The following is a 144179-nucleotide window of genomic DNA, read 5'->3' as shown; positions in this document are numbered from 1 at the left end:
ACGTAACAAACGCATGGATAATGATCTCGGCGTCTTTAGTGGACAAAATGGAGCGAATTTTAGCGATATTACGGAGATGAAAGAAGGCCGTTTTAGTAACGCTTTTAATGTGTGACTCAAAGGAGAGAGTTGGGTCGAAGATAATACCCAGATTTTTTACAGAGTCACCTTGTTTTATTATTTGGTTGTCAAATGTTAAAGTTGTATTATTAAATAGAGGTCGGTGTCTAGCAGGACCGATAATCAGCATTTCCGTTTTTTTGGCATTAACTTGCAAAAAGTTAGCGGACATCCATTGTTTAATTTCATTAAGACACGCTTCCAACTGACTACAGTCCGGCGTGTTGGTCAGCTTTAGGGGCATGTAGAGTTGGGTGTCATCAGCATAACAGTGAAAGCTAATACCGTATTTGCGTATGACGTCACCCAGCGGCAGCATGTAGATGCTGAAGAGTACAGGGCCAAGGACCGAACCCTGGGGAACTCCACACGTTACCTTAACATAGTCCGAGGTCACACTGTTATGGGAGACGCACTGCATCCTATCAGTAAGATAAGAGTTAAACCATGACAGGGCTGAGTCTAACATACCAATTCGTGTTTTGATACGCTCTAATAAAATATTATGATCGACGGTATCGAAAGCAGCGCTAAGATCGAGGAGCAGCAACATAGATGACGCATCAGAGTCCATTGTTAGCAATAGATCATTAGTCAATTTTGCGAGGGCTGTCTCAGTCGAGTGATTTGCCCTGAAACTGGATTGAAAGGTTTCACATAGATTGTTAAACGCTAAGTGTTCATTTAGCTGCTCTGCAACAATTTTTTCGAGGATTTTCGAAATTAAGGGAAGGTGAGACACCGGTCGGTAGTTTACCATGAGGTCAGGATCGAGGTTAGGTCTTTTAAGGAGAGGATGAATAACCGCTTTTTTGAATGCAAGGGGAACAGTGCCCGAGGAAAGTGATAAGTTTATAATATTTAGCACTGATGGACCTAACAATACAAAAAGCTCCTTGATAAGTTTCCCAGGAAGTGGGTCAAGCAAACATGTTGTTTGTTTTATTCCATTTACACGTTGTAACAATCCTTCTAATGTTATTTCATCAAAACGAGAGAAACTATTTTGGATATTTGCAGTATCCGCCGTATATACAGTCGTATCTGTGTTACTATAACCCAGTTGTAGCTGGGACGCATTGTCTTTAATCTCCTTTCTAATAAGTTCAATTTTCTTATTAAAGAACTTCATAAAGTCATCTGCCGAATGGGTGGAGCTACTGGAAGGAGTCCCTTGTTGGGTTAGCAATGCTACTGTACTAAACAAAAATTTTGGATCGTTTTTATTAATGCGGATGAGATTTGAGTAATAATTAGTTTTAGCTAAGGTAAGCATGCGTTTATAAGTTATTAAACTATCACTCCATGCTTGATGGTGCACCTCAAGTTTAGTCGTGCGCCATTTGCGTTCCAGCTTTCTACATAATAATTTCTGAGCTCTAGTTTCTTTAGTAAACCATGGCGTACCCCTTTTTGGAGCCTTTTTTAACTTCAGCGGTGCTATACTATCAATGGTTTCGCGCAGGGCGTTGTTAAAGTTGTTAGTGAGGTTATCAATAGAGCCCACATACTTTGGGAACGGTGCCATTACCGAGGGCAGTAGGTCCGCAAGAGTCGTCGTCGTGCATTAATGTTGCGGCTGCTATAGCAGTTATTATTATTATTAGTTTGACGAACATGCGTCTGAACTTCGAATTTTATAAGGTAATGATCGGACAATACTTTAGTATACGGGAGTATCGTAACTTTGGAAACGGTGATACCTCTGACAAGCACTAGGTCTATCGTATTACCGCTGCGATGCGTCGGTTCATTTATTATTTGTGTAAGACCACAGCTATCAATTATAGTCTGGAGCGCCACGCACGGTGGGTCCAATGGGGTATTCATATGGATATTAAAGTCCCCCATTATAATTATATTATCGGCGTGCGTCACTAAATCAGCAACAAACTCTGAGAATTCACTAATAAAGTCCGAATAGGGCCCTGGGGGGCGGTAGATAACGGCCAGGCACAGAGGCAGAGGTGTGGCAGACTTCATAGAAAGCACCTCAAACGATTTATATTTATTATTTAAGTTCGGACTAAAGTTAAAGTTTTCGTTGTATATTAGTGCGACACCCCCTCCCCTTTTGAGGTGACGGGCAATATGCGCATTCGTATAGTTAGGAGGGGATGCCTCATTTATCGCAAAAAAGTCGTCTGGTTTAAGCCAGGTTTCGGTAAGACCGATGACGTTAAGGTTGTTGTCTCTAATGACCTCATTGACTAATAACGTTTTGGGAGACAAAGATCTGATGTTTTGAAAGCCCATATTATAGGTAGTGGGCTGTTTTAAGGAGTTGTTGATCAAATTATCCGTAGTAGCAATATTAATAATGTTGCGTTTATTATGCGCAGTGTACTTAAAATAATTACGACCATATCTAGGAATTGATATGACGGGAATTTTCAGATTGTCTACTTGGCGCTGCGATAAACTGAACGCATCATAATTTGCCACCTCAGTAGAACGCATGTCTAACTCTGACGTAGTCATAGACACAGTAGAAAAAACATTTTGTGAGTTGTGTATTATTATACGAAAATTGCTATGTGTACAGGGATCATCCAGCCTGGCGCTGGCTAGTTCTAGCTTAACTGACTCCATACCCAGGCTAGCAGGCTCTGTAATTGCCTGTGACCGGGCTTGCTCTAGTGCAGTTAGTCAAATGTGGCTCAATGCGAAGTCTATGTTCCGAGACAAGAGGATAGCGCCTTCCTGGTTAGGGTGAAGGCCGTCTCTCCTCAGCAAGCCAGGTTTGCCCCAGAAAGAGGGCCAATTATCAATAAACGTAAATCCCTGTTGTCTGCAGAAGCTATCCAGCCACTTGTTAAGAGAGACTAATCTGCTATATCTCTCATCATTGCCTCTCCCAGGCAGGGGGCCAGAGACAATTACTCGATGCCTGGACATCTTTCTGGCGAGATTACAAGCCCTGGCTATGTTTCTCTTTGTAATCTCTGATTGTCTCATCCTAACGTCATTGGAGCCAACGTGTATTACTATATTCGCATAACTAGTGGTGCGGTTAGCCTGCCGTACGTGTTTACTAGACCTGTTGCAAGTTAGCTCCCTAAGACTAGCTTCAATGTCAGGTGCTCTGCCCCCGGGAATACACTTAATTGTGGCTGGTTTGCTAAGCTTTATGTTTCGAGTGATGGAGTCCCCTATGACTAAAGTGTGGTGCCCGGTAGACCGGGGTGTAGGACTAGCTAAAGGGCTAAATCTATTATGCGTCTCAACCGGTACACCGTAGCTTGTAGGCCGGTTAGGGCTGCTACAAGCTGGGCTAGTTAGCTCGCTACAGCTAACGCTAGCAGATGTGTCCGCAACATCTAAAGTTACGAAAATACACTGCTCTAACTGGCGGACACGGCTCTCTAGCAAAGCCAACCTATCCATGAGTAAAGTGCACGAAGCGCAGGAAGCCATACTCACAGAAACTTTCCGTCGCCGAGCTGAGTGCCAGCTGTCTTCGGGAAGTGGTGGTCACGGTGTTCCAAAACCTGTATGTACCTTTTCAGCATTAATGGTGCCTTCACAGATGTGTAAGTTACCCATGCCTTGAGCACTAATGCACCCCCATACCGACACAGATGCTGGCTTTTGAACTTTGCGTCAATAACAGTCTGGATGGTTAGCTTCCCCTTTGGTCCGGATGACACAATGTCGAATATTTCCAAAAACAATTTGAAATGTGGACTCGTCAGACCACAGAACACTTTTCCACTTTGCATCAGTCCATTTTAGATGATCTTGGGACCAGAGAAACCGGAGACGTTTCTGGATTTTGTTGATAAAGGGCTTTTGCTTTGCATAGTAGAGCTTTAACTTGCACTTACAGATGTCGCGAAGAACTGTATTTAGTGACAGCGGTTTTCTGAAGTGTTCCTGAGCCCATGTGGTGATATCCTTTAGAGATTGATGTCGGTTTTTGATACAGTGCTGTCTGAGGGATCGAAGGTCACAGTCATTCATTGTTGGTTTCTGGCTATGCCGCTTACGTGGAGGGATTTCTCCAGATTCTCTGAACCTTTTGATGATATTATGGAACGTAGATGTTGAAATCCCTAAATTGCTTGCAATTGCACTTTGAGAAACGGTGTTCTTAAACCGTCTGACTACTTGCTCACACAGTTGTGGACAAAGGGGTGTACCTCGCCCCATCCTTTCTTGTGAAAGACTGAGCATTTTTGGGAAGCTGTTTTTATACCCAATCATGGCACCCACCAGTTCCCAATTAGCCTGCACACCTGTGGGATGTTCCAAATAAGTGTTTGATGAGCATTCCTCAACTTTATCAGTATTTATTGCCATCTTTCCCAACATCTTTGTCACGTGTTGCTGGCATCAAATTCTAAAGTTAATGATTATTTGCCAAAAAAATATGTTTATCAGTTTGAACATCAAATATGTTGTTTTTGTAGCATATTCAACTGAATCCATCCATCCATCCATTTTCTACCGCTTATTCCCTTTTGGGGTCGCCGGGGGCACTGGCGCCTATCTCAGCTACGATCAGGCGGAAGGCGATGTACACCTTGGACAAGTCGCCACCTCATCGCAGGGCCAACACAGATAGACAACATTCACATTCAAACACTAGGGCCAATTTAGTGTTGCCAATCAACCTATCCCCAGGTGCATGTCTTTGGAAGTGGGAGGAAGCCGGAGTACCCGGAGGGAGCCCACGCATTCACGGGGAGAACATGCAAACTCCACACAGAAAGATCCCGAGCCTGGGTTTTGAACACAGGACTGCAGGAACTTTGTATTGTGAGGCAGACGCACTAACCCCTCTGCCACCATGAAGCCTGTTCAACTGAATATGGGTTGAAAATGATTTGCAAATCATTGTATTCAGTTTATATTTACATCTAACACAATTTCCCAACTCATATGGAAACGGGGTTTGTAATATAAACTTAAAAAAAACGGAAGAAGATTTTGTGATGCTAAAAAATATCGAGTAATATTGACTAGATACGCTTTTGTACTTGGTATCATTCTAGTGAATGTTAGGTGTAGAGCCACCAATGGGGTTTGTTTACATTTTGACACCGGTGAGCTACGGAGTGTAGTGAAGCATGTTTAGCTATACATCGTTCTGCAGGGATGATACTTGTGTGAAACTTACTTTTTTTGTCGCCATGGAGACAAGGATTAGTGATTTAGAAGTAGCTAAAACACTGCAAACAGCGGCTGGACGTAAGCCGCTAGCTAACTAGCGATGTCTCAAAGCACCTCTTCCCAAGGGCGTTTCAGTGTTATAACTTCACCTTTATCATTGGTTTTTAGACCAAAATGCGTCCGTTCTCCATTTTCCGTCTACACACTGTGTCTGCTTGTAAGTACTCCGTGATTGTGCGCTGCCGAACATGCTCGTCCGCTTGTAAAACCAGCGGGGAAGGGAGCGGTACTTTTTAGAGGCGGTATAGTACCGAGTATGATTCATTAATATCGCGGTACTATACTAATACCAGTATACCGTACAACCAGACTACAGTATAACACTTCATACTGTGCATTATTTTTGTGTCATACAGAGGTGGAGCCAAATGACACCTGCCCCACTCTTCCTCAAATCGAGTTTGGATGGATCAGCTCGTCCCACTCTGCCCCCGTGAGAGGAAGTGTACTGACCTATCAGTGCCAACCAGGATTTGACATCAATGGTTCGGACATCATCACCTGTCAGTGGGACCTCTCCTGGAGTAGCAGCCCACCTACCTGTGTCAAAGGTTCCGTTCCATTTCTTACAGCAATGCACAGTACTCAACCCTACACAAAATAACAGTTTTTTCCTGGTCATTCTGCACATTTATGCAAAGCCTTCATTGCTGGACAGAATTCGGAGGACACATTCGAATGTGCCCCAAAGCCCAATATGTATCTTTTTAAATAGACTAATCATGCTTACTAAGCTGTTGCCTTGGCAACTTGGGGGGAATGACCTAAAAGCAAAGAAAGGAGAGGGACTCGTGGCAGAATCATCGTAAGACAAAGAAAACACAACTATGAGGATTATGGGTTTATGCATTCAAATTAATTTAGCAACTGAATTGCTGCTTTTTATTAAATCTCAAACACACATTTAAAAAGGAGGGTTTGTACTGCTGGATTTGGTGGGGCGCTTCCCCAATTTCCGTTATCTCGTATCTTCCAAATGACTGAAATTTCACTTACTTAATGTATGTGCACTCCTGAAACCTTTTCTGACAGTCATTTCCCATAATTGGATTTTTTTTTTTTTTAATAATAGGTAGGTTTGACTTAGGTTAATAATAGGTAATAACTGTACTTAAAACGCAGCCTTTCAGTCGCCGTACTGGATACATGACATTATCTACAGAACTGAAGTCCTTTCCCCCACATAGACAGTAAAGATAAAGACATGTAAAACCATTCTTTTTTTCAACGTAATTCAACTTAATTGCATTTTAATTTGATGATTTTCTGACACACATGGACTTGGATTTGTTTTGCTTCTTCCACGCAAAGGATGATTGGCACGAGCCAGACGAGAGTGTGAGTACATATTTGATTTATTTAACACTATAATACAAAACAGGAAAACAAAGGGCGCGTACAATGGCGGTTAACAAACTAGACTATACTCAAACAAAAACAGCACAATGGCATGACTATCTACAAATGAACAAAAGACACTAACTGTGGCACAAAACAAACCCAAAACTTGCACTGAGGCATAAATACAAAAACTTACGACGCGTGGTCAAAACAACAAACAGCATGGCATGAAGGTCGGTACATGAAAACGTGGTTAAGGTCCCAGAAGGAAAGGTAGGTACAGTACATAGGTCAGTAGGTAAAGTTGCCAGGATGAGGACAGAAACAGAATGGCTTAAATAATGACTGTGATGATTAGTAACAGGTGTGAGGGCTGAGGACAGGGGCGAGACAAGAGGGCAAGGTGGAAATCAATGAGTTACTATGGAAAAAAAACAAACCAGGAAGTGCCAAATGCAAGAACTGAATGTCCAAAAAAGCAAAACATAACATGACCAAACACAACATAGTCCACAGGCGTGACATTTTCAGGCCCAAGATTACTTCAAAACTGACACTTATTTTCCAGACTATAGAGCATACCGGGATATAAGTGGCACCTACTAAATTTTAGAAGAAAGAAGTATTTTCTCATATATTAGTCGCACCGGCCTATAAGCCGCAGATGTGGAAAGAATTATTTACACAGAAATATTCTGTTAATGCTTATTTACATGCCTTAATTGTTTCCAAACAGTGTCTGTAAAACAACAGTAAAACGGCTGATGAAACAAAACAGAAGTCATCGTCATGGCCCTAGTAGCTGCGGAAGCTAGCTCTCCAATCAGCTAAACCCTTTCAATAACCCCACGGTGACATTTTGGTGAATTTACTTAGGAATTAGTGAAACTGAAACAATACAAAATTAATGCCATTTTAAGTAAATACTACTTACACAGACAATAGTAAACATGTTCGCATATTAGCTCATGCTAACAACGCTAGCGTCATTGGCAAGGCAATGCAAGGCAACTTTATTTATATAACACTTTTACAACAATTTTACAATTGGACCAAAGTGATTTACGGGTTAAAAAGCATTTTGATTGATTGATTGATTGATACTTTTATTAGTAGATTGCACAGTACAGTACATATTCCGTACAATTGACCACTAAATGGTAACACCCGAATAAGTTTTTCAACTTGTTTAAGTCGGGGTCCACGTTAATCAATTCATGGTACAAATATATACTATCAACATAATACAGTCATCACACAAGTTAATCATCATAGTATGTACATTGAATTATTTACATTATTTACAATCCGGGGGGTGGGATGAGGAGCTTTGGTTGATATCAGAACTTCAGTCATCAACAATTGCATCAACAGAGAAATGTGGACATTGAAACAGTGTAGGTCTTATTTAGTAGGATATGTACAGCCAGCAGAGAACATAGTGATTTCAGATAGCATAAGAACAAGTATATACATTAGAAGTACATTTGAGTTGTTTATAATCCGGGGAGATGGGATGTGAATGGAGGAGGGTATTAGTAAAGTGTTGAAGTTGCCTTGAGGTGTTGTTTTAGAGCGGTTTTGAAGGAATATAGAGATGCACTTACTTTTATACCTGTTGGGAGTGCATTCCACATTGATGTGGCATAGAAAGAGAATGAGTTAAGACCTTTGTTAGATCGAAATCTGGGTTTAACGTGGTTTGTGGAGCTCCCCCTGGTGTTGTGGTTATGGCGGTCATTTACGTTAAGGAAGTAGTTTGACATGTACTTCGGTATCAAGGAGGTGTAGCGGATTTTATAGACTAGGCTCAGTGCAAGTTGTTTTACTCTGTCCTCCACCATAGACATTATATTACATAGTACGTGCAAATATGAATGAAAACACTCCTACTGACATCACACTTGGGACGGTTTAGTAAGTATAAACAGTTGTAGTTCAAACTTACAAACATTGCTTGGAGTAATGAATGACGAATCCATAGAGAAAACGCTATGCACAGCTGGAAGACAAACACGGTTAAAAAAAAAAAGGCACTGCCGTAAATGAAAAAACACCTGCAGTGGGCGAACTCATCCATAAGACGACGCCGCAGCACAAGCAATAAAACGCTTTCAATGTGTATTTTTAACTATTTTTTATTATGGCTGTTATCTGAGAAAACATCCATAAACGAGCTGCACCGTCTTATAAGCCGCAGGGTTCAAACTGTAAAAAAAAGTAGCGGTCAATAGTCCGGAATTTACGGTAATTTACATTATGAGCGATAAAGTAATATAAAAGAATAGACTTCCTTGCACTTTCATCTCCTAGACATCATAGCCTGTGTTTACTCATGCTCTTTCAGCCTTTCCTTAATTGAGGAAAACATCAGTAGAAGAGGATGCACAATAGAGTAATAGGAGCTTACAGTCTTTTTCTCTTGTTTTCACTCAGTCGTTCTCCTCTCGAGGGTGCACCTCGCTTGGTGTGTCCCATTTTGCGCCAGTCAATTTGGCTGTTAAGGTATATACTTTTCTTACATTCCCATCATTTGGAGATGTATGCAGGATAACTACTTCTTTACCTGCAACAATGCCTCTGACAGACCTTTGCTTATTCCTTCAAATAATGCGTGGAAATCAGATTCACAATCACAAGTACTTTATTAATCCCCAAGGGGAAATTAAGATTTTCAGCACAATTCCATTCAAGAGCAGACAAAAATTACATGGAGATAGAACATGATCGCTGATGGGTCTGCCAACTTCCGGCGCCCCTTACAAAAAATATTCAGTCTAAGTCTGGGCCACTAGAGAGGGGTCCAGACTAAGACCCAGGAAGAAGAAAAAACAACCTCATAGCCATAGCACACATATAAACGTGTGTAAGAGGAAAACATCAAAGAACACAAAGGAAATTAAAGACATTAAAAGAGCAGAGCTGATGCAACCATCTGCCACTCCAGCAGTGCCATTTCTACATACAGCTACAAAAACAAAAAATAATAATCAACCAATAATATATATTGCACACACACGATTGCACCATGCATAGACGAGCAACCAAACAAAAACATCATTTCAGCACCCATATATACTGTGGTGGCCGCTGCTGTGTTCCACACCATCCTATGCTGGGGTGGCGGGAGCATGGCTAGAGACCGGAGCAGACCCAACAAAGCAACCAAGAGAGCCGACTCCACCCTCAGTCTGTGTTGGATGAGCAAGGATGCGTCTAAGGCAGGGTTGTCAAACTCATTTTAGATCGGGGGCCACGTGGAGAAAAATCTACTACAGAGTGGGCCGGACTGGTAAAATCAAGGCACGATAACTTAAAAATAAAGACAACTTCAAATTGTTTTTCTTTGTTTAAAAATAGAACAAGCACATTCTTAAAATGTACAAATCATAATGTTGTTGGGTTTTTTTTACAGTTACATGTTGCGGTTAATAGTATCCCACCTATATTTGTTGTTATTTATACTTTCTTAATAAATTATATGATAACGTTCATCAGTTGACTCATTGTTGTTAATTTTCAATCTGATGAGACAAAAAAATATTAAAATCAAACTACAGAATGTTATTTATGTTTTCTCATTTTGCTCGACTAATGTACTAACATCATGTGGTATATATTTTGTTTTACAAATGTTGCACAATCTACAAATATTTGCTATTGCGACATCTAGTGGACACATTTACAAAATTTGGGCTCATTTTTATACTTAGCAAACTCATCCCGCGTGCCGCATAAAACCTGTTTGCGGACGTTTGACACCTCGGGTCTAAGGAGACCGAGGTTTCCTAAGATAACATGATAAATATTATGTTTATAATAATATCCATTAGGGCTGCGAATCTTTGGGTGTCCCACGATTATCGGGGTCACGATTCGATAATATATCGGGGTTTTTTTTCATTCAACGCGATTCTCGATTCAAAAACGATATTTTTCCGATACAAAATGATTCTGTATTCATTCAATACATAGGATTTCAGCAGGATCTACCCCAGTCTGCTGACATGCTAGCAGAGTAGTAGATTTTTAAAAAAAACTTTTATAATTGTAAAGGACAATGTTTTATCAACTGATTGCAATAATGTAAATTTGTTTTAACTATTAAACGAATCAAAAATACGACTTATTTTATCTTTGTGAAAACATTGGACACAGTGTGTTGTCAAGCTTATGAGATGTGATGCAAGTGTAAGCCACCGTGACACTATTGTTCTTTTTTTAATTTTTTATAAATGTCTAATGATAATGTCAATGAGGGATTTTTAATCACTGCTATGCTGAAATTATAACTAATATTGATACTGTTGTTGATAATATTCCTTTTTGTTTCACTACTTTTGGTTTGTTCTGTGTCGTGTTTGTGTCTCCTCAATTGCTCTGTTTATTGCAGTTCTGAGTGTTGCCTGGTCAGGTTTGGTTTTGGAATTGGATTGCATTGTTATGGTATTGCTGTGAAGTGGTGTGTTGGATTGATTAAAAAAATAATAATAATAATAAAAATAAAAATTTTAAATGAGAATCGATTCTGAATTGCACAACGTATTTGATTCGATTCGTATTCGAATCGATTTTTTTCCACACCCCTAATATCCATCCATTTCCTACCGCTTGTCCTGGGGCCTCTCTCAGCTGCTTTCGGGCGGTAGGCGGCGTACACCCTGGACAGGTCGCCACCTCATCACAGGGCCAACACAGATAGACAGACAACATTCACATTCACACACTAGGGCCACATTTTTAGTGTTGCCAATAATAATAATAATAAATAGGATATAATAAAATAATAGGTTGATTGGCAACACTACATTGGCCATAGTGTGTGAATGTGAGTGTGAATGTTGTCTATCTGTGTTGGCCCTGTGAAGAGGTGGCGACTTGTATCGGTTGGGGACATCTCTACGCTGCTGATCCGCCTCCACTTGAGATGGTTTCCTGTGGACGGGACTCTCGCTGCTGTCTTGGATCCGCTTTGAACTGAACTCTCGCGGCTGTGTTGGAGCCACTATGGATTGAAATTTCACAGTATCATGTTGGACCCGCTCGACATCCATTGCTTTCGGTCCCCTAGAGGGGGGGGGGGGGGGGGGTTGCCCACTTCTAAGGTCCTCTCCAAGGTTTCTCATAGTCAGCATTGTCACTGGCGTCCCACTGGATGTGAATTCTCCCTGCCCACTGGGTGTGAGTTTTCCTTGCCCTTTTGTGGGTTCTTCCGAGGATGTCGTAGTCGTAATGGTTTGTACAGTCCTTTGAGACATTTTTGATTTAGGGCTATATAAATAAACATTGATTGATTGATTGATTGACTTGTCCAGGGTGTACACCACCTTCTGCCCGAATGCAGCTGAAAAAGGCTCCAGCACCCCTGCGACCTCGAACGGGACAAGCGGTAGAAAATAGATGGATGGATATAATCAAATAAATAACATGAATTGGGACAAAGATGCGACCAGAACACAAACTACGCAGTATGAAATTGCCTCCAGTCTTCTATAGGTGACGTCAGTGCTGAAACTTGTCAGAAAACAATCCTAATATCACTACTGAGTGTATTTTTTTTACCTCCCAAACAAATGACTTCATACAGCTAAAAAGCAGGAAGTAGATTGCTGTCGTTTGTTTCCGACGTCCACAGTCCAGCAGTGTCCTGACCCGGGCGAGGTTGTCAACGGAGCACGCTCAGTGCGCCCCGAAGCCGGCTTTGCAGTCGGAACAGTCGTCCGTTTCTCCTGTAACCAAGGTTACCAACTTGAGGGCCCCAGCCAAATCTCCTGTCACGGACGAGATACCGGTACACCCAAATGGAGCGACCACAGCCCTAAGTGTGTCTGTAAGTTGTCATTCCTGCAGTTTGTCCACGTTGTGCATGTGTGGAAATAAACTCCAATGACCGTCCTCAATGTGTCCAGTAAAATACGACCCATGCCCCAACCCTGGCGTCCCTGACAATGGTTACCAAACGTTGTACAAGCACAGCTACCAGGCAGGAGAAAATCTGCGCTTCTTCTGCTACGAAGGCTATGAGCTCATCGGTGAGGTGATTATTTCCTGTGTTCCCGGACATCCGTCTCAGTGGAACAGCCCACCACCATTTTGCAAAGGTAAAGATCCACCCGCTCGCATCGTTCTGCAATGCTCTGGAAGCGCAACAATGCTTACTCTTTGGGGTGTTATCTTAGTAAAATGTTGAAAAATTGCAAAAAATAACACATTGACCTGGATCATTTCTTTTACACAGTGGCCTATGAGGAGCTTCTGGATGATCACAAATCAGAAGGTGAGTACTGTATAATTATTTTTTTGATCCCTTTGAGTCATTATTTATTCTGTAAAATTTCATTTTCCAATGGTTGTTATTTCCAAATAGTGAAAACCCATTATTAGGGCTGTCAAAATGAACACAGCAATGTAGATTAATCAATCGTCTTAATTTATCTGAAGCAAAATGTCAACGCAATCAACCCATCTGCAGTGCAAAATTACCCAAAAGTCTTGGAACATCCCTGGCAAAGCATTTGTCCAAGTAGTTTTTTTTTAATTACTTTATTGCAATGGATTCACAAAATCTTACAATATGTTATCCTTTAAGATTGCTTCTTTTTTTTTACAGAAAAAAAAAAATCATAATTACAGTAGGGAAGGGATTCAAATGGCCCCATTTCTGGGTGGATCTCGCCTGGGGGGAAGGTGGGGGTGGTAATCATTTTTCAATGCAGTCTGCTGAAAATGATGGAAAGTGCCACTCTACATTGCAACTGACGCTGTGGTCAAAGTTGGAATTGCCACCAAACACAGGTTAAGATATTCAACACTATACTGCCATCTAAAAGGGATAGTGCACCCCCCAATTTGTCACGTTTCATGTTTCAGGAAAAACCGCAACAAATGTGGCCGTACGAATTCCCTTCTATTGTACAGTGAATTACATTTATTTCAAAAAATAGGAAAAAAATGGCAATATCTTGTCCTTTACATTGCTTCTTTTGTCTTTTTTTGCATCAATTACATAAAATTTGATATATTTAAAAAATAAAATAATATATTAAAAATGGCCTAACTACAACGATATTATTACTTTATTGCAAACTATATAATATCTTGTCCATGCAAACGTCACGCAAAAAGACCCCAAGGTCGGGAATAGAACCGAGGACCATCTTGGTGTGAGGCACGAATGCTAACCACTGGGCCACCATACTGCCCTGAATTTCATATATTAAAAAATTTACAAAAATAAGAGGAAAAAATAAACAATTGTAGAACTACAAAACATTATAAAAACAAACAACAAAAAAACACTCCCATGCATACATATACAGAAAAACATAAAAATGGTTTGCTTACTTATACTTATCCAAGTACAGTTGTTTCTCGTTTCTTGCTGTTAATTGGTTCCAAACATGACCACAATAAACGCATATCCACAAAGTAGGAATCGGTAATTAAGAATCCAATCTTTTCAGAGCATGACAAAACAGTTTCAGGCTTTCTAAATACAGTTGTCAACATTATGAAAGCATTATTAACTAAAACCCTTTGGTCTCCTTTATTGGCCAATACGACTGTGGTATTTATATGTTTTAGTTCATTCCGCCATTTTTATGCTTGGAAATGCTTTATTTGGGACCAAAACATTGAAGAATATGCTTTCGAAAAAACATAATGCAATGTTTGAAGCGCAATGTGGCAAGCGACGATTGTATTGTTGTATCAGATGATATATTTGTTGTGTCAAGTCAATAACAATAAATACATCAGTTGGTTGCCTACTGCCACAGCCTCGTTTATCTCTATATTACAGCGTCCCAATCGTTTGAGCCCTCCCACCAGATCCTAAGTGAGAACATTGCTTTGGCAATAATTTTGCCCATCATTCTGGTCATCCTCCTGATTGGCGGCATTTATATGTACTATACAAAGTAAGTACTGCAAACACAACATCGTTCTCATTCTATGATACTATTAGTGGGACTAGCCGCCACATTTCTTTGCTCCTTCGCAGCATCTGCAGACTAGAATGGAAGCCACTCTTCTGGAAGTCTCTGTCTCACACACACTCCTACAGTCCCATCACAGTCGAGTCCGATTTCAACAACCCGCTGTATGAGGCAGGGGTAAGGAATCCTTTAGTTTCCCTTTGTCGTACTATATACCGTATTTTTCCGACTATAAGGCGCACATAAAATCCTTTCATTTTCTCAAAACTCAACAGCGCGCCTAATGTACGGAATAATTTTGGTTGTGCTTACCGACCTCGAAGCTATTTTATTTGGTACATGGTGAAATGATAAGTGTGACGAGTTGATGGCAGTCACACATAAGAGATACGTCTAGACTGCAATATGACTCAAGTAAACACCAACATTGTATATGTTCCATTGAAAATATAGAACATTACACACGGTTCTCAAAAATCGATCAAAATGTTTTTGTACGACTTGGGTAAGCTATGAAGCCGCACCACTTGAGTTGTACTGTGCTTCAACATACGAGTATTATTATGGTGTGTGTATAAGGTAAGACATATTATCAGGCGTTTTGTTTCGCAATATTATGCAAAAGCAACTTTTCTTACCTGCTGATCTGTATTTGGGATCTGCATAAGTCCACAAAATTTGCGCGATTCCGCCTTTGTAGTCCGTGTCCACACCGTAGTCGATAAGCTTCTTTTTTTCTATCTTCTTGTTATGGGACATTCATCCTCCACTGTTGCCATTTCTATTATAAAGTAGTGTAAAGTTCATACTTATATATGTCAGTAAACTCCCCATGAAAGCTCTAAAACATACCGGTGTAGTGAGTTTACATTATTCCCCCAAGGAACGTTCGTTATTAGAGATCCCGTCAGACGTTTTTTTCGGGACACATTTCTGGCGTTGTTTTTGCACTAGTGAGCCACGGATGAGGAGATGCTGCTTCGTTATTGATTTAAGTAAAGTCTGAATGTCATTAAAACAGTTAGCTCCATCTTATGAAACTTCTTCCACACCCGTCCTTGCACGCTACACCGCTACAACAAAGATGACGGAGAAAAGACGGTGAGCCGTGTAAATAAGACCGCCCACAAAACGGCGCATCCTGAAGCGACTGTCAAAAAGCGGCTTGAAGATGATCTGTAAAACATAATTTATGCAACATTTTTACCAAAGAACCACCATTACATGTTATGTAGACCACAAGGAAGTGTTTTCCATTTAGAAAAAAAAATAATAATAATATGACCCCTTTTAATGCGCCCTGTAATCCGGTGCGCCTTTTGTATTAAAATAAACCTGACTAGGCCCGCTCATCGGCAGTGCGCCTTATAATCCGGTGCGCCCTATGGTCCGGAAAATACGGTGCTTATCTGAATCCACACCTGAATGCTTCTTCTTTTTGACCACAGGATACACGGGAGTATGAAGTGTCCATTTAAGTTTGGTAAGACTGAACCATGATAATATGAATTTCTTTAATAGGACAAAATGTTTTTATTACTACAAGACCATCAAATCCGCCATTTACTTTTTTAAACAATTGCTTAGTTGAATTGTGTGAATGCTGAAAAGTATTTCTTCTTTCTGTTCCGCAGTTTTTTGTCCACCGTCTTTTCCCACAGTTTCAAGTTCAAATATCAAAAAGTTTGGCTCAGTCAGGAACTTAGCTATCTCTTTTTTTTTAACTTTCCACGTTTTCCGGAACATTTTTCCCATTGAAAACAGTCAAACCCACAATTTTTCCAGTTCCACAAAATTCCCGGTTTTGCCGGAACTCCCTTTTTTCAATTACGGAATGTCCACTTATTTTATGTCGACTCCTTTCCCGTAATTTTTCAACCAATGTCAGCTGTTCCACCATCAAAACATTCCTCTTTGTCAGCCCAATCTAAATTTTATTGTTTTTAAGAAAAATTCCCAGTTTTTCAATAGGCTATTCCCGCTTTTCCGTAACTGTTTAAAAGTTTTACTACTTCCACATTTCTCAACGGATTTAAACGGTGCCAACTCAAACCTATTCAGCGCCTTCACGGAAATTGTGCTATTTTCCACATTCTCTAATTTCCTGCTCATAATACGTATTCTTTATTAAAAGCTGTTACCACTTTCACATTTCCCAACCTATTTTCCACCATTCCAAAGTCAAAATGCTCTTATGTAACTAGCATGCTAACTTATTTTTAGTTATTTTTACAGAGTAACACATGCTAACTGTTAACATGCTAACATCAGCATGCTAACTAATTCGACACATTTTTAGCTTATTTTGCAGGCATACACCTCAGAGTCATATAACTTAGTATTTGACACATGCTAATTGTGTGCATACATGCGAACTGTTAGCATGCTAATGTTAGCTTTTCAACTCGGGTTGGGCATTTCAGCATTCACACGCTTTTTTTTGTGCACCGTCTTTTCCCACGGTTTCAAGTTCAAGTATCAAAACGTTCGGCTCAGTCAGGACACGTTAGCAACCTTTTTTTTTTTTTTACTTTCCACGTTTCCCGGGACATTTTTCCCATTGAAAACTGTGAAACCAACAATTTTTCCAGTTCCACAAAATTTCCGGTTTTCCCGGAATTCCCTTATTTTTCAATTACAGAATGTCCACCTTTTTTTAATTTGACTACTTCTCCCACATTTTTAAACCGACGTACTGTTAGTTATGTAACTAGCATGCAAATATATATTTAGTTATTTTTACAGTCATATTGGTACTTGACACATGCTAACTGTTAACATGCTAACGTCAGCATGCTAACTGGTTCAACTAATTCTTCACGTTTAGCTTATTTTGCAGGCATACGCCTCAGAGTCATTTAACTTAGTACTTGACACGTGCTAATTGTGTGTATACATGCTAACTGTTAGCATGCTAACGTTAGCTTTTCAACTCGGCTTGTGCATTTCAGCATTCACACGCAATATTTCCCCGAAATAGCATATTCAAGTTATGGAAGCGCTATTTTGATTTGGTGGATTCGACATCTCAGTCCGGTTCTCCGCTACATTGGAACCGGTGCCTTATAAGGGGTAACAAATTGGTCTTTAGGAAATACCGTATTTCCTTGAATTGGCGCAGGGCATAGAGTATGCGCCTGCCTTGAATTACTGCCGGGTCAAACTCTCTTCTCAAAATAATTAGTGCATGCTTAGTATTACCGCCTGGTCAAACCCGTGACGTCACGAGTGACACTTCCCCTGACATCATTTTCAAAATGGAGGAGGCTGATTTCAATACCGGTAATTTGAAATCGCATAAAGGGAAGAAGATTAAGAGCTATTCAGTAGGATTTAAGGTCCAAGCTTACATCACACTCAAATTTTTACTGCATACCTTTGGTAAGTGCCAGAGAGGTTTTAAAATAATTAGCGCATGCTTACTTTTACCGCATGCCATTGGTAAGCGCAGGAGTGAGAAGAGGTTTTAAATTAATTAGCGCCCCGGCGGCAATTCAAGGAATATTTTTTAATTAAGTTACATCTAGGCCTAAACATTGAAGGAAGAATTGCTTTTCTTTTTTTTTAGTTAAGTTATATCAAGGCCAAAACATAGAAGGAATTAGCAATAGCAACAACAAGCAAATTTTACACACGACCAAATAAAATGCACTTGAATGTTTATTTTTATGTGAAATGTTTGTAACTCACCATTTTCCCCCCACTTTGTCTTTTTTTCGTGTAAGGTTGACACAAACACATTGAATGTAAATATGTGACTTGATATTGACTGAGGTTGGTATATATATATACAGTACTTGATTAAATATATATATATTTAAATATATATATATAAACCTCATATTTAACTTGGTCAGGGGAGGTTGTATATTTTCATTAAACAGATAATGAAATTTCAGTGCCAAAATATGAGAAGATAAAATCAACGTCCTCAAGTGTTTCATCTGTTGTTGCGTAGTGTTTACAGACAATGTTAATTTATTTATTTATTTATTTGTTTTCTACAAAAGCAATGTCACCTAGTGTCTCATGACATGTAGTACAAGAAAAAGCGAGGACAAGAATGTCATTATGCTTATAGCATGCACTGATTGTAAATTATATTGCTTCTGCTTAGTCTTGCCATGATCATCATAGTTATTGACATATCAGATTTGATGTTGTATGCACTATGTTGATGAAAAATTACGACCCTGGCTGTTCGCTGTAATGCATTATGTATTTATTTGAAATGGATTATACGCGCGGCCAGTATTTGTCTCATTCGCCGCGCCGAATGCGAGGTCTCGGAGACTGTTGCTTAGTAGACTGAAGTATTTTCATCAGTAGCATTCCTTTGCTTCATATATGAGTACTTTCTTTTGAAGACAGTTATTTATTTGCTGAACTTGAAATAAAGTCTTTGTTGAATGGTGTCAAATTAGTGTCATTTTTCCGTCTGTCTGTCCATCTGGAGCCACAACTGGAGGTCTCCGTCAGACTGCCACCCAGGGGTGTTGCAGGCTATCTGTAGCCGTAGCTCTCTGCTCCAGGATCAGCTCCAGCATGGGAATTTGGAAGTGTGGGTGAGGTTGTTTTTGAATCATGGTAAAAGCTACAGTGACAGTTCCTTTCCCGTGGATTCTCCTGACACCGACAGACTTGCACCTTCTTGGTTTTAACAATTATTAATAGCTCACACACACCGTGGCAGCCCTCAGCTTCCCGACTTTTCAGACTCTGCTTCCTGCTGTCCGCCTGTCTTGCTGCTCCGCTCTCCAGTGTGTGTGTGTCCCAGCTGGTGTTCGATGGCCCCGACCGCTACTGATAAGAATGACAGGTGATTAGATGATCAGCCACAGCTGGGGAAATCCAATCACCTGCCAGCTGTGCGTCGAAGCCGATCCCACCCATACTCTGCAGCAGGCGCGCAAACCACACCCTCCTCCACAGCTACCGAGCAAATTAGTATAGTACCGCGATACTAGTGAATCATATTCGGTACTATACCGCCTCTAAAAAGTACCGGTCATCCTGCCATCCCATTCCTAACCCACAGGGTTCAAGACTGTCCGTCCACCTTTTGCAGCTATTACAGCTTCAACTCTTGTGGGAAGGCTGTCCACAAGGTTGCAGGGTGTTTTTATAGGAATTTTCGGCCATTCTTCCGAAAGCGCATTGGTGTGGTCACACACTGATGTTAGTCGAGAAGGCCTGTCTCTCAGTCTCCATTCTATTTCATCCCAAAGGTGTTCTGTCGGGTTCAGGTCAGGACTCTGTGCAGGCCAGTCAAGTTAATCCAAACCAGACTCTCTCATCCTTGTCTTTATGGACCTTGCTTTGTGCACTGGTGCACAGTCATGTTGGAAGAGGAAGGGGCCCGCTCCAAACTGTTCCCTCAAGGTTGGGATTGTTTTTCCACTCTCCCACTGCACCAGGGGACGGCGTGGCGCAGTGGGAGAGTGGCCATGCGCAACCCGAGGGTTCCTGGTTCAATCCCCACCTAGTACCAACCTCATCACGTCCTTTGTGTCCTGAGCAAGGCACTTCACCCTTGCTCCTGATGCGTGCTGGTTAGCACCTTGCATGGCAGCTCCCTCCATCAGTGTGTGAATGTGTGTGTGAATGGGTAAATGTGGAAGTAGTGTCAAAGCGCTTTGAGTACCTTGAAGGTAGAAAAGTGCTATACAAGTACAACCCATTTATCATTTTTATTTATCATGGAATTGTCCAAAATGTTTTGGTATCCTGGAGCATTCAAAGTTCCTTTCACTGCACCTAAGGGGCCAAGCCCAACTCCTGAAAAACAACCCCACACCATAATTCCTCCACCACCCAAATTTCACACTCGGCACAATGCAGTCCGAAATGTAGCGTTCTCCTGGTAACTTCCGAACCCAGACTCGTCCATCAGATGGCCAGATGGAAAAGCATGATTAATCACTCCGGAGAACGCGTCTCCACTGCTATAGAATCCAGTGGGGACGTGCTTTACACCACTGCATCCCACGCTTTGCATTGGACTTTGTGATTTATGGCTTAGATGCAGCTGCACGGCCATGGAAACCCATTCCATGATACTGTACGTGGGCTAAGTGGAAGGTCACATGAAGTTTGGAGCTCTGTAGCAACTGACTGTGCAGAAATTCGGCAACCTCTTTGCACTATGCGCTTCAGCATCTGCTGACCCCTCTATGTCAGTTTACGTGGCCTACTGCTTGGTGGCTGAGTTGCTGTTGTTCCCAAACTCTTCCATTTTCTTACAATAAAGCTGACAGTTGATTTTGGGATATTAAGGAGCGAGGAAATGTCAAGACTGGATTTGTTGCACAGGTGGCATCCTAAGACCGCTCCATTTCTTCCACAAATGTTTGTAGAAACAGTCTCCATGCCTAAGTGCTTGATTTTATACACCTACAGCCAAGTGAATAGGACACCTGATTCTTTTCATTTGGATGGGTGATTAAATACTTTTGGTAATATAGTGTATCTGATGTCCATTCATCCATCCATTTTCTACAACTTGTCCCTTGCGGGGTCGTGGGGCGTGCTGGAGCCTCTGTCAGCTGCATTCAAAACTCCAGAGAAGGCGTCTCCACTCACGTCTCTGGAGTGATGAATCACGCTTTTCCATCTGACACGCTTGGTGGAGAAGGTGGAGAAGATGGTCGCCGACGAAGGCGGCCACTACCACCCACACCGGGAGAAGGCCGACCCGCCGCCGACCCCCCTGGATGAGAATCAGAACCCCACCAGGAATGCGCGGCAGCAGGGCGCCAAGCCCAAACTCACCTCCGACGTGACTTTGTCCCAAGAGGCGCCGCCGCTTTCCGAGTGACGCTAACGTTGGGTTAGCAACCCTATGTTAGCACCGCTAGTTAGCACTGTTGTCACTTTGGCTTTCTGATCACATTATTAGAAAAAGACATGGACCAAAATGTCATCCACATCTTTTATTTCTTGTACTTCACCAAGATGTCCGTCGGGCTACATTGTGGTGGTCTACAGCAAAGAACGCAGGCGTTATGGGGCGGTATGGCTCTGTTGGCAGAGTGGCCGTGCCAGCAACTTGAGGGTTCCAGGTTTGATTCCCGCTTTTGCCATCCTAGTCATTCACCTGCTCCCAGTGTCACCCACACTGGTTTTAAATGTAACTTAGATAATGGGCTTCACTATGTAAAGCTCTTTGAGTCACTAGAGAAAAGCGCTGTATAAATATACTTCACTCACTCACTCATTCGGGCGGAAGGCGGGATACACCCTGGACAAGTCGCCAACACAAATAGACGGACAACATTCACACTCACATTCACACACTAGGGCCAATTTAGTGTTGCCAATCAACCTGCGATGAGGTGGTGACTTGTCCAGGTTTTACCCCGCCTTCCGCCCGATTGTAGCGCGCCCCAAAGGGAATAAGTGGTAGAAATGGATGGATGGATGGAAGGAATCAACCTATTCCCAGGTGCATGTCTTTGGAGGCGGGAGGAAGCCGGAGTACCCGGAGGGAACCCACGCAGTCACGGAGAGAACATGCAAACTCCACACAGAAAGATCCCGAGCCCGGCAATGAACTCAGGGCTACTTCGTATTGTGAGGCACATGCACTAACCCCTGTACCACGATGCTGCCCATTGTTGAAAAAACATAAACCATGCAGACGTAAACAACAAAGTTATCAAATAACTCCTCACACTGTGTGTATGTTTAACTTTAAGATGTCACTAAACAGATTTTTAAAAATATAAGCAATTAAGCATATCAGTGGTTCTTATATACCTGGGTTCGATCGAACCCTATGGGTTCGGCGGAGATCCAAACACACCCGACTCATCGTGTAAAAATAACTTCTCCCTGTCGGCGTATTACGGATACGGCAACAGCTGACTGATTTGCAGGTGTGTAATTTTTTGTGAGTTCATGCACTGTGTTTGTTTTGTTGTTTGACCAAGGTGATGTTCATGCACGGTTCATTTTGTGCACCAGTAAAAAACACATGGTAACACTTTAGTATGGGGAACATATTCACCATTAATTAGTTGCTCAATAACATGCAAACTAGTAACATATTGGCTTTTAACTAGTCATTATTAAGTACTTATTAATGCCTTATTCGGCATGGCCTTATGTCCCTAAACCTTTAACCCTGACACTATAACCCTAACCAAATAACTCTAAAATAGGTCTTTATTACTTAGAATATGTTCCACTACTGTCCAAACAACTCTAAATTAAGTTTGTGTTACTTATAATGTGTTCCCCATTCTAAAGTGTTATCAAAAACATCTAACTTTGTCTTGAATTAAAGAAGGGTTTGGTGAATGCGCTTATGAAACTGGTGGGGTTTGATACGTCCAATAAGGTTAAGAACCACTTATACAGTATACTTATATAAAGTAAAATTATTTACTGGTGGGCTTCACGGTGGAAGAGGGGTTAGTGCATCTGCCTCACAATACGAAGGTCCTGAGTAGTCTGGGGTTCAATCCCGGGCTCGGGATCTTTCTGTGTGGAGTGTGCATGTTCTCCCCGTGACTGCGTGGGTTCCCTCCGGGTACTCCGGCTTCCTTCCACTTCCAAAGACATGCACCTGGGGATAGGTTGATTGGCAACACTAAATTGGCCCTAATGTGTGAATATGAGTGTGAATGTTGTCTATCTGTGTTGGTCCTGCAATGAGGTGGCGACTTGTCCAGGGTGTACTCCGCCTTTCGCCCGATTGTAGCTGAGATAGGCTCCAGCGCCCCCCATGACACCAAAGGGAATAAGCGGTAGGAAATGGATGGATGGATGGATGGATGGTCACTAAACAGATCTTTAAAAATACAAGCAATAGGGCTGTGAATCTTTGGGTGTCCCACGATTCGATTCAATATTGATTCTTGGGGTCGCGATTCGATATTGATTTTTTTCGATTCAACGCGATTGTTGGTTAAAAAACGATATTTTTCCGATTCAAAACAATTCTGTATTCATTCAATACACAGGATTTCAGCAGGATCTACCCCAGTCTGCTGACATGCTAGCAGAGTAGTAGATTTTTTTTAAAAAGCTTTTATGATTATAAAGGACAATGTTTTCTCAACCGACTGCAATAATGTAAATTTGTTTTAACTATTAAACGAACCAAAAATTCGACTTATTTTATCTTTGTGAAAACATTGGACAAAGTGTGTTGTCAAGCTTATGAGATGCAATGCAAGTGTAAGCCACTGTGACACTATTGTTCTTTTTTTTATTTTTATAAATGTCTAATGATAATGTCAGTGAGGGATTTTTAATCACTGCTATGCTGAAATTATAACTGATATTGATACTGTTGTTGATTATATTCATTTTTGTTTCACTACTTTTGGTTTGTTTTGTGTCATGTTTGTGTCTCCTCTCTGTTTATTGCAGTTCTGAGTGTTGCTGGGTCAGGTTTGGTTTTGGAATTGGATTGCATTGTTATGTTATTGCTGTGTATTGTTTTGTTGGATTGATAAAAACTAAACAAAAATAAAAAATTTAAAAAATAGGGAATCGATTCTGAATCGCACAACGTATTTGATTCGATTCGATTTTTTCCCACACCCCTACTAGGCAATATCCATCCATCCATCCATTTTCTACCGCTTATTCCCTTTTGGGGTCGCAGGGGGCACTGGCGCCCCTCTCAGCTACAATCGGGCGAAAGGCGGCGTACACCCTGGACAAGTCACCATCTCATTGCAGGGCCAACAGAGATAGACAGACAAAATTCACACTCAGATTCACGCATTAGGGCCAATTTAGTGTTGCCTATCAACCTATCCCCAGGTGCATGTCTTTGGAAGTGGGAGGAAGCCAGAGTACCCGGAGGGAACCCACGCAGTCACGGGGAGAACATGCAAACTCCACACAGAAAGATCCCGAGCCCGGGATTGAACCCAGGACTGCAGGACCTTCGTATTGTGAGGCAGACGCACTAACCCCTCTTCCACCGCGAAGCCCCCTAATAAACAATATATAAAGTAAAATGATTTACTCGTCGGAGCAAATGTGGTGCTACGCGTATTTTCTTTCGACAGGGGGCAGGCACGTTCCCCAATATTCTACAGTAGAAGAAGAAAATACCGGAAATTGTGGAGCTTTCATTACAGAGTGACCCAGTTCTCTTTCTTAAATTAACATAAATTATTTTATGAGGGAAAACTAATAATTCGTCTCTTATACTGGTGAAGACGTACTGTTATATTTTTTGCTGCCGCTGGCGTAACGAAGCTAAAACGGCGGAGTTCCGAATCAACATGGACTAGCCGATGTTACCATTTTGCTGAAGCAATGCTAGCTGGCGTCAAGATGAATTGTCCAACCTTAGCCCCGCTGCAGAATTATTAAACATATAATACTTGTTGGGGGTTCTCTTGGGGCTCATTGGCAATCAGCACAATTCGTCAAACGTCTTAAGAGATCGCTTCAACTCTCCAGTTCCTTTTGATGTTCAGCGTTGTAAGTACAATTCATGATACGCCACAACAATGCCAAAAGCATGACGTTTCGTCATTTTTCATGTTCGCTAACATCTTCCATGTCCTTGTGTTTTTTATTATTTTTTACCAAACATTGTGTTTGACGCATGCAAAGGCAGATGGCGTATTGCCTCTCTGAAATATGTCGCAGAATGTGATCAAAGTCAAAGGAAATGCCAAACCCTTCTATGCTTGGAGGAATTGTTGCTTTGCAAATTATTCCTGGCAAGAAATTTGAAGTAGCTCATTGATTCAAAATGTTTTGCTTTGCTGAGTTGGACGACAACATATCAAAGAAAGGTCTGATTAACCACATAATGCTGCAGCTGTCACATATACTGTAATATTGTACATGGTAATTGTTATATATTATATGAAAATATAATATATCAGGGCCCTGTGATGAGGTGGTGACTTGTCCAGGGTGAACGCCGCCTTCCGCCCGAATGCAGCTGAGATAGGCTCCAGCAACCCCCCGCGACCCCCAAAAAAAGACAAGCTGTAGAAAAAGAATGGATGGATAATATATCAGTAAATACATCCATCCATCCATTTTCTACCGCTTATTCCCTTTTGGGGTGGCGGGGGGCGCCGGCGCCTATTTCAGCTACAATCGGGCGGAAGGCGGCGTACACTCTGGACAAGTCGCTACCTCATCGCAGGGCCAACACAGATAGACAACATTCACACTCACATTCACACACTAGGGCCAATTTAGAGTTGCCAATCAACCTATCCCCAGGTGCATGTCTTTGGAAGTGGGAGGAAGTCTGAGTACCCGGAGGGAACCCACGCATTCACGGGGAGAACATGCAAACTCCACACAGCAAGATCCCGAGCCTGGGATTGAACCCAGGACTGCAGGACCTTCGTATTGTGAGGCAGACGCATTAACCCCTCTTCCACCGTGAAGCCCTCAGTATATACAATATGTATATATTACATATGTTATTGGCGACTTGTCTGGGGTGTACCCCACCTTCCGCCCGATTGTAGCTGAGATAGGCGCCAGCGCCCCCGCGACCCCAAAAGGGAATTAGCGGTAAGAAATGGATGGATGGATACATAGGTTATATTTTATATTAGGGCAGCACGGTGCAAGAGGGGTTAGTGCATCTGCCTCACAATACAAAGGTGTTGAGCAGTCCTGGGTTCAATCCCGGGCTCGGGATCTTTCTGTGTGGAGTTTGCATGTTCTCCCCGTAAAGTCGTGGGTTCCCTCTGGGTACTCCGACTTCCTCCCACCTCCAAAGACATGCACCTGGGGATAGGTTGATTGGCAACACTAAATTGGTCCTAGTGTGTAAATGTGAGTGTGAATGAGGTTGGCAGACCCGTCAGCGATCCTGTTCTGTCTCCCTGTAATGTTTGTCTGTTCTTGAATGGGATTGTGCAGAAAATTTTAAATTTCTCCTCAGGGATTAATAAAGTATGTCTGGTCTTGATTCTGATGTTGTCTGTCTATCTGTGTTGGCCCTGCGTTGAGGTGGCGCATTGTCTAGGGTGTACACCGCCTTCCGCCCGAATGCAGCTGAGATAGGCTCCAGCAACCCCCCGCGACCCCAAAAAAAAGACAAGCTGTGGAAAATGGATGGATGGATGGATAATATATCAGTATATACAATATATATATATATTATATATGTTATATTTTATAATGGGGCAGCATGGTGGAAGAGGGGTTAGTGCATCTGCCTCACAATACAAAGGTCCTGAGCAGTCCTGGGTTAAATCCCGGGCTCGGGATCTTTTTTTGTGTAGTTTGCATGTTCTCCCCGTGACTGCGTGCGTTCCCTCCGGGTACTCCAGCTTCCTCCCACCTGGGGATAGGTTGATTGGCAAAACTAAATTGGCCCTAGTGTGTGAATGTGAGTGTGAATGTTGTCTATCTGTGTTGGCCCTGCGATGAAGTGGCGACTTGTCCAGGGTGTACCTCGCCTACCGCCGAATGCAGCTGAGATAGGCGCCAGCGACCCCAAAAAGGGACAATCGGTAGAAAATGGATGGATACATACTAGTCTGCTTTATACCTGCATTATCCTTTCCATCCTTACACCTTCCATCCTTTGTAACTGAGCTACTGTGTGGAACAATTCAGTGGATCATTAAAGTTTGTCGAAGTCCTATTGGGCCTTTCTCAGTGTAAAGTACTTGTGAGTATCCAGAAAGTATATATAAAACAAATTTATGCAAAGATTGACTCCTGTTCAACCATCCATCCATTTCTGCCGCTTGTCCCTTTTTTGGGATCGCGGGGGGTGCTGGAGCCTATCTCAGCTGCATTCGGGCGGAAGGCGTGGTACAGCCCGGACAAGTCGCCACCTCATCGCAGGGCCAACATACTCAAATCCTGAACAACTGAAACAGCTAAAATCCACCGTGACCATAAGTCATTTCTCCATTCCTATGAAAACAGGTTTCTCTTTTCTTCTACCAACCTAATCACATCCGTTGTGTCCTTGAGCAAGACACTTCAACCTTGCTCCTGATTGGTCGTGTTTAAGGCCTTGAATGACTGCTCCCGACATCAGTGTGTGATTGTGTGTGAATGGATGAATGTGGAAATAGCGTCAAAGGGCTTTGAGTACCTTGAAGTTAGAAAAGTGCTATACAAGTATAACCCATTTACCATTTACTTTGCTATTACAGTCGGAGAAGAACCTTTCAGCCCCATGTCTGCTGAGGCGTCAGTCGGCAGTCCTGCTGCCAACTCTGCCCAGTCTGCTGTCTCCCAGCCTGCTTTCCAGAGCATTGTTGAACACAGACACCAGGGCCTGCTGGGAAGCAAGTATGTCAAGTTAAATGTCGGTGGCTCGCTGCATTTTACAACAGTCCAGACACTTACCAAGGAGGAAAGTGTGCTGCAGAGTATATGTAATGGAGGAACCGAGGTGACCATAGACTCTGACGGTGAGTGGACCAGAAAACATATCTGTTTGCTGTTGATCTCTATTATCTACCTGTTCATATTTTGTATTTATTTGTTCATGTATTTATATGCTTTTGTTTTTAATAGTAATTGGCTTTATTGTCTCCGAGGAGAAATCTGTCTTGGATATCAAGACACAACGTTACATACATACACACAGTTCATTCGACAATACAGTGACGACCGTGGACAGTAGAGATGTCCGATAATATCGGACTGCCGATATTATTGGCCTATAAATGCTTTAAAATTTAATATTGGAAATTATCGGTATCTATTTCAAAATTATCTGTATCGGTTTCAAAAGTAAAATGTATGACTTTTTAAACACCGCTGTGTACACGGACGTAGGGAGAAGTACAGAGCGCCAATAAACTTCAAGGGCGCTGCCTTTGCGTGCCGGCCCAGTCACATAATATCTTCGGCTTTTCACACACACGTGAATGCAAGGCATACTTACTCAACAGCCATACAGGTCACACTGAGGGTGGCCGTATAAACAACTTTAACACTGTTACAAATATGCACCACTCTGTGAACCCATACCAAACAAGAATGACAAACACATTTTGGGAGAACATCTGCACTGTAACACAACATAAACAGAACAGAACAAATACCCCAGAACTCCTTGCACCACTAAGTCTTCCGGGACGCTACAATATACACCCCTCCCCCCCACACCTCAACCCCGATTCCCCTAATCCCGCCTACCTCAACCTCCTCATGGTTTCGCAGGGAGAGCATGTCCCAAATTCCAAACTGCTGTTTTGAGGCCTGTTAAAAAAAATAATGCCCTTTGTGACTTCAATAATAAATATGGCAGTGCCATGTTGGGATTTTTTTCCATAACTTTAGTCGATTTATTTTGGAAAATCTTGTTACATTGTTTAATGCATCCAGCGGGGCATCACAACAAAATTAGGCATAATAATGTGTTAATTCCACGACTGTATATGTTTGTATCGGTTATCGGTATTGTTAATTAAGAGTTGTACAATATCGGTAATATCGGATATCGGCAAAAGCCATTATCGGACATCTCTAGTGGACAGTGTGCAGGTATATCAGTTATGAGCTCACACATTACACTCCCCTTGTATTGCACACCTTCGTTATTGCACTATCCCAACATTCCACTCCTTATTGCATCCGGTTATTACAGTAGTTTTCTGTTAAGTACTTTGATTGCCAGTGGGAGAAAAGAAAATCTATACATGTTGAGTTTGTATGTTGCTGTTCTGTACCGTTTTTCCATCCTTCACTACGAATGCAGTGGTACCTTAACTTAAAAGCTTAACGGTTCTGTGGTAAAGCTCTTAAATTGAAACACTTTGTATCCCAAATCAACGTCTCCCATTAAAATAAATTGAAATCAATTCAGAACAGCACAATTTTAACCAAGTTACTTTTAAACAAAAACAAACCGTTAGATAAGAAGTATTGTATAACACAATACAATGGAATGTACTACTACTAAGTAATGTAATAATTATGTACAGCATTTACATTGGAGAGTGGACTTCTGCGGTATCTCATTTGAGCTGCTTCTCCGTCAAACACACCATCAGCAGCTTTTAATTTTTTTCATGGATATACATCCAGCATTTTGATATTATTTTAGCATTGTTAGCGTTGCACTCCTGCTTTTTTATAGTGCAGACTAACATTGATACGCTTCAAGTTGGCTACACACATCAATTATTTTGATGATATACTATATATGTATATATTTTTTTCAATGAATATCATCCATCCGCGTTCTTCTAAACACTGACTTTCCTCCTTCTCGTTGTTGGAAAAAGTAGTTATGTTCCTATCTATTAAAAGCCAGTTCTAAGTAAGACCAAATCTTAAGGGGTTGACTGGTTGACTGTGATATTTGCTATGCCAACCAATGGCGGGGATGATTGTAACTCAAATTCTCCTAAGTTGAGGTACAACTGTACTGTTCCAAAGAGCTGTGTTTCATTTTTTCATAATAGTTTAAGGACTTAATATAATGATCAGATTCATCCTTTTGCAAATGGGGTTCATTGAGTGTACAGTGAACACATTTTTGAAGAATGTCCAAATAGCTGATTATCTTTTCTCTGTCTGCACTAGGCTGGGTAATTTTAGATCGAAGTGGCCGACATTTTGGACTCATTTTGAACTTCTTGCGAGATGGCTCGGTACCACTCCCCGATGACCACAGAGAACTTGATGAGGTCCTGAAAGAGGCCCAGTACTACAGGGTCCAGGGACTCGTCCAGCACTGCCTCACCGCCATGCAGGTAAAGTACTTGTATGTCTGCTTAGTTTGGTATGGAACTTGATATATCACTAGTTTCCATTTAATAAGTGCTTTTACTGAACAGTAAATGTACCTTATATATAAGTGTGGCTGTTTCCCTTTGTAGAAACAAAAGGACGTATTTGAAAGTGTGTGTCGCATCCCCATGATCACGTCAGCCAAAGAAGAGCAAAAGATGATTGCAACTTGCAGAAAGGTAATCACAAAATGTTATGGATAAGTGACAAGTATGTGTTGGTTAGCAAATGATTCCCAGACTTAAAACCAAAGAACTCAGTGCAGCACAACTGGGTTTTTCCCCCTCTGAACATCTTGTTATTGATTTTGGCAAGACATTTTTTTACACCAGAGATTATCATAAGAAGCCATGTGAGGGGCTACTTGTTCGACGCAAACCTTTTGAGTGATTCTTATTTGTCTAAGGTTTATGTGTAACTCAAATAGTCTTTACAGTTAAATGTTAATATTCACATACACTCATATATTTCAAAAACGGACAAATTCCAAATTTGAATTTATTAATGGAAAAACTCCCAGATGCAGCATCTCGTTTTAAAGGGGGACCAAAGAGATTTTAAATTACGCAATACAGTACAACACAGGACAAGTGACACAACAAACAGTTACAGACAATCATTAAAGACAATTTTGCTCAGATACCGCTCATCTCACACAACTCTCTCAGAATGTACAATATTTACAATAGAATAACATATAATGCAGTAAATTAAATGTAATATTATTACATTAAATTCCAACCAAGGGCATACTACATACAGTGGCATTCAGTTTTAAGATAAAGAAAAATAGACATTTTGAAGGGACCAATTGTTGATAAAGACCTCAGAGAGACAGGCAGATGATTCCAATCAAAGGGGGCTCTAAAAGAAAAGGACCTCCGAGCCAGCTCTTTACGCACAGTAGGGACAGTAAATGTAGGATATTGAGTGTCGTAGGATGATGCAAAGAGCACAAGAAAACATTTCAAATATGCTGGTAGAATAAAATAAATACACTTGAAAATAAATAGAAACCCATGGTACAGCCGTCGCTTGTCAGGATGGAGCGAGTTGAACTGGGTGTATAAATGACAGTGATGATTCTGTATGGACAACTTAAAATACATCTAGACAGGGTGTTAAACATTCCAGTGATTAGAGAGACCGGTATCTCTATCTCAGGAAGAGGGATTGCATTGATTATACGGCACAACCTCGCATGTGTGCCTGTCCTCTGCGAGTGGCTAATTTGTTGTGTTTTCTTTGTTTTTACAGCCGGTTGTAAAATTGCAGAACAACAGAGGAAACAACAAATACTCATATACCAGGTAAAAGCTACCGACCTCCTGAGGCCACATCACACAAAGACAATGTTGAAAATTGTGTTTTAGTCTTGTGTCATTAGAAATGTGTATTTAAATCCTGTGTGTTCTATTTTAACAGACAATATAGCCTTGTGTGTGCACTGCTCTGTGTGTGGTGCTTTTCGACATGCAGCAATATCATTTTGAAAATGTTTTTTTAAAACCGCATACTTTTGTCCTCATGCAAACTTAGTTTTTGTCCTCAAAAAATTTGCTTTTGTAAAACTCCAGCCAGTTTAGAGTCTCAAAACAGGCGCCTTTGGCGTTCATGTGGATGGGTTGAACCATGGGTGTCAAACTCATTTTCATTAAAGGCTGCATCGCAGTAATGGCTTCTTTTAGAGGTTCGCTTTTTTAAAATTAATTTATATCATGTATGCGGGTAATAACCTGTGAATAATCTTGATTAATCTAAATGCATGTGCATTTGATTATTAGATTTTTTTATGTACAACCCGAATGCAGCTGATATAGGGTCCAGCACTCCTCGCCACCCCAAAAAGGTCAAGCGGTGGGAAATAGATGGGTAACTTGCTTTAAAATCATAAATAAAGGTGACAAGCATATATTTAACTGTTTGTTTTTATCTCACAAAAATATTTCTGCAATACAGTATATAATATAATTAGCAGGATCAGATAATATTACAGTTTAAAATATGCATTTCTTTCTGTCAGAATTGAAAAAAACGAATGCATTTAGTAAAAAACAAAACAAAACAAAAAAGCTATTTTAATGAAACCTATTTTTTCCAGGATTTCGCGGGCTACATAGGATGATGTGGTGGGCCATAACTGGCCTCCGGGCTTGAATTTGACACCTGTGGGTAAAACGGAGCTTTTTGGTTTCTTTTAAACGTGCGAGATTATCTTTTGTGTTCAAACTTCGAAGATAAATGGATCAATTTATGCCCTTGGGCCTTGTAACCTGCACAGGTGATTTAAACAAAACAATGTGTTTCCAGGGCGATCAGTAAGCGCGTGCTGTTCCTGTTACAGATCTTATATATCACTATGTAGATGAACAGCCATATAAGACAACTGTGGCAGTTTTTTCATGCTTCTGGTTGGTCAAAATGCGCATATTTTTATTATATTATAGTGTGGATGCTTGGATGGAAACAGTTTTTTTTACAGGAGTGGGCGAAATGTGCATTTTTGAAATGATACATGTTTGTGACTAAGGATGGGAATTGATTGGATTTTTACGATTCAAATTCCATTTTCAATTTTCTGCTTAATGATTCGGTTCTTTCTCAATTCTCTTATCGATTTCCACTTGGATAAAATTATTACAAGCAGGTTAGTTAGCATCAACTTTGTTTTGTTTACGAAGGATATGTGATTTTTCTGACTAATTGCGGTGTTTCCGTTCTGGAGAACACTTCTTAGTTTCTCATAACGTACTATATAAGAAGCATTAATTTGACACTTACTGTTAATACCAACAGGTTTTACAATGAGGCTCTAATATGACAATCATTGTTAGTTAATTACCTGCAGTATTAACAGCAGACGACGTGTTACATTGCACTTCCGGCTCAGAGGAGATCAAACTTGCATCATTTCGTCAAAGTTATCACATGGTGTGTGCGTTTATATTTAGGGAATCATTAACAAAACTGTCAAATTATTTTCAGGAATTGAAACACTCGGAGCCATTTGTCAAAAAATAATCTGTTTTCGAGTCCCATTCCTATTTATGACTGTGGACATGGCCATAGTCAAACATACCCCAAACCCTTTAAGCTTTCTGGAGATGTAAAAGATTTGAAAATTGCATATCACTGTTATTCTGATCAGAATTATCACGGTTATCATTGTTATCACGATTTTGTTGAATGTGAACAAAAAGTACTTCGTAGACACACTGAAAATATTTTCAGTTTTATTCTAAAAAAAAAAAAAAAAATTGACTCATTGTACTTTCCTTGGCCAGATAAACAGTAAATGTTTGTTTTTTTACTTATTAACCACATTATTATTATTATTATTATTGATATGATTAATTATTAGATAAAAAATATATGTTAAAATAATAATTGAAAAATATATAATGAAATATAGTACAGGCCAAAAATTTGGACACACCTTCTCATTCAGTGTGTTTTCTTTATTTTCATGACTATGTATTTTTATTATTATTATTATTATTATTGTTATCGTAGATTGTCACTGAAGGCATTAAAACTGTGAATGGACACATGTGGAGTTATGTACTTAACAAAAAAAGGTGAAATAACTGAAAACATGTTTTATATACTAGTTTCTTCAAAATAGCCACCCTTTGCTCTGATGACTTTTTTTGCACATTCTTTGCATTCTCTTGATGAGCTTCAAGAGGTAGTCACCTGAAATGGTTTTAACTTTACAGGTGTGCTTGAAGAATGCCAAGAGTGTGCAAAACAGTATTCAGAGCAGAAAAATATTTTTGTTTTTAAATGTTTATCCTCTTCCGGTTTCATATGGAAAGGTTTTATAGCCTTTTTTTTAGTGATGAATATATATAGAGTGTTTCACGTCGGGTTTGTGTGACATCACGCGTGTTCACTTCCTGTTGTAGATCTCTATAAATACATTGATCGTTGTACCTCTGTGTTCTGAGGCTAAGTCACACTGCAGGTCAATTCTGATATTTTTATTCAAATCCAACCGTGGCTTTATGGATATGCTAGATTGGTAGCTTCCCTTAAGGAGTAAACTCCCACAATATCGATAAATTTACCAATTCAATAATTATGCCCGCTCAACATCCATTGCAGCCATCCCTTTCAAGGGTTCCCCACATCTGCTGTCCCTTCTCAAGGTTTTTTCCTTCTAGGTTTTCTTTGCCCAGATGTGGGTTTATAGGAGGATGTCGTAGTGAGTTTGTGAATTCCTTTGAGACATTGATTAAGAGTTACTCTATATGAACAAACTTTGATTAATTGATAAAAATCAGATATGTATCCAATAGCACTGCAGTATGAATGATCAGATCGCCTTCATCTGACCTATACGTCATGAATAAGCGGCACACGTCATCATTCCTTGTCAAAATGTGCTCCAGCACACGCTTCTCTCCAGTCTAATCAAAGCAAATGCACCACAAACTGCTAGAGACAAAATTGTTGCCCTTTACCTAATCTCTTATGCCAAATATTACGGTTAAGAAAATGTTGACCCTGGTTTCAAAAAATTCTTGAAATTGCCACAAATACGCCATAAGTGAGACCTACTAGAATTGGAGCCATGTTTACATCCTAGCGGGTCATTTCTGGGACCCATTCCATTCCCATTAAAAAACACATTTCTTTTTGTTATGTAAACGACAACAACCAAAATCTGAATTACCGTGCAGTGTGAACACAGCCTCAGAGAGCACAGGCTGCACGTTTTATGTGCACAATTCAATAGCTTAGTTGCTCAGACAACAATGTGTTTATATACACGTTTGGATTGTAGTATGATGTTAGTAATGGACAAAAACATGAATGTCTCTTGCATTCATGGTAGCAAAATATACAAATTTTAAAAAGGCACATTTATATAGTAAACACACAATTAACAGCTAATTGTTTGCGCGCTAGCTTTTTTTCAAGTTTCAAGTTTATTCACAATACTGTATTACAATTACAACAGTAGTGAATATCCATTTGAGGATGGTAGTAAGTGAAAGGGTCCCCCAGATAAGCTAGAAGAAGCTTTTAGCAGGGGGTCCAGAGGTAAGTACATGCTTGCGTCTCATTATGCAGTGACAAGCAGTATCACCAGTCTTTGATTTTTTCGAAGTGCAATTGTCACAATTTTAAGATAATTCTAATTGAAAGCAGTAATATGAACCTGTGGGAGTTTTACCGTTGTTTGTAGTTATTACTGTTTATCATTAAATCCCTAAAGCTTTGACGATAAAAAAAAAATAAAATATATTACTTGTTGACTACGATTTGAATTGTACTTAGAAGAGTGCAGACGTCCAGCAATATCAGCACCAAGTTGTAGCTTTCACAGATACAGTACACATCTCTTTCTTGTGTATCATTGGTGTACTGGGTTTGCATCACCTCAACATTCCCTGTAATTCCTTGAGTTGCCAATTGTGCATACTAATAATAATACTTACTTACACTTGCTTTGTCTTTTTCTCCTTTTTAACCAGCAATTCAGATGACAACTTGTTAAAGAACATTGAACTTTTTGACAAACTCGTCCTTCGCTTCAACGGACGAGTCCTGTTCGTCAAGGATGTGCTGGGGGATGAGATCTGCTGTTGGTCTTTTTACGGAGAAGGTCGTAAGATTGCTGAAGTGTGCTGCACGTCCATCGTCTACGCTACAGAGAAGAAGCAGACCAAAGTAAGTGTGACCAAAGTTTGCTGCGTTTAGCGTAACCAAACTGGAATTAACTTTAATGAATTGACCTCCAAGGCAAAAATGTGATGTTTAAACCGATTTTTAAATCATTTTTAGAAAAGCTAAGAACTTTTAATCTCATCTGTCAACACATGCTTATGCTACTGATTCTCTTCAGTGTAGCTGATTAAAAAAATATGTTGATTACATGCAATCATCTTAATCCTCAGCATGAATTTCCACTTCAGTGTTGTGTTCTCATAATCACTCAATGAGGCGTTCACTGACTCACATTCAACGTTATCTGTTAATTTTAGGTCGAATTTCCAGAGGCTCGGATTTTTGAAGAAACCCTCAATATCCTCATTTATGAGAATGGCAGAAGGATCGGTCCGGGAGGCTTGTACCTTGTAGACTCAAGAGGTTCCTCGGCGGGCCAATCAGAAGAAGAGGGTGCATCAGGAGGGGACAGGCGAGTGCGGAGAATCCACGTCAGGAGGCACATAATGCACGACGAAAGAGGCCATGGCCAGCAAACTGTGTACAAAGATTAACAATGTGAAGACAAAAAAAGGCACGCAAGAATGGCCTGGTGTTGGCAATAGCTTGATTGTTCGACGTCACTGCCCGGGTACTGCGTTGTAACTCAAGTGAGCCAGGTGATGTTATGTTTACACGATAAACTATTGTGTACAGATTTTAAATAGGAAAAAGCAGCCTGGGATATGAAACTGGCATAAATATGATTTCATTATTCTTTGCCTCCATCCGATGTGGGTGTTGATGATATGCACTGGCAGCCTCTGTGTTTTTACTTTTTGGGAACACTGTTTCAGGCTTGATCTGCTTTTATTTCGTCAGGTTGTCCACATTGTCACAGGTAGAAGAGGTTGTGTGTGGACAGTAATAAGCAGGGGATGCTGTCTTTCTTGTCCTTTTTCCTTGTTTAAGCTTAGATATGTTAACACTGGAACAGCCTCGGAGCTATATTCTGTGAAGTTGTCTATGAATGAGATTGTTGAGCAGCTCCAATTGTCTATTTAAATTATTTCTTCTGTCGCTTTGAAATGTTTTTGTTTTTTAATTAATTTATAAACTTAATTTATTGTCATGTATTTAACTTTTGTATGCAATCACAGTGTTAACATGTTCAAGTGGGTTGTACATTTGCACTTCATAGCACACATCAGATTTGTAATTTCTGTATATGACTAAAAGTTTTGTTTCAGCGTGTTTAAACAGAAACGTGAGTAGGTGATTCTAATGTGTTTTATTCTGAGCCATGATCTTTACCCTTTATTCACGTCTTAAACCAAAAAACTGATATTTGCGCAGTAATGTATTGGCCTAATAATAATAATCTCAATATGTCCAGGGTTGTATGTCTTTTTACATTTAAGCCCTTCAATTTTTTTCTTCTCCGATGTTTTGTGAAAACCTAATAACCTTGAAATCTTACAAACACTGGATAAAGTGTGTCCTCTACAAAAAAACAAAAAACAATACTTATAACACAATGCACTACTTTCACTTCCGTCCACTTGTGGTGAGAACTGTTCGAAATAAATTTAAGAAATCCATCTTGCTTTTTGGTTCATTAATTCAGGTATGATTTGCATTCATGAAATTAGTTATTCTGCAATGAGTTGGTGACTTGTCCAGGGTGTACGCCGCCTTCCGCCTGATTGTAGCTGAGATAGGCACCAGCGCCTCCCGTAACCCCAGAGGGATTAAGCGGTAGAAAATGGATGGATGGAAATGAGTTATGAGGGAAAAAGCTGCTACAGAACCTGGAGTTTCTACTACAGAAGCTGCAGAACCTCTTTCTAGAGTTCAGCAGTGAAAACAGTGCTTGGTGGGTGTGGGAGGAGTCTCTACAGATTTTCTGAGCCCTGGTCAGGCAGCAGCTTTTTGCGATTTGCTGCATAGGAGGAAGGGGAGTCCTGATGATCTTTTCCGTCATCCTCACCACCATGCAGAGACTTCCAGTCTGAGGCACTGCAGGTACCAGTCCAGACAGAGATGCAATTGGTCAGCAGGCTCTCTATAGTACAATGGGGGCAGGGAGCTGTGCTCTTTTCGTCCGACGCAAAAAGTGCATGCGCTGCTGAGCTCGTTTTACAAGGGCTCCGGTGTGTAGGGACCAGGTCATATTGTCAGTTATCTGCATCCCCAGGAACTTGGTGCTGCTTACGCTGTCCACTGCTGTGCCGTTGACGAAGCGTGGAGTGTGGCTGGACTTATGCCTTCAAAACAAATTAACTCGCTGGAGTATGAAGACAATATAACATGCGTTCATAAACGTGGATGCACTATATCTGTACAGTACCGTATTTCCTTGAATTGCCGCAGGTCATAGAGTATGCGCCTGCCTTGAATTCCTGCCGGGTCAAACTCGCTTCGCAAAATAACTAGCGCATGCTTAGTATTACCACCGGGTCAAACTTGTGACGTCACTAGTGACACTTCCTCTGTCATCATTTTCAAAATGGAAGAGGCTGATTTCAATACCGGCAATTTGAAATCGCACAAAGGGAAGATGATTAAGAGCTATTCAGTAGGATTTAAGGTCCAAGCTTACATCACACTCAAATTTTTACTGCATGCCTCTGGTAAGTGCCGGAGTGAGAAGAGGTTTTAACATAATTAGCGCATGCTTACTTTTACCACATGCCTTTGGTAAGCGCAGGAGTGAGAAGAGGTTTTAAATTAATTAGCGCCCTGGCGGCAATTCAAGGAAATACGGTAATCTATATTTGCACCTTATTGCTATTTTATCTTGCATTAGAGCTAATGCAACGAAATTTCGTTCTTATCTGTACTGTAAAGTTTAAATTTTAATTACAATAACAGGAAGTCCAAGTCGTATTTAATTATTTTCGAAATTATAACACCACAAACATTAGAAAGGCGTCCGTGTAATTTTGGTCACAACCGGACAAAAAAAACCCAATGTCGTTTTGTGACGTCACTTCCGTTTAGCGACTCCCGCCAATTGGTTGACTTGAGTCTCTACTTTAAAAACATGTCGCCTGCGAGAGAACTGACAACTATCCGCAGCTTTGTCCGTGGACAACTCCGCGATGAGAAAGATTTAAGGTACACTTTATTTTGAATATCCAAAACTTGCGTGAGCTAGGAAATGATTGGTTTTATACAACCAATTCAAAACAATTGGCTTTTGGATGTCAGCTCGTGTTTACAGGCGCTGTTAGCAAAAATGAGAAGCTTCAAACTAGACAAGAGTTTATACCAACACTATAGAAGATTTTTAAAGGAATAATCAGATATATTTCAGCAAAGTCAATAAAGTATAAATTATATATAGACCTGTTAAGAACTACGAGATCAACAAGCCTCTTTTAAACGCACAGTTACGTCAAGTTACGATGGCAAATGATGCAACCACTGTGGAGCAGCGACACCTGCTGGACACTCATTTACACTAAACTACTGTGATATTGTTTTGCCTTTTTATGTTGTTATAATATGTTTACAGCTTGCTGACTCTGAGGTTGTTAAAAAGGCGATATTTGGCCCTCGTCGGAGGTGAATGTCTAAGTCCATCTGCCAAAGGTTTACTGAAACAAGTGGTGGAAGAAGAATTGATCAAAATGCAGGTATTCAAATTACAGAGGAAAAATGTTGTTTAAAGCAGGGGTGTCAAACTCATTTTAGCTCAGGGGCCACATAAAAGGAAAATCTATTCCCGAGTGGGCCGGACTGGTAAAATCATGTCATGATAACTTAAAAATAAAGATGACTTCAGATTGTTTTTTTTGTTTAAAAATAGAACAAGCACAATCTTTTCTTTTTACACTTACGTGTTGCCGTTCATAGTATTCTTTCTTCATTTGTCATGTTTTATAATTTCTGAATAAGTGATGTGATAATGTTAATCAGTCAAATAGGTGTGAGTCTGGCAGAGTTTTAAAATGCTCTCATCGTGTACAATTTTAATCTATCAGAAGATGTAATCATACTTGCCTACCCTCCCGATTTTCCCGGGAGACTCCCATATTTTAGTGCCCCTCCTGAAAATCTCCCGGGGCAACCATTCTCCCAATTTCCACCCGGACACCAATATTAGGGGCCTGCCTTAAGAGCACTGCCTTTAGCGTCCTCTACAACCTGCCGGCCCAGTCATATAATATATGCGGCTTTTACACACACATAAGTGAATGCAAGGCAAACCTGATCAACAGCCATACAGGTCACACTGAGGGTGGCTGTATAAACAACTTTAACACTGTTACAAATAGGCGCCACACTGTGAACCCACACCAAACAAGAATGACAAACACATTTCGGGAGAACATCCGCACCATAACACAACATAAACACAACAGAACAAATACCCAGGAACCCTTGCAGCACTAACTCTTCGAGGACGCTACAGTATACACCCCCGCTACCACCAAACCCCACCCACCTCATCTCCCGAATTCTCCCCCCCCATCTCCTGAGGTCTCAAGGTTGGCAAGTATGGATGTAATATCAAAATAAAATAACAGCATGTTATAATGTAACTTACTAATTTCCCTCAACTGATGTACTAACATCATGTGGTTTATTCTGTAAATATGTAGCATCACCTACAACAAAACTTGTGAATTTGGACTAATTTCATGAATAACACATGAAGTTAGAAGGGGATACATGTTATTTCTGCATATTTATGTGCGCCCAGATAATGTGTCCCCAGTCCTCTATCTTAACCGGGCCCATAGCTCCGCCCCCTCTGAAGTCATGCACAGTCCTACGGGATACAAATATTTGCTATTGCGACATCCATTGGACACATTTGGAAGAGCAGTTTCTTTCATTCAAAAATTTCCGCAAATGTTTATACTTACCAAAATCATCTCGCGGGCCGGATAAAACCTGTTCACAGGCCTGATCCGGCCCAAAGGCCCTGCGTTTGACACCCCTGGATTAGACTATTCTATCGTGCGCAACTTAATGACTTATTTTGCCTGAAAGGACGTAACCAAAAGTGGAAGTGAGTCGGAGACAAAGGAGGACACACCAAACGAAAGAAAGAGAGAAAGAGAAAAGCACTCTGCGAGTGAGAGTGAATGTGAGGTTGAGTCCAAGCAAAAGAAGTCCCGTCGTTATGTCAACTCCGTGCCTGGTGAGTTTGTAAAAGTTTTTTGTGGAAATCCTGTACCTGTTTTAAAAAGCACATATATTCAGACATTTTTAATGATTGATAGTCCCATTAGGGACGAGCGATGCAGCCTGAAATCTACATGGCAATATATTGCAGCCTCTTGCGATAACCATATATAAGACCATTTTAAATGGGCTACAAAGGCTCCTAATTTGGCTGCTGACGTACAGTCGTGGTCAAAAGACACTTGTAAAGAACATAATGTGACGGCTGTCGTCAGTTTCCAATAATTTCTACAACTCTTACTTTTTTGTGATAGTGATTGGAGCACATACTTGTCGGTCACAAAAAACATTCATAAAGTTTGTTTCTTTTATGAATGTATTATGGGTCTATTGAAAATGTGACAAAATCTGCTAGGTCAAAAGTATAAATACAGCAATGTTAATATTTGGTTACATGTCCCTTGGGAAGTTTCTCTGCAATAAGGTCATTCACAAGGTTCTGGTTGAATTTTTGACCACTCCTCTTGACAAAATCGGTGCAGTTCAGCTAAATTTGTTGATTTTCTGACATAGATTTGTTTCTTCAGCATTGTCCACACTTTAAATCAAGACTTTGGGAAAGCCATTCTAAAACCTTAATTCTAGCCTGATTTTACCACTTTCGACGTATGTTTGGGGTCATTGTCTTGTTGGAACACCCAACTGCGGCCCAAAACCCAACCTCTGGGCTGATGGTTTTAGGTTGTCCTGAAGAATTTGGAGGTAATCCTCCTTTTTCATTGTACCATTTACCCACTGTAAAGCACCAGTACCATTGGCAGCAAAACAGGCTCAGAGCATAATACTACCACCACCATGCTTGACGGTAGGAATTGTGTTCCTGGGATTAAAGGCCTCACCTTTTCTCCTCCAAACATATTGTTGGGTATTGTGGCCAAACATCTCAATTTTTGTTTCATCTGACATCACATGGACAAAGATAAGACCTTCTGGAGGAAAGTTCTGTGGTCGGATGAAAGAAAAATTGCAACCTTAACATTTGCACTGAAGACTAATCTGTTGTGTTCTGCTGTGTTTTATATCTCAATATTTATTATATTTATGTACCCAAAAGCAGAATCAGAAGATAAAGAGGAATGCAGCGAAGACAGTGTGGCAAGTGAGGAAGAAGAAGAAGAAACAAAAACTAGAGCAGGTGATGCAAAACAGGAGATAACAAATGCAGAGCATCAAGACGACTCTGAAGACGATGAAGTAGTTGCAGAGTTAAAAAGCAACACACCAAAGACGAAAACAGACCACAGTAAGGAAGACGAGGATGAAAGTGACTCAGACCAGAGCGACACGCAAAACGCTTCTGATGGAAGCAAAAAAGGTTCAAATGAAAACTCTTATCTTGTATTCTTTATAACTATGCTGCTTAATACAGACAGTGTGAATCTGTTTTTATGAACTATAGAGGAAAATGTTCTGGCAGAAAAAGACACAAACCAGACAGATTCTGATTCATCCTCTCTGCCCTCTCTGGATGAAGATCAAGAAATAGAGAGACACAAAAAGCAAGTCAAGCGTAAGGAAGACAAAGATCAAGATGTTGGAAAAAAGAAATCGAGAAAAAGAGAAGAAAATGGTGGCGAAAAAGGTCAGAAGGTGAGTCCGTGTGTGATCACAAACTTATTTGACATTACGTACAAAAAGTTGAGGATATTTGAATTTCTGGATGAGCCTTAATTCACATTAGTGTTCACAGGTGAACTGAATTTGAAAAGGTAAATTATCCATAACTTTCTGTGTCTGACGTTGCTGTAGGATAACCACAAGGCAATCGTGAGGCTCAAACGCTACATTTCTCTGTGTGGCGAGAGGCGCAATTACAAGAAGCTACTGGGTGACTGTAGGAGTGTTTGCTCCATGGTTGCTGTTCTAAAGAAGGAGCTGGAAGATCTTGGTGTTCACGGTAAGTGGGAATGCAAACTGTATCACACTGAAAACCTTTCATGCATTAGACAGACCATTCATTAGAACAGGGTCTCCAAGCTACTATTACAAATAGAAAATCTTAGCGAGCTACTCCCTTTTTGTAATATTTATTTTCACAGCTTATTGCAACCCAAGAGGAATAAACTTGTTTTGCCAGGACTTTGGTATCCACAACTCACATTTTCTACAAAAAACATTCATAAAGTTTGATTCTTTTATGGATTTATTAAGGGTCTACTGAAAATGTGACATAATCTGCTGGGTCAAGTGTATACATACAGCAATGTTAATATTTGGTTAGATGTCCCTGGGCAAGTTTGACATCAAATGGACAAAGATAAGACCTTCTGGAGGAAAGTTCTGTGGTCAGATCAAACAAAAAATTAACTGTTTGGCCACAAATACCCAGCAATATGTTTAGAGGAGAAAAGGTGAGGCCTTTTAATCCCAGAAACCCCATTCCTACCGTCAAGCATGGTGGTGGTAGTATTATGCTTTGGGCCTGTTTTGCTGCCAATGGAACTGGTGCTTTACAGAGAGTAAATGGGACAATGAAAAAGGAGGATTACCTCCAAATTCTTCAGGACAACCAAAAATATTCAGCCTGGAGGATAGGTTTTTTGGGCACAGTTGGGTGTTCCAACAGGACAATGACCCCAAACACACGCCAAAAGTGGTAAAAGAATGGCTAAATCAGGCTAGAATTAAGGTTTTAGAATGGCCTTCCCAAAGTCCTGACTTTAACCCCATTGAGAACATGTGTACAATGCTGAAGAAACAAGTCCATGTCAGAAAACCAACAAATTTAGCTGAATTGCCCCAATTTTGTCAAGAGGAGTGGTAAAAATTAATCCAGAAGCTTGTGGATGGCTACCAAAAGCGCCTTATTGCAGTGAAACTTGCCAAGGGACATGTAACAAAATATTAACATTGCTGTATGTATACTTTTGACCCAGCAGATTTGGTCACATTTTCAGTAGTCATAATGAATTCATAAAAGAACCAAAGTTCATCAATGTTTTTTGTGACAAAAAAGTATGTGCTCCAATCACTCGATCACAAAAAATAAGAGTTGTAGAAATTATTGGAAACTCAAGACAGCCATGACATTATGTTCTTTACAAGTGTATGTAAACTTTTGACCATGAGTGTTTATTTGTTTTCATTTTTAATCGCCTCTGAGAAAGTTTAAGTTTAAGCTCTGACTTGCATTGCTACTTCTTTCATAAAGGTCAGCCATCCATAGAGAAATGTAAAAGGTTACGTCGCAAGAAAGATGAAGCTAAAGAACTTGCTGAACTGGATGTCAACAACATAATTGAAACACAAGGTGAATACTTTCATCTTCCTGATGGTAAATCAGTCACTTAAAAGTTGTTTCGTGTGTCCATTCATTTAGTTTTTAAAGTGAAATGAAATGCGTCCATGACATTTAGATCAGCGGTTTTCAACCTTTTTTTTACAAAGTACCACCTCAGAAAACACTTTGCTCTCCAAGTACCAACATAATGACCAACATTAAAACAGAGTAGCCCAAGTGTTCATTAAAAACAAGGCAAATGTTTTATTTAACAATGCTATTTTTTATTTTTGGCCACTAAAACTACACACAGTTTGAGTATAGGAAAATAAAACCCTGTACTTTAATCAAGTGACAATTTGGCGCGTCACGAGTGGTACAGTATCACAGTTTGAGAATCACTGATTTAGATTATACACTACTTGCTCAAAAAGGGATTGGTGAAAATGTATGTTCTAGACAAAATAACAATAATAATAATATTGATCACAAGTGCTTCATTTTGTCTCAGGTCGACCTAAACGGAGAGGAGCCGTTGCACGACACGGACAACGTGACCCCGTGCTCTCCACGTACCAGCGGTCATTGAACTCTGGTTCCGGTAGCGATCAGGAAAACGACATACAGCGAGGACCCAGAAAAACCGACTGGGCCAACCTCCAAGGAATCATCAGCGATGATGCGGACAGTGACTGAGGCAGTTATTGTTTGGTTGTTAGCAACATTCAGAAACTTTCACGAAATGAGATAAGAAACAGCTAATTAGATTTTTGAGATGATCTGGACCACCGTCCGGATTTCCGGATGTTTTTCTAAGAATTCTTAACTTTTTGGAGATTGGGCTAGATCTCCAAGTGCTTTTTTAGTTTTTCAAGCAAGTATTTAGAAAGAGACAATTCCTTTTATTACTGTTATAAAATGCTTATGTCAATTATGAGTAACTGTACATTTGATACAGTGTGTTGTACAGAATGTTATATAAATGTTGATGACGCCTTAAACAATAAAATGAACACAATGATTCACATTTAAAAATAGTTGTATTGCATGGCAGTATAATTTTTTTTACATATTTTGTACATACATTTTCCAATTTTTAACACCTGCAAGGAGCACAAATATGTCCAACTAAAAACAAGACGAACAGTAGTCCAGGGGCGTCTGGAGTCTTACACTGAGTGCTGCTTACCGAACAAGGATGAGGATGCATTTTGATATTTTAATTTTAAAACCAATACAATGTAAAAATTATAAAAACAGCCTGAATGTCAATTTTGAGTTATTAATCAATCAATCAATCAGTGTTTATTTATATAGCCCTAAATCACAAATGTCTCAAAGGACTGTATTCAGACTACAACATCGTCGGAAGAACCCACAAAAGGGCAAGGAAAACTCACACCCAGTGGGCAGGGAGAATTCACATCCAGTGGGACGCCAGTGACAATGCTGACTATGAGAAAACTGGGAGAGGACCTCAGAAGTGGGCAACCCCCCCTCTATGGGACGGAAACCAATGGATGTCGAGCGGGTCTAACATGATACTGTGAAAGTTCAATCCATAGTGGCTCCAATACAGCCGCAAGAGTTCAGTTCAAAGCGGATCCAAGACAGCAGCGAGAGTCCCGTCCACAGGAAACCATCCCAAGCGGAGGCGGATCAGCAACGTAGAGATGTCCCCAACCGATAAACAGGCGAGCGGTCCATCCTGGGTCTCGACTATGGACAGCCAGTACTTCATCCATGGTCATCGGACCGGACCCCCTCCACATGGGAGGGGGGGACATAGGAGAAAAAAGAAAAGAAGCAGCAGATCAACTGGTCTAAAAAGGAGGTCTATTTAAAGGCTAGAGTATACAGATGAGTTTTAAGGTGAGACTTAAATGCTTCTACTGAGGTAGCATCTCGAATTGTTACCGGGAGGGCATTCCAGAGTACTGGAGCCCGAACGGAAACGCTCTATAGCCCGGAGACTTTTTTTGGGCTTTAGGAATCACTAATAAGCCGTAGTCTTTTGAACGCAGATTTCTTGCCGGGACATATGGTACAATACAATCGGCAAGATAGGATGGAGCTAGACCGTGTAGTATTTTATACGTAAGTAGTAAAACCTTAAAGTCACATCTTAAGTGCACAGGGAGCCAGTGCAGGTGAGCCAGTACAGGCGTAATGTGATCAAACTTTCTTGTTCTTGTCAAAAGTCTAGCAGCCGCATTTTGTACCAACTGTAATCTTTTAATGCTAGACATGGGGAGACCCGAAAATAATACGTTACAGTAATCGAGACGAGACGTAACAAACGCATGGATAATGATCTCGGCGTCTTTAGTGGACAAAATGGAGCGAATTTTAGCGATATTACGGAGATGAAAGAAGGCCGTTTTAGTAACGCTTCTAATGTGTGACTCAAAGGAGAGAGTTGGGTCGAAGATAATACCCAGATTTTTTACCGAGTCACCTTGTTTTATTATTTGATTGTCAAATGTTAAAGTTGTATTATTAAATAGAGGTCGGTATCTAGCAGGACCGATAATCAGCATTTCCGTTTTTTTGGCGTTGAGTTGCAAAAAATTAGCGGACATCCATTGTTTAATTTTATTCAGACACGCTTCCAACTGACTACAATCCGGCGTGTTGGTCAGCTTTAGGGGCATGTAGAGTTGGGTGTCATCAGCATAACAGTGAAAGCTAATACCGTATTTGCGTATGACGTCACCCAGCGGCAGCATGTAGATGCTGAAGAGTGCAGGGCCAAGGACCGAACCCTGGGGAACTCCACACGTTACCTTAACATAGTCCGAGGTCACATTGTTATGGGAGACGCACTGCACCCTGTCAGTAAGATAAGAGTTAAACCAAGACAGGGCTAAGTCTGACATACCAATTCGTGTTTTGATACGCTCTAATAAAATATTATGATCAACGGTATCGAAAGCAGCGCTAAGATCGAGGAGCAACAACATAGATGACGCATCAGAATCCATCGTTAGCAATAGATCATTAATCATTTTTGCGAGGGCTGTCTCCGTAGAGTGATTTGCCCTGAAACCGGATTGAAAGGTTTCACATAGATTGTTAAACACTAAGTGTTCATTTAGCTGCTCTGCAACAATTTTTTCGAGGATTTTCGAAATAAAGGGAAGGTGAGACACCGGTCGGTAGTTTACCATGAGGTCAGGATCGAGGTTAGGTCTTTTAAGGAGAGGATGTCAGCGTGTACACCGCCTTCCGCCCGATTGTAGCTGAGGAAGGCGCCTGCGACCACAAAAGGGAATAAGCGGTAGAAAAGGATGGATGGATAATGTCAAAAGTTATTGTAATTACTCAACAGTTTGCTCCTTTTTTAAATTTTACTATCCATCCATCCAGTTTTTACCGCTTGTCCCTTTCGGGGTCAGTTTTTTAAAATTTTATTTATTAGTTAAATTATTTTTAGATTGTGCCACGAGCTGTTAACAAATACATGCATGCCCTAATGGCCCACATGTATTGTAATAAAATATCATAATTACATTTTGTTTCATGATTAAACATTTACCTTTGCAGAATATTTTTGGACTTGGACCAGTTCTAACAACCATCAAATAATATATAAATAAATATGTATATATATATATATATATATATATATATATATATATATATATATATATATATATATATATATATATATATATATAATGTGTGTATATACATCCATCCATCCATTTTCTACTGCTTGTCCCAATAAATAAGTAAATATATATATATAGTTATTATTATTATTTTCTAATGTACTAGCAATGTACAAGCAAATAAATAATAAACAAAAAACTACAAAACAGCACCAGTGGGTTGTAAACTCAAAGTAACTAATGCCATCAAATTATATATATGTATATATATATACATATATATATACATATATATATATATATGTATATATATATATATATATATATATATTATATATATGTGTGTGTGTGTGTATATATATATATATATATATATATATATCCATTTCCATGGTGTAGTAAATGGATATATATATATATATATATATATATATATATATATATATATATATATATACTTTTTTTAAATTGTATTAACATTTAAGTATAATATGAACAATCCAAAAATAATAAACAAAACAAGTACAGAAACAGTACAAGGGTGTTGTAAACTCAATAAAGTAACTAATATGGAATGCAAAATATATATGTAAGAAACTGTAAAGCCATAGGCTCACACAAGTTCCGTAAATAATCCAAATTTGGAACACAACATCAAAGTTTTCACAGCTTTTTGGTTGTTAGAGGTAAAGTGTGTTTTAAAAGAGAGTTATGATTATTTTTTAAAGGCACAAAAAACAAGTCGTGTATTGAGAAACTTACATTTATGAATATAAAACTTAGCCAATTGAAAAATGAGCTTGCAAAGGTAAAATTAGCCTTCAAATCATATAAGAACCACAGTACCTGTCAAGTGACGTCACATAACCGGAACTATTGTTACTGCAACCAAACGGAAATGTTTGCATGCGGAATTGTCCGTTCATCTAATGTGTCCGTCCTGTCGTAGGTCACTTGTGTTTTTTCACACAACCTCATGATTGTTTTAACTGGTAAATAATTATTTAATGTGAAGCATTTGTGAAAATATGTGACAGCTAACCCTTTTGTCGAATATGCTAAGGTAACTTTTGGTTTGGACTGTAAACACCGCGGGATATGTGTGATAAATAGTTGAATGGTATAGTACGTTGTTGTTGTTTACATATACTACCCCATCAGTTTTTTAGTTTAACATGTCAGTAGTTTTTGATCATGTATTAACTAATAACACATACTTCTATATTCAAGAATGAATAGCTACTATTAACACATACTTCTATATTTAACAATGAATAGCACTGTGGTGAAGGGCTTAGTGATTCTGCCTCACAATACGAAGGTCTTGGGTTCGATCCTGCGCTCGGGATCTGTCTGTGTGGAGTTTGCATGTTCTCCCCTTGACTGCGTGGGTTCTCACCGGTTACTTCCTCCCACTTCCAAAGACATGCACCTGGGGATAGGTTGATTGGCAACACTAATTTGGCCCTAGTGTGTGAATGTTGTCTGTCTATCTGTGTTGGCCCTGTGATGAGGTGGCGACTTTTCCAGGGTTTACCCCGCCTTGCACACGATTGTAGCTGAGATAGGCTCCAGCACCCCCTGCGACTCCAAAAGAGATAAGCGGTAGAAAATGGATGGATGGATAATGAAAACACCACAAGCTGATACTGTGTTGATTTTTGTTTTTTCAACCCTGTCATGCAGAAATGGACGACGACGCCCCAGATGAGGCGTTTGCTGAGCTGAAAACCAGGGATGTCAGTGGCTGGGAAGTTGCTCAGATTGCTGCGGCTACTGGCCTGGCTGTTTATGCCATGTGGGCAGGAATTCTCCAGCCAGGCTTCCGAAAAGTCCCATTGAGGTTACAGGTACAGTGGGGCAAAAAAGTATTTAGTCAGCCACCGATTGTGCAAGTTCTTCCACTTAAAATGATGACAGAGGTCTGTAATTTTCATCATAGGTACACTTACACTGTTAGAGACAGAATGTGAAAAAAAATCCAGGAATTCACATTGTAGGAATTTTAAAGAATTTATTTGTAAATTATGGTGGGAAATAATTATTTGGTCAACCATTCAAAGCTCTCACTGATGGAAGGAGGTTTTGGCTCAAAATCTCACGATACATGGCCCCATTCATTCTTTCCTTTACACGGATCAATCGCCCTGTCCCCTTAGCAGAAAAACAGCCCCAAAGCATGATGTTACCACCCCCATGCTTCACAGTAGGTGTGGTGTTCTTGGCATGCAACTCAGTAATGCCAGTATTCTTCTTCCTCCAAACACGACGAGTTGAGTTTATACCAAAAAGTTCTATTTTGGTTTCATCTGACCACATGACATTCTCCCAATCCTCTTCTGTATCTTCCATGTATCCATTTTGGTATAAACTCAACTCGTCGTGTTTGGAGGAAGAAGAATACTGAGTTGCATCCCAAGAACACCATACCTCCTGTGAAGCATGGGGGTGGAAACATCATGCTTTGGGGCTGTTTTTCTGCTAAGGGGACAGGATGATTGATCCGTGTTTTGAAAGAACGAATGGGGCCATGTATCGCGAGATTTTGAGCCAAAATCTCCTTCAATCAGTGAGAGTTTTGAATGGTTGACCAAATACTTATTTTCTACCATAATTTACAAATAAATTCTTTAAAATTCCTACAATGTGAATTCCTGGATTTTTTTTCACATTCTGTCTCTCACAGTTTAAGTGTACCTATGAGGAAAATTACAGACCTCTGTCATCATTTTAAGTGGGAGAACTTGCACAATCGGTGGCTGATTAAATACTTTTTTGCCCCACTGTATGTTCCTCGACTGTATTTTGATTGTTTGAGACGTCCATCTAATACTGTTCTTCAATATTTCTCCCAGGTACCGTACATACCTGCCAGTGAAGCCCAAGTGAGCAATGTGATGACATTGCTAAAAGCCCGGAAGGGAGGCCTTGTGGATTTAGGATCTGGTGATGGCCGCATAGTAAGTATGTGTATGTCTTCCATGTATAGAAAAGTTGGCAATAAATAATCTTTAAAGTCTTTGATAGCGTTGCAATAGGGTGACATACACTATCACGCAAGTGAGTAGGCCTGCAGTAGTACCTCTGCACAATTTTAACATGTATTTTAAAAGGCAAAACATACTTTTTGATAAGAAATATTGAATAAAAACAATATAATAGAATTCACTAAAAACAACCACAGTTGTTTTGTGAAGTAATGTAATAAAAGTTTACTGCATAGAGAAACTGGAAATTGTGATGTATCATGTTGTATGCATGCATGTTCAAAATAAGCACAAACTCAAACTCATTAGTATGAGTCACTGAAAATGACGTAATACGCACAGCCATTATTGTCCAAATAGCTGGCGAGTGTGTGCCAAGATAATTGTATCTTGTCTAATGTCAAACATGGTGTTTGGTGCTGCATGGGCTGAGTGCTGCTGTTCATTTATGGAAACGTGAATGTACTTTGACGTTCTGAAGCAGCATTATTTCCTCTCTCCTTAAGATGGCAATATTGACTACTCTAAGGTTTTGTTCAAGTTTCATGTCTATAATAATGTGCCTTGAGAAGAGATATATATTAAAATGGCTGCTGCTGCTGGGTTGTAATCACTTTGCTTTCGGTGTGATTTTGGTCATTCACATATTTAATTTAGGTTTTGGAGGCCTATCGACAAGGCTTCACTCCTGCTGTTGGCTATGAACTCAACCCATGGCTTATTGGATTTTCCCGCTTCCATGCATGGAGAGCAGGTCATCACGACAAAGTGTCTTACCGAAGAGAAGACCTTTGGAAGGTCAGACATTTGTATTATAGCATTATGATCTTCTGTGGAGAATAGAATGTTCTATAACAATGCTTGTTTCATTTTAAATGTTTATTTACCAAGTTACACAGAGATAGAAATTAGCAATTATCTCGTGATTACACATAGCATGACTTTCAAACTGAAGAGTGTCAGGAAAGACTAATAATAACTTCATCTTCCGAAATAAAAATTTAATAACACTATTTGTTTCGTTAGGTCACATTTTCGCCTTGTTTGTCTTTGCAGGTGGACTTGACGGAATGCAAGAATATTACTGTTTTTTTAGCTCCGAGTGTGGTGAGTCATAAAAAATTACAAATCATTTCTGCATGATTTCTTTTATAGTTCATAAAGTTGGTAAATCATTAAGAGTAACTTATTGATTGAATGGTACTTTACTTACAGTATTGACTTGTATGTATGTAATTTTCCCCTTGAAAAAAGTCTTAAAGGGGTGATATTATGATTATTTTTATTTATATATATATATATATATATATATATATATATATATATATATATATATATATATATATATATATATACACATACACACTTCCCTGTTGTCTACATCAAGGGTTTATATCCTTGGGGCCCCTACTTTTCAACTACATAGGGGCCCACTGAACTAGTAATTTTCCTCTTGATTTTAATCATATTCAATAGTTATATCTAACTTACTTACAGTTTACAACCTTGTTAAACGATGTGAAACATGTATTAATCACAAATCTTATTTAACACATAAACCTTAGGCTTAGGTCACGCTGATTAGAAAAATAAGTACTAATCGAATATACTGCTAAGAAGGTACTCATAAATAACTGACCAAAAAATAAGTTTACATACTGTTATGTTGTGCTAAAGTAATTAAACTAAATTAATATGTTTCTTAACTAAGCTATCAATAAAAGGAAGTGCAAGTGAAAATTTAGCTTCACCACTTTAGTCCTAATTTTTGCACTTAGGAAATTGCTCTAAATTTAACTCCAGGCCCTTTGTGTTTTTTGAGATTGTCATTACTGCCACAAGTGGTGGAAAGGTGTATTACAAGTACCACTGCGGCTTATACGGACCACAGCTGAGAAATTGATATTTTTTGGCGGCCCTACAGGGGGCGTTCACGGCCTAACTATAGACCTATGGTTAAGAAATGCTTGTCTCTCCACCTTACACAATAGTGGTTCTTTGGTCAATCCATCCATCCATTTTCTACCGCTTACACCCTGGACAAGTCCCCACCTCATCGCAGGGCAATCTTTTGTATAAATTATGATTTATAGACAGTTTTCAAGTTTTCTCCCTGTCATCCATGTTGTAGTTTTTAGCACTTCCATATAGAGTTGACTGACAGATAAATTAGAACTACACGCTGCTTTTGTATTAGAAATTACATCAGCGGAGGATGCATGTGCATGTGCAAGCCAGTCTGCCCCACAACAAGAGGATATGAAAAAAAGAAGGAGCCTATTGACGACAGCGGCGGACTCACCTTAAGCACTTTGGGTAAATGTCTACCATATAATCTGCTGATGTCACCCTGTGAAAAACGTAACAAAATGGTCAAAATCCAAACGTCTTGTTTGAAGAAAGTCAAGATTGTTTTATAAATATCTCTGCGATGCCTCCATGGTTTGATTTCAAATTTCTGGGACCAAATAAACAAAAGTTAAAGTTCCAAAGACATGCACCTGGGGATAGGTTGATTGGCAACACTAAAATTGGCCCTAGTGTGTGAATGTGAGTGTGAATGTTGTCTATCTGTGTTGGCCCTGTGATGAGGTGTCGACTTGTCCATGGTGTACCCGCCTTCCGTCCGTTTGTAGCTGAGATAGGCACCAGCGCCCCCCGCGACCCCAGATGGAATAAGCAGTAGAAAATGGATAGATGGATGGATACATTTAAGTTAAAATACCACTGATAGTCACACACACACACACACTGGGTGTGGTGAAACTACCTTCTGCATTTGACCCATCCCCTTGTTCCACCCCCTGTGAGGTGAGGGGAACAGTGAGCAGCAGCGGTGGCCGCGCTCGGGAATCATGTTCGGTGATTTAACCCCAAATTCCTACCCTTTATGCTGAGTGCCAAGCAGGGAGGTAATGGGTCACACTTTTATAGTCTTTGGTATGACTCGGCCGGGGTTTGAACTCACAACCACCGATCTCAGGGTGAATACTCGAACCACAAAGCCAAAAAAAGTATTAGGTAAGAAAAATTGGTTTTGCATAATAGGGCCCCTTCAGAGATTTATATGTGAACGCAAGCAAGTGCCGCCAAACTACTTCTTTAAGTGAGTAATGGGTATTTTTAATTTATTATTTTGATACATTTTACTATACACCAGTTCCAAATCTGTACTTTTAAAAAGGGTGCTGGTGCCTAAATCGTGCCCAGAAAACATGTTCATTTAGAAAAGTAATAATAATAATAATTCAAATGCCTTTTTAATTTTTATCTGGGGAAGTTTTGTTACATTTGTGACAAATAAGAAACACATATTGATGATTATTAGACTTAGACTTAGACAAACGTTATTGATCCGTAAGGGAAATTGTTCCTCACAGTAGCTCAGTTACAAAGTATGGAAAGGATAATGTACAAAAAGAGGGCGAAAACAGAAGGTATAAAATAGACTAAAAATGTACCTTAGTAGCAATATAACATATATGTAATATTTACGTATCATATATACAGTAAACAATATATACAATATGTATTACAAATCCCAATTACCGTGTACAATATCACAGTACATGTAACAGCTGCAGCAAAAAAGTGCAGTATAAAAAAGAGTAGATCCAGCAGAAAATATACATTATAAACAAAGAGAAGTGGTCAGGTAATGGACAGATATCATCTATTGCTCTATGTCAGAAAATAGAGAATGCGCAAAAAACAACTTTTGTGTTTTAATATTGATGGTCATAAATCGTAGGGTTCCTGAATGCAACCTAGCCCAATGTAACCATCATTGGTGCATAATGAGGAATTGCTGTGTTTTTGTTGTTGTGGCTCCTCGCTTGCCTAGCACTGCAGCGCTTACAATGTTAAGAGGGCTGCTGTTTGGGGCAATAAATGTTAAAAATCTAATAGAATAGAAAGTACTTTATTGATCCCTGGGGGAAATTCAGCACCACAGTTCGCTCACAATAAACAATAATAATAATAAATAATATATTATATATAATATATAATATATGTATCATACTCTGCAGGTTTCTGTTGGGAAGCCACAATACTTACAAGACGTTACTTGTCCAATGTCATTGCCAAGCACTTGTTGCTAGTGGCTGAGTCTGCATTCTAAAAGCACCAAAAGAAGGCACTTTTAGCTTCATTTTTCCGTCTAGGTACAACTTTTTAATTCGACACCGCTTCAGTGCCCATCCCTACAAGCGAGTTAGAGCTTTTCCTACTGTCACTCACATGAGTAACTTAAAGAGATGCAGCAGCCACACAGAGACCTTCTCAAGTTAGCTAGTTAAGTTATTCGAAATCAAATGATTCTTACGCTCACTTTCAGATGATGGTGATCAATTACAAAGAGCTATCAAACAGCTAAAAAGTACTTTTTTATTGTAATAAAACAACTGATATTTAAAAGATGAATAAAAAGGTATGTTTAGTTTTTTATTTTGTATTTTAAAGTTACTTTTTGTTAGTACAGTAAAAGCATGTACACTTGTTATATTGTTGTTGTTTTGTGTGTGTAGCTTTCACTACTGCAGGAGAAGATGGAGGCTGAACTTCCTGATGATGCATTAGTGGTAGCTGGCCGTTTCCCCATCCCTGATTGGACGCCGTGCAGAACCGAGGGACACGGGGTGGACAGAGCCTGGGCGTACAGCATGAAAGCACAAAGACAGCTCACTCCAAATAAAGATAAGAAGTTGACAGGCACGGATGGACATCTTAGCAATGAATAGAAGCAACCACTTGATGGATAAAATGGGATTACCTTCAAAAAATGGACACATTTAGTGTATTTTCTGAATACAATTTTTATTTTATCTATATATCAGTATTGTAATTATGATTCATTGACTGGTGAAATGCATTATGTGCAAATTCAAAGTAGAATTGTTTGATGTGTTTATGTAAAGCCAGCTTGTCTCGAAAATTTTGGGCACTTTGTTTTGAAAAAATAAATTATTTTGTCTTTTGAAAAAGGGCCTTTTTGGTCTCATAACATCACACAGTTGTCTATAATGATACAAAATGGCAGCCTCCTAAAATGTATATTTTTGTTATTTTAAATTACTTACAGGTAATCTTTCCAAAATACTTGTACTTCAGCCTGAAATACATTTTAAATATGAATTATAATTTGTGGGTTTTAACCCTTGAAAAGCCAGTATGCTTACATCAGTCCATAGTTTTTATTGAGAAAAAAACATTTCAATTAAAGTAAGGTATTGTATTTGTTAATTATAGTATAATCAGGTAACATTGATTTCCAAAAATTCTCTCCAGAGCATGTTTGCATGCTTTACAAAAGAAAAAGTAGCGCTTTCTGATGAACAAAAATAAACATTGGAGCCCAAATAATTGCATTTGTTTATGATCATATATGGATTAAAAATTCCATATTCATTTGGATATATTTTGCTCCTCGTGTGTTGTCAGTTTTTGAGGAGCTTTGCCATTTTAGGCTATTTTTAAGGAACTAATAAACAAATTCCTCAGGCTATTTATATCCATTCAACAAAGCATAGACTTGTGTATGATCTCAGAATGTTTGATTTTATGACTATTCTGCACTGTCCAAAGTGTGGCCTGCGGCTCTTGTTTTTACCATTTTAAAAATACTATCATAAAAAAAAAAACTGAAAATTGGAAATAAAGGGTGTAAAGTAACAAGAAATTGTTGCAATATCTACACTAGACAGGTTTTTACTTTAAAACTGTCATTGCTAAAACAATAAGGAAAACTTAAAATCGACGGATAGATCTCAAAGTGATTTAAAGATTTAAGTGTTAATAGTAAAAATAATATATATTGATATATGACTTATTTTTAACACTTTTATGGATCCCTGAGACCTTAAGTCAGATTGTTTATCATTGATCAAAAAAAGTGAATCAAAAGCAATGTTGGTTTGACTTATTTACATTTTTAAGGCTCCAATTACTTATCAAATGTTCATCCATCCATTTTCTACCGCTTGTCCCAATTTTGAAAAATATTATAGGGAAATATTTTACTATTAAACTGGGTTTCTTTGGGGCAAATGGTATCTGAGAGGTTAGGCAAAAGGGGCATAGAACAAAAAAAAAATGTTTTGGCAATGGATTGATTGATTGATTGATTGAAACTTTTATTAGTAGATTGCACAGTACGGTACATATTTCGTACAATTGACCACTAAATGGTAACACCCGAATACGTTTTTCAACTTCTTTAAGTCGGGGTCCACGTTAATCAATTCAGCGTATAAATCAGGGGTCGGGAACCTTTTTGGCTGAGAGAGCCATGAAATCCAAATATTGTAAAATGTATTTCCGTAAGAGCCATATAATATTTGTTCTAACACTGAATAAATAAATAAATAAATGGGTTGTACTTGTATAGCGCTTTTCTACCTTCAAGGTACTCAAAGCGCTTTGACACTACTTCCACATTCACACACACATTCACACACTGATGGAGGGAGCTGCCATGCAAGGCGCCAACCAGCACCCATCAGGAGCAAGGGTGAAGTGTCTTGCTCAGGACACAACGGACGTGACGAGGTTGGTACGAGGTGGGATTTGAACCAGTGACCCTCGGGTTGCGCACGGCCACTCTCCCACTGCGCCACGCTGTCCCTATGCTATACAATGCGTGCATTTTTAAATTAAGACAAACATTTTTAGAGTAAAATAAGTATCTTATTCTTTTTAATAACCTTGTTATTCCGAAGCTAACCAATTGTAAAAAAAAAAATACTTCTTTCCATTAATGTGACCCTACTGTACCCCGAAGGACAGCTGGGGTTGGCTGAGCCACCTGCAACCTTGAACAGATGCGGTAGAAAAAGGATGGATGGAATAAAATGCATGAGAATGTTTTATTATTTGAACGTTATTTTTAAGACTGGTATTTCCACCATAATTATTCATTACTTATCGATGTTAAGCAATTTCAGCTAAGATTTATCTGACAGCCAGATACAGTCGTCAAAAGAGCCACATCTGGCTTGCGAGCCATAGGTTCCCTACCCCTGGTATAAATTAACAGATATACTTGAAGTTGATCATTAGATATTGAAATGTTTAATATGACTTATTTTCAACACTTGCTGCTCACCAAGCCAAGCGGTGTCTTGGCTGGGTGAGCAGGTGTCGGACACCTCAGTCTCCTTGGACGTATCCTCGCTCATCCATGCGGACTGGACACTGGCCGAGAGTTGGTTGGCGGCCGAGAGTGGAGTCGGCTCTCTTGGTTGCTTGGTTGGGTCTGCTCCTGTGTCTGGCCATGCTCCCTCAACCCCAGCGGACGATGGCGTGGAACACCGCAGAGGCCACCACAGTATATATGTTTCTTTTAGTTTTTATTCATAGCTGTATGTAGAAGTGGCTGGTTGTATCCGCTGCTTTAATGTCTTTCATGTCCGTTGTGTCCTTTGATGTTTGATGTTTCCCTCTTACACACACGTGAGAGGGATGTGTACTATCGCTATGAGTTGTTGTTGTTTTTTCCCCTTTGCCTCAGTCTGGACCCCCTCTCCAGGGCCAGGGTTTAGACCGATTTTTTTATTTCATTTTATTTTAATGTTCTATTTTTTTTCTCCCATCCCCCCCTACTTGTTTACCTGTATCTCACCTTTTTGTAAGGGGCGCTGGAAGCTGGCAGACCCGTCAGCGATCCTGTTCTGTCTCCCTGTGACGTTTGTCTGATCTTGAATGGGATTGTGCTGAAAATTTTAATTTTTCTAAAGGAACTCTCCTGAAGGAATAAATAAAGTACTATCTAATCTAATCTATCTTTAATGACTGAGACTCGGGACCCCTGAGGATCCCTAATGGTTTTGAAAATATAAAAATGCCCCCCGTATGCTCTTATTTTCAGTGGGAGGCCGTCAGCGGAAAAAGTTTGGACACCCCTGGATTAGCCCAGTGGTTCTTAAATGGGGGTACGCGTACCCTTGGGGGTACTTGAAGGTATGCCAACGGGTACGTGAGATTTTTTTAAAATATTCTAAAAATAGCAACAAATCAAAAATCCTTTATAAATATATTTATTGAATAATACTTCAACAAAATATGAATGTTAGTTCATAAACTGTGAAAAGAAATGCAACAATGCAGTATTCATTGTTGACAGCTAGATGTTTTTGTGGACATGCTCCATAAATAGCGATGTTAAATATTTCTTTTTTTGTGAAGAAATGTTTAGAATTAAGTTCATGAATCCAGAGGGATCTCTATTACAATCCCCAAATAGGGCACTTTAAGTTGATGATTACCTCCATGTGTAGAAATCTTTATTTATAATTGAATCACTTGTTTATTTTTCAACAAGTTTTTAGTTATTTTTATATCTTTTTTTTCCAAATAGTCCAAGAAAGGCAACTATAAATGAGCAACATTTTGCACTGTTATACAATTTAATAAAATCAGAAACTGATGACTTAGTGCTGTATTTTACTTCTGTATGTCTTTTTTCAACCAAAAATGCTTTGCTCTAATTAGGGGGTACTTGAATTAAAAAAATGTTCACAGGGGTTAGATCACTGAAAAAACGTTGAGAACCACTGGATTAGCCCATTAAAAACTGTTTTAATCTGAAAGGTACAACCGGATATGGTTGCTTCTAATGTGCCGGGTAACGTGACAGAACTGCTTCAAATCGGTCGATTCCTGCTCTAAAAGAGGAAGTGGCCAAGTGAACGCACATTTTTGCAGTCTTAACATATTACCGAGACGCCCTACTGGCATTAAAGGGGACCATAAAGAGCATCAACGTGCTTGAGCACGTTCGACACAGACAACAATATACAACTTTGATGTGCACATTGGCACGCTCCTAAAAAAAATTTGACAAACGGTTGCGTCAAAGTAGTTGCGAGCGGCCAGCCCTGGAAGCATGTTTACGTGCGACAAGCTAGCCCACAGCCAACGAAAAATGATGCCTTCACCCTTCTCGAAAAGCTAGTGAGTTAGCCGCTGCAACGTTCGCATTTTGCTAAGCAAACTGTCAACATTATTTGACGATTTAACGCTAAGAAGCCTTGCACATGTTTCCAGGGTCGGGGGTCGGGGGACTATAGCCCTATAGAAGCGTCGATGGAATGGAACGATAACATTAGCATGTATTTACTCAGCAATTCCAAAGCTGAGGTTGAAATAAGTAAATGTTGGACATTATAGGCAAAGTCAAAAAGAGTGTTTTGGTTATGGAGTCGCGAAAGAGAGCTCGCAGACCATGACGAACCCTCTGCTCGCTTGTATTAGCCAGCAACACTTTAGCTAATGCTATCCGCAGTTTTTGGCTAGCTCGCTAACATAAAGTTGGCCAATCCTCGTCTTTAATCCGAGACTAACTGAGCCGAAGAGCACATCCCAGACAGACTAACATGGTAAGTACAAAAAAAAAAACAATATTATTCGCTTCACTGGTTGTTTTTCTGTCGAAGGTGCTACAAGCTAACATGGGGCGCCGGATTCCCAGCTTTGAAGTAAGGAAGGGCGATTTATGAGCGTTTATGTTGACATGAGTGATTAATAAAGCTTATACTGGGCAAATATAACGTCGGTGTAACGGTTTGAGGTGTGCAGCTATTTGACGGGATGTTGACATCTCCGATAGGCCACAACAAGACGCCCATCTTGCAAAACTGAAGCTCTTCCTTGGAGTTAAAATATGTTGAAGCCTCGGCAAGTTGTGGCTCATGTGAGGAATTTCGACCCGCATGCCACAGGAGTGGCCCTTTAAAAATATATTAACGTCTGCCTGCATTGATAATCCTGCAGAGGTGGGATGGTAATTATACAAGATGCTGCACTTTTTTTAATCACCCTGTTATTTGGCTTTGAAGGACTATTCAATAGAATAGAAAGTACTTTATTGATCCCTAGGGGGAAATTCAGCACCACAGTTCGCTCACAATAAACAATAATAATAATAAATAATATATAACATACATATATTTAATATATGAAGAGTATAAACATATTCTACATATATTCAAAATTTAAGTGCAGTCAAGAAGGAACATATGCATCATACAGTCTGATTGCTGTCGGTATGAAGGACCTCCTGTGTCATTCCGTGTTACATTTTGGGAGTCAGAGCCTTCCACTGAACGTGCTCATTCTCTCCGCAAGTTCTGAGTGTAGTGGTTGGGAGGTGTTGTCCATAATGGCTAGGAGTTTTGCTAGACTTCTCTCTGACACCACTGCCAGAGAGTCTAGCTCCACTCCCACCACTTTACTGGCCTTCTCTACCAACTTGTCCAGTCTGTATGTGTCCCTCGCTCTCATCCCGCTGTCGCGGCGTACAATAGTCCTTCAAAACCAAATAGTGTACGCGAGATACAGTGTGGTGTGCCGCGGGAGGTTATGTAATTTCACCGAGCTGCGTTAAAAAAAAGTATTTTTTGCAAACCAGTAACTATAATCCACAAATGATGTGCCGTTGTTGTCTGTGCTGGGCATCTGCCTCACAATACGTAGGTCCTGAGCGGTCCTGGGTTCAATCCCGGGCTCGGGATCTTTCTGTGTGGAGTTTGCATGTTCTCCCCGTGACTGCGTGGATTCCCTTCCTCCCACCTCCAAAAACATGCACCTGGGGGTAGGTTGATCGGCAACACTAAATTGGCCCTAATGTGGGAATGATTGATAAATATAATCACAGCGGTATGAAGATACTGTGTGTCTACATTAAAACATTCTTCTTCATACTGCATTAATATATGCTCATTTTAAACTTTCATGCAGAGAAAGAAATCACAACTAAGTCAATTGATTTAAACTATATTTATTAAAGTTATTAGCAGGTGACTTTTCAAATGATGCTACATATTAGCAGTAATGTTACTTTTGGTAGCAACGCTTGTGCCCCACGCTTGACAAATTAAAGTTGTCTATTCGACATATTCCCGCTTGAAGCCGAACCACCGCCAGACGATGGACCCCTGCTGTATTTCTTGGGAATTCATTTTTCCTTCTTTCGCCCCTTCTTTCTGTCGTATAACCACTTGCACGGCTTCGTTAGCATCACAGCTAACGTTCAGTCTGCTACCTCTCTGTTCCGTGAGGGTGTATACGTATGTGACGTATGACGTGACGTGTGTAAGTTTCTGCGCTTGCTGTCTGTGAGAAGGAGAGACAAGAAAGAGCGAGAAGAGCCTCTAGTGTAATGCCCGCTGCTAAAAGCAACTGCGTGAGAAAGTATTCTCGAATATCACAATATAGTCATTTTCTATATCGCACAGAGACAACCCCGCGATATATTGCGTATATCGATGTATCGCCCAGCTCTAGTTACCATTTAGTCGTCGATTGTACGGAAAATGTACTGTACTGTGGAATCTACTAATAAAAGTCTCAAATCAATCAAGCTTGGCAGAGTACCGGTTAGTGTAATACTCTTCCATAACAGTAGGTGGCAGCAGGTAGCTAATTGCTTTATAAATGTCGGGAACGACATTGATGGTTTATCGTGATCCCAATATGCAGACGACAGTGGGAGGCAGAGTGTAGGCAAAGCAAAAATAAACAAAAGGCGAGTGCCGCTAAGAAAAGGCATTGAAGCTTAGAGAAGGCTACGTAAACAAAACTGAACTGGCTGCAAAGTAAACAAAAACAGAATGCCTGACGACAGCAAAGACTTGCAGCGTGTGGGAGCGGAGACGGCGTCCACAGAGTACATCCGAACATGACATGACAATCAACAATGTCCCCACAAAGAAGGTTACTGTCCGCACAACTTAAATATTCTTGATTGCTAAAATGAAGCAGGTGCGGGAAATAAAGCTCAAAGACATGAAACTAAAAAGCCACCAAAATACGAGTGCAAGACAAGAACTAAAACACTACACGCAGGAAAACAGCAAAAACTCTAAGTCACGGCGTGATGTGACGGGTCGTGCAGTGCACCTACTTTGAGACAAGAGTTATAGTGATGCGTGGTTGTTTACGGTTTAAAGTCATATCCAACAATTGCGACAATGACTTTTTACTGTCAACGGAGTTTCGTTTTTTTTTTTTAATGATTTTTGCTGATGGTGTGCCTCTGGATTTTTTCAATGAAAAAACTGCGCATTTGTTTAAAAAAGGTTGAAAAACATTGTTTTAAAAATGTTAACGTCCATCTCATTTGATAGTCCCGCAAAATGCTGAACATTTTAATCATCCTGGTATTTGGTTTTGAAGGACTACTTTATAGCCTTCGAAAAAAAAAAAAAATGGGCCTAATTAGGAAGGTTACACTTTTTGGATAGTTTTGAACAGTCATCAATTTCAACAAAGGAGTAGGGTCATTTATTTATATACCAATAGTTGCATAGAACAGTGTTTTTCAATCTTTTTGATTCAAGGCGCGTTTTTTTCTTGGAAAAAATCTGGAGGCACACCACCAGCAGAAATTAAAAAATTAAACACATTAGACAATAAAAAATCGTTTTCACAATTGTCGGATATGAATTTAAACCATAACCAAGCATGCATCAATATAGCTCTTATATCATAGTAAGTGTACTGTCACAACTTGTCGCATCACGCCGTAACTTATTTTAAGTGTTTTTGCTGTTTTCCCGGGCATAGTGTTTTGGTTCTTGTCTTGTGCTCCTTTTTTGGTGGCTTTTCCTGTTTTGTGGGTATTTTCCTGTTGCATTTTCATGTTTTCCTTCGAGCGCTATTCCCTGCAACTATTTTGTTTTCGTAATCAAGACTATTTAAGTTGTGCGGACGCTATCCTTCTTTGTGGGGACATTAATTGTCATTTCGTGTATGGATGTACTTTGTGGACGCCGTCTGCTCCACACGCTGTAAGTCTTTGCTGACGTCCAGCATTCTGTTTTTATTTACTTTGCAGCCAGTTAAGTTTGAGTTTTGTTTGCATAGCCCTCCCCAAGCTTCAATGCCTTTTTTTTTAAGCGGCACTCACCTTTTGTTTATTTTTGGTGTAAGTGTTTGTTAGATACCTTTTTACCTACACGCTGCCACCTGCACATTGTGATCACGACAAACCATGTTCCCGACATCTACAAAGCAATTAGCTACCTGCTGCCACCTACTGATATGGAAGAGTATTTCACGGTTACTCTGCCATGCTCTCGACAGCACTCAATAACGGCACGTTTGCGGATTATAATTACAGGTTTGCAGAAAATATTTTTAACCCAATTAGGTGAAATTGCATAATCTCCCACGGCACACCAGACTGTATCTGCCACAGCACAGTGGTTAAAAAGCACTGGTATAGTCTATCTTGAAAAAAATACATGGGCCTAATTAGGAGGGCTCCCCTTTCTGGCAAATTCTGAACAGTCATCAATTTCAACAAAGGAGTAGGGTCTTTCATAGACCAACAGTTTCATAGAACATCTTTTATCTGACTGGAAACACTGTAATAATCTATAGGCATTGTTCCTATTATATTCTTTTGTGTAACTCTACATCGGTTATTGTCATCCTTGATGTTATCAGGGGTGTCCCGATCCAAAGGTATTATCTGTTTGATATTAGTTAAGAAAACCCAAATTTAGGGTTATATCGCAGGGGTGTCAAACTCATTTTAGATCGGGGCCACATGGAGAAAAATCTTCTCCAAAGTGGGTCGGACTGGTAAAATCACGGCACGATAACTTCAAAAAGACAACTTCAGATTGTTTTCTTTGTTTAAAAATAAACCAGCAAATCATAATGTTGGTTGTTTTTTTTGTTACAATTACCTGTTGCGGTTAATAGTATATATACTTCATTATATTTTTTGAATAAATTATATGATAATGTTCATCAGTAAAGTGATTGGTGTTAATTTTTGATCTAATAAGATAAAAAAATATATATCAAAATCAAATGACATTGATGTAGTTTGATCATTTTCCTTGATTGATGTACTGACGTGGTTTATTTTGTACATATGTAACATCATCTACAAAGATACAAAGAATTGCTATTGCAACATCCAGTGGACACATTTTGAACAGCTGTTTCTTTCATTCAAACATTTCAGGTTAATATTTATACTTGGCAAGCTCATCCTGCGGGCCATACGTTTGACACCCCTGTTACATTGTTTAGCATGTAAAATCTTGGATACAAGCAGTGCATTTACTTTTGCAAAGTTGGCCAGCCAGCTATCATCTAAATATTCTCTGATAAGCACACAAGGTTGTTCTTGTATTCTAGTGGTCATTTACAAAAGGTAAGCATGGTAGGCTGTCAGTGGCGGGCCGTACATTCACACCTAGGCCTGCAGTGATGTCTTACATAGTCCGACTTTAATAAAAACCTCCCATAATACATAATTTATGTCACCACATCACCACGGCTGGAAAAATGGTATACAAAAACACTTGTGCACTGCTGAGTACAGAATCACCTTAATAGTGTACAAAATTGTCTATTTTCTGGCGCATATAAAAGTCAACAAACCAGCATCAGCTATTAAAACATATCTCTATGTGGTGCTGTCAAAATTTAAATAATTGTAAAAACAAGTTGAAAAAATAAAGAAAAAAAATCTTTGATCTCAAAATTTGCAGCACCCAACGGAAGCCGGAAGCCTTGGTTGATTTGCATGGATATACCACGGGGCGGTATGGCTCGGTTGGTAGAGTGGCCCTGCCAGCAGCTTGAGGTTTCCAGGTTCGATTCCCGCTTTTGCCATCCTAGTCACTGCTGTTGTGTCCTTGGGCAATACACTTTACCCACCTGCTCCCAGTGCCACCCACACTGGTTTAAATGTAACTTAGATATTGGGTTTCATTATGTAAAGCGCTTTGCGTCACTAGAGAAAAGCCCTATATAAATATAATTCACTTCACTTCACTTCCTGCTTTCCCAACTTGTGATTGGGATACTCACTCAGTACGTGCCCATCCACTAAATTAGTCCGACTTCTCAAATAATTCCGCTCTAAATAAGCCTACTACTGCCCATGGGAACACCTTAATGCTTATGGCGTATGACCAATGGTCGCATTAGAGAGGGTGGGTGAACACTTTGACTTCACACCCGTGTTTAAAAATATAAAGAAACTAACTATTTTACAAATCAGACTAAGTGCATGGAAACATAGTGACTTGTGACTCATAATCACTAGAGGTGTAAATGTCACGTTCAATGTCACATTCACCACTTGATTTGATTGGCTATCGCAACTGTCTATCAATTGTATGTGCCCTGTTTGCCTGCACTATGCAGACCGCCACATTTTTGATTCAGAAGGCATCGGGCAGATTTCATACAGCGCTGGCAAAACAAGCGAGGAATTCTGAAGCTTTAACATAAAAATAGCAACACCGGAGACTAATATGTCATGAAAGGAAAATGATGTCAGATGAAAAATGTTATACATTTAGGGAAAGTAAAATACAAATTAAATTAACTTATCAATTTATGATCATGATTTATGCTAAGCCAGCAGAGAAGGTGTTGCTGGCCTTGTCCGCCCACATTGTAGGCTGTAGACTACCTGGAGCTAGCAGCCTCACAACAGCAAAGAACACAATAGCACACAAGCTAAACATACAGTACGTAAATAGTTTTTTAACTGAATAATATTGCAGGGTAAAACAGCTCATTTGTTAATATATACAAGTATAAAATATTTATAGTTGTATATTACTTAGTCTCCAAAGCAGGAGCGTGTTCCAGTACCCAACATTTTATTGTGTCATGAACTTAGTTATTTGTGGCTACTAGGTGTTTCCAAAAAACACTCCACTTCCACTTAAATACATCATATGTCCATTCTATATGTTATTAATACATTGGTTAGTGTTTTTTATTTCATTGTCCTCTGTTCGACCAATTTCACTTGAACAAACTTTTTGTAACATACCACACATACAAAATAATACAATTATGTATGATTTCATATCAGATCCATACCGATATCGGCCAATACTCAAGATTCCAATGTCAGTATGGGAAGTGAAAAAGTTGCATTGCGACAACCTTAGTTATTAATACTGTTGTTGTTCTTAACCAGGCTTCAGAGGAGGCATCACTGCGTGCCCTGGAGAGCCTGATGACAGAGTTCTTTCACAGCTGTACAACCAATGAAAGGCAGAGAGAAATAGGTATGTATGGTTCAGTCATTATCAATCGCCCCGTTTACACTAAACTCTCGATCAGACTTTTTTGCCCTCTAGTGATACAGATAAACTATTTTTTTGCGAGACTAAAGGTTCCGAAGTGCTTCAAATCTGATATTTTCGCATCCGATTCAGGCCACATCAGATGGTAGTCAGAATCTGTGATCTTTTAAAATAAATTTGACTTCGGCCTAAACGGCAATTCGACCCGGAAGGGACGTTTTCGTCAGCTTTGGACGAGCTGCGTCTTTCGTGTGCAAGGGGAAAGACGCAGCCCACCAGCGGAAGTGAATACGTCATCAAATCCAGTTTTGGTAAGCACAGTTTTTTAAGCGGCCAAATTTTTGCTGCAGTCAATAGTGCGCAAATAAAAAGCTATACTGCGTCTAATACATGAATATATATTTTGATTTCAAAGAAATAGCGATTGTTAAAGGACGGCAATTGATGCTGTGGCTTAGTTGCTTACATGTTATGTACATTGCGAAAGTTCTTTACATAACTGAGTTGAAAAATAAAGCTAACGTTGATCCACGCTGATGTCCATGTTGCTTCTACTTAACAGCCATAAAAAGATTAGAACCCTCCCAAATATATATATATATTTACTTTTTCTTATTATTTATTTTTTCATACATTGTTACTTTTTTCACATGAAAACACTCATTCTAAAGGTGTGATGACTTATTTTATTTTTTAGTGACTTATTTGTTAATTTACAGAATCTGGTCAACTTCCTTTGTTGTCACTTTATCGAACTGCGCATACAAGTGTCTTCGGTGGCCACATGGGGGCTTTTGCGCGTTTATACCAGGGTCTGATAAAGGTCACACTTTACTTTGCTCAAAAGGGTTTAAATGCTGCCCAGAGATCGACACAATCCTGCCCAACCGACCATCTGAACTGACAAATCTTGTGCAAAAGAAAGGAAGCGGATCAAAAAACCATTTAAAATATTTTAAAGCAGTATTGTCCAAGTGCATCACACATGCTTCAGCTGGTCTATGACGCATGCAATCAGAAAAGATAGACTTTTATCCATAAAAATATTGAGAAGCTGTAGATGCTGTTTTTGAGACGTTTCAATTTGTTCTGACTAGTCCTAACTCAAGAAACTTGATAGTCGACCATTACTGTCAGTACACACATTCATATAACTTTTCAACCCTGACCTTTCAAAGACGCCCATTTACAACATGAACAACGATAGTTCCTGTTGTTAATTGACAGAGATGGTGTTACCAAATGTCACGAGAGAAATAAGCAACCAACTCTCTGAAACCAAGTTCCTTATAATAAGGGCTGGACAAAGTAGCCTAAAGGAGACACTATTAGTTTGTTCCCCCAGTTATATCCTGAACAATATTCTTACTTCATTACATATAACTAATAGTTGTTCATAGGGCAGCACGGTGGAGGAGGGGTTAGTGCGTCTGCCTCACAATACAAAAATCCTGAGTAGTCCTGGGTTCAATCCCGGGCTCAGGATTTTTCTGTGTGGAGTTAGCATGTTCTCCCCGTGACTGCGTGGGTTCCCTCCGGGTACTCCGGCTTCCTCCCATTTCTAAAGACATGCACCTGGGGATAGATTGATTGGCAACACTAAATTGGCCCTAGTGTGTGAATGTGAGTGTCAATGTTGTCTGTCTCTGTGTTGGCCCTGCGATGGGGTGGCGACTTGTCCAGGGTGTACGCCGCCTTCCGCCCAATTGTAGCTGAGATAGGCACCAGTGCCCCCCGCGACCCCAAAGGGAATAAGCGGGATAAAATGGATGGATGGATGGATAGTAGTTGTTTATAAATGATAAATAATAAATGGGTTGTACTTGTATAGCGCTTTTCTACCTTCAAGGTACTCAAAGCACTTTGACACTACTTCCACATATACCCATTCACACACACATTCACACACTGACGGAGGGAGCTGCCATGCAAGGCGCTAACCAGCACCCATCAGGAGCAAGGGTGAAGTGTCTTGCTCAGGACACAACGGACGTGACGAGGTTGGTAGTAGGTGGGGATTGAACCAGGGGACCCTCGGGTTGCGCACAGCCACTCTTCCACTGCGCGACGCTGTCCCTATATAGTACACAATATTGTATGGATTTTCAAACAATATTGTTTATCTAAAAGGTAGTTTTTATTTTTTAAAAGGCATGTTAACATGGTAAAATTGTGGTGTTTTGGCAGGGCCAAACACCAATTATATTTATTGTCATTAATTTCAATGGGCGAGGCTGATTTGAGGATGAAGTGTTTTGAGTTACTAGCTCGGTTGTGGAACATACCATGTTCGTAAGTTGAGGAACTGCCTTACACTAACTCTGCACATGTCTTAACGAGTAGATGCCATATCAGGGTTTCCCACAGGACTGCAATCTATTTGTGGTGGTGGGACTGTCGCTAAATAACATTGTGGTGTAATTTTGCATGGATGCTGTAGGATCGAAGAATAATGTGGGAGAGTTTTAAAATGTATGTAGAAACACACAAAAAAAAAATAATTATGTTCTATGTAAAAACTTTCTTATGTTACTTGTTATTGTAATTAAAAAATATACCACAAAAAGAGGAGAATAATGCACCTCCCAGGAATGTATCTGACTGACGGGTATAATTTAAGATGTGTAGCGAAGCATGTCTTTTTACAAGTTTACACTTTTTTTGTGGCTTATACACGGGGCAGGCTCATCTAGCTACAGGTAGGTTAAAGGTAGTGTTACAGTATGTGGTGTTCATAAGGAATTTGTTTTTTTTTTATTAATGATGTCCTGAAAGCTTGAAACTGTTGATTTCATAACCCCGTGCATACATACGTTTTATAACCTGCAAAGGCGATTAACAAAACATTCACGTAATTTCCTATACTATGTGCCAAAGAAATTCACTTGTGTTGAATGACTTTTTTTAACACGGGCGTGGAGGAAATGTTAATTTTTTGAAAATATCGGAGTTTGTGTTTTGTCAATTTCTGCTTGAAGAGTTCTATTTTCTGACAGTCTAAGTCCATAAATGCGTTGTGAGTGGACTAAGCGCGGGGTTAATACAGTGGGAGAGAGCCGCTTTGTGTGCTCGATGAGACACTAATTGCTCTTTTAATAAAGTGATTGTCGATCGACCACTTCCTCGTCATCCTTTTAGCGTTCACGCAAAAGCTACAATATTTTATATGCTCACAAAAACAGACTTCGGGAGGTTTGTAACTTCAGTAGGGATGTTTGTAGGGCAATTTTCGGGAGTCTTCCACGGAATCCGGAAAAGTTGGCAGCATGCCGTGTTACAATTATAAGTTTTTTAAATGTTTTTTCATGCATCATTAATGTGGTACTTTGTACAGCCAGGCTTTAATAGATTTTAGTGTCGTTTTTAGTCACTTAAAATAAATTATTGCTACCTTTTGGTGGAATTGGGATACTCTTAGTAGGAATGGCTAATGCACTGCATCCTATTAGATAATGCCATTGTGGCCCTCAGTTATATACCAGTATGTTTTACATTAGGATTACAATTGTGTTAATTGTCAAGAAACAAGGATAAAATAATTTAGGGTAAACAAATGAGTTTTCACATCAAATCCAGTAGTGCATTAATTTTTATACAGTCTGTAATGTACACCATACATTGTTTGAGTATTTACAAATATACATCCTAGATATAATGGATAGAAAGTAATATAGGTATACACAAGCTATGATATGAATATGCAAATTAAAACACAGTACATAATTAGATATGAGTATACAAAACAAACATATGAATGGGTAAAATCAGTGTAACTGAAATAAATAGGATTGTTGGGAATGCGCTCAAAAGGGAGACTGCTCTGTGGAAAAAGCTGTTCTTGAGTATACTACAAACCCTGTTTCCATATGAGTTGGGAAATTGTGTTAGATGTAAATATAAACGGAATACAATGATTTGCAAATAATTTTCAACCCATATTCATTTGAATATGCCACAAAGACAACATATTTGATGTTCAAACTGATAAACTTGTTTTGTGTTGTTGCAAATAATCATTAACTTTAGAATTTGATGCTAGCAACACGTGACAAAGAAGTTGGGAAAGGTGGCAATAAATACTGATTAAGTTGAGGAATGCTCATCAAACACTTATTTGGAACATCCCAGGCTAATTGGAAACAGGTGGGTGCCATGATTGGGTATAAAAATAGCTTCCCAAAAATGCTCAGTCTTTCACAAGAGCAAATAGTCAAACAGTTTGAACAACGTTTTGTCAAAGTGCAATTGCAAAAATTAAGGGATTTCAACATCTACGGTCCATAATATAATCAAAAGGTTCAGAGAATCTGTAGAAATCGCTCCACGTAAGCGGCATGGCCGGAAACCAACATTGAATGACCGTGACCTTCGATCCCTCAGACGGCACTGTATCAAAAACCGACATCAAGCTCTAAAGGATATCACCACATGGGCTCAGGAACACTTCAGAAAGCCACTGTCACTAAATACAATTGGTCGCTACATCTGTAAGTGCAAGTAAAAGCTCTACTATGCAAAGGGAAAGTCATTTATCAACAACATCCAGAAACGCTGTTTGCTTCTCTGGGCCCGAGATCATCTAAGATTGACTGATGCAAAGTGGAAAAGTGTTCTGTGGTCTGACGAGTCCACATTTCAAATTGTTTTTGGAAATATTCAACATTGTGTCATCCGGACCAAAGGGGAAGCGAACCATCCAGACTGTTATCGACGCAAAGTTCAAAAGCCAGCATCTGTGATGGTATGGGGGTGCATTAGTGCCCAAGGCATGGGTAACTTTCACATCTGTGAAGGCACCATTAATGCTGAAAGGTACATACAGGTTTTGGAACAACATATGCTGCCATCTAAGCACCGTCTTTTTCATGGACGCCCCTGCTTATTTCAGCAAGACAATGCCAAGCCACATTTAGCACGTGTTACAACAGCGTGCGTTCGTAAAAAAAGAGTGCGGGTACTTTCCTGGCCCGCCTGCAGTCCAGACCTGTCTCCCATCGAAAATGTGTGGTGCATTATGAAGCGTAAAATACGACAGCGGAGACCCCGGACTGTTGAACAACTGAAGCTTTACATATAACAAGAATGGGAAAGAATTCCACTTTCAAAGCTTCAACAATTAGTTTCCTCAGTTCCCAAATGTTTATTGAGTGTTGTTTAAAGAAAAGGTGATGTAACACAGTGGTGAACATGCCCTTTCCCAACTACTTTGGCACGTGTTGCAGCCATGAAATTATAAGTTAATTCCATCCATCCATCCATTTTCTACCGCTTATTCCCTTTCGGGGTCGCGGGGGGCGCTGGCGCCTATCTCAGCTACAGTCGGGCGGAAGGCGGGGTACACCCTGGACAAGTCGCCACCTCATCGCAGGGCCAACACAGATAGACAGACAACATTCACACTCACATTCACACACTAGGGCCAATTTATTATTTGCAAAAAAAATAAAAGTTTATGAGTTTGAACATCAAATATCTTGTCTTTGTAGTGCATTCAACTGAATATGGGTTGAAAAGGATTTGCAAATTATTGTATTTTGTTTTTATTTACCTCTTAACACAATTTCCCAACTCCTATGGAAACCGGGTTTGTAGTTTTAGTCCTAAGGAACCTGAAGCTCCACATTACATGAGCTGTATATGAAATAGTGTTGTTGAAGGTATGTAGATGTTCCTATTACTGGGTCAAGGGTTTGAAGCATGTGCTTTTAAAGCACCTCTTTTCTCAAAAGTGAAGCAAACTAGACTAGAGGTTGACATTTTTCCAACCTTTTAGGATCATAAACTGGCTCTAGAGACACATTTTACTGTTTTAATATTTAAAAGTTAGTTTTACATAATAATAGACATTTAAATAGCACACCAAAAGAGAATTAGTCACTTATCTGACATTAAAAACACCCATATGTCAAAAAGATAGTCTTGAATGTATGAATGAGTACATGTACTGTACTTGTTTGCTGTAGATGTATAAAGTTACTGCTCACTAAAGAGCTTGTTCTCATGTGGCCCACAATTACGTTCGCATTGCTTTTGAAATACCACTTCCTCCGCTGTGCTGCATTGGTGTTATTGTATGTTGTGTCGCGCGGTACACCTTTTGGTAGTCATGAGTGGTGATTGTGATCGTTGCTACTTCCTTGTTTCTTGCAGAAGAGTTGCTGAATAACTTTGCACAGCAGACTGGAGCGTGGCGCCACTGCTTGTTCTTCCTGTCCAATACTCGGAATGAGTATGTGATGATGTACAGTCTCACGGTATTTGAAGTAGGTCCCTTTTTTGAGGGGGGTAAAAGTAATGTATATTTTAATGCTGTTTCTGCAGCCTTTTTTAAATTCCTACAAAGCATTTGCTTAAGTATATACATTGTTTTGGTGGCCACATTTCCAGAAATCTAAGGACCAAAGCACAGGACTATGCCTTTCACTATTTGTCTTATGTTGTGTATTCCATAGAACCAGTGTCCTCTACAGTAGACATTGGATTTTGGTTATTTATTTTTTCAGAGTTACAGGCACACTCTAGTCTTTAAAGACCTTATGCAAAAAGGATAGTCAAATATCATCTCTATAACAGCACTCTGGTGTTTTAAAGAATCTGCTGCAAAAATGTGAGTCCCTCATTATTTTCTTTTAATTGACAAAACTTGCAGGCCACCAGTTGAATGATGGAAAGGAGAGGCCTTAAAATGGAACCTTGAGGAACATCAATAGTATAAATAAAGAACCTGAACAAATTACTGTTGACGGCATCTGAAGTTAACAAGCCTCAGAAACACCTTAGTTACTTAAATAGCATTATTAAAAAAACAGTAACTGCCAAAAGGAGAGGACTTACCTTTTAAGTTATATAACTCTCAAAATTGGACCCCAGTCTTCTAAGTTTGCTTGCAAGGTTAAACTGCCAATCCAAAGATCTCCCAATGTCTACTTTAGAAGAATGTGCTGCAAAAAAGTTTGTCTCCCAAGTTTTGAACTAAACTCTACAATTGAATCGCCCTGCTCTACAGTTTTAATTTGTTGTCTGATATATGCATGAAAAGTCATCATTCGTTTAAGGCTGTGTTCTTATTTCCAGATTAGGCTTGGTTAAAATAAGTTTATTTTAGTGTATACTGGATTTAGAACCTGCAGTGCACCAAACTAGTGGCCTGATACTCTGAAGTGCTCTGAAGGACATATTTCCTTTCATTTGGGTAATCGCGATGTCCTTTTGACTTTCAGAACCTGGTCAACAAGATGTGGATTGGCGTTGCGTCGCAGGACAAAATGGAGATTCGTAACTGTTTGCCCAAACTCCTACTTGAACAGCACAAATCTGTGCCATATTTCATCCGTAACAAACTCTGTAAAGTCATTGTGGACATTGGTCGCCAAGACTGGCCGATGTTCTATCACGATTTCTTCACAAACACGCTTCAGGTAAGTCCTGCTGTTATGCAGACTTTTACCAGCAACTCACAGAGGCTGTCTCAGAAACGTGTGTGTGTGCGTGCGTGTGTGCGCATATATATATATATATATATATATATATATAGATAGATATAGAGAGAGAGAGATAAATATAGATAGTGTATATATCTAGATGTAGATTTATATCTAGATATATACACTATATATACATGTCACTCTCGATAGATAGATATAAATATAGAGTGTGTATATAGATATCGATCTATATCTAGATATATCTATACATAGAGATAAATATAGATAGATATATCTATGTAGATGTAGCTACATTTATCAATACAGGTATATATATACATACATATATATTTATATATGTGTATGTATGTATATGTATATATATATGTATGTGTATATATATAAATATATATGTATGTGTATATATATGTATATGTATGTTTATATATATATGTATATGCATGTGTATATATATATGTATGTGTGTATATATATATATATATGTATGTGTATATATATGTATATATATAGTTGTATATATACATGTGTATATATATATGTATGTATATATATATATATGTGTGTGTATATATATGTATATATGTATATGTGTATGTATATATTTTATACATATATATATATATATATATGTATATATGTGTGTGTGTGTGTGTGTGTATGTATATTTATGTGCTCTTTGGTGTACATTTAGCTGCAAAATTTCGTTTATAACACGTTTTTCCTCAGTCTGTCTGCCAGATGTTTGATTTGGAAGGCGTTCAAATGAAACAAAGTCCCACTCTTTCCCAAAATTTTAGAATGTATCTTTTGAAACAGGGTTTCTTAAAGTCAGTTAATGGATTTTGCAAAAAATACTGCCTAAATGGCATTATAAAGCATTAAGTACCTTGTCCAGAGGCTCTAAAAATGTAATACAATAGGATTGGGCCGATAGTCAATACAGCAATCAATAAAACGATAAATGAAAAGGAACTTAATAACATTGCTGTCATTGATAAATTGCTACGTCTGTCTGTGTTTCTTTTCCTGAGTTGATTTGGTCTTGTAAGGTCCGAAAGCATGACAAGCACTACCTCCACAGCGGACACTCCCCTGAAAGACGAAATCAAACGGCTTTGCCATGCTTTAGTCACTGTAAGCTTGAAGTTCTTAACTCTGTCACCATGTCATGGTAATGAGGAAGCTGAGCTTGTTTCGTACACAATTCCTTTGTTTCAGTCGTCTCCAGTTCAACACACATGAGCTAATTCGACTAATTTTATCAACTTTCGTGATGAAGGCAACTCACGTGACCTATTGTGGCCTAGAATGGACAACCAAGGAAATTCTCGCACCAGACCTCAACTCTTATTTTCTGACTTTCCCACAGTTAATGAATGAGGTCCTTTAGCTGACTGACACATTATACATACCTTGCTATCTATTGTACCCATTTTAAACAATTGAGGGTGAAAAGTATTCAAGATGTTTAATTAACACAGCTTATATGTAATGCATCTAAAGGGCTTTTTGACATTTTTCACAAATATCATTCCATGAAATGTATTTTTCTAAAATGTTCAAATCACTCATCCATTTCCCAACATTCCTAGTATGATGTTCATTTATTATTCCATGAAACCTTTTTAACTATTTATTTTAATTGTGTTCTGATTTATTAAACGTATCCTCCAGTTTGTGGCTATTATAAGGTATATTTTCATAGGATATGCATTTTTAAAGCATGTCTTTAAAAAGATAACATTTAAAAAATTACTTCTGGATATATTATATTGATCAACTAATTCAGAATTGGATGTTTATTTTGAGCTTATTTTGAGTTTATTTGGGCTTAAGTGAATTTCCCCCTGAATCATTTTGATAGAAGGTAAAGTGTGATGGTTGACCGACGGAACACTTTAATTGGATATTATCAACGGCCGGCGCACAAAGTCAGAACACTGTATGCTTGGAATGTTAACACCCTGTGAACGTGCTCATGCTGTGGCGAAAGTGAGAAAATTAATACGTGTTGGGAAAATAAGAAACTGCAAATTTCAGCAAAAATGGCTGTCTGGCTGTCTTTTCAAAACTTGGTTAAAGTCAGACGATTGTAAACCCGGAGGCTTTCTGCAGCAGGTTCAGAAATACCTCCAAATTAATGCATTGAAATCAAACATGCTAACAGCACAAGTTAGCAATTTAAAGCAGTTAACTGTGCCACTTCTGGTGTTGCCACTAAGAATGTCTAGTGTTGCTAACTTTACAGAAAAATAAATAAAAATACATTGTCAGATGAAACAGTCTAGCGAACCAAATCTAACTCACTAAAGAGTAGCAGTTAATTTAAACCTTTGAACTGTTCAAGATTATCATTCTCAAAAGCTTCCAATTGTGTTTATTCAGACAATTGTAAGCTTTTGACTACATTTAATAACCATATGTGGTTGGACATGGGCATTTATTTTTTCTTTAAAGGGGAACTGTACGTTTTTTGGAATTTTGCCTTTCTTTATTAGAGATATTCTAACTTTTTTAAATAATCAGCTCGTTCTAGGTGGCAGTTAATGAGATCAATACTTTCTGCCACTAAATCACTTTGAAAATGCATTCAAAAACCACCAGCAATACTTAATTTGCGTTCCGTAACCTGTATAAAAACCAAGCTGTAGCGACATTGTTATTGTAAAAGCGAACACTGAGGAACTCTTTTTCTAGCATAATAACATATCGTCTTAACGACAACATGCTACGGCAATAGCCGTAAGCTATGTATGGCAAGACTTGAGCTAACTATTTTGTCAACAACTGAATGGCTTTAGAGTTTGTAATGCACAACACAATGAGATAGGACACCAATCTGTACTGACTGAAAAACATGAACAATCATTTTATAGTATCTATGGAGTAATAACCTTCTTTTCATGTTTTGTTTGTACACAGTTAGCTCAACAGCATATGTACTGTAGTTCTAATAACAAGCATGCTATTCTGCATGTATCATGATCAAAAGAATGTTTTTTTCCTGTTTCTTTTGGGTAATGACACCATTTCTGTCTGTATAAGTTATCTCCATGTTTCACATTTACAGCAAAAAGTCACGCCGACCTCACTCTCTCGGTTTCTGCAGCATTTCATTCTCTGTTCGTGTTGGCTTCTATAACCAGTAGTTCATCTTCTGTATATTTAGGTTAAAAAAGATAAGGTTGTGAATCCTCATTTGTCCAAATATGTATTCGTTGTTTGTTTTCAAGTCTGCCCTGATTAGAACACACACAGGTTTGTTTACGGAAGTAGGAAAACAAATTTTTTGCCGGAAGTCGGAAGTGCGTTGCTAACGAAATGGAAATAAATGCTTAAAAAGACCAATACGGTAAATATATGGTTATGAACGTGTCTGTTACTACAATATTTACATTAGGGGTGTGGGAAAAAATCGATTCGAATACGAATCGCGATTCTCATGTTGTGCAATTCAGAATCGATTCTCCTTTTTAAAAAAATCGATTAAATTTTTTTTATTTATTTAAAACAATACACAGCATTACCATAACAATGCAATCCAAAACCAAACCTGACCCAGCAACACTCAGAACTGCAATAAACAGAGCAATTGAAAGGAGACACAAACACGACACAGAACAAACCAAAAGTAGTGAAACAAAAATGAATATTATCAACAACAGTACCAATATTAGTTATAATTTCAGCATAGCAGTGATTAAAAATCCCTCATTGACATTATCATTAGACTTTTATAAAAATAAAAAAAGAACAAGTGTCACAGTGACTTACACTTGCATCGCATCTCATAAGCTTGACAACACACTGAGTCCAATGTTTTCACAAAGATAAAATAAGTCATATTTTTGGTTCGTTTATTAGTTAAAACAAATTTACATTATTGCAATCAGTTGATAAAACATTGTCCTTTACAATTATAAACGCTTTTTAAAAAAATCACCTACTCTGCTAGCATGTCAGCAGACTGGGGTAGATCCTGCTGAAATCCTATGTATTGAATGAATACAGAATCATTTTGAATCGGAAAAATACCGTTTTTGAATCGAGAATCGCGTTGAATCGAAAAAATCGATTTGTAATCGAATCGCGACACAAGAATCGATATTGAATCGAATCGTGGGACACCTAAAGATTCGCAGCCCTAAATTACATACTTACATCGTGTATATAAAATGTTGATGGAGGGTTTTGAAGTCTTTTTAGAGGACTTTGAAGGTGGTGACTTCCATTAACTGCACCTTTCAAGCGTATTTTGTTTTTAAAAATGCTAAAAACAAAATGACTTGTGTCCTTGTCTCTCATGATTGTAAATAAACGTTCCAAAAAAGGGCAGTTCCCCTGTAAGTGGCATTAAAAAGCAATACATTACATTATTGATACCTGGAGAAACCCTGTAAAAGGTAACTGTTTAAACTAGGGCTGTCATCCATTTGTTGACAGGCGATTAACGAACATGCATCCTTTTTGACTCTCGGGCCTTTCCGTAAATGTGGCTGCGTTCACTAGTTACTGATGAGCTACGAGTGTGGACTAAAAAAAGGGTACGTTATGGAAGTACCATGTCCAAAGCCCTGGCAAGTTCTCTTAATAAGAAAAGGCAATTTTTCGCCATGAGTCATCTGCCGACCGCTTGCATTCAGAGGTCGGCGGAGCTTTACTTCTGAGTTAAGATTACAGTATGCATTGATTACATAGCATGTAGATTGTTACTGTAGCTAATAAAATGGCATTAGATCTAAGCAGAAATGAATGACGGTGGGTAGGAAGTAGTAAGGCACTGTTTTTTTTTTTTTTTTCTAGGCCTTCAATTTAAATTTCCTCATGCACGAATCTTCGCTCAAATTAATGGGGAATTGTCGCTTTCTTGGTTCAAATAGCTCTTGCTGCTGTAGGCTCACATTATAAACAATGTGAGGATGCGAGGAGCCCTCACACCAGTGACGTCATTGTCTGCTACTTCCGGTAAAGGCAAGGCTTTTTTATTAGCGACCAAAAGTTGCGAACTTTATCGTCGATGTTCTCTACTAAAACCTTTCAGCAAAAATATGGCAATATCGCGAAATGATCAAGTATGACACAGAATGGACCTGCTATCCCCGTTTAGATAAGAAAATCTAATTTCAGTAGGCCTTTTAAAATGATGACAGAGGTCTGTAGTTTTAATCATAGGTACACTTCAACTGTGAGAGAAATAATGGAAAAAATAAATTCAGGAATTCACATTGTAGGAATTTTAAATAATTTATTTGTAAATTATGGTGGAAAATAAGTATTTGGTCACTTCAAACAAGGAAGATCTCTGGCTCTCACAGACCTGTAACTTCTTCTTTGAGAAGCTCTTCTGTCCTCCACTTGTTACCTATATTAATGGAACCTGTTTGAACTTGTTATCTGTATAAAATACACCTGTCCACAGCCTCAAACAGTCAGACTCCAAACTCCACTATGGCCAACACCAAAGAGCTGTCTAAGGACACCAGGAAAAGAATTGTAGATCTGAACCAGACTGGGAAGAGTGAAATTACAATAGGCAAGCAGCTTTGTGTGAAAAAAATCAACTGTGGGAGCAATTATCAGAAAATGGAAGACATACAAGACCACTGATAATCTCCCTTGATCTGGGGCTCCACGCAAGATCTTATTCCGTGGGGTCAAAATGATCATGAGAACGGTGAGCAAAAATCCCAGAACCACACAGGGGGACCTGGTGAATGACCTGCAGAGAGCTGGGACCAAAGTAACAAAGGTTACCATCAGTGACACACTACGCCGACAGGGAATCAAATCTTGCAGTGCCAGACGTGTTCCCCTGCTTGAACCAGTGCATGTCCAGGCCTGTCTGAAGTTTGCCAGAGAGCACATGGATGACACAGCAGAGGTTTGGGAGAATGTCATGTGGTCAAATGAAACCAAAATATAACTTTTTGGTATAAACTCAACTCGTCGTGTTTGGAGGAAGAAGAATACTGAGTTGCATCCCAAGAACACCAGACCTACTACTGTGAAGTATGGGGATGGAAACATCATGCTTTGGGGCTGTTTTTCTGCTAAGGGGACAGGACGACTGATCCGTGTTAAGGAAAGAATGAATGGGGCCATGTATCGTGAGATTTTGAGCCCAAACCTCCTTCCATCAGTGAGAGATTTGAAGATGATTATTGTCATGCTGGAAGACCCAGCATGACAATAATCCCAAACACACCGCCCGGGCAACGAAGGAGTGGATCCGTAAGAAGCATTTGAAAGTCCTGGAGTGGCTTAGCCAGTCTCCAGATCTCAACCCCATAGAAAATCTATGGAGGGAGTTGAAAGTCCGTGGTGCTCGGCGCCAGCCCAAAAACATCACTGCTCTCGAGAAGATCTGAATAGAAGAATGGGCCAAAATACCAGCTAGTGTGTGTGCAAACCTGGTAAAGACCTATAGTAATCGTTTGACCTCTGTTATTGCCAACAAAGGTTATATTACAAAGTTTTGAGTTTAATTTTTGTTATTGACCAAATACTTATTTTCCACCATAACTTACAAATAAATTCTTTAAAATTCCTACAATGTGAATTCCTGGATTTTTTTTTCACATTCTGTCTCTCACAGTTGAAGTTTACCTATGATGAAAATTACAGACCTCTGTCATCATTTTAAGTGGGAGAACTTGCACAATCGGTGGCTGACAAAATACTTTTGTGTAATTAAATCACAATAACGTCAATGTGTAATCCACTTGGTTTTTAATAACACATTATTTTGATTGGCTGTCACATTGTAGAAATATTTCATCATTTTGTACCGTGTTATGTTCAATTATATCAAAAGAGCGTTGGTTTTTAATAATATTTAACACATTATTTTCAATTGTCTGACACTATATACTGAAAATTGTAATTTTCCTGAAGGAATAAATAAAGTCTAATCTAAAGGAATATTGATAATTTTCCACTTTTTGCACCATGTTTAAACAAGTGTGAATGTCTACTTTTTGTTAGTCTCTTTTCTCTGTTCTTGTCTAATCCGCTTAATTTTGAATAACACATTATTTTTAATTGTAGTTTTCCTTTATGTGTACTTAGTTTTGACCTTGTTCATCAAGATTCTTCTTCTTTGCACTCTGTGGCACCTATTATAAAATGATGATACTTAATTTGACGTTATGTTTTAATTATATCAGATTAGCGTAGTCTATTCCAGTTGTTTTATAATAATAATTAACACATTCTTTTTGATTGGCTGTCACCACAATACAGGAATATTGATAGTTTTCCTCTTTCTAATTATTTTTTAATTGTTTAATGTACATAGCATGAATTTAAATTGCAATAGAAGTGTATTTTGAAAGTATTTCAGGGGTTCATATCCCTAATGATACTAAAAAATAGAATTAGAAATATTTATTGTCATTGTACAACATATACAACACCATTTAGTTGAAAAGTTGCACCTAAATGTTAAAGTACCACTGATAGTCTCTCTCACACACACTAGGTGTGGTGAAATTATCCTCTGCATTTGACCCATCCCCTTGTTCCACTCCCTGGGATATGAGGGCGGTAGCTGCGCTCGGAAATTATTTAACCCCCAATTCCAACCGTTGATGCTGAGTGCCAAGCAGGGAGGTAATGGGTCCCATTTTTTATAGTCTTTGGTAAGACTCGGCCGGGGTTTGAACTCACGACCAACTGATCTCAGGGCGGACACCTTAACCACAAAGCCACTGAGCAGGTTCAACCTTTACAATGTTTAAACAGTGTATGGTGACTTTATAGGTCTTTGAGACCATCATACACGGTTTAATTATTACTTTTTTTCCGAAAACTAACCTTGTTTGTTTGTATACTGTATGTTCTACTCAAGCAAATCGTTTTTTATTCGTTAGTATTTTAGAGCACGTCTTTTTTTAACCCAAACTCTTACCTAAAGCAATAATAATATTGCAAAATATTTTTGCAGTCTAATATTCAATGTTGTGAAGTAGTAGACAGTATTTTGTGCAAAAATATCAAATGTTTTATTACTCTTTAGTAGGGATGATACTCGAAACCGGTTTTCCCAGTTGTTCGATAAGAAAAGAAACGAGTCCTAAGACTCGAACCCTTTTTTGATAACCGGTACCCGTTATCGAGACCACTATAGTAAAGAAAAAGAGTTGGGTCTTTATTTTAATCCATCCCGACCAGAAATGCTCCGTGAGACATCACAAAAAACGACGTCACATAGCTCAGTCATTAGGCGCAGATAGCGAAAGCAGGAAAACAACGGACGGGAAAAAGCCCTCCAAGGTGTAGTAAAGTTCAAAACAAAAGACATAATCCAATGAATAACTTTACTGAGAGATTTGAGCAGGGTTCAAACACATGACCAACACTTTTACGACCAACCGGAAACATAGCAACCAGGCTAGCAACGCACTTCCTTTACGGCAGCTGTCGCAACGTTCTTAAAGCAACCGCAGCACATACATATATATACAACATATCCCCCTTTTTTAACTTTTGTTTTTCTTTCCTTGTAAACAAAGCAAAATCACACTGTATATGTGTTGTCAGTCTAATTATAAATAATGCAGACGAGGCGTGTTGGCTGAGTTCTTGACGTGTACTGCCGGGTGACGACATGCAACAACACTTTTCGGGGCTACCGCGCATGCTCGTCACTCCCGTTGAATGCTGGGTAGTGTAGTTGTTATATTCCCCAGCTCATAAAGAAATAATGTTAACTCAATAAAGTGTATTTCTTTTTTTAGCTATAACTTTTCATTTTTTAGCATTGTAACCACATTTGCAAACAACTTTTCTCTTCATTCAGTTTTCTTTCAATAAAGAAATAGAGTGCAAAAATGTCAAAGCATCATAACAAACAGTTATGTCAAATAGTAGCAGAAGTGCACTTTTTGGAGAGCTGTATTATTTTCAGTTTTGTGCCCAAGGGACTCATTTTATTTAACACTATATTCTTATTTATACACCTATAGTGATCACAGTGACAGGGTGTTTTTGTGTTACTGTATATATTTGTTTTTCTGAAAAATCCCACTTGATATACTTTGGGTAACAACAGTCAATATTTATTTTATTTTATTTTATTTTTTTAGGGGGGGTAACAGTCAATATTTATTAGATTTGATTTTTTTCTTATATAATAAACGTGAGCTTTTGTTAAACCAAGTATTGTTTTTTTTTTCCATGTACAAAAACCTGTCTGGACTCGATTGGAGAATCGATAAGAGAATCGATAAGGAATCAGTTTAATAAGAGGATTCGATAATGGGCTCGAACTCTATAATTTCTTATCAAACATCATCCCTACTCTTTAGTAACATAGCAATCTGCTGAGTGTCGCCCACATTTCCTAATTGAATAAATGAATATTTTTTAAGGTGATTCATTACAGTAAAGGGCTTTTGTTCCCTGCTTAACACTACAAACTATAGTATTGATCTACCTGTTTGCATATACACTTTAGAATGGCCTTTTAAAAGTGTAATTAACAAACAAATGTTTTCAGCATGGTTTGTTTTTGTGTTAGTCAGCAATATAACTCAAATAATTATGGATAGATTTTGATATTTGGAGGATACATCCCAAAAAAAACATTTCCTCTCATCTACTAAGAACACTCTTCACTTCCTGCTTATGGCGTTCCACGCCCCCCACCTTGTCAACGCCGTACTGCGTTCAGTATTCTGGAAGATGTCATTTATTTTCAGACCTCGCCAACCCTAAAGTGCCAGAAAAAAACTACAGACAAAGTTTTTGTTTGATGCTTTCATGGCGCGCCACAGCTTTATTGTGAAGATTTTTAAATTGCAATACCACTGTATCTACCTACCTACTTATTAATGATGAAAAATTATATCTGCGATTAATCTCGATTCATTTTGAGTTAACTGGAAACAAAATGTGATTAATCACGATTACATTTTATCTTTTGACAGCCCCAGTTTAAATATACTGTATATCTTGAAGTTGTCACCGCTATTTTTTTTTCCTCAGACACGGTCGTAAAATAAATTTCACAACATTAGGTACACCTGCACATATTTCATCATACACCCTGTCTAAATAAAAAGTGCTGCTATGTGGATGGATGGATCTTTATTGTCATTGTACAAGTACAATGACATTTTGTTTTATTGATTGATTGAAACTTTTATTAGTAGATTGCGCAGTTCAGTACATATTCCGTACAATTGACCACCAAATGGCAACACCCGAGTAAGTTTTTCAACTCGCTTAAGTCGGGGTCCACGTAAATCAATTCATGGTCCAAATATATACTATCAGCACAAACTCGTTGAAGATTAGACAAACAGTGTACAGGGTTACAGTACAAGATAATGGGTCGCCATAAGTTGCCTTGTAAAAGATGGGGAAAAGGTAAACGCTGGGGGAGGATGCGTTTAAAAAAAAAAAAAAAAAATACAATCTCGGACAATTAATTAGCATGTTCTGTTTCAACATGAGCCAAAAAATATTTTGACAGAAAATAAAAGTAAAGACAAAGCCCCGTACAATTATGAAAAACCTTCAAAATGCACAAGCTGTCTGTTTGCTGTCATGTTCCCACACAGCCAGATTAAAGGGAAATGTACCTGTGGTGAGAAGTATGCATTGGTCTGTTCTTGTTTGGCTTGCTCTCCACTTTTAAAGACTGTTACTGTCATCATTGTTCCAACAAACGAAATATGTAGTGCTGTTAGACAAAAGCCTAAATTACCATTTTTCCACCAGATGGATTTATTCGTGTGGCTGTGGGATGGAGCAGAAATAAAGACTGAATATGTTGGAATCGAAATATGAGAAGATGTATCCAAGCGGCTACATAGATATAAACCTAATTTCACTTAGTGTTACGATAACTCCTTTATCTGTTGTTTTTATTTTAGATACACTTATTTATTTTGGTCAAGGAATTTTAGTAAAATGTTTTGGAAAGGTTTCATCATTGATAAAGTGTAAGAACCCGAAAATAACTATCTGATGTCTCAAGAACACAAAGGGAGTTGATTTGGAGAAAGCATTTCCACAAACTGAAGTTCAGTAAATAAACTTTCTTTTGTTTACTATGTGAGGAAATACATTATACCGTATTCTTTATAATTTGACTTATTTTAATATGCATCGTTTTCGACAAATTATAATTCTCCACCTCTACTGGAGACAGTGTATTGTCATATATTCACAAAATAATTTGCAACAATGTGAAAATGTTTTCCTCTTGTCATTTGAAGTTGGTCCAGTCCCCAGCTTTGGCACCTTTAGGCTTAGTAATGCTGAAAACCACATCGGAGGAACTTGCATGTCCTCGAGAAGACTTGAGTGTTGCCAGGAAAGACGAGCTGCGTAAACTGCTGCTGGATCAGGTACCGATGGTGCTTGGACTTTTGACCGGTAAGAGTAACCTTTTGTTTTTTCCCTTAGTGAAAATGCCATCCATTTGTCTAAAGTGTTGGATTATTGGCCATAATGCTGTAATAAATAAATGCTAACTGTATTCATGCCGCTGGTTGTTTGCCAGGCATCTTGGAGACTTACTGGGACAAGCACAGCGTCATTGCTTCTACCCCGCCACCCTCACCCACATCTGGAGAAAGTAGTGAGTTGATTTTCTTAAGGAATGATCATAATCACTATGGCATAAGCATCAAAATCGTCCCAAAATCTGCGCACACAAAAAACAGTCTGTGCACGCGTGCAAACTCTGTTTGCGGTCTCACTGAGTTTGTTTCTTTGTCTTTAAATGCCTGCTGTGTCCTGGTCAGAACCAATCCACGGGAAATTGTCACTGTCAAACACTGTCCCTTCTGAAAGGAGCGTTGTCTGTATAGACAAAATAACCCATTACATCATCATTCTTTACAAAGACGTGCTGAAAACAAAAACAATAAGACAAATCATACAAATTTGATCACATTGTGAGAGCATCACACTCACAACTCTGACACTGTGACATCAGTGTTAATTTGCTAAAATTAGCTACCTTTTATCATTTGAAGTAGGTCTATATAATGCGACGTTGCAATCACCTTGAGGGCTTTTATCTAGAAAAAACATTCTGTCAGTTGAAATAATTTACCTTCAAACTTTATTTGTAAAGTCATTTACATTAGCTGTGCCAAAGTGCTGGACAACAGTTAAAGCTGCTAATATTCTATTTTGCGTCCCCTTTTGCTGATGTTTTCTTCAAGATGCGAAAGTGCATAAGGAAACATGGGCTGTAGTGTCTATAGAACAGGAGATGGAAGAGCAGGAAAGTACAGAGCGGGCAAATCTTTTATATTTATTTTTTTCTCAGAATGTTAACAATATCAGTTTTGAAGTAATCATGGACCACAGTGACAAGAATATACAAATAAGTGATCAAAATAATAATTTTACATGCCTTTACGTTGTCTATGTAAGGAAATGGGCTCGAGTTCTTTAGCTGAGGTCACAAATGTGCAACGGCAAGGGGCGATCAAAGTAGTTATCTACAGATTACTCAACAGGTAATTGATATTATGGGAAATGAAAGGCCGATTCATTTTTAGGAGCAAAAAAATTCATAATTTTTTTTGTGAAATGTGGGTCCTTTTATGTTAAAGACCTGAAGTTATATTGTTCGCGATTTTTGACATGTTCAGATAACATCATGATGATTAGCAATGTCATCGTTTAATAGGTTGTAGTGTAACGCATGTATATTTAAGTAATAAATAACAAAATACACCATTGGCTTATTTTGTCTCAACTCTGTCCTTTTGGCCCCTAAGTGCCAAAAGGAAGGAACGCCGCACGCATAAAGAAACATGAAAAATACAGTGCATGTGCAGCAAGGCCACTCACAGATTTTGGCACTATTTTGATGCCATATCGGTGTCCAAAAATTTTCCAGCAAGGACTGCATACGGAAAAATTTAGGGAAGTGGTGCCCACTAAGATGGATTTTGTACAACTAAGCTGCTAAAACTAGTTCAATATATGCTAAGCTATCTGACCAAAACATCCTCATCTTAGCTTTGTGTTTTAGGTGACACAGCAATACCTAATAATACAGCATGTCCCTTGGACTGGCTGATGCACATCAAAATTGGCGGTTTTGGACATAAACGGCGAAAATAGCATTGCTTGCACATTTACATGCAACAGCAGGAGAAAGAATAATGATAATGAAAAGTTTTTTAACCCTAAAGCACAAAGTTTAAATAGTTTTACTCTATTTACCGGCACATTGGCTCAAACAAGTACTTTTTTTATTAATAAGTACTGTAAGTACTAAGCACTGTACTGTTAACTGATTCCTTTTTTTAAATCTTCCAGTGGAACTTCTGGGCACATTATTTCAAGGCAGCCAGTTCTCTAAGCTTCTCTGCCAGCCCATGGCAGCACTGGACAACGAGAGTCAGCAGCTGTGCTGTCTCGTTCTGGAGTGTTTAGCTCACCTGTTCAGCTGGATCCCTCTGTCCACGAGCATCACACCAACCCTGCTGGCTTCAATCTTCCACTTTGCACGTTTTGGCTGCGATCTTCGGACAAAAGCCAAGTCGGTGTCATTAATCTCCTCCACCTCTTCTTCCAATGGGCAGCTCAATGCCGGAACAATACCGCCCATGTCAAACGGAGGAGGGCGACAAATTGAGGGCAGCAAAGTGGATCGGTCTCGCCTTGGCGTTCTCGCCATGACCTGTGTTAATGAACTGGTGTCAAAGAACTGCGTGCCGGTGGATTTTGAGGAGTACCTGCTGCGTATGTTCCAGCAGACCTTCTTTCTTCTGCAGAGGCTCACTCGCGAAAATAATGCTCATACGGTCAAGAGTCGCCTCCAGGAACTTGATGAGAGGTTTGTTTACAGGTTCACATGTGCCAACTGACAAGCCCTAAAAAATTTGTTCCAGTACAAATGTAGCTCTGCTTAGTTTGATTGCCAATAATTATTTCCACAATGTTTTTCATATGCCTTGTGGCAAACAGCATCATACTGTTTTTAGAATTGTGGTTACCATGTGAGTTTTTTGTTAAAACTAAATTATAAACATTTTGGGACTACAGTGGTAACCGCATAAACCCTCCCTTGTTTATTCATAAAGTCATGTGTGTATCATGTCAGTCACATGTGTATCATTTTAACATCCTCTTTCTCTTTTTTTAAGCACAACTTTTCTTTTTCATTCATATTTTTGAATTCTACTCACATACCAGTATTGGCGCTTCATTTATCTTGAATTGACCCAGTCTTCTTGATAGCAGTCATACTTACCACATTGTCTTTAATAGCTTTGAACAAATGTTTCCCTTTTTTTTTCGTTCCACAGTTATTTGGAGAAGTTCACAGATTTCCTCTGCCTATTTGTCAGTGTCCACTTGAGGAGGATCGAGTCCAGTCCTCGGTTTCCAATTGTAGAGTTTCTTGCTTTGCTTTTCAAGTACACCTTCAACCAGGTAAGAACCCCTGCAGAGTCAAGTGCTTATTCTTTTGTCTGAGGCTACGTTTGCGCATGTGCAAATATGCAGAACCAAACAACTCTGTGTCCTCTACAGTGGTCATATGTTTATTTTGTCGGTTTCTTTGTTCAGAGTTACACATTTTGGGAAAAAATAGTTCTTTATGCAAGACACAAAGGTCCACTGCACAGGACGCTGGTTCTTAGGAGGGTATGGAGGACCCTAAACAGCACATTCAACCTCTTGATGGGAAATATGAGTGCAAAAAAAACATTGTGGCACAGTTGACCGCCATAAAGTATTTGCACACTCTGCAAGAAGGAGTTTTCTTTTCATCGAATTACTTCTAGCTTAAAATACCACATTAATAGCACAAAAAGAGTAAAGGGTCCACATTAATGTGGATAAATGTTGTTTGCACGTTAACATGAACGTGATGTTAAAGGTGTTAAATACACATTTGTAAGGTGCTGTTTGCAAGCTTTATGTGGCACAAACTTTCAAAAGTACTACTGTTTTTTGTTTTGTTTTTTTTTGTCATGAAAAAGGGAGGTTTTTTGGGTTGGTGCACTAATTGTTAGTGTGTCTTGTGTTTTTTATGTTGATTTGATAAAAAAAAAAAAAAAAAGATTCTGCGGACCAGTTCCAATCGAGCGGCCTGGTGGTTGGGGACCACTGCTCTATAGAACATGCTCATTGTAGCCATTAATCCTGACTTCATTTTGATTAAAAATAAATATCAAACACATTAAATTCTTCAATATTCATTTTTATTTTGTAGGTTGTTTTATATAGGGGTGGGACCTAATAAGTTTACTTCTTCCCACTCCCTTTTGAGCCAGTCTTGACATCTACAAAAGATTAGTCACATGTAATGTTTTCAATGTAGGTGTAAAAATAATGTATTTATATATTTCTTTTGTATTTTATGTCATTCTCTTGTTTTGTTTGCATGGCTCAAAATAAACCATTCATTCATTCGTTCATATATTGTTTATTTTGATGATCAATTTGATAGTATTATTTGAGTTTATTTAATTTTATTTTTCAGAGTCCGATGGTCCAAGTCGGTCAAAAAATGTTCGTAGTTTAAATAAGTATTACATATTTGTTTCTTTTCAGGAGAATCAATGCATTTTTAATCTTTTCTGTTGAACTAAAAGCAATTTTGATAAAGTAATTTTTGTTGTAAGTGATTCTATATTTATTTTGTGTTTTTTGTTTTCTTAAATGTTAAGTCTGCAAAGTTATGCAGAGGTGTACTTATGATAACAATTCATAGACAAACACAAAATGTTTTCTTGGTGGGCATAAAAATAATTTAGAAGCACAGTTTTACAATTAGATATCCATGGTACATACTCATGTACTCACAGTGTTATTGGCATTTGTACATTAAATTAGGAGGGCCAATAGATGTCACAAAATGTTTTAATGTTTTTTATGCTGTTTTTTAGCCAACTCATGAGGGCTACTTTGCCTGTTTGGATATATGGAGTGTGTTTTTGGATTTTCTTACAACAAAAATCAAAAGCAGACTAGCCGACCGAGAAAGTGTCCTCAACAGGTAACTTGAGTCCAAAAAACACTTTCACCATCCGTTCAGCCATTCTTCACCAATCACAGTGTAATAGTCCTAATTATGGCTGCTTGATTTGGTGTATTGTTCCAGGTACAAAGATGCCTTAGTCCTTTTGTTGAGAGAAGTTCTGAATCGCATCCAGTTCCGATACAATCAAGCTCAATTGGAAGAGCTGGATGATGACACCCTGGATGATGATGTACGAACACTTACATGTTTTATCTTTACAAAAAACACTTTTTATAGCTTCATCTTTTCACTTCAATGCTTTATTATTTTGTTTGGTAACCATAGCAACAGACCGAATGGCAGAAGTACCTGCGTCAGAGTCTAGAGGTTGTTGCTAAGGTGATGGAGCTGCTCCCTTCCCATGCATTCTCTGCTTTGGTAAGAAATCTAAACTTAAAAAAATGACAGTAGATGTTAAGTTCAATCATGTAAAATGGGAATATTAACAGTTTAGTTTAGCCATGTATATTAAAGTTCATATTTCAACTTCACCTGTTTTGTTTTTTTTCCTCCTCACAAGTTTCCCATTCTTCAAGAAAACCTGGACGTGTACCTAGGGCTGCAGCAGTTTATCGTCACCACTGGCACAAGTAAGAATTGCCAGTCAGTTACATTATTGTGATTGGGTTTGGTCTAATCCCTGAGATGAACATGTTATAATGAACTACACGGTGTTGACATTTCAGACCGGAGACTAAACATCACTGCTGAGAATGACTGCCGTCGACTTCACTGTTCTCTCAGGGACCTAAGTTCTCTTCTCCAAGCGGTCGGACGCTTGGCCGAACATTTCATCGGGGAGATTTTTGCTACGCGTTTCACTGATGCCCTTGCAGTGGTTGAGAGGTAATTCGGAGCTCAGCCTTCTAGAATCTTAAAAACATGATTAGGTTGTTTTTTGGACTAAAGCTGCGTTGTCGAAATGAGAGTGGTCCCGATACAAATATTTTGATACCACAACCAAATTGTATATTAAAACTTTTTGATTCTTTTTAAAATAATTGGAACTACAAAAAATGTCATTGGTTTGATTTTAACCGACAATCTTAGGACATATTCAACATATGTTTCTTATTACATTTAAAGAACAATGTTAGAAGATTAAAATAAATATTTTAATGCATTAAACACTCTAGGCCTTTCCCTTTGCACTCAAAAAACAAGTTACAGGTGTGTATGTAACATGAAAAGCCTACCATAATCTAGGATAAGGTTAGACTAGAATAGACAGCTTTATTGACATTGAAAATGAAAACTAAATTGAAACTAAAACTGAAATTGTAGGAATTAGTAGCAAAAATCAGTCATATTCACTTGCATTAGTTTATCTTACCTTACGTGGGCATTTTGACTGTGCTAAAAAGCCTACCAGCTGTGTGTGTATCTATGTATCTCTTGTTGGAACCGGGGAGCTAGTTACCTGTATTACCTGTCACTTTTTAAAACTCCTGCTCCTTATTAAATTGTTTAGTTAAGTTTGAAGCAAAGGTGTTAATACTTTGTCAGTTGCCACTTTTGTTAAGTCATGTTTTAAAGCACCTGTGTTTAAAACTTAATATTTATTGCTAGTTTTGAAGGCCAAAAACCTCCATATTTTGCACTTTTTTTTTTTTTTTTTTTAAACTAGACGAATTGCGTTTCTGTTTTTTTGTGCCATTTTCCCACCCTACATTGTTGCTGCTTGTAAGCACTTTGTGCGTGCTTTTTGGCACACTCAACATCATGCGTCTCAGGTCTGTACGTCACCGCCGCACGGCAGCATGCAGATGGGGGGGGGGAAAGTACTGGTATCTTTCAAAGGCAGTATAGTATGTTTTTTTTAATTCATTAGATACCGTACAACCCTAGTCCAAACATTGAAGGAAAAAATTGAAAAGATGTGTGGCACATTTTGTACATTAAACATATTAAACGCAATTCAATTCAAACAACTTTATTAATCCCTCAAGGGGCAATTCATTTTGAGCAGCAGGTTGTCGTGGTTCGCAAAGCACACCATTACGAAGGAGGTCAATTAATATATGCTATACAATCTGAACCAAACATCCACTCTATACCTATCTTTTTGTGATTGGTAACAAAGAAAATTAATGTAATACCTTATCTAAACTCTTTGAGATAATTGATTTATTCTTACTATTCCTTACTGATATTATTATTAATCCACCAACTAAAGAGGACTTAATTTACCATTTCTTGCTAGGGATTTGTACATGTAATGCAGGCCTGGGCAATTATTTTGACTCGGTGGCCACATTTAGAGAAAAAAATGTGTCTGGGGGCCCGTATATCTATTTTTATGAACACTAATACCAGGCCTCAAAATAATGTCTGATTGAATGCTAAAACCATTATGACAGACCACCTTAAAAAACATAATGGAATTATACATTTTTCTATGAAGGATAAAACGCTGAATATTGACAAAATATGAACGTCACACTCCTTTTCGATCGACACATTTTACAATCAAGTAAAACGCAACAAAAATGCAACAAACAGTGAAATATGAACGTGGAGAGTACAAAATAAACTCACCTACAATCTGATATATCTGATACATCACTAAGCTTTAGAACTTTGTTGTGAAAATCTCCTTCCGCGTCTCTGGAAACGCTCCCCACCCACACTGCTTGGTGCCTCGTCTGAGCTGCTGTGACTTACATTACCATAGTAACTAATTAGATGACCATAGTAACTGGTATATCATCCATAAGCGCAGATTCCAACCATTGAAAGACTTTGTATAGTTCAAGACTTACGGTCGGTAAAAAACATCACTGCACATTATAATGGCAGCTACACTTTCCGTCTTAAAGATCTACAAAAATTATTAGGGAATGTCCGGCGGGCCAGATTGAAAAGCTCAACGGCCCGCATGTGGCCCCCGGGCCTTATTTTGCCTAGGTCTGATATAATGGGACGCAATCCTTTTCAGCCATTGTTGTTGTCCGGTCCAATTTATGGGGGTGTTACTTCCTGATTTACTGAGCTACCCGATTCATTTGCCCATGTGACACGTTTGCAACACATTCACCCATGACAACTTCTTACCGTACTTGTACAGACTTGGAGTCGTAACAAAGATTACAAAAACCAAAACGTATGTGCATTTGTGTATTTGGCTATTAATAATAATTTTTTGAAAAATGGAGCACTTTGATTATTAGCTGTAAATGTAAAATGTTATTTAGTTATCGTAATGTAACCACCTATAAATATGTCACACTGAGTAAAAGTTAAGGTGAAAAATGTACATGGACACGTTGATGCTTTTGTGAATCATTGTTTAAAAAAAAAAAAAAAAGTAAAATGCCTATTTCGGAAAAACTCAGTGAAGTAGTAAATTGAATTTGCTGAGTTTGACGCATATGTGGTTTAGTAAATCGGGCCGTGATGGGGCGAATTTAGGCTGGGTCCATTTTTTTACTTTTTGTTTTCTACTTTTTTTGTGTAAGGTTCTAATCTAGGACGTGTTTATTTTGTCTGTAGATTGTGTCGCAGGCCAGGCCGCACTTTGGGCACCTCTGGACTTAAGTAACAGCTGTTGTAAATACTACAGTTGAAGTATTGCTTGTGTGTTACCTCTTTAGTGTTTTTTCTGTCCATTTTTGTGTTGTCAATTTAATGAGTTTAAAAAAAAATTATTATTTATATACAACTTCTACTTTTTTAATTTCAGGCTTGTTGAAGTGACTTGCTACGGCTCTCAGACCAGCTTGTACGACCTGGAGACCGTTGTGCCTTCTGTACTCAAACCAGACCTCATAGATGTGTAAGTATTGACAGTTGCATTAATCTGTCAACACTTGCAAAGTTGGTGTTAATTTAAAACCAGTCACAAGTATTTTGCTTTGTGTTTTGGGGACTTCCAAGGGACTGTTTGCAATAAGAATTATGTGCTTGTTTGTTGTGTTGTTTTGTGCTGTGAATCTGTTCTGTTGCAGAAAGGTGTCAATAATTGTCCTATGTCTGTCGAAGCTTTCTTGTAGCTTTTCATTGTAAACTCAACTGTTTAAGAAATGTATACTCGAAGTATAATTTCTGCAAAAATATTAGGAAAAATATATTCGCACTTAATTAACTGTTAGGGGAATAAATGGGTCACAATGTAAATATGTCATGAGATCAATCCAATTTAAGCTACATGCCAGCATGTGCTTAGCATGTGTGTGCATGTTCTTAGTGAAAATAATTTGGGAATGCAATTGATATTAATGCTTTAGAACAGGACTATTCAACTGGTGGCCTTGGGCTTGATCTGGGCTGGGCCTGCCACCATACTGGTCCCGAGTTCAGTTCAAAATTTGGGAGACTATAGCGGACACTCGTATTTTGGATAGTCATCTTGTCCAGGGTGTACACTGCCTTCCGGAAGGCTCGAGTACAGCGTGGTTAGGCCCTAAAGGGACGAGCGGTAAAAAATAAAAGGATGGAAGCGCCATTTTCGAAATAGATTTGTTACTGACATACAGTAAATACAAATGTCAACTGCAGAAACTGCCTGTTCTGAAAATGTTAATATTTATAAAGTAAGAAGTCTGGTCCACCGCTCCTTAGATTTCTGGATATGTGGCCCCTCAATGGTAAATGCCCTCTACTTGTATTGTGCTTTTCTACTTTCAAGGAACTCAAAGCGCTTTGACATTATTTCCACATTCAGCCATCACACACACTGATGGCGGGAGCTTTTGAAGCTCACTGAGATGAACACTATTTTAGGTCTCACGTGACGTCACAAAGGATGATGGTTTTTACTCCGTTTAGCACATTTTAGGCATATTTTGAAGCATTCGCTGTATTATTTTAAATTAGTGCTGTCAAAGGATTTAAAAATAAATCTTGATCTTGAGGAGACATTCCTTTTAAAGAGCCGTTCAATAAACTGGCTCGTTAATTCTTTTTTTTTGTTAAACTTTTTTTTTATCACGGAAACATTTACTGGTAGCAGTCATAAGACAGAAAGAAATGAAACAGAATAATTTTTATTTAAACAAATATCACTTTATTGGTAGGACTTATTCTGAAATAATGGGTATATTTTTGTTTTGTTTTTTTTTTTCATTGTAAACACATACTTTGACCATTACATCATTACTTACAATTTTCCCACACCCTAAAAACTTTGTTGCACAATATCATTTTAACATTACAGAAAAAAATACACAAATGAGTAAGAATAAAACTTATGTTAAATATAAAAAGTATAATAAAACTAAAATAAAAATGACAAAATATGAATACGAAATTGTACAGTACTACCCTACCTGGTGTTTGTACGCTTTTCATACTAGAACAATAAACTAGAAACGTGGATCACAATTAATCAATAAAAACATTTACAAGTAAAATTAATAAAGTTAATCCAAATGCTGCTATGTTTTCTTCGACTCTACTCATTTTATAGCCCAGTTGCCAGTTGGGTAACGCTGTACCTGTATGTGCAAAAAAAAACCCGCTTTCAAACGAATGGATTCTTAATGTTCACTTGAAAGAGTCGTTTAAAAAGGTTTGACTTGTTCGCTAACCTCAAATATCTATTTAAAACCAAAATTTGCCAATGAACACACCGCGAGTCCTCTTTTCACTATTGTTTGCATTGGCCTGATCACTGACCATGTCGCAACCATGTCACCTTTCATGTACCATTTGTGACTAAAGTAAAGAAGCATCTGTGGCCAAGATGAATTATGTGGTTAGTCTCTGTTGGCCTTGCGATGAGGTGGCAAAAATGGATGGATGTGTTTAACATGATTAATGCAATATTTATTGTGATTAATTGCATGGGTTACTCCAATAACTTTGACAGCCCTTCTTTAAATATTAATTAACCACTCAGTGGAGTAAATGTGATTTAGTTTTGATTAAGATCCATGTGTGTTGCAGACATGCTCAGGCCCTTGCCGCTTTGCAAGCCTACTCGCATTGGCTCGCACAGTTCTACAGTGAGGTTCACAGTCAAAACCAGAGCCAGTTTGTCAACCTCATCACATCTGCAATAAATGCCAGTAGCCCCCTCATCACTGCAAAGGTAACTTTACTCAAATCTTTCCTTTTCTACTTGTTTATACAAATGATCCAATTTAGAGAGAAACTGCCTTTGCAAACTTAACACACCTTAGGAGTTATTGAATGGGTTATTAATTCAAACCATGTACGGTAGAGTAGTTTGCTGTCATGTATTTACTTAGCAGTGTTACTCTTTTTTTCCTCTTTTTTAGAGTTATAATATCGTTAAAAAAAACTGCTCTTAATAGAATGCATTACAGTTTTGCTGTGCTGCTAACTACATCCGCAACTGTCAACATATTTAATGAATGAGGTTGAAGAAAGAAAACAGGAAGATTGAAGTTATTCATAAATAAGTCATTATTCATTTAGAGCTGGTTAGAAAAGTGGTACTTATCCAAGCCAAATATTTGATTACATCTTGCCTGTCAATGTAAATGTGGCATGCAGGTACCAGAAAAGTTACTGCTGTCTGCGTGTCATTTGATGATCTCCATAACCTCCACGGTGCGACCTGTGTTCTTGGTGACTTTGCCAGCTGTACAAAACGTCTTCAACCTCATTACTGCTGAAAATCAGACTCGCAGGCTCCCCCCAGAGGTGAATGCACGTTGCTTCTAATGCACACAAGTCTGACTCCCTCACTGCAATGTTGTGTTCACTGGTTTTAATGCATGGTTGCAGGCACACTTGCTAGTGTGTCGGGCTTTATCCAACATGCTTCTGCTCCCATGGCCAAATTTACCAGAGAATGAGCAGCAGTGGCAAACCCGCTCCAGCAACCATGCCAACCTGTTGGCGGCCCTCACTCGGCAATATCGTATGTTAAGAGAGACCGTGAACGTGACTCCACGACGACCTGAAATGCATGACTGTAAGTATTTGGTGGGGTTTTTTTGGACATGCTTTTGTGCTGCCCTAACGTCTTTCTGCTTAACCAGTGAAAGCAGTGATACAGCAGACCTTGCCTGTGCTCAGAGATATTGTGGACAGCATCTCTGGGGAATCCACTAAATCCCGTCAGATCTGTTATCAGAGTCTGCAGGAGTCGGTCCAAGTGTCCCTCAGCCTTTTCCCAGTGTTTATTCAGCAGCCAGGTCAGTGTGTCGTCCTTTACTCTTCAAAACATGTTAAAGAGATGTGTGATTTTCATTGTTTTATGATTAACTACTTGTTGACCGTCACGTCTCTTATCAGATGTGACGGATGAGATGCTGGCCTTCTTCTTGACGCTGTTGCAGGCGTTGCGAGTCCAGATGGGCGTTGCCTTCACGGGACAGATCATCCACACATTCCTCAGCTTGTTCACCAGGTACAACAGCAAAATTTAGTTTTTTGTTTTTTTCAAACACGTCTTGTTTTTAACAATGGGGAAGTAGATTAATTGTACAGTGAAACTGCCATTTATGAACTTGATTGGTTATTGAACAGGGTTCGTAAATACAAGTGTCTATATTGAAACAAATTTCACCATAACAGACAATATAAACATGAAAAATGGGTTCCTGCCTCGACAAAAGTCCATATTTTAATAAATGCTTCTACACAATATAAAGCGCTGTACAGTACTGTGTATCGAACAAACGTAACATAGGGGTTATGGATCAACTTTCTATTTAATAACAAAGTCAAAACAACAACAAAATGAACTGTCCTCCCTGTATATGCAGCCGACACACACTGTCATTAGCTCTGTGGTACACTCAGTTTGAAATCACATATTCTTAATTTTACCGGCCAGGTCGCTACAATGATTAGGAGTAAGAAAAGAAAATAAGCACTTTACCTTGTTGGTTAAACTTCTTGGTGTGCAGCAGAAGAAAGGTCAAAGCTGCAATATCTACAACTGAATGTGTTCCTGATTGTTTCAAACCACACATTGCTTGTCCATTAATTTCTTTGGACTCATACTGAGCCCCAAAAACTGAAGATTAAGGCCCAAGCTGTTTGTTTACATGTTTTTTTTAATTCGTCTTTGCTATTTGGGCTTATTGGACTTTAATTAGAATAGAAACTAAGAATCGTCTTTTTATATGATGTCCATAAGTATCAAACGTGTACTTAATGTTTAGTGACACGCTAATTCTTATCTTTACACTTTTTTTTTTCCAAAATCAATTGTATGTTATACTCTTCTGAGAACCACCATATGGCAGTACAAGTGTCCACATAAGGGCCATAAGACTCCAATTTAGTTGTGTACAACATTTTGGAAATAAGAGCTAAAAGGTGCTGTCCACGCATGTGGCCAATAAGGTCTTTTAAAAGCTAAAAACTATTTAAAAAAAAAAAAAAAAAAAACACTTAACAAAGTAACCAACGACAGCACCGGAGATTGATCAATCAATCCACAATGGTTGTGCTGCCCAATAGGTGGATGAAATGTTCTTACACGGAGACAAGGTTCGTACAAAAAGGCACATGTTTTTCGGTCTGTGGTTCGTAAATCAAGAAGTTTGTACAATGGAGTAAATAGAGGTCTCACTGTACTTTCTAATGGACTTTTTCAGTTTTAAATGGCAAACACTCTTTATTTCCCCTCAAAATGACATTTTATATATTATTTATCCCCCTCTGCTTGTTGCTACTTCAGAAACAATATGACTGTTATCAATGAAAAACACTTCCAAATACTTATGTCATGTCCGTTTGTCTGTGTTTTAGGGAACAGTTGACCATCAGTATTTTGCAGGAGGGCAGTGCAGGCTGTCGAGTGGTACAAAAGTTCTTAAAAATCCTGCAGGTGGTAGTGCAGGAACCTGGTCAGGCTTTCAAACCGTTCCTTCCCAACATCCTCTCTCTGTGCATGGAGCAGGTCTACCCTGTGGTGGCAGAGGTCAGTTGGCTATTACATCATAGTTTGTATCTGCTGTCAATTATAGATAGGTATCGTACAATAGTGTACAAAATTTCGATTTATATTGTCATTTGTGACCACTGAATGTTTGTCATCAATTTCTGTTATGTGACAGCGGTCTTCTCCTGATGTCAAAGCGGAGATGTTTGAGTTGCTGTACCAAATACTTCACCAAAACTGGAGGTACTTCTTTAAAACATCCATTTTAACAAGTGTCCAAAGAGGAGCTCCAGAAGATGCTATGGAAAACGAGGCCCAGTTCACGGCTGCAATGCAGGTGTGTGTATGCATTAGTTTTAAGCAACAGTAAATACAGCAAAAATATATAGTTTATGAACAAAATAGTTTGTCCCACTTCTTGGTGATCTGTTAAGTAATCCATTTAAGGATTAGACTAGCACCCACCCTGTAATAATATTTGGGTTAAGGGAAGTAACATTTGCTTGTCAGTCGTTAATGGAAGAATGAAAAAAATATTTATGTGATGATTAAATATACAAAGTTGAGAAATGTGTACAATAAAATAAAATAATGCAGTATAACCCACAAAACAATATCACATTGTCCTTTGTTAGGGATGTAACAATTACCGATGTTAATTATAAACTGTTGTAAAACTCCTGTCGGTTAGTATTACCGGTTCAAATTACCATAAAACCGTGATTGCGATACTGCTAATTTCCTGGAAAAGCAAACTAGCACACTAATAGCTAACTAGCTTAAATGCTAACAAAAACACAAGACGCATCAAGTCTTTCCCTGTCAAAACGGAACAAAAACATTTAAACTCTCAAATAAAAATAATGTGGCCCTTAAAGGGAAACTTTTGGGGGGGGGATTTTGTCTATCATTTACAATCCTTAGGTAAGCACAAGAACACGTGTTTGTCTTTTTTATGATTTCTAATTCGTAAAATACAGCAAGTACAAGGTGGCTTACAATGCTGTTGATAAGAGTAATCTGTTGTGCAAGTGAAGCCCTCTAAAAACATCCAAAAACCGCCAACAAAAATCTATTTACATCTCATTACCTGAATATTAACCAAATAATCGCAATATTATTATTAGTGCCAATGCAGACAAACTCCTTTTTAGCAGTTTGTGATCACAGAGAGCTAACTATCTTAAAGAGCTGCTGCATCACCTCTTGAGTTGGTTAAAGCTAATTCTATATTTTAAATCATGCCTCTCACTTAGTAGAAAGTTGTGGCCATAAACCGAGATATTGGTCAACTTTGACATTCAAGTTAGAACCGGAAATAATAAGACACAAAGGACGCTTGTTGATTTTTATTTTATTTTTCCCCTCATTGAAGATTACGATTAATTCTTCATCTAAACGGGAAGATATGAACATGCCATCAGTCGGCATCCCAGTGACAATAGACATTGTTTACTAAGAAATGTTTTATGTTCCTAAAATCCTAGTTTGTAATTTTTTTTAGTACTTAGCAAAACTGCTGCATGATGCTTAATGATTCACTAAAGGTTAATTTGTTTAGCAGTAAGCTTCTTAAAGCTGTAGCTTATCCTCCTTGTATTCATTCTCAAAAATATAATGTTCTGATCAATATTTGTCCCAAAGTATTCGTCGTCTCTTATGAAGTCTGCCATAAATAGTAGTAATTGTTGTTGAAGTTAATAGCCGAAGCTGTGATGTGTCTGTGAAATGAATATGCCGGCGTATGCATAAAATGACCAAAGTATGTAAATATTACATGTTATTATGAATCTGTCTGCACTGAATTTATGAGTTGGAATGCATAAAAAAAGAAAAATGTGTGTGTGCTTGTCTCAAATAAGGATAGTTAGTGATAGGCAAAATTCCCAAAAAGTGTAATTCCCCTTTAAGAAACCAGAACAATTTTTTATGTTTCTTCAGCCACCCAGTCGCTACACTACACTGGCCTAGTGGTTTGAGTGTCCGTCCTGAGATCGGTAGGTTGTGAGTTCAAACTCCGGCCGAGTCATACCAAAGACTATAAAAATGGGACCCATTGCCTCCCTGCTTGGCACTCAGCATCAAGGGTTGGAATTGGGGGTTATATCACCATAAATGATTCCCGGGCGCAGCACCGCTGCTGCCCACTGCTCCCCTCACTTCCCAGGGGGTGATCAAATGCAGAGGACAAATTTCACCACACCTAGTGTGTGTGTGACAATAATTGGTACTTTAACTTTAACTTCTGCCAAGGAAAATATATTGTGTGTCGGTTTACTTACAGTCGTCCCTCGCCACATCGTGGCTTCGCCCCGTCGCAACTTTTTTTTAATATATAAAAAAAAAATTCAACCATACGCTACACTTTTTGGCGGTTTTAAATTAAGCATTTTCAAGCATACAATGGCTATATAAACTAAAAATATCAATACTACAGTAGTATTAGCTACTAGAGGAGACTAAATCAATCAGAGCATGCTGTTCAGTATCATGGCCACCGATTGGCTCAGCCTCAAAGCAGCATTACTGTATTGGATTAAATAAGTGTAAATATGAATATATATAGGTGTTGCTTCATGTCTAAATGGCTTTCATAATGTTGAAAAACATTTAGAGGTCGTCAAGTTTTTATGCTCTCGCCGTGAAAATATTTGATTCATGATTGATTCCCACTGCGCAGAAATTCATTGATCACGATCTTGTATGGAACCAATTAAGAGCGATGTACAAGGGACAACTGTATACCTTTTTATTCATATTTTGTTTTATAAATTAAACTTGGTTAAATATTTTGGTCCATGTATGAATACTTTTGAGCACATTCGACAATAATAATCATTTTGATTACAATAACTGTGATAGGAAATTTTCATATCGTTACATCCCCCCTACCCTAAATTCTTGCAAGGCATACTTTCACACCAATGACCAGCTGACACACCATAAATGCATGGTTGTTTGAGTTTTGGGTTGAAGAACCATAGAGCCTTGACCTTAAGCCCGTCAAACACTTTAGCACTATAACAGAAATGGTGAACCAACCGGCCCTCTCTTGGGAACATCAATCAGTACATTTTCATGCACTAAACTAGTCTGATATTTCAAATAATTAGTTTTTTTCTAATTTCACACCTACATGTGAAGTCCCAGTTTTCATGCTCTAATGTGACTGTTGGCCATACGCTGTGTGCTTTCTGTACACTAGGGGAAAATTGCGGTCATTGCAACCTGTTTCGCTATGTGGGAATGTAAATAGAAGAAGATAATGCTACATGCCTTCAAATTACAAGTAAAGTAAACAGTGCTCTGTCTTCATTGCCTACACCAGGCGTTTGGACAGTCTTTCCTGCAGCCCGACATCCACATCTTCAAGCAGAATCTGTCATACTTGGAGTCCCTCAACAGCAAGCACAAGTTGTATCACAGAGTAAGAAGCAGCAGTGATGGCAGTAATAAGCTCCGACGTGAATGTGTCTTTTAATCCCGCTGATCCCTCTCACTTAGAAGCTTTTTCGGACCTCCATGCTCTTCCACTTCATCAACGTGCTGCTGCAGGTCCTTCTCCACAAAAGTCACGATCTTCTCCAAGAGGAAATTACCCTGGCCATTTACAACATGGCCTCGGTCGACTTCGACGCCTTCTACTCTGCCTTCATGCCAGAGTTCCTCAATGGCTGCCAGGGTGTGGACACCAACCAACGCGCTGTCCTTGCACGCAACTTCAAGCTAGAACGGGTAAAAACAAACACACAGCACATTATACGTAACCACTTATTGGAGGACTTTTATTTAAGGTGAACTGCACTTTTTGGGGAATTTTTTTCATCATCCCCAAACCCTAATGTGAGCCAAATAAGTGTGTAATAACTTTGCATTCTCAATAGTGAAACACTGCTTGTAAGATGCATAATAATGCAGGTAATGGGGACGTGATCTATTCAGCCTACAAAGCACTCTAATAAACATTCCAAAACACTGTTTTATATACATACCCCTAGTATATATGGAATTTAATATCAGGCACAATTATGATAACGTAATATTGACAATTTTTCTTTTGTGACAGACTGCTTAACAACGAACGCTACCTCCGCCAAAAACAGCAGCATAGAGAGTACGTTCTTTGTTTTCTACCACTAATCATGGCAGACTTTGTGAGCGCCCTAGAGAGTTATTATCATGTAGCATTATTGCTAAACATTTCAATAAGAACATAAAACAATAACGTACAATGTCTGCTCTCACTGGGATGCCGACTGATGGGAGGGTTGTAGCTTTCACCACGTGCCCTCTTTGAGCAAGTAAATTCAGAAAAAAACCTAAGATTAAACAAAGAAGGATTCCTCGCCATGTTGATAGGGTGTGGATATTCAAAGTTGACCAACTTTTCTGCTTAGTGCCACAACTTTTTACTATCCAGGTGATGTACATGTTTTGTAATTTAGCATAAACCTACTCAGTGGCCTAGTAGTTAAAGTGTCAGCTCTGAGATCGGTAGGTTGTGAGTTTTAACCCCGGCTGAGTCATACCAAAGACTATAAAAATGGGACCCATTACATCCCTGCTTGGCACTCAGCATCAAAGGTTGGAATTGGGGGGTTAAATAATCAAAAATTATTCCCGGACGCGGTACCGCTGCTCCCCTCACCTCCCAGGGGGTGATCAAGGGGATGGGTCAAATGCAGAGGACAAATTTCACCACACCTAGTGTGTGTGACAATCATTGGTAGTTAAACTTTTACTTAACTAAAAAGGCAATACAGAACCAGCTCAAGATACTACTTCTTTAATTTATGGTGAAACACACCCAATGTTATTGGCAATGGAAGATAGCTTGTAGCTAGGGCTGGGCGATATAGAAAAAACTGATATCGCAGTATTTTTAGTCCGAATACTAGCATACGGTATACCGCTATCTTTAAAAAAACAAACAAAAAAAAAACATGCAAATTACTTAAGGTAGCCTCAGTGTTTCACGGCTAGATAACCAGTGTTAAGAGCAGTCAGATTATTTTTGTTGTAAGTAGTAACGTAATGTCTTCTTTATTCTTTAAAAAGTAATAGCCATCACTGTCAGAGCCATTTTTTTTCATTTTGTTTATGAAGTTATGAAAGCTGCTGGATGTTAAGTTTAAAACTCCTCTTCAGCCACCCAGCCGCTACACTACAGTGGCTTAGTCCGCACAGGCTATGGGTAGAGGCACTTTTAAACCGAGTTTTAGTTTAATATTTGACACACGGAGCAAGCAGCAGAGAGGAGGTGTAGTTAGCTTCTGTGTTAAGTCGCTAACAGAGGTGAACAACAAACAGATTAAGTGATACAGTTGCGACGAGAGGTATAGGTTTTAAAGCAAATTGGTGTATAAAGCTGTAGTAGTCTCTCACCAATCGACAAATGCAGTCTGGAGTCGAGAAGTAAATAAATAAATAAAGTTTTATGCGCGTCACAATGCGTCATCAACATGCAAGTGGCGGTGGTGAGCCAAAGAGGATGTGCTTTGCCTGTCATGCGCAGAGAAGATCAAACAGCCGTAACAAAGGTATGTCGGTATTTCTAAAATATATCGGTATTAAAAATGATACCAGTATATCCACAACCCTACTAGTAGCTATTAGTTGGCTACTCGCTAGTGGTCGGAGGAGCTGTGGGAGCAAGGCAAAGTATCACGATGCCAGAGAAATAGTTTCTCTGTTAGCTTTTATAATAACAATGTCGTTATAACTTGGTTATTAATATGCAGGTCACGGCTTGTAAATTGAGCATTTTTGGCAGGTTTTTTTTTATGTTTAAAGCGTTTAATAGAGTGATTCCAATTATCTGCATTGTAATGGCAGTTTTTCACTACTTAGAACGCACATTACAGGGAAAGTCATGTTTGTTCTTGTGGCACATAGGGTTTGTGGATGATAGGAAAAATTCCCAAAAAAGTGTAGTTTCTATTTAATTTTTTTACGGTATCGGACAAAAGTTTGAACACACTCTCACTTATTTACAAACCTCTTTTCCATATGAGTTGGGAAATTGTGTTAGAGGTAAATAAAACAGAATACAATGATTTGCAAATCCTTTTCAACCCATATTCAATTGAATGCACTACAAAGGCAAGATATTTGATGTTCAAACTCATAAACTTTTTTTTTTTTTTTTTGCAAATAATAATTAACTTCGAATTTGATGGCGGCAACACATGCCAAAGTAGTTGGGAAAGGGCATGTTCACCACTGTTACATCACGTTTTCTTTTAACAACACTCAATAAATATTTGGGAACTGAGAAAACTAATCGTTGAAACTTTGAAAGTAGAATTCTTTCCCATTCTCGTTTTATGTAGAGCTTCAGTCGTTGAACAGTCCGGGGTCTCCGCTGTCCTATTTTACGCTTCATAATGTGCCACACATTTTCGATGGGAGACAGGTTTGGACTGCAGGCGGGCCAGGAAAGTACCCGCACTCTTTTTTTTTTTTTTTTTTTTTTTTTTTTTTTACGAAGCCACGCTGTTTTTTTTTTTTACGAAGCCACGCTGTTGTAACACGTGCTGAATGTGGCTTGGCATTGTCTTGCTGAAAAAGCAGGGGCGTCCATGAAAAAGACTGCGCTTAGATGGCAGCATATGTTGTTCCAAAACCTGTATGTACCTTTCAGCATTAATGGTGCCTAGCATATTCAAATGAATATAGGTTGAAAATGATTTGCAAATCATTGTATTCCGTATATATTTACATCTAACACAATTTCCCAACTCCTATGGAAACAGGGTTTGTACATTATTTGTAAATATGCAGAGAGATACCACATGTGTTTTGAGAAGTGTGTCTCTTCACATTAAGGTGGACTTGGCCATATTGTACTAAATAGCCGGTATAGATGTATACTGCTTTTCTGTGTCATTACTTCCACCTCTTGTTCTATAGCCTTCACACAAAAATAACCCAGAGTCGTATTTTACCTCCAAAATTTTGGTCTGAACTGTATGACTTCAAGGTTTCTACTGTTTATAATCAAGTCAACATTGACTATTAATCCTTTTTCTTTTCTTTGAAAAGGACCTTCCTTCATTCACTCAAAGTGTGCAGCGGCTGGTGAACGACCTTCGCTACTACAGACTGTGTAATAGCAGCCTGCCCACTGGCACTATTAAGCTTTAGCGTGACTGAACCACTTGACAGCTCGACCAGGACGTCCAAGGACCACCTGCGCTGACCACTTAACTCAACACTCCAAATTCAAGCTTTGGATCGTGAGTTCAAGGCTTTCGGAAAGTTGAGGATGCTGCTGTCTCTTTGATTTCTACTGTAGACATTTGGCACATTGTTGTTGTTTTTAAACTAGTGCCCACCGTATTTGTCGCCAATTGGCAGGAACTGTATATCTGGTCTGCAGACCCGGACCAGTCTGAGCCAGGCCTTCTTTTCCACGCCTCGGCCACAAAGCCGAGCTGGGACTGAGCACTTTCAACTCATTTTGAGTTTTTGAAAAATGTCTGCTTTTATCCATTTTTTGCCTTCAGGTTTTTTCATCTCCAAAGGAGACAGACTCAACTTAAGATCTTTCATATCATTCCATTATGAAAAGGAGAAAACTTGCTTCATTTAATAAATTGTTTTTTAGTAAAAGTTCAATTAGATTGTATTGTGACTTTTTGTAATGTTATGAGAGTCCTAACAAATTAATGACGGTTATTTCAAGTTATTTAACATTTCTTAAATTTAATATGTTTGTAGCAATATTTGAGAACCCAACAAGGGCCAAATAATTGTGTATCCTCAATTCTGATGAAGATTGGACATTAGTTTTGTCACCACAAACAGTTGCATTTGAACTGAAGTGAAGTGAATTATATTTATTTAGCACTTTCAACTAGTGACTCAAAGCACTTTACATTGTGAAACCCATTATCAAAGTTACATTTAAACCACTGTGGGTGGCACTGGGAGCAGGTGCGTAAAGTGTCTTGCCCAAGGACACAACGGCAGTAACTAGGATGGCAGAAGCGGGGATCGAACCTGGAACCCTCAAATTGCTGGCACGGCCACTCTACCAACCGAGCTATACCGCTAAGTTGGTGACAATGATGTGTAGTTGAAGGTAGTTAAAAATAGAAATGAGTTCAGCGTCGGTGGCCCTGCCTTTTTAATATGCCAGTAGAACCCTGCCTTATTTGCGTTCTCGCCTTCGTTATAGTCTCTTATGCTATAAATCAGGGATGGGCAAACCACTTACTGGCCTGGTGGGCTTTTTAATCTCGCCCGCCAAATAATCGAACAAAATTAGACAAAATCTGTTTTGAGAATTGCCAGAACAAAATTGACACTAGACTTCAACCTATTGGAAAAAAAAACAGTGATCAACAACACTGCTCCCACTAACACTTGTTATCCCTGTAATACAAAGTTTGTGTTTCTTTGAGGTTCTAATATATTGATGAAAAATGCATGTATAGCCCATCTATGAGAAGTTGACTTTACTCTCAACAGATATGATATGCTTTGAAATGCATCATGTGCATCTGTCAAATTTCAAAAACCTATGTGGTCCCTGAGCCAAAAAGTTTGCCCACCCCTGCTCTAAATCATATAAATAAATGTTTCATCGTAACTTAAATATAAATCGTTTTGATAGCACTATCTGCAGGAGGAAAAGAATGCAGCAGATATATCTCCAGATTAGAGGAAAAATTACCTTTCTAAGTACAATATTGTATGTAATGTAAAATGTTTTGATGGCTCTATGTGGAAACAGTTGTGGTCAAACGTGTACATACACTTGTAAAGAACATAATGTCATGGCTGTCTTGAGTTTCCAATAATTTGTACAACTCTTATTTTTTGTGATACAGTGATTGGATTGCATACTGTGCTTGTTGGTCACAAAAAAACATTCATGGAAGTTTGTTTCTTTTATGAATTTATTATGAGTACTAAAAATGTGACCAAATCGGCTGAGTCAAAAGTATATATACAGCCGTGTTAATATTTGGTTACATGTCCCTTGGCAAGTTTCACTGCAATAAGGCGCTTTTGGTATCCATCCACAAGTTTCTGGTTGAAATTTTGACCACTCCTCTTGATAAAATCGGAGCAGTTCAGCTAAATTTTTTGGTTTTCTAACATGGACTAGTTTCTTCAGCATTGTCCACACATTTAAGTCAGGACTTCGGTATGGCCATTTTAAAACCTTAATTCTAGTCATTCCTTCACCACTTTTGACGTGTGTTTGTGGTCATTGTCCTGTTGGAACACCCAACTGCGGCCAAGACCCAACCTCCGGGCTGATTATTTTAAGTTGTCCTGAAGAATTTGGAGGTAATCTTCCTGTTTCAATGTCCCATTTACTCTGTAAAGCTCCAGTTCCATTGGCAGCAAAACAGGCCCAGAGCATAATACTACCACCACCATGCTTGATGGTAGGGATGGTATTCTTGGGATTAAAGGCCTAATTTTTTTTCCTCCAAACCCATTGCTGGGTATTGTGGCCAAACAGCTAAATTTTTGTTTCATCCGACATCACATGGACAAAGGTAAAACCTTCTGGAGGAAAGTTCAGTGGTCAGATGAAACAAAATTTGAGCTGTTCGGCCACAACTCAAGACAGCCATGACATTATATTCTTTACAAGTGTATGTAAACTTGACCACGACTGTGTGTGGAACTGAATGTAGAAAGCATTTTGATGGAGTCAACGTCTTTTTAAAAATGAGTTAAAAATAAAAAAAAGGTTAATTATGTATTGGTTCGGAATTGGAATAAATACAAATCGCGATTCGGATGTGAATCGATTTTTTCTGGCACCCCTAGTACTTCGATTCACATTTAAGTGAGGTGTTTAGAAATGTGACGTTTGCGAACAGGTCGATTTTTAATTATTGTTTAGTAGGGGTGTGGGAAAAAATCGATTCGAACACGAATCGCAATTCTCACGTTGTGCGATTCAGAATCGATTTTTTTTTTTTAAATCGATTTTTTGTTTGTTTTTGTTTTGTTCTTTTTTTTTAAATCAATCCAACAAACCAATACACAGCAATGCCATAACAATGCAATCCAATTCCAAAACCAAACCTGACCCAGCAACACTCAGAACTGCAATAAACAGAGCAATTGAAAGGAGACACAAACACGACACAGAACAAACCAAAAGTAGTGAAACAAAAATGAATATTATCAACAACAGTATCAATATTAGTTATAATTTCAGCATAGCAGTGATTAAAAATCCCTCATTGACATTAGACATTTATAAAAAAGTTTTAAAAAAAGAAGGGCTTACACTTGCATCGCATCTCATAAGCTTGACAACACACTGTGTCCAATGTTTTCACAAAGATAAAACAAGTCATATTTTTGGTTCGTTTAATAGTTAAAACAAATTTACATTATTGCAATCAGTTGATAAAACATTGTCCTTTACAATTAGGAAAGCTTTTTAAAAAAAATCTACTATGCTAGCATGTCAGCAGACTGGGGTAGATCCTTCTGAAATCCCATGTATTGAATGAATACAGAATTGTTTTGAATCGGATAAATATCGTTTTTGAATCGAGAATCGCGTTAAATCGAAAAAATCAATAAATAATCGAAACGCGACCGATATTGAATCGAATCGTGGGACACCCAAAAATTGGCAGCCCTATTATTTAGTTGAATTGTCAGCATAATTTGATGTAAAAAAAATCAGTTCACAAAATGCAAACACACAAAAATTCAGTGTCCAAAAAACATTTTGTAAAAGAGACCCAAAATAACCTCCATACTTTACTGTGTGTTCTCAGCAGAGCTCGGTAGTGACCCGGCCTAATGGAGACCTTGGACTCATGATTCTTGATTTACTGTTCCAATCATTAACCCTTATTACAAACAATGCCTTTTCTTGCCAACTAAGTCCCCAAAAAAAGCAAAAAATTAAGAAAAAGAGAAGTTTAGTATTAGGCTTCTCAGACAATAAAGACCATCAGCTTTTAATTGACATGGATAAAAGATGTAAGCAGGTTTTCACCACCTTTAGCCCTCATGAAATATATGAGAATGATCAAATAACAAACGCGCTTCTGGCACCAGTGGAGTTAAACATGTTTGTAGACAAACAAATCAAGTCAGAAGAGGTCAAACCATGCAGGGAAGACTCGTGAGTTTAAAACTCAATAATCAGAGGACTCGAACGCACGGATATGTTGCTGCAGCGCGCTATTTTCTCCCCACTCTTGTCTCCATGGAGGGTTCAAGCCTCCGCCAGGAAGAGGACCTTAATGCCTCCTCGCTTCGCCGCTACGCTCAGAAACAACTCCGGTATGTAAACAAAATCACATTTTTTGTATTTCACTTTTAAAACATGTTAACGTTGTGTTTTGCAACCCACCTGTCCGTTGGACACAGCGATGAGGAGGAAGAGTTGGGAACTATTTGTTTACGCACATAGCGCGTATTGATATTAAACCTTTCTTCACGTCACGTGGTACTGTCCCGGTTCTATTTGGTCACGTGTGTTTAATTGCTAGCATGCAGCCATCTATTAGTGTGGCGGGCTCTGTTATACTCCACCAAACTATGTAAGGTAAGTGTAAAGACAAGTTTCAGAGAGATATAGTCAGATAATGTTTTTTTTTTAACGGTAGATAAGTTTATGATCCATAATACAATTGTAAATATATTGTAGAGAACAGTTTATCGGCAGAATATGTAACTCGAAGAAGGCTAGCTCGCTTGCTAGTTAGATATTTAGTTAACTATACTTAGATTTCTTAAAAAAAAGACTATAAAAACACACTATTCTGTGTAATTATTATATAATTTAAATAATTTAATTGAAATAAAACATGTCTTGTCAACACTAATAGTACATATTATTATTATTAGGTTGTTTCTAGTTGCATTAAGTTTGCCGGGTGCATTTTTCGCTAGGCAGAATAAAAACCCAAAACCGACAACTGGATTAAGGAAATTACTTCAAAAACAGCACAAAAAGCTTTTTAAGGCCTCATATAACCTACCGTTTTTCATCAATTTCAGATACAATTTGGCCTAAAAATTTAATTATTGTTTTTTCCCCCCATTTTTTCCCCCTTTTGAAAGAAACCAATGAATACAAATGACTGAGGTGATTTATAACCCATTTCACTATTTGATCAAAAAATATAGTTTTAAAAATGTACTGCATACATTCCATGTAGTCTTATTAAAATTATAATTTTGAAAAATTGGGTTCTATTTAGAACCGGTAAAAAAATGGACTTTGTATAAAATATTTTCCAAAACTGTTCCAAAAAATTAAACTAGCTAATTCTGTCATATTGGTGGTGCTTTTGCTCATATGCTCACAATATGGAGTATTACCGGTAAATTAAATATTTATTTAAATAAAAAATGTAGCTTTGTACCGCGATGAGGTGGCGACTTGTCCAGGGTGTACACTGCCTTCCGCCCGATTGTAGCTGAGATAGGCACCAGCGCCCCCCGCGATCCCAAAGGGAATAAGCGGTAGAAAATGGATGGATGGATTTAGCATTGAGCTACGTGTGTGTGAGTCTCCGCTAAAGAAATAAGACAAATTACGGTTGTCTGTTCAACATATTCCCGCTTAAAGCCGAACCACCGCCAGACGATGGACCCCGTGCTGTTTTTCTTGGGAATTATTCTTCCTTCATTTATTACCAGATTCGCACCTTCTTTCTCTCGTATCATCCCTGCTAGGCGAGGACGTATACGTATGTGACGTATGATGTGATAGTATGTGACGTGTGTAAGTTTGTGCGCCTGCTTGTCTGTGAGGAGAGACAGGAAAGAGTGAGAAGAGCATGTAGTGTAATGCCCGCAGCTAAAAGCAACTGAGTGAAAACATATACTCGAATATTATGATATAGTCATTTTCTATATTGCACATAGAAAAACCCGCGATATATCGTGTATATCGATATATCGCCCAGCCCTAATATATATACAAACCCCGTTTCCATATGAGTTGAGAAATTGGGTACGGCTTTCTCCCACCTCCAAAGAAATGCACCTAGGGATAGGTTGATTGGCAACGTTAAATGGTCCCTCGTGTGTGAATGTTGTCTGTCTATCTGTGTTGGCCCTGCGATGAGGTGGCAACTTGTCCAGGATGTACGTCGCCTTCCGCCAGATTGTAGCTGAGATAGGCACCAGCGACCCCCGCGACCACAAAGGGAATAAGTGGTTGAAAATGGATGGATGGATGGTATGTCAATACTAATTATTGATAACACAGAACTGATTTTATATGTTTGTATGAATCGTTTTGAGCCTTTTTAAGGAAAATCATATAATTATAGGAAAATAGGGCTTCACGGTGGAATAGGGGTTAGTGCGTCTGCCTCACAATACGAAGGTCCTGAGTAGTCAGGGTTCAATCCCGGGCTCGGGATCTTTCTGTGTGGAGTTTGCATGTCCTCCCCGTGAATGCGTGGGTTCCCTCCAGGTACTCCGGCTTCCTCCCACCTCCAAAGACATGCACCTGGGGATAGGTTGATTGGCAACACTAAATTGCCCCTAGTGTGTGAATGTGAGTGAATGTTGTCTGTCCATCTGTGTTGGCCCTGCGATGAGGTGGCGACTTGTCCGGTGTGTACCCCGCCTTCCGCCCGATTGTAGCTGAATTAGGCACCGCGACCCCAAAGGGAGTAAGCGGTATAAATGGATGGATGGATGGATATAGGAAAATATATGATGATGTCATTCCGACCACGCCCCACACCCTCAGGTATTATGGCAATGTAGGGGAAACCCTGCATTATTGTCAAATGTTAACAGCGACATCATGCTGGGTAAGCCTATTCGCTGCAGAAAAAAAAAATGTAGTAGTTGAATCAGTTACAGGTTTTATTTCATGATGTGTAGCGAAGTTTTTTTATTTTTCTTCCAAAACTGTCCTAGATAAAGTCTTTGTCTGCCACCAGGCCTCCGAGATGTCAAGGAGCGGACACTCGTTGCTGTCAAACCAGACGGCGTCCAGCGTCGCCTTGTGGGACAGATCATTCGTCGTTTTGAGCAAAGGGGTTTCAAGCTGGTGGGCCTGAAAATGCTGCAAGTATGTATTTCACCATCCGTCGGCAGCGATATTTGTGCTGTAGGATGTTTTTAAATGCTTATATATGTGTGTTGGGAAGGTGTCAGAGGAGCTGCTGTCTCAGCACTATTGTCAACTGACACAGAAAGCATTCTACCCCAGTCTGGTGCAGTACATGACCTCTGCTCCCGTGGTTGTCATGGTGAGCGCTTCCCATCAACAACAGTGCTAATCAAGCAGACTTTGTGAGAGCCAAAAACAATTACTTTGAGAAAAATGTAATCCAGAACTTTATATTTTTATAATTACCTTAATGATTATTATATAAATATGTTACTTGCTACCTCACACTGAATTGTTGGGCTTAAAATGCTATTGCCGTGGGTTTAGGTATGGGAAGGTCACAATGTGGTGCAGGCATCACGTGTGATGGTGGGACCCACCAATCCTTCTACTGCCCAAGCAGGAACAATCAGGGGAGATTTTAGCCTTCATGTCAGTAGGTAAGAGTTCAGAACCGGATCCGGTGTTTGTTTTTTTTGCGAGCAGATCTGCTATCTCGCTGAGGAATAATGATGTGTTGTGATTTCAAGGAATGTGGTCCATGCCAGTGATTCCCTAGAGGGAGCTGAGAGAGAGATTCAGCTGTGGTTTCAAGGAAAGGAGCTCCTCAAGTGGGAATGTTGGGACCAGACTATCACCTGCGAGGAGTGAAGATGCTGAGCAGTGAGGATCAGTGATGCTACCTCTTCTCTTGCTGCTAGTTGAAAAACGGTCCTCTAACCGTGAGCCTGAAAACCATGCTCAGTATTAATCCTTGCATTATTCAGCTCAGGAATCAAATAATTGTGTAATTTAAACGACATAAACAACTCCACCTAAACAGGTTTAACATTCCTATCATGGCAAAATGTGTATGTTACATAAAGCTGTGGGGATTGATTGCAGATTTCTGCAATTACCTATATCTCAGAATTATGTTTTTTGCATACAGTTCAGTCAAACTTGTACATATACTCATTCTGGGCTTGAATGTATTTTTTGGGCCTCTAATGACTTATTTGAACTGTTTCATTGAATGATAACAAAAACAAAGTACACAGTGTAACAGGATACATACAGAAGTACAGTGACATTAGTCATATAATAAGGGGTGCTGAAGGTTCCAGACTGTCTTTTAACTTGACAAAGCCAACCCCTATTTACTGGAATAATGGCAGTAGAATTTAGGTCTAAAACTGTACATGTGTTTTTACAGGGACCATGCAATGAAAGCATTAGACGCAAGGTAAAAAGGCTCTGCACCAGATTATAGTGTTCTCACTCATTTAAATCTGTAGTCCATGTAGCAGGCAAAATAATTTTCACTTTAGAAACACACATACTTAAAGGGAAACTGCACTTTTTTTGTAATTTTGCCTATCGTTCACAATCATGAGAGACAAGAAAAAAAAAGGTTGGGTTTATTTTTGGCTTTTTAACCAAAAATGGCTTGTTTTATTTAGGTGGCTAGCAATGCAGCCAATGTGAGCAATCAATTCTACCTCTAAATCACTTTACAAATGCATTCAAAAAACGTCAACAGTACTTCATTTATGTTCCGTCACCCGTGTAATAACCAAGCTGTAGCGATATTGTTTTTGTAAGAGCAAACACTGAGGAATTCTTTTTTTCTATCGTAGTGCTTTGGTATTAGCCATAAAAGCTTGCTACGGCAAAAGATAAGCTTGCTTCTACAAGAACATTAAAAACTTCTGGGTTTGTAATGCCACAACAGTGCACTAAAACACTAATTTGTACTGACAGAAAAAAATTAACAATAACATTATAGTATCTGTAAAGTATTAGCCCACATTTCTGTATGCACTGTAGTTGTAATGACACATATGGCGTGCTGCATGTATCATGATGGATATTTAAAACGTATCTGGTTCAGCTAGCCGGGGACGGTTCCTGTTGATTTGGGGTAAGCAATCCATTTATGTCAAAATAGCTTGGCTCCAAATTCAAAATAGCATGATAATCGCTTTCATCCCCCTCTCCCTGGCTTCTAAAAGCAGCAGTATATTTAGCTTCAAAAGTAAAAGGTTGTGAATCCTCATATATACAAAAATAGTCATCTTTGTTGTCTGTTACCAAGTCTGCCATGATTAGAAAACATACTTGTGTATGATTTTGGAAGTATTGACACAAGTTGTTGCCAGAAATCAGACATGTGCTGCAATGGAAACAGACATCAATGCATGGAATAAATCAGTCCCGGAAATGATTAAAACGATCAAAATACGATACATATTGTACATATTGTTACAAACGTGTTTGTTACTACATATACCGGTATACTTGCACAGTGTATATAAAATGTTGATGGAGGGTTTTGAAGTTATTTTAGAGGGCTTTGAAGGCTACATCAGTGACTCCCATTAAATGCATCTCTCAAGCGTTTTTTTTCCCTCATCTTTAAAATCCATCCATTTCCTACCGCTTGGAGCCTATCTCAGCTGCATTCAGGCGGAAGGGGGAGTACACCCTGGATAAGTCGCCACCTCATTGCAATGCCAACAGAGATAGACAAGTTTTAAAAAAACACATGCCTGTTCTTGTCTCTTATAGTGATTGTGAAGGGTTGGCAAAATTTTACAAAAAGTGCAGTTCCACTTTAAAGCACAGACTATAAAACACAAAAAAGAAACATGCATGCTGACACACTTGGTTTCTTCTTGTCCAGGACTTCAGGGCTTGTTTGTACAAGGATTGTAGTGGTTTCAAAGTTGTGTTTTTCTCTAATGACCAGCATGATATGGAGTAAAAAAAATGCAATATATCATGACATTCAAAGTAAGTTAAGATGCCTAGGTAGTGAATGAGAATGTGCAGTATTGTATTGTATTTCAGGGTGCAACTCATCTTATTTGTGTATTTTAAATTTAAGTGTGGAATCTAATGTAACACCAAGATACTTAAACTCTGTGACATTATAAATATATACAGTATGTTCCGTAAACTGACTCCTTAGATAATGCATATGTTTTGGTTTGATGGAAAAATGCATTGTTGCCATTTTGTTGATGTTCAGGGTGAGGTTCATTCAACCATTTTCCACCTTTTCGATTACACGTTAGCTTGTTAGCCACTTGTTTATAGTCTTTTCCATGTGTATGGATGCATGCATCTAAGTGGTTACATCATTGTCACAAATTGATGGAAGGAAGGCCAATAAACACGGTGAAGAGCAGTGGACCTAAAATGGAACCTTGTGGCAAACCCATGCTAAGAGCTCTCAGAGGTAATAGTTTGGTATTTGTAGATAGTTTGCATCTTGTGAGGTTAAGGATTCATTCTGTCAAGGCTTTACTTAAATCTCGAGAATTGGCTTCGACTACACCCACTTTGTCCAGATTAATTTTTTATCATCTGAATTAGATAGCAACATGGTGTTCAGTTGAATGGTTTGTTCTGTCACCAAACTGCATTTTGTGTGTTTCACCACTTGTTAGATTGACCAATACTTACAACAATGTGAAAGTCCAGGCCCATAATTGATATGACAGTCATTCTCGTGGTGAGTGAATGGAAACTTCTGACAGGAACTTAGTTGAGATTCAGGAAGCATACAAACTTAAGCAGTTAAATTTTAGAAGAAAAAGAAAATAATATTTTTGCAATGCTTTTTAATATTCTCTATTTCTACTTATGCTATATCTTCCAGAGAAAAGCAGAAACATTTTAAAATACTTTGACTTTTTTATTTTTTACTGTAATCTCAGTAATTTTAACTTGAAAACATTTGTGGTGCTTTGAGTAAAAAAAACATAAAACCCAAATTATTTAGTGGATGCCTCAAGGAATAATTTACTGTAAATGTTTTTTTGTGATGACTTTAAAATAATAGAGCTAAATAGGAATTGGTATTGTTGTATAAATGAAGTCTTTATGGTGCGCTTTGTTGTAATTGTCTTGTGCAAAAAATGTTTACTGTGAGTTTCAATAAGATACAAAAATGTACACATTGGAATTTAATAATTCAACATTGTCTGCTTGTTGTAAATATTAAATATAGATGACAACAGTTCATTAACTTTATTAGCTTTGAAAATGCAAGCATCAGTTTTCAATAAAAATTCAGCAGCTGACTCCTCTTCAGAATGCACGTTTATGTGGGTTTATATTGTGGCTCAGTCTGTATCATATCACTATCAAAACACTTAGCAGTCATATATGTTGCTTGAATAAAGGATGACGGAACTACTTATAGTAAAGTAAAACACAAAACTAGTACAATAGTACATTGATTTACTATGGTCAAACCTGCAACCAAATAACAGCAATAAACTAGGGTTTACTGTACTCGTATAAAAATCCAAAGTGAGCCATTTGTCAGATTAGCTGCACATCAGATACATTTCTATACATGTAATTAAATGGTTCACATTTACAGTTACTTCACTGCATGCAAAAAGTCCATTTAATTCCCAGCCTCACTCTGTCATGCCGATCTTCAACTTTTGCTTCTCCATCACTTTCTCCAATTCTGAGGCTTTTCGCACATCCTGAAGGCAGCAGAAAGGGATAGCGCGATGTTACAGCCTGCAATGTATTTCTAATGAGAGTTATAGGTTAAATATTGAAGGCAATAGAAGTAGGTCATTAAGGGGCCAAATTACATAGGTCAAGGTTGGGTAAACAAACTGGCCTAGTAAACATGCAGAGTCAAAACACTAGTAGATACACATACACACAGTGTCCAATATTTCCCAGAAGATATTGACAAACCTTGAACTTTAACATGTACATGTATGTACTTAAAATGGACATTCCGGACAGGCTCAATTAGCCATTGGTGCGGGTCAGAAGCGGATTATGTACTTGAGAAAATAGGTTTTTGACAGCTTGGAACTTCAAAAGCGACAATTTGAACGCATTTTCTCTCAAATTTATAGCAAACAAGTGACAGAGATGATACTTTTTTCTCCATTTGGTGATCAAAGACAGGTTAAGAAAACATGTTCCTGTTAGAATATCATTAAAAGTTCAATATTGTATTAAAGGAAACCTTTAGAGGCAGATGGGTTGATTTTTATTAACTTAATTGGGAAGAAATATTTTGCCCTGGAGATGTTTGTCCTGAAATGGAAGTGTGTCCCCACTAGTCCACAATGTGGTCCAAACAAAGATACAAAAATACAAACCTAAAGAAACAAAGTTTCCCAGAGTGACACGCCTTGATCTCTAACAAAACATGTCAACCCTTACCTTAAATGGCTCTACTTAATTAGGACATGCGTCGATTGATGTTCCCAAATGAAAGTGTGTACCCACAATGCGGTCCAAAGAAAGAACGTAATACTAACATAAAGACACAAAGTTGCCTAGACTTGATCTACAACCCAAAACCTGTCAAGCCTTATCTTAAAAGTTACTTGTAAATTGATGTCCCTAAAGGACAGTGTCTCCACAATGGCCATCATGAGTCACACAATACAAATATCAAGAGTAACAAACCTCAAGAAGGGCCTTCTGCACCATAATCTGGCTGTAAACCCTGACACCTTCCTCATGGGACACCTGACGGAGTTCCTCCTTGTTCAGGGAAAAAAGCTGCGCTGCGGTTAAAATGCCCAGGCTCTGGACTGTCCTAACAGAGGAAGAAAAGAGAAACTTTTTTCCTTGAAGCAATAGCATGCAATCTTTCAAAAAAACGTTTTTTAATCTTTCCAGCTGTTTATTTTTATTGCCATCCTGGGGTGCGATATTGAGGGGGAATTGATAGAGGCCTTTAAAAATTGAAAATGTGTATGTGTAGCACAGAATTCTCCCTTTAAAATGTGTAAATTTGTTGAAACTAAGTTCTGGCATTAGGGGGCAATGTTGTGCACAAAATAAGAATGACCAAATCCATCCATTTTCTACCGCTTGTCCTTACGGCCTCTTCTTTGATTCTTACTTGCTCAGAATTAATTTTTTTTACGCAATGAGTAGCAACTTACGGCTGACTGAAGCCCTTCGCAGTGAGCCAGGCCTTCACCTCAGCAGGTGGGGAGTGGTAGTTCAGGGGAAGAAAAGTATCCGCGGAGCGAGGCACCAAAAGAGGGGGTCGCATGGAGCTTCTTTTTTCTGCCATCTTTTGGAGAAGCTCGTCATTCATTATCAGGACTGCACAAAGACAAAGTGATTTGCAAAATCATTTGCATGCACATGCAAACCATTATGGAGTGTAGTGATGCGTGATACCACTGATTTTCTTTCCGATCTAAATGCCAAGTGAAATTCAGACTGGTGTCGACGATGCCGATACTTTGAGGAAATATACCTAACGTGTCTGCTAAAATTTGAAAAGTTGCGTATTTTCAATTAATAACATCTATCCAAACAACAGAACGGGTAAAAATGTGAGAAAAAAAGAGTAAAAATCAGAATGTAAAAGGAAAAAGCTGAACATTTTAAACAATAATAATATACTTAGTCACCTAAAACAATTTTTTTTGTGTTTAAATAGACATTATTTAATATCTGTTTTTAGGACTAAAAAACATTTTCCCATTTTTTTAGTATGCAGCCCTTGTTCGAAAAAGTTAAGAAACCCTTGATCTAAAGTATTGGAAACTCGAAATAAAAAATTAAAATGTATACTTAAAATACAAACAAAGTTATTACAGTTGTACAGGAAACTTTTTTGAAATACTCTGTTATGCAGTTACAAATTTGTATTGTTATTATATCTTACATGGGGGGAAAAGCAAAAAATCGGTATGTATCGAAAAAAAATCTTATAATAATTAATAGAAATATACTTAGTCCCCTATAATACAAAGCTGACGCAATATTTTTGTGAGCTTTTTTTTTGTCCTTTTTTTTTTTTTTAATTTGACTTTTCAGTGTGTGGCCCTTGGTGAAAAAAGTTTACACACCCCTGAACTAAAAAATTCAATAGTATAGATAATTTTATTTGAGAATTAATATTAAAGGGACGGTGTGGCCTCAACTACAAATAAAGCAACAAGAGAAGTTTACTGTACAGCAAATATGGTCATCTACTTCAACAATATGATTTGCCTGAGTGGCGGGATAGGACTATTAAAAACAATGTAATCTAAAAAGGTACATTGCTGGAGGTGTACCTTTTTGAGAGACATTTCTTTACCCTTCAGTCCAGGTCGATTTGTGTACCTTATCTTTTTGTACCAGTAAAAGTACAAAGGTTACAACTCCTAACCCAGGGGTCGGCATCCCAACCTGTTGAACGAGCCATATTGGATCAAAAATCCAAAAAAATAACATGTCTGGAGCCGCAAAAAGTTTAAATCCTTATGTAGGTGTTATAATGGAGGCAATACAGTAAGTAAGTGTCTCAGAGGGTGAGATAACTCCTGGAAATTACTGGATTAAAACTGCCAAAGGTATAGATGTGTGTGCCCAATTTAAAAGAAAGGACAGGCTGTCTTCGTCTAATGGATTTACTACTATCTTTGCAAGCTGGGTAACATTTGCTGTGGTCTGGAACAACATGGCACACAATCAGAAATGCAGCCAATATTACATACAAATAATGTGTCATGAGACATGCAAATAGAAATTAAATACAAAGAGGACATAAGTAAAGGAAATTAAATGAACTCAAATATACCTACAAACGATGCATAATGATGCAATATGTACACACAGCTAGCCTAAATAGCATGGATTATTAGCACTACACACAAGTCAATAACATCAACAAAGCTCACCTTTGTGCATTCACGCACAACATAAAACATTTGGTGGACAAAATGAGACAAACAAAGAGTGGCATAAAACAAGCCTTTCTGTGGCAGCGACGGAGAAAGTTGTACACGTAAACCAACTACGGTGAGTTCAAGGACCACCAAAATTAGTAGGACAAAACGTCGCTGGCCAAGTACTGTCATCAGTGAAGCATAAACACAAACATATTAAACAGTGGGCTTTCTAACAATTAGGAAGAATTGTGTCATGTTAGTCCTCCCACAGAAACATAATTAAAACAACAGGTATTTATTTATTTACCCCCAATCTTTTTCTAGTTTTGAAAAAGCTCCAGGGAGCCACTCGGGTGGCGCTACAGAGCCGCGGGTTGCTGACCCCCGACGGGCCCGACTGAACCCAATACAGCCTAAAGTGATTCACATAGCAGGAAACTATAAATAGCTGATAGTGCTACGATGATGTAGACGTGTGCTTGAACCCATAATAGGATAAAATGGACCAAAAACACAAGGTCGTGTTAAAAATTATTGTTAAAATACTAGAGATGATGGCTGTAAACAAAGATGCTAACAATAGTAAACTGTATTATCATTATTATTGATAATAATGGCTCTAAATGCCTTAACTATAATTATACTACCGCTAGTATGCCCTGCTTAAAACACCGATATAATACCAGGTATTGAGCTGAACACAATTTTAATGAAGTAGCACTGAAAAAATTGTCATTGTGAATGACACAGCAAATTACTGGCAAATAATTGCATTACTTTCGCAGTAAAATTTACAGTAATATACTGTGAAATATCTTTATAGTAACTTACTGTAATGGCAGAGCTGTGCTTTCACGGGTAATTACAAAAAGGTTACAAACATATGCAACCTTCTCGGTGTAAAACCATATACCACCACCTACTGTGCAAGTCTATTTGACCCCTGAAGAGACAAATCTGTTTAAATTTACAGTCATCTGTTGTGAAATTTCAGCATTTCAATGTGGAATAACAGTTAAATGCTATGAAGTGTCATCATTTTTGTAATGTTACGGTAAATTTTGATCACAGTATTTTACTGCAAAAAAAAAAAAGAAAACGGTTACATGCTGTGAAATCCTGTTAAATATTTACAGTGTAGGCACTCTATTAGGTTTAGGTTAAAATGATACAAATGTGTACTTTATACCACCAAATTGGTAGTATTGAAGTGTACTTCAGACCTCTTAAATACTAATTTTGTAGTTTTTAGAAAACATTCTTCAAAAATATTTCTACTGGTACAGAAACGTTCTTTTCATATACAGAACCATTATTTTTGAGAGTGGTGTCAGTGGGACTTGCAGTATTACTGTCATTATTCATGCTTGAACAAACCTCCCGCTAGGTCAGACCTGGGCAAATTAAGGCCCAGCGGCCACATGCGTTAAGCTTTTCAATCTGGCACGCTGGACATTCCCAAAATATTTTTGGGGGATCTTTAAGATGAAAAGTGTAGCTGCCATTATGATGTTCAGTCATGTTTCCTAATGACCGTATGTCTTCAACTATACAAAGTATTTCAATGGTTGGAATCTGCGCTTATGGATGATATACCAGTTACTATGGTCATCTAATTAATTTCTATGGTAATTTAATTAGTTACTATGGTCATCTAATTAGTTACTATGGTCATCTATGTCACAGCAGCTCAGACAAGGCACTAAGCAGTGTGGGCGGGAAGCGTTTCCACAGACGCGAAAGGAGATTTTCACACCAAAGTTCTAAAGTTTAGTAATATATCAGATTGTAGGTGGGTTTATTTTGTACCCTTTGCTTTCCTATTTCACTGTTGCATTTTTGTTGGGTTTCACTTGATTGTAAAATATGTCAATCGTAAGGCGGTGTGACGTTCATATTTGGTTAATATTCAGTATTTTATCGTTCGTAGAAAAATTTAAAATTCCATTACGTTTTTTAAAGCGGTCTGTCATAACGTTTTTAGAATTCAATCAGATATTATTGTGAGGTTTTGTATAAGTGTTCTTAAAAATAGATATACCGCCCCCCAGACACATTTTTCTCTCTAAATGTGGCCTCCGTGTCAAAATAAATGCCCAGGCCTGCGCTAGGTGGTAGCAGTGCCCAAATTACCAGTCTGACCAGTAACAGTGCACCTCGGTTTACAAATCCCTTCTTTGCGAGCAGTCTACAAACCTTTAGATTGTGCCAAATATGCGTCGGTGTACAAACGCTTTATTCATTCATTTTGTGTGCAGCTAGAAGCCTCAGGTCGCAGGCATTTCGGCGACGTTACTTCCTTTATTTTGCTGAGGCAGAGCCCTCTACGTTACGTCCACCACTCGGTCGCCACTTCCCAGTGCTTCACCGTGTGTTTCTTTTTTCGCCATTGACCTAGTTTTGTCTATTTTGCATACTCAATATCGGTCCAAAAAAGCCTACAAACCAGCCTGGAAGGAAGGAGGGAATCGCTGTGGACTTAGACTTAGTGAGGAGAGGGAACCGCGGAAGAAGATGACTCTCCTTTTGAGCAGTAACACCCTGCCACAAACAGCCGCCGACAGCAAGGTAAAGAGGATTTGACTTTTTTTTATTATTATTGTAGCAATATGGTTGTTAACTTTATTGAGAGCACCAAAGGCACTTTGGTGTGTGCGCCCAATGACAGTTCATCTAGCCGTTGTTGTTTTGATAATAGACATTGTTGATCTTTTACCTCCTTGTTATGTTTGTTTGATATGCAGTACAGGCCAAAAGTTTGGACACCTTCTCATTCAATGTGTTTTCTTTATTTTCATGACTATTTACATTGTAGATTGTCACTGAAGGCATCAAAACTATGAATGAACACGTGGAGTTATGTACTTAACAAAAAAAGGTGAAATAACTGAAAACATGTTTTGTATTCTAGTTTATTCAAAATAACCACCCTTTGCTGTGAATACTGCTTTGCACACTCTTGGCATTCTCTCGATGAGCTTCAAGAGGTAGACACCTGAAATGGTTTTCAATTCACAGGTGTGCTTGAAGAGAGAATGCCAAGAGTGTGCGAAAAAGTAATCCGAGTAAAGGGTGGCTATTTTGAAGAAACTAGAATATAAAACATGTTGTCAGTTATTTCACCTGTTTGTGTTAAGTACATAACTCCACACGTGTTCATTCATAGTTTTCAAGCCTTCAGTGACAATCTACAATGTAAATAGTCATGAAAATAACAAAAATGCATTGAATGAGGAAAGGGGGTATCCAAACGTTTGGCCCTGTACTGTATGTATACATACATTTCAAAGTATGCAAATAAGCACGTTTGTCAAGAAGAACCAGTTATTCATGTTTACATTGTCTTTTATGGGGACCTCTGCTTTAATATACACACCTTTCAATTTACAAACCATGCTCAAAAAACATTAAATTTATAAATCGAGGTTTCAGTGTACATAGCTCTTGGGTTTACCAAGACTACTGTAGGTAATGACAGTGTATGACATGATTTATGTCTTCAAGGGAAATAAGATCGTCAACAACTATAGCTTGACACATATAAATGAATAAGCATGGTATTTCATTTTGAAGGAGGTGGAAAAGTTTTGTTCCTTAAGGAGGGCATGACAAATAATATTGACAACCACTGATAGGAGGCATTTACAACCTTGGGAATTGTTTGCCTGCATTTGTTGTGACTATACTCCTATTCAAGCCATCTCCCCAGATGTGTGACATGGCTTTGGCTGAATGAATGCATTACCTCGATCTCCATTCTCTGTTTGTGACGTGTTGCGTGGTAAACCCATGCCCTGGGGCAGTTGTGTTGTTGGACTCGTAGCAGTCAGAGACGTTCCAACCAGGCTCAGCGGGGGATACGGAGTGAACGTTGTCGAGCAAGGCGAAACAGGTGACATCTGAAAAGCACAAAAACAGCCTCAGACAAGGAGTGATGTGCGATACCAAGGATTTATTTTTCTGACCCAAATATTAACATACCTAAAAAAACAACAATAGTAAAAATGTAAGAAAAAAAGAGCAAAAATCGCTATGAAATGAGAAAAAGATGACATTTGAAAAAATAACAATAATACACCTAGTTACCTATAACAAAGTTTTGTCTTTGAATATATGTATGTATATATATATATATATATATATATATATATCTTGATTGGATTATCCAGAGAATAGTGCTCGATACCGTGGTAGAGAGCAATATGTATAATCTGATGATTGAGGTAACCCCTCATGAAACAGTTCTGTAGAGATGAAGTAGTCTTGTCATTTTTCCCACACCTATATATATATATATATATATATATATATATATATATATATATATATATATATATATATATATATATATATATATGGATGGATGGATATATATATATATATATATATATATATATATACATACATACATAAACACACATATATATCTATATACATTTATATATACACACACATGTATATATCTATAGATACATATATATATGTATGTATACATATATGTATATACAATACAGGCCACAAGTTTGGACACACCTTGTTATTCAATGCATTTTCTTTATTTTCATGACTATTTACATGGTAGATTGTCACTGAAGGCATCTAAACTATGAATGAACACATGTACTTAACAAAAAAGGTGAAATAACTGAATGTTTTATGTGTATATATATATTTATATATATATATGGATGTATGTGTATATATATATGTATGTCTATATATAGATATGTGTATGTATATATATATGTATATGTGTGTATATATATATATATATATATATATATACATATATATATATACCGGTATATGTATATATAGATATGTATGTATGTATGTGTACATACATATATATGTATGTACAGTATGTATATATGTGTATATATTTGTGTATGTATGTATATATTTGTATATATATACATGTGTATATGTATATATATATGTATGTATATATGTATGTATATATATGTATGAATGTGTGTGTATGTATACATGTATGTATATATATATATGTGTATGTGTAAATATATATGTATATGTATACAAATATATATGTATGAATGTGTGTGTATGTATATATGTATGTATATATATGTGTATGTGTAAATATATATGCATACAAATATATATATGTATATACAAACCCCGTTTCCATATTAGTTGGGAAATTGTCTTACATGTATATATAAACGGAATACGATGATTCTCAAATAATTTTCAACCCATATTCAGTTGAATATTCTACGAATACAACATATTTGACGTTAAAACTGATTTGAAAAAATTTTTCCCCGAAAATAATCATTAACTTTAGAATTTGATGCCAGCAACACGTGACAAAGAAGTTGGGAAAGGTGGCAATAAATACTGATAAAGTTGAGGAATGCTCATCAAACACTTATTTGGAACATCCCACAGGTGTGCAGGCTAATTGGGAACAGGGGGGTGCCATGATTGAGTATAAAAGCAGCTTCCATGAAATGCTAAGTAATTCACAAGGGTCACCAATTTGTAAGCAAATTGTCGAACAGTTTTAGAACAACATTTCTCAACGAGCTATTGCAAGGTGTTCAGAGATTTTACCATCTACGGTCCGTAAAATCATCAAAAGGTTCAGAGAATCTGGAAAAATCACTGCACGTAAGCGATGATATTATGGACTTGTGACCCTCAGGCGGTACTGCATCCAGAAAACTGCATCAAAAAAACGACATCAGTGTGTAAAGCATATCACCACATGGGCTCAGGAACACTTCATAAAACCACTGTCAGTAACTACAGTTGGTCGCTTCATCTGTAAGTGCAAGGTAAAACTGCAAAGCGAAAGCCATTTATCAACAACACCCAGGAACGCCGCCGGCTTCGCTGGGCCTGAGCTCATCTGAGATGAACTGATGCAAAGTGGAAAAGTGTTCTGTGGTCTGACGAGTCCACATTTCAAATTATATTTGGGAACTTTGGACGTGGTGTCCTCCGGAACAAAGAGACAAATAACCATCCGGATTGTTATAGGCACAAAGTTCAAAAGCCAGCATCTGTGATGGTATGGGGGTGATTAGTGCCCAAGGCATGGGTAACTTACACATCTGTAAAGGCACCATTAATGCTGAATGGTCCATACAGGTTTTGGAGCAACATATGTTGTCATCCAAGCAACGTTATCATGGACGCCCCTGCCTATCTCAGCAAAACAATGCCAAGCCACGTGTTACAACAGCGTGGCTTCATAGTAAAAGAGTGCGGGTACTTTCCTGTCCCACCTGCAGTCCAGACATGTCTCCCATCAAAAATGTGTGGTGCATTATGAAGCGTAAAATACGACAACAAGAACTTGGACTTTTGAACAACTTAAGCTGTAAATCAAGCAAGAATGGTAAAGAATTCCACTTTCAAAGCTTCAACAATCAGTTTCCTCAGTTCCCAAACGTTTATTGAGTGTTGTTTAAAGAAAATGTGATGTAACACAGTGTTGAACATGCCCTTTCCAAACTACTTTGGCATGTGTTTCAGCCATGAAAATCTAAGTTAATTATTATTAGCAAAAAAAAAAAAGTTTGAGTTTGAACATCAAATATCTTGTCTTTGTAGTGCATTCAATTGAATATGGGTTGAAAAGTGTTTGCAAATCATTGTATTCCGTTTATATTTACATCTAACACAATTTCCCAACTGATATGGAAACGGGGTTTGTATATATATTTATATATGTATGTATGTGTGTGTGTGTGTGTGTGTGTGTGTATACACACATATATATTTGACTTTTCAATATCTGGCCCTTGGTGAAAAAATTTTGAGCTATAAAGTATCAATATTTTTATTTGATGATCGATATTAGAGCATAAAGATCTGGTATCAGCGATATCGATATTTCAGTAGCTTATCTGCACATCACTATAGGCATATGGGGTTTGCATAATTAAAAAAGAGTGGAAAGTGATACAATGTACCACTGGCTTGTCTTCTTCACAGTTGTTATTCAGAGCAGACAGTGGTTCCAAGATGGTGGAGGGAACAAATCCGATCTGGCCAAAGCGATTGCGGCACTTCCACCACCTCTTTGATGACTCAATGACCTGAAGCAGGTACGACGCAAAGATGCGAGTCACATTCTTGAGGGCAATGTATTGGAATTTTTATAGTTTGTAAATACTGTACCGCCAGTGTTTCTCCATGCAGCACTGAAAGCTCACTGCTGTTTCTTGCAACAAAGTCGTAACTGCAGCAGTAATGTCTTTCACCCACCGGTGGAAGCCCTTCTCCTTCTCTAGAATCACATTGACAGTGTTGCATTACACATATTGGTCAACAATAGACTTTCTATACCGTATTGACCCAATAAAAGACAGCATTTCTTTTTTTTACCATTAAATAAAGTCTAAGAAATGCAGAGACTCGGAGGAGGTAAGATGTTAACGACGAGGCAACTTAAAAGTGTCCTTATATGTTATCTATAAATTTGTCTTAATAAAATGTGCTCTCCAAGACTGTCTCTTGAAAAAGAGTGGCCGTCTTATATCCAGGTCAACATGGTAGTTAAGCCCACCTTTATTCATACACTAGATAGCTTTTGTGTAAAAAAAAAAAAGTGAGTATTTTTTAGCTAAAAATAGATGAAAATAATAAACTAGATGAGGCAAATCCTAAAGGAATTGCATGTGAATGTTCCAATGCTGGAATTATTTTTCGAATAGAAGTAGAGCATACAATTCCTGAACAGTGTGAATATTTTGAACTTGGAACGGTTTGAATCGGATAACAAATGTGGGAGTTGTGGAACTTTGAAGAATGTCCCTGAAGCCTATCTCAGCTGCATTCGGGCAGTAGGCGGGGTGAGTACAATTTCTGGCTACTCTACCCACCTCTGCTTAGCAGAAATCACACATACTTGTGTTATTTTGTAGTGTATAATAGAAAAGGCTTGATCAAGTGAAATTAATTACACAAGAATGGTAGGTATGGAAAACCCTAACCTATTTATTATTAACTGCCTGGAATGGACTTATGCCGTCATTAAATTGATGTGAGGTAATTGTTTTTTGGTAACACCTCGTGGCCACAATAATTCATGAAGTTAAGGTCAGGACATAGGAAGTTGAACGATACGAACACATTTGTTACTGGATACTTTCTCATAGGCTTCTGCATTGGATACTCTGAATCAGTGAGTAGTTTGCAACTCTAATCATTTGTTACTTGTTTATATTGACAAGTGTTTTAGACCGCAATATTATTCATTTGTGGACTCTAATTACATATGTCTAACTGGTTTGCTATGATGTGCTTAGCTGTTGCGTAGGTGCTCGTTCCTAGTGGCCTACCATGTTTACCTTTTGTAAATGACTTTTATGAAATACAAGAAAACACCAACCTTGTGCTTTTTGGAGGACATGTTGATGTTAACTCTCTGTCCAGCTTTGCACAATTTCAAAATCAGATCTGGACACCCCTAGTATAATAATCCCAGACACCCCTGTAATTCATTTTTGTGAGTGTTTACACTTTTTTCAACATCCACAGACTCACACTTCGTCTGCTTCTTCAAAAATGCCTCCCATCGTGTGATCTCGACCCTGCTGAGCGTCTTGTTTGTGCTGCGACTCAACAGGATCTTCCAAAGGCAAACCAGACGAGTCGAACGCCTGTGGTTGCCATCCATCCAGGAAGACAGGTGAGTACGGAGGGACAGACACGCTGACCTGGGAACTAGAGGAAGAGGTCATAATTTTTAGAGTTTTGTCACACACTCCACTCTACTGCTTGCTAGTGTTACCATGTCTGAGTTATTTTGCGGAATTATGGGGAAATATCTACAAAAGTACACTTCATGCATTACCGGTGTTACAGAAGAGATCTATTAGAATAATACATGATGTTAGATACAGGGAACATTCAACCCTTTTATATATAATGTCAAAAATATTGAAATTCAACGACTTGGTGCATTTGCAAAAAGCTAAAATCATGTACAAATCAAACTATAATTTGCTAACCGAGAATGTACGACAATTCTTCTCAACAAAAGAGGAGAAATATAACAGAGGAACATCTTGTTTAAAACATGTGTATGTACATACAACGCTTTAAACATTTAGCATATTAGTATGTCGAATTAAATTATGGAATGGATAAACAAAGAAGTCAAGCAATACTAATAGGATGCAGTTTAAGAAACTGTTCAAACTACAATTGTTCACAAAGTACAAAGAAAAGGAATCCTTTTAAACATATTTAACCTTTTTTTTAAATTAAATAATTCATCTCCTTGATCGGGGATCAGGAAACCGCAGCTCCAGAGCCAAATGCGGCGCTTTAGCGCCGCCCTAGTGACTCCCTGGACCTCTTTCAAAGATGTGTGAAAATGGAAAAAGATGCATAATAAAATATATTTTTTGTTTTAATATATTTTTTGTAGGAGAACAAACATGACACAAACCTTCCTAATTGTTAGAAATCCCATTGTTTATGTTGTACATGCTTCACTGATGAGAGAGAGTGTTTGGCAAGCACTGTTTATTCCTACTAATTTCAGCGATCCTTGAACTTATTGTAGTTTGTCAACATATACAACTTTCTCTGATGCTGCCACAAAAATATGTGTTTTATGCCACTCCTCCTTTGTCTCATTTTGTCCACCAGACGTTTTATGTTGTGCGTGATTGCACAAAAGTGAGCTTTGTTGATTTATTTAATTTGCTGCAGTGCTTACCAGTTATATTTTGTCAATCCATGACTGTATGCTAATCGATGCTAACATGCTATTTAGGCTAACTGCGTGTACATATTGCATCATTTTGCCTCAATTGTAGGTATATTTAAGCTCATTTAATTTCCTTCACTTATGTCTTCTCTGTATTTAATTTATATTTGCATTTCATGAAACATTATCTGTATTTAATATTGGCTGCATTTCTGATAGTTGTGTGTGTGTCATGTTGTTCCAGACCACAGCAAATTTTACCTAGCTTGCAAAGATTGTATTAAATCCATGAGAAGAAGACAGCTTGCCGTTTCATAAAAACTAGAGCACACACATCTATGCCTTTGGCCAGTCATTTCAGTTATCTCACCCTTTGATAAGCCTTCATTTTACTAATGATATCCAATGTTGCAAAAAATGTGTAGAATAAAAATTTAAATACAACATTTCTGTCAACGAAGATTTGCGTCAGCCTTTGATAGTAGGCTAATATGGTCACTTACATCATGTGTTACACCTTCATTATAACACTCACGGTACATAAGACTTTTAAAGTCATTTTGATAGTAGGCTAATATAGCTAATATAGACACTTACATCATGTGTTGCCTTTATTATAACACTTATATAAGGCTTTACATTTTTTGCGGCTCCCAACAGATTTTTTTTTTTGTATTTTTGGTCCAATATGGCTCTTTCAACATTTTGGTTTGCCAACCCCTGTCTATGTGAACCATAAATTAATTAACTATTTATTTATGAGAACTTAAACTATTGTGTTTTTGTTTATATGTGTCTAATATCGATTTATGTATTTAATAGTTGTTTCCTTGCTTATCGTAAATGTATTTATTTATTGATTCACTGCTGTTTTACAAATAAAGAACAAACATATGAGATAAAACGGCTATGATAATAAAGGGGGTAGGATTAAATAAGCTCTGTTTCTTCCTACTCCTTTTCATGCTGTAACTAAACAACTGGAAATATGTGATGTATTATTATATTGTGCATCACATACTTCCATTACATTGTGATTGTAATGTATGCATGTTCGAGCCAACCATATGGACACACAGACATACCACGGTGACGTCCAGAAGGGTCCTAATTCAGTCCATAATTCTTTTTCTTCCTTAGTCAGATGCTCCTCCAGTAGCGAAACAGCCCCATTGGTCAGAGCAGGACTGATCACTGACCCGCCTAAAGCTGGCCCACCTGTAGTTTTTACGATCTGGAACACATGCAGATGTCGCCAGTCATAAACAGAGCGAGAGAAAGAAGTCATCAGCCTAAACTAGAGACAAACGCACCAGGTTCAGAGGCAAAAAGACATGATGCAGCAGCTCTGGCGCATCCGGTTTTGTTATAGACGACTTGAGACGATCCTGAAGGTACCAGGAAATACGTGTCACGGAACAATCTCATTCTGACATTTCGAGAGTAACCGGAAGTTTAGTAATCACTTGTTCCATCTCACCAGTAGACTGAAGGAGTACTTGAATTTCTGGAACAGGTACACAAATTCCTCCTCTGTCGGAGGAATGGCTTTCACGGTCAACAAGTCATCTGCACGACAACGAGCACAACTTGATCGTAGGAAGTCACAAATGATAGAAACTGAGGCCCTAAAAGGACGACATGATTGAAATACAGTAACTCCTGACTGGAAATGTGTCAATCCATGTACAGTACCTCCCCTGTTTAGCCTGAGCTATTATTTTCTGACAAATACACCATAGGGTGGCGCAAAAAAATTTACCCTATTAGTCAGACTGACTTGAAATTTCTCACTAATCTCAAGGCACTGCCCAGTAGTACACACCTTTAGGGCACGGGTCTTCAACGTTTTTCTGGCTAAGGACCCCCATCTTTTTTTTCTTCTTTTATAATAAATTTTTGTATTTTCAGGTGATATTGCAATTCTTTCAATGTATATTTTACTATTGTATTTTGTTCATCCTTCTGTGTTACAATGTACATGTGACAGTATGTGCACTTTTTTCAAAGTAAGAACTCACACATGATAGAAACCTTGCAGCACTTTGGCCAACTGGGCTTGTTTATAAATGTGCTGTTAAACAGTTAAACAGTTAAAGTACCAATGATTGTCACACGCACATTAGGTGTGGTGAAATTAACCACTGCATTTGACCCATCCCCTTGTTCACCCTTTGGGAAGTGAGGGAAGCAGTGAGCAGCAGCAGTGGCTGCGCCCGGGAGTCATTTTGGTGATTTAACCCCCAACTTCAACCCTTGATGCTGAGTGCCAAGCAGGGAGGTAATGAGTCTTTGGTATGACTCACCCGAGATTTGAACTCACGACCTACCGATCTCAGGACACTCTAACCACTAGGCCATCGAGAATGAATAAAATGAACTGAAACTTGGATAGAGTGGGAACCACCCCACCCCACCCCCCACTTCAAGAATGTCGAAAATGTGGCCCGGGTGTTATTTGTGGCCCGCAGCTCGAGTTTTGTTGGCCCAAATTGTCGAAATAAAAAATATAACCAAAAAACTGAGCAGGTAAGCAAAAAGACCTCTAATGTAATATGAAATGGATGCAATTCTGATATCAATAATATAATAATACTATACAAACAGGGGCGTAACACTAAATTGTCCCACCGTAAACCCAACATTGCCTTACTGTACACACAAAATTGGTATGATTACAAGCACTAAAAACAGATTTCAGCTTTTATTAAACTCCTTAATTACGCTTTATATATATATATATATATATATATATATATATATATATATATATATATATGTGTGTGTGTATATATGTATGTGTGTGTGTGTATATATATACATATATATGTATATATATACATACATATGTATATATATACATATATATGTATATATATATATACATATATAAACACATCAGCCTTCACACTGCACTGTCAATACATATATGTATCTATGTATGTATGTTTATATACATATAGTATATGTATATATTTATACATATATATTGTATGTATGTATGTATGTGTGTGTGTATATATATATATGAATGTGTGTATGTATGTATATATACATACAGTATTTATGTATAAATATATACATATTTACATACACTGGTCTAATCGTTATAAAACTTACATGATATTTGTATTACAACTATGCTAGCATGTCTTCCAAAACATTTTAAACACAAGCCATAGGGGGCGCCACTAAAATATTTTTTTTTCCCCACATGACTGCAGGTCAAGTTTATGATCAAGTGTTACCTCAATTTAGTGTTTTGAAATAGGAGCTAATCGTTTTTTAAGCTTTAAGTTACAAGAAATCATTTGAGTTACGAGCATTCCCGCAATTTGTTGGCGTAGCAAATGTCACCAAACATCGTCAGGTTCGCCCAAGACATGTGGTCTTACTCGCTATCATTAGCTTAAAGCTAGAAATTGACATACAGTAACTTTGTTTCTCCATACATAGGAAGAAAAAGCAGATGATACTCACGAAATAATTAATCAAAAACATGGCTCAACATGTCGCCAATGTAGCAATTAGAGCTTATTATTGCTAGTCTGCACCACACTGAAGCAGAATGAGTCTAACGCCAGCCAAGGATGTTAAAATAATATCTGAACTGTAAACTTTTATCCATGAAAATATGAGTAACTGCAGATAGTGTGTTTGACTGAGAAGCAGCTGGATGGATATACAGTAAATGTTTACAATCCAAAATAAATGCTGTCCATTAATACTACATTTCTTTATAAAACAACTGTAGTCGTTGGTAGCACATTCAGTTTTTTATAAACTATATTTATCATTAAGGCATGTTAAATGGTGTTTTTTTGTGTGGGGGCAATTAAATTGATTTCTATTCATTTGTAAGGGAGGCGTTTATTTCCGATTGAAGTGTTAAGAGCTCCGTCACAGAACCAATTACCTATAAGCTTGTGAATTGAAGTACTACTGTAATATTTGTGTGTTTTTGTGCAGCAGGATTATAAAAACTACCGAAGTGGAGTCTTCAAGACGTGTGGAAGGCAACGCTTTTGGTGTGTATACGAGGTGTGAATACACTTTGGTCGGCATTGTTACTTAGAGATGTTTCACAATTTTCTTTGATTTGTCACTTAACAATGCATGGATGTTAATTTACAAATGTGACCAATATAGATAAAGAGGGTCATTACTTATGTTCTCCTGAGTGCTTTTCTAGTTTCCATACCCTGGACAAACTTTCAGTTAAACAAAAAAGAATAAATATTTGTATCGGTCAATTTTGAGGAAACAGAGTATTTTTGCACCTTTTCAAAGTTGAGTGGTGACATTTAGCACAATCTAAAGAATGCTTGGCAACTATTTAAATTAAAATATTGGGTACAATGCGCACTTTCAGAATAATGTTGGGTTTAAGATTGTATGCTATGTCTGTTCTTTTATGCATTGTTTCATAATTCTACAAATACATTTTTTTTATTTTTGTTGTCTTCCCTCCAGCCTCCCAGAAGAGTTGGTGCTAATTCTACTGCAATACATCGGTGGTCCATTATCAGCAGCTTGCAGGTTGGACGCATTGCTCACCTTCTAGGCTCTTCGTCTTGCTCTTCCTGCTTCTCTTCGTCCTCTGGCTGAGAATACTCTGGGCCTCGGCCGTACGCTGCAAGCGCACCATGAATCGCTCGATGTCATCGAAACAGTGGTTCAGAATCTCCTTTGTTTGATACAAGGTGTGTGTGGGGGGAAAAAAGTCATTTGCAGTTTTATGCTGATGATGTGTTCATACCGAGCTCAACAGCGTTGTTACAGTGTCAAATCAACTTCAAGATAGCATCAAAATGCAGAATTTCAACATGTTGCTAAAATCTGAAAAGGGAAAATGTTGGGGTTGCATTTGACAATACACTGTTCACAGTAGTGGCATTTATATACAGTTTTGTTTCGTAATATTATATACCATAGTGACTATATTGCTGCCCTGCGATGAGGTGGCGACTTGTCCAGGGTATACCCCACCTTTCGCCCGATTGTAGCTGAGATAGGCACTATTCCCAAAGGGAATAAGCGGTAGGAAATGGATGGATGGATGGACTATATTGCTAAATATGAAGTATACACTAGAATATATTTGTGATATATACATGCAAACTAGCAGGTGGCACAAAAATACTTATAGTAATAATGATCAATGAAATAAAATGATGACTGTTTCGTTGATCCTCATTATTATTCCCATTATTGTCCCTAAAATAAATACATACAAAATAATTATATATGTATATGTGTTGTACTTGTATAGCGGTTTTCTACCTTCAAGGTACTCAAAGCGCTTTGACACTACTTCCACAATGAAACATTGATCATCCGTATTTATGTATGTACTGTATATGTCCCTAACAAATGAAATAAAATAATAATGATGATGACCAATGAAATTGTCATGAAATTGACACTATATTTACATTTCGTATTTTTTTATTAATTTTTTAATTCAGAGGGACTTCTTGTCATATTTTACTACCAACCATATTGACCCAGAATATAAGACAACCCTGAATATAGTATTTTTTAAAGACATGTTTTTGGAAACTAGGTTGATTGGCAACACTAAATTGGCCCTAGTGTGTGAATGTGAGTGTGAATGTTGTCTATCTGTGTTGGCCCTGCGATGAGGTGGCGACTTGTCCAGGGTGTACCCCGCCTTACGCCCGATTGTAGCTGAGATAGGCGCCAGCGCCCCCCGCGATCCCAAAAGGGAATAAGCGGTTGAAAATGGATGGATGGATGGAATGTTTTTGGAAACATATTTTCAAGATGTAATCAAAAATACATGTCTTTTTTTTTATTAACCATTAACCATAATATTAGTGGGGGAAAAAATCATTGATTGCAACACAAAAATAATGTAATTATTCTTAGCTGTTTGATGAGTGTTTCAATGACCATCAATATTATTATTATTTAATTTATGTATTTATTTAAGACAAATAAACCATGTCTTTATCATGATGTTTCTTTTATTTGTTAGGACAGATAAATACATAGAAAAATGATAATGATGATCAATGAAACAATCTGTTTCATTTTTGTTGTAATCTATGTATTTTTTTTACTTATATCAAAAATATGACAGAAAACAGACACATTTTTCTTTGATTACATCTGGTAAAATATCCTTCCAAAAACATGTCTTGAAAAATAAAGGCTGTGATATATCCAGTTGTCTTATATGTAGTAAAATATGACAAAAACATCGCTTTCAAATGTAAACCTTTGTATGAAATATAAATAAATTGCTGCTATGTATGCACTTATAACACCAAAGAGGTATTTTGACTGAAGGTATTTAACAAATTATCTCATAACAAAATCACATATACTGTACTGTACAGTAAATTCTAATTCAACTATTATTTTTTAAAATATTCCCTATATTTACTACACGCAAAATGAAATATTTCAATTGGAGATGTCCAATAATGGCTTTTTTGCCAATATCCGATATTCCGATATTGTCCAACTCTTAATTACCGATTCCAATATCAACCGATACCGATATTTACAGTCGTGGAATTAGCACATCATTATGCCTAATTTTGTTGTGATGCCCCGCTGGATGCATTAAACAATGTAACAAGGTTTTCCAAAATAAGTCAACTCAAGTTATGAAAAAATGCCTCAAAACAGCAGCTTGGAATTTGGAACAGGCTCTCCCTGAGAGAGCATGAGGTGGGCGGGGTTGGGGGGTCAGGTTAGAGGTGGGTTGTAGGTGGGGCGGTGATGTTTGGTGTATAGTGTAGCGTCCTGGAAGAGTTAGTGCTGCAAGGAATTCTGGGTTTTTGTTCTGTTGTGTTTATGTTGTGTTACGGTGCAAAAATGTGTTTGTCATTCTTGTTTGGTGTGAGTTCACAGTGTGGCGCATATTTGTAACAGCGTTAAAGTTGTTTATACGGCCACCCTCAGTGTGACCTTTATGGCTGTTGACGAAGTATGCGTTGCATTCACTTGAGTGTGTGAAAAGCCGTAGATATTATGTGACTGGGCCAGCATGCAGAGGCAGTGCCTTCAAGGTTTGTTGGCGTTCTATACTTTTCCCTATGTCCGTGTACACAGCGGCGATTTAAAAAGTCATAAATTTTACATCTTGAAACCAATTCCGATAATTTTGAAACCAATACCCATTACTTCCGATATTACATTTTAAAGCATTTATCGGCCAATAATATCGGCAGTCCGATATTATCGGACATCTCTAATTTCAATCATGCATTTTTTATTTACTAAATATATTTGATAAATATAGTTTATATTAAATGTAATATCGGATAAAAAAAAATTGTCAAAAAAGTTCAATATTGAAAGCAACTGCAAATAAATTGCAAACAGTAGCTAAGCTTTTATTGGTCTCAGTTTTTGCACGATATAACATTTTATTTAATAAATACTTCTATAAACAACCATCATGTACAATATGATGGAATTGTAAAAAAACATATAGTATATCCTTCTTACATTCATTAAAAGTTTCATTTAAGGATAATATCCAACAACTCCGCAGACTTGTTGCAGTATTTAAAAACATTTTGGCTCCTGTTTTTTATGGTCTGTTCTTTAAAAAAAAAAAAAAAATGCTTCTTGTGTTGATAATCTTAGAAATCAAATCAAGCTCTTACCACTTCTCTTTCTGCATTAAATTGGGACGGATGGTTTGCATCCTCGTCGGCATCTTCCTCTAAGGACAATAGTATCATATTTGTGTCAGCTACAACTAAAGAATGCATGGACTTATTTCAATTATGGAGATGAATATACCATTTCCATAGTCAGTGCTTTTGGGGGGCTGGCTGGAGAGAAGTTGGTGTCCTCGGAGTGGCATGACTCGGACGCCTGAGGACTTTCGGGGCATCACAGGTGGAGGTGGTCGCGACATCTGGTTGGTCATAAATACAGAAATGAAAAAAATTTTTGGGGGTGAAATTACACAATGAAAACAATTTTTTTCCAACTCCTCAAGCAGCTTGCAGGAATGCAGAGTATTGAGTGTGCATGCTGGTGACAAAACCACCGACACCTGCCTGCATGGTATGTAGATGACACAATCCTCCCAAAAGTTGTGTACCAACCGGCCGCAGAAATTATTTCTTTACAGATTTCTAACAAAACCATAAAGTAAACATGTCTAAATACTCTAAGCCTGCCTTGCAATAAAAACCATAAATCTTCCAATGGCGAACATTTTGATTGACACCTGAGACAGTCCACACATCATGCGCACACACACACACACACACACACACACACACACACACACACATACACACACGCCTATTTACACAGAATTACCACATGTAGTCCTGATGCATCACTGTACCTTTTTGGTGTGGTCTGAGTGTTTAAGTCCAAGCCACAGAAGTGTGTGTGTGCTTGCTCAGCTGAGGTGTTTACACAAGCATGTCCCACCTCCAGATATGCAAGAACGAGAAAAACTAGTTGGACTTTAGCGAATAATCTCAGCCGCTTTCATTCTCCTCAGACTATAGCACCTGATTAGTACACTTCCGTTCTGTCCCTCCCTCTTCTTCTCCACCGTCTGAATCTGACAGTCACTCCAAGTGGCTTATGGGAAGTACACCTGCTTGAAATGCAATGCAATCCAATACAAGAGCCGTATCTAACATTTAAATGATTCAGTCCATCCATCCATTTTCTACCGCTTGTCCCATTTGGGATAGCTGGAGCCTATCTCAGCTGCATTCGGGTGGAAGGCGGGGTACACCCTGGACAAGTCGCCACCTCATCGCAGGGCCAACACAGATAGGTAGACATTCACACACGGGGGCCAATTTTAGTGAAATATTTCAGTCGATTCATTTTTTTTATATTGCCTGTCCGTTTTAAAGTCACAGGGGAGTTAGTTAACTTTATGTTGTATACACTTGGTAGACTAAAAAACTATCAGGTTTGCCTCTCAAGTTAACAAAAAAAAAAAGTAATTTTAGTCAAGCTGCTGCGCCTCCATTGAAGTCCTTTGGTGCCCCCTAGAGAAGACAAAGTTAGAATGAGGTGGCACAGTGAGCCTCCCCTCACCCGAAAAACTGATAATCAAAACTAAAAATGATCTTTTTTTGCTTTAATTATTAGACTAGCAGGTTTGTTTGTCTTTTCTTTATTTTTTTAATGCAGCTGTTGTAACCATTTGTGTTATTTATATTTATGCAGTCCTGCATAAAATAGGTTAAATGTATTACTCGTTTTTTGATGAATACTTAGGCCTACTGCGCGATTGCACTTTGTTAGTCATTGTGGTGGTGTTTGATGGATACTTGGGCCTACTGCGCTGCTGCACTATGGTGTTAGTCATTGTGATGGTGTTTGATGAATACTTGGGCCTACTGTGCTACTGCACTGTGGTGTTGGTCATTATGGGTTCGGTAGGCATTTTTGCCATTTTTGTGTTATTATGGGCCTGTTGCAATGCCAGCGCCCATTTACATGCTGCGAGCAGCGGTGAAAGGGCGCTGGCAATGCAAGCAGCCCAATATTATTATTGCTCATACTTCAAACTTTATTATTCTTGTTCCGCACGTTTCTCTTACACTTAATAGGAGACGAACCGGCCAACAAACCCCCCACATATGCTATACCGTCGGAAAGGGGCTGTTCGCGCCGATGGCAGTACTTTGAATTGAGACTATTTTGTGTTACCATGGAATCGCTATTTTCAAATAAACGAAAAAAAATGGGCCACTAGAATGGGTACGCACCTTTATAATGGCGGATATTTCCAGCAGAACGCTCAAAAAAAGGCAAGGTTACCTCCTTTTGTAGCTCAGCCATACTTTCACGTTGCACTCTGTGTGACATTTGTTAACTGTTAGCATGTTAATGTTAGCATGCTAGCATGTCACCATTAGCTTGCTAAATTGTTGAGCTACTTTTTGCTACTGTTTAGCCCAGAGTCACATAACTTAGTATGTGACACTTGTTAACTGCTAGCATGCAAACGATAGCATACTAGCAAGCTAACTTAGGCTTGCTAACTTTTTCATCTATTTTTACACTTTTTTTTCTATTTCCGCAGCCATACCCTCTTTTTGAGTCGTATAACTTGGTATATGAAACATGCTGAATGTTATCACGCTATCGTTAGCACACATGCTAAGTGTTAGCATTTTTATGTAAACATGCTACTGTTTTAGACTAGCTCTGTGGCTCTTTTTGTACAGTTACACCTAAAACTCACGGATTCAGACACTCGGTACCATCTAATAAGTATGGCGGTTTCCAGCAACCCCCGGCCAAAGGTCCAGGGCACAGATAGCAGGCCCATAAAAATTTCTACGGGAATTTTCTAGTTGATGTTTCTCTGGTACTGTATATATTAAGCTAAATTATTTATTTTTTCTATTAGAAAGTAATATGCATTATGTGTCATTTACAGCAGCGGTCCCCAACCTTTTTGTAGTTGCGGACCGGTCAACGCTTGATAATTTGTCCCATGGCCCGGGTGGGGTGGGGGTTCTTTATTTTTATTTTTTTTCTTTGTCATTAAAAAGGGAGGTTTTTTGGGTTGGTGCACTAATTGTACGTGTATCTTGTGTTTTTTATGTTGATTTAATAAAAAATTATTTTTAATATAAAATAAAAATTCATAAAAAATTATTCTGCGGCCCGGTACCAATCAAGCCCGGTGGTTGGGGACCACTGATTTAAAGCACCTGTGACGAAAGCATATTGGGGCGCACAGGTGAAACTGATTGGACAAAGGTCGGGTTGAGAGACTGGCAGGTGAAAACACTTGAGCCTTGGTTTTGTTCATAACTTTGTATGTTGTTAAACTAGTTTTTGTTCACCTTGGATGGACTGTTGGAAAGAAGACCTTTTCTGCAAGTAAAGCTATTTTTTGAGAGACTTAAGTTGTAGTCGGAAGTGCGTGTGAAAGTGCACCACCTGTCCTGGAAAGCTTGGAAAGGCCAATACAGCAGCAGTACTTTTGGCGCCTGCCAAGGGAAGCCCAAATCACATGAGGAAAAACCCTGACTTACAATAGGAAGGGAATTCATAGGGCCCCATTCATCACGGTTTACCTGACACATGAAACATGACTAGTTGAGAGGATGCACTATCCACTTTAGCCAGCAATTTGAGGGTTACTGGTTCAACCCCCACCTTCTACCATCCTAGTCACGCCTGTTGTGTCCCTGAACAAGACACTTCACCCTTGCTCCTGATGGGTGGTGGTTAGTGCCTTGCATGGCAGCTCCTGCCATCAGTGTGTGAATGTGTGTGTGAATGGGTGAATGTGGAAATACTGTCAAAGCGCTTTGGGCTCCTTAAAAAGGGGTAGAAAAGTGCTATACAAGTACAACCATTTAGCCACCAGATAACAGGTATGTTTTTAATGTATTAAAATGTGTTTCGTGGCAAATTTCGACATTGACCATGACATCAGTAGCTTTGTAGGGTGGAACTTTCCATAATTTTCAGCGGACCGCATTGCAAAATGATTAATACCCCCACCTTTTTATCACGCAAGATTCACCCAGGAATGGGGCCATATGAATGCCATCCCCACTGTATATTATTTGTTGTACGTCTGTGATTAAGATGTTGGAGGTAAAGAAATTGTTAGAAATTGGGTATAACGTCACTGAAATGTTGAAAGTAGTAATGGTGACCAAAGCTGGAGAACAGTGACACCAGCTGGGCCTCACATGTTAACATAAAAATATTATCTACTGTAATACATTTACTGACGCACAAGTATGGATAAACTCCTTAGAGGACCCGTAGCGTCCAGGTAACCAAAATTTCCCTAACAAGTTCTCAGTATTTTTTTTTTTTTTTTTGCTTTTGAAAATTAATGTGACGGTCATTTCCTATAATATCAATTAGTTTTGAGTATTTGGTAGATAACTAACTGTACATGGAACGTCCCCTTTCCATCACCAGACTCGATAAATGTCGCCCCCTCTTGGTGTGACGACGTCTACAACAGGGTTCTTTACCTTTTCAACCTTGGGGCCCAACTTTTCCACTACAGAGGGGCCTCGGCCCACACATTTATTAAAACTTAATTATTAATCTTACTCTTGATTGAAATCACATTCAATATTTATATCTAACTTACTTGCAGTGAAACATGATAAACCTTGTCAAATTACATCAAAACCATGTGTTAATCACAAATATTCTCACCAAGATTTAGAACAGGCTGATTACAAACATTAATACTATTCAACTATATTTCAAAATAAGTAACTAATATAAACTGATGAAAAATACATTTACATAAAATTCTCAGTGCTAAAATAAATACATGCAACTGCTGTTGTTTTGATGTTAGTTTTTCTGACTAAATAAACAAAAATAGTAAGTCTATATAAAGGTGCTGTTCATATTATTAGAATATCATGAAAAAGTGGATTTATTTCAGTAATTATATTCATAACGTGAAACTTACATATTATATCAATTCATTACACACCTACTGATATATTTGAAATGTTTGTTTCTTTAAATTTTGATGATTAGTACTGACAATTACTGAAAATCCCAAATTCAGTATCTCAGAAAATTAGAATATTAGTTACGACTAGTACCAAAAAATATTTTTTAGAAATGTGGGCCAACTGAAAAGTATGAACATGAAAAGTTTCAGCATGTACGGCAATCAATACTTAGTTGCAGCTCCTTTTGCCTGAATTGCTGCAGCAATACGGCGTGGAATGGAGTCGACCAGTCTGTTGCACTCCTCAGGTGTTATGAGAGCCCAGGTTGCTTTAATAGTGGCCTTCAGCATTTCAGCATTGTTGGGTCTGGCATCTCGCATCTTCCGCTTCACAATACCCCATAGGTTTTCTATGGGGTTAAGGTCAGGTGAGTTTGCAGGCCAATCAAGAACAGGGATACCATGGTTCTTAAACCAGGTACTTGTAGATTTGGCACTGTGTGCTGGTGCCAAGTCATGTTGGAAAATGAAATCTTCACCTCCATAAAATTAGTCCGCGGCAGGCAGCATAAAGTGTTCTAAAACTTCCTGGCAGACTGCTGCATTGACCTTCGACCTCAGGAAACACAGTGGACCAACACCAGCAGATGACATGGCACCCCAGACGATTACCGATTGTGGAAATTTGACACTGGACTTCAGGCAACGTGGATTCTGTGCCTCTACTGTCTTCCTCCAGATTCTGGGAACTTGATTTCCAAAGGAGATACAAAATTTACTTTCATCTGAAAACATAACTTTGGACCACTCAGCAGCAGTCCAGTCCTTTTTGTCTTGAGCCCAGGCGAGACACTTTTGACGTTGTCTCTTATTCAAGAGTGGCTTTACACACGGAATGCGACAGCTGAAGCCCATATCTTGCATACGTCGGTGTGTGGTGGTTCTTGAAGCACTGACTCCTGCTGCAGTCCACTCTTTGAGGCTCTCCCCCACATTTTTGAATCGGTTTTGTTTGACAATCCTCTCCAGGGCGCGGTTAT

General features: G+C 38.4%; 7 protein-coding genes and 1 long non-coding RNA gene across 23 annotated transcripts in view; 7 read left to right on the top strand and 1 right to left on the bottom strand.

Moving 5' to 3' along the window:
• Window positions 1-18993, top strand: part of sez6l2 (seizure related 6 homolog (mouse)-like 2) — a 53486-nt gene extending 34493 nt beyond the window's left edge. For 2 of the 3 annotated variants that reach the window (XM_061884296.1, XM_061884295.1), the window contains exons 13-19: window positions 5652-5846; window positions 12272-12466; window positions 12546-12737; window positions 12875-12913; window positions 14438-14555; window positions 14639-14750; window positions 16022-18993. In XM_061884296.1, coding sequence (XP_061740280.1) covers window positions 5652-5846; window positions 12272-12466; window positions 12546-12737; window positions 12875-12913; window positions 14438-14555; window positions 14639-14750; window positions 16022-16051 — 881 coding nt within the window. In that variant the 3' untranslated portion in view covers window positions 16052-18993. The remainder of the gene's footprint in view (window positions 1-5651; window positions 5847-12271; window positions 12467-12545; window positions 12738-12874; window positions 12914-14437; window positions 14556-14638; window positions 14751-16021) is intronic. The other variant, XM_061884294.1, reaches the window with a different exon arrangement.
• A 5598-nt stretch (window positions 18994-24591) lies between these two features.
• kctd13 (potassium channel tetramerization domain containing 13) lies at window positions 24592-37540 on the top strand. 2 transcript variants are annotated; one of them, XM_061884241.1, is made up of 7 exons: window positions 24592-25022; window positions 27692-27830; window positions 30078-30247; window positions 30374-30463; window positions 31542-31594; window positions 35768-35963; window positions 36278-37540. In XM_061884241.1, exons 1-7 carry the CDS (start codon window positions 25011-25013, stop codon window positions 36512-36514), a joined length of 897 nt encoding a protein of 298 aa, XP_061740225.1. In that variant the 5' UTR covers window positions 24592-25010; the 3' UTR covers window positions 36515-37540. The 2 variants fall into 2 exon arrangements, with proteins under 2 accessions (XP_061740225.1, XP_061740224.1); XM_061884240.1 differs by having other exon boundaries at window positions 24594-25022; window positions 27692-27952.
• Window positions 37541-38908: 1368 nt separating this feature from the next.
• Window positions 38909-45395, top strand: hirip3 (HIRA interacting protein 3). Of its 4 annotated transcripts, none has more exons than XM_061885322.1 (8): window positions 38909-39059; window positions 39460-39580; window positions 40944-41094; window positions 42196-42453; window positions 42538-42728; window positions 42888-43035; window positions 44290-44388; window positions 44870-45395. In XM_061885322.1, the coding sequence occupies exons 1-8, from the start codon at window positions 38986-38988 to the stop codon at window positions 45052-45054; spliced, it is 1227 nt and encodes a 408-aa protein (XP_061741306.1). In that variant the 5' UTR covers window positions 38909-38985; the 3' UTR covers window positions 45055-45395. The 4 variants fall into 4 exon arrangements, with proteins under 4 accessions (XP_061741306.1, XP_061741307.1, XP_061741305.1 ...); XM_061885323.1 differs by having other exon boundaries at window positions 42193-42453; window positions 42613-42728; XM_061885321.1 differs by having other exon boundaries at window positions 42193-42453.
• Window positions 45396-48840: 3445 nt separating this feature from the next.
• Window positions 48841-55944, top strand: antkmt (adenine nucleotide translocase lysine methyltransferase). 4 transcript variants are annotated; one of them, XM_061884763.1, is made up of 6 exons: window positions 48841-48964; window positions 49659-49822; window positions 50828-50932; window positions 51617-51757; window positions 52016-52066; window positions 55489-55944. In XM_061884763.1, the coding sequence occupies exons 1-6, from the start codon at window positions 48949-48951 to the stop codon at window positions 55699-55701; spliced, it is 690 nt and encodes a 229-aa protein (XP_061740747.1). In that variant the 5' UTR covers window positions 48841-48948; the 3' UTR covers window positions 55702-55944. The 4 variants fall into 4 exon arrangements, with proteins under 4 accessions (XP_061740747.1, XP_061740748.1, XP_061740749.1 ...); XM_061884764.1 differs by having other exon boundaries at window positions 48850-48917; XM_061884765.1 differs by having other exon boundaries at window positions 48877-49035.
• A 3665-nt stretch (window positions 55945-59609) lies between these two features.
• On the top strand, window positions 59610-106906 carry xpo6 (exportin 6). Of its 4 annotated transcripts, XM_061885037.1 has the most exons (26): window positions 59611-59911; window positions 60005-60336; window positions 60394-60435; window positions 66921-67011; window positions 73180-73292; window positions 74250-74447; window positions 85700-85859; window positions 85987-86064; window positions 87768-88287; window positions 88760-88886; window positions 90347-90456; window positions 90562-90670; window positions 90766-90858; window positions 91001-91070; window positions 91167-91326; window positions 94163-94255; window positions 96367-96511; window positions 96940-97089; window positions 97174-97363; window positions 97431-97586; window positions 97687-97801; window positions 99154-99325; window positions 99462-99623; window positions 102615-102713; window positions 102791-103021; window positions 106331-106906. In XM_061885037.1, exons 2-26 carry the CDS (start codon window positions 60334-60336, stop codon window positions 106430-106432), a joined length of 3489 nt encoding a protein of 1162 aa, XP_061741021.1. In that variant the 5' UTR covers window positions 59611-59911; window positions 60005-60333; the 3' UTR covers window positions 106433-106906. The 4 variants fall into 4 exon arrangements, with proteins under 4 accessions (XP_061741022.1, XP_061741021.1, XP_061741024.1 ...); XM_061885038.1 differs by having other exon boundaries at window positions 59610-60336; window positions 73180-73283; XM_061885040.1 differs by lacking the exons at window positions 60005-60336; window positions 60394-60435.
• On the top strand, window positions 75109-84913 carry LOC133541566 (uncharacterized). Its single transcript, XR_009803917.1, has 2 exons — window positions 75109-75608; window positions 75693-84913. It is a non-coding gene; the product is annotated as an uncharacterized LOC133541566 (long non-coding RNA).
• Window positions 106907-110386: 3480 nt separating the features above from the next.
• nme4 (NME/NM23 nucleoside diphosphate kinase 4) lies at window positions 110387-116968 on the top strand. Of its 2 annotated transcripts, none has more exons than XM_061885557.1 (5): window positions 110387-110566; window positions 113194-113324; window positions 113404-113505; window positions 113694-113806; window positions 113897-116968. In XM_061885557.1, exons 1-5 carry the CDS (start codon window positions 110449-110451, stop codon window positions 114015-114017), a joined length of 585 nt encoding a protein of 194 aa, XP_061741541.1. In that variant the 5' UTR covers window positions 110387-110448; the 3' UTR covers window positions 114018-116968. The 2 variants fall into 2 exon arrangements, with proteins under 2 accessions (XP_061741541.1, XP_061741542.1); XM_061885558.1 differs by lacking the exon at window positions 110387-110566 and adding an exon at window positions 110707-110831.
• Window positions 116969-117368: 400 nt separating this feature from the next.
• On the bottom strand, window positions 117369-139217 carry eps8l1a (EPS8 signaling adaptor L1a). Of its 3 annotated transcripts, none has more exons than XM_061885555.1 (14): window positions 139060-139217; window positions 138501-138618; window positions 138362-138420; window positions 135273-135402; window positions 132196-132284; window positions 132029-132103; window positions 131801-131949; window positions 129542-129721; window positions 128174-128282; window positions 127966-128091; window positions 124764-124917; window positions 119291-119456; window positions 118806-118938; window positions 117369-117853 (listed from the first exon to the last, which is right to left on the bottom strand). In XM_061885555.1, the coding sequence occupies exons 2-14, from the start codon at window positions 138616-138618 to the stop codon at window positions 117782-117784; spliced, it is 1560 nt and encodes a 519-aa protein (XP_061741539.1). In that variant the 5' UTR covers window positions 139060-139217; the 3' UTR covers window positions 117369-117781. The 3 variants fall into 3 exon arrangements, with proteins under 3 accessions (XP_061741539.1, XP_061741540.1, XP_061741538.1); XM_061885556.1 differs by lacking the exon at window positions 139060-139217 and adding an exon at window positions 139032-139055; XM_061885554.1 differs by lacking the exon at window positions 139060-139217 and adding an exon at window positions 138764-139012.
• Between the last annotated feature and the right edge of the window lie 4962 nt (window positions 139218-144179).

Source organism: Nerophis ophidion, linkage group LG23, assembly GCF_033978795.1.
Source record: "Nerophis ophidion isolate RoL-2023_Sa linkage group LG23, RoL_Noph_v1.0, whole genome shotgun sequence".
Taxonomy (NCBI): Eukaryota; Metazoa; Chordata; class Actinopteri; order Syngnathiformes; family Syngnathidae; genus Nerophis; species Nerophis ophidion.
Note: the sequence above shows the minus strand (reverse complement) of the source record. Positions and strands in the feature narration are given on the sequence as shown.

Coding starts and splice junctions, on each gene's coding strand:
- hirip3 (XM_061885321.1), top strand. CDS start 38,986: ATGTCGCCTGCGAGAGAACTGACAACTATCCGCAGCTTTGTCCGTGGA. Junction 42,454..42,537: donor TTCTGATGGAAGCAAAAAAG/GTTCAAATGAAA, acceptor TATGAACTATAG/AGGAAAATGTTCTGGCAGAA. Junction 44,389..44,869: donor CAACATAATTGAAACACAAG/GTGAATACTTTC, acceptor ATTTTGTCTCAG/GTCGACCTAAACGGAGAGGA.
- kctd13 (XM_061884240.1), top strand. CDS start 27,715: ATGTCTGCTGAGGCGTCAGTCGGCAGTCCTGCTGCCAACTCTGCCCAG. Junction 30,248..30,373: donor ACTGCCTCACCGCCATGCAG/GTAAAGTACTTG, acceptor TTCCCTTTGTAG/AAACAAAAGGACGTATTTGA. Junction 31,595..35,767: donor AACAAATACTCATATACCAG/GTAAAAGCTACC, acceptor CTTTTTAACCAG/CAATTCAGATGACAACTTGT.
- eps8l1a (XM_061885554.1), bottom strand. Junction 128,283..129,541: donor TTTGAAGAAGCAGACGAAGT/GTGAGTCTGTGG, acceptor ATGTGATTCTAG/AGAAGGAGAAGGGCTTCCAC. Junction 117,854..118,805: donor TGCAGAAGGCCCTTCTTGAG/GTTTGTTACTCT, acceptor TGCTGCCTTCAG/GATGTGCGAAAAGCCTCAGA.
- antkmt (XM_061884763.1), top strand. Junction 51,758..52,015: donor GAAGAGAAGACCTTTGGAAG/GTCAGACATTTG, acceptor TTGTCTTTGCAG/GTGGACTTGACGGAATGCAA. Junction 52,067..55,488: donor TTTTTTTAGCTCCGAGTGTG/GTGAGTCATAAA, acceptor TTGTGTGTGTAG/CTTTCACTACTGCAGGAGAA.
- xpo6 (XM_061885037.1), top strand. Junction 97,364..97,430: donor ACGACCTGAAATGCATGACT/GTAAGTATTTGG, acceptor CTGCTTAACCAG/TGAAAGCAGTGATACAGCAG. Junction 99,326..99,461: donor TCTACCCTGTGGTGGCAGAG/GTCAGTTGGCTA, acceptor GTTATGTGACAG/CGGTCTTCTCCTGATGTCAA.
- nme4 (XM_061885557.1), top strand. CDS start 110,449: ATGTTGCTGCAGCGCGCTATTTTCTCCCCACTCTTGTCTCCATGGAGG. Junction 110,567..113,193: donor TACGCTCAGAAACAACTCCG/GTATGTAAACAA, acceptor GTCTGCCACCAG/GCCTCCGAGATGTCAAGGAG. Junction 113,325..113,403: donor TGGGCCTGAAAATGCTGCAA/GTATGTATTTCA, acceptor TGTGTTGGGAAG/GTGTCAGAGGAGCTGCTGTC.